Here is a 121,896-nt window from a genome sequence, read left to right as displayed (position 1 = left end):
GGGTCTCAGAGTTTGGAGGATGGCCGACAATTTTAAAATTCTGCCGTGTGAACCAGGCTTAAGGTGATGGCTCAGAGAGGGGTTGTTTAAGCATATTTTTCCAAAAGAAGTCTTATTTTCCAGGAAAAGAAAATAACATATTCTCACTTATTTGCGGTTAAAACAGTCGAAAGAGCAGTTTCGATGCTCGCCGAGCTCAGGTCTCATAAGAGTTTCGCATTCTTCACATAATTTTTGATAGGACATAAAGAGACACAATAGGGGATACTATGGGACACTATGGGGAATAATAGGGTACTTGTAGGAAAAACAAGAAATGATTGGACATACTCAGGGACATTAATGGATACTATAGGAAAAACAAATGGGGCATAATAGGAGACACAATGGAACATTATGGAACATAATGAGCAACAATATGGGACAAAATTGAATCAAATGGGACCCAATGCCAAATTGAGATTTGTTACATTCGTCTTACAAGTCTTACATTACTGGCATATGAATTTTTTAGGCATATTTTTCATTATGGGACACTATGGGACATAGTAGGGTAAACTATAAGACCGAATGGGGCAGAATAGGGGTCATCGTAGGGGACATTTTGGAACATAGTGGGACAAAATAAAATATAATAGGAGCTAATAGGGGACATTTAGGACGCTATGGGACAAAATGGGTTATATGGTAGCATTTTGATGAACCATCAAGTCTGTGCACATTTTTTGTCATCTGCTTTATTATAAAAAAAATACACAAGGACACAAAACCCAACATAAGATAATGACATCGGTGCTTCAAAACATGCAAGTATTTACATCATCTTGTACATACATACATGCTGTATCCTATTAACAAATGAGCTTCATGGATGCAAATCGTGGTTGATTCTGGCAACAAATGGTCAGCGCAAAGGGCAAAAGGCAGCGCTTTTCAGCTATTGCTTTAGATGAGGAGAGCATCTCTGTGATGACGAAACGCTGCAAGGCATGCTACGTTCCGCCACTTTCATTTAGGATGACGCAAAACACGCTGGACACATCTCAAAACCTTTGAACTTGGAAACCGAACAAGTTTTTAACTACGGAGAGCTAAATCAGTGTGGATTAACAGCTAAATTAAATAGTTTGTTTTGAATTTTTCAGATCCTATTCCTGACTATCTCAATGAAGCTTCGTGTACACCATAGAATTTAAATGTAGTGTAATTTAAGTTCTGCAGATATTGATAATGTAATTTTAAAACAGTTACTGTCAAAAACATTAACATTGGAACAAATGATGCTAACAACAAAGCAATGCGCTTCTTTCTCCTATTGTTTACACCTCTATGTGTGGTGCTCAGGGACATACTAGCATAGTAGCATAGCATCCGAGCTGGCTTACGTTGTCTTTGAAGCCACTTTTATGCTTTTTGAATAAGATGATCTAGCCTTGGGCGGGATATGTTCCTGGTAATGTCATAATGCTCGGTAGCCATGCTACTGTGCATTAACATAAATTTCAATGTTGTGTTGCGGTGCGCCGCCAGTCTAGGGAATGCATGTGGCTGTGAAGGATCGTTAGGTTTCCACTGCAGGTCCAAGTGCCTAATTCCAATGTAATGATTTAGTACATTATACGACATTTGTATCTCCTCGTGTCAACACTGGGCAGTGACAACAAGGACATTAACAATACAGTGGTACCTCAACTTACATGTTAAATTTGAATTACCATGTGCTAAGTCGTGGCAACTTCACAACAAGCAACAGTTTGGCCGATAGTGAACAATTTAAAAAAAGAGGCCAACTGCTTGCTTCAAGCTGTTTATTGCCACTCCTGGTTGAACTTTACTGGAAAATGAAACATAAAACAAAGAAACTTACACAATGTGTCTTTAACCTAAGCATATAACCTTACGAGTCCGCTAGTTTATAGCTAACATACCGGTACAATGCAAAATGCCACAGACGGGCGAATGAAACCAGCATTGATAATGGATTATTTAAACCTTATAACAATTTATATTTTAACATAACACATGCAGACAGAGCGAGCATACAGCAGTACTCACAGGCATATAGTCTTTATCCTATACCAAAAACGATTAACATTACAGTAGTTAGCGTGATGGTCTTGATGCGTTTCATCACCAAATCTAAATGCAGTATGTCTGTATATTATACTGCTCCCTGGTAGCCAAAGTGGGCACACCAGACACAATACACAAATGCATGAAATTATGATACACAGACTGTTTGATTCTTCAAATTATATCTAATAATGTTTTCACGGTATGTTTTTTTATACAATAAGATAATGAAGTGCTTCTTTTCAGATTAAACATATATATATTTATTTTTTTTTTTTTTAATTGTGGGGGTGCCATGTCCATTTTAATGTTAAAAGATGTTTGGAGATATGAGTGTTTTGAATTAGAAGCATGACCATGGAACAAATTAAATTGTAATTCAAGGCACCACTGTACATAAAATAATACAAATATTAACATTACATAGAGTTAAAGTTGGCCTGGGCTGAGTCTTCCACCCCATTGATTTAAATGAGATTAACCTCCAGCTCCACTGGCTGCCATCTGCAATTATTTATCTTACTTCAGTGGACGTCAGGCTGGCACTGACTGGATATCCGATCAGTGAGTTTACGCTGCACTCGCATTGGCAGATATCCAATCCAATCCAATCTGATTTTTAGCATGATGAATTCCCATCTGAAGATATCAGAATCCATGCCTGTTTTTTTTCTGATGCTTCCCTGGCACATATCCCACTGGTGCCACTTGGGAGCAAAAAAAAAACTGAATTGGTTTCACTTGAACCATGCAGTGTAAATCCAGGTGACAACACCTTTGTTGCAACATTTGTGTATGCTGTAAAATCTGAGTTTGGAAAAACACAAAATTATGATTTTCGGACATAGCTGCCAAATCCAATCCCTTACCGTCTGATGCTAAATAAAATCCTAATCAATCCCAATCCCCGCAAAAAAATCTCATTAGAAACTGTTTTGATTCACACATTCATGTTTATGCACAGTTTAAGGTGAGTGAGGTTTTACATCCATGCGGTCGTTTTAGTTGGCACAATAACAGCATCCCTGCCTACTTCGCATTGATGTTCACTCAAGTCTTGAGACAGATCCCAAAATCTCAAAACGTCCTCCTTTCAATCTCAATGCATACGCGGACAAGCCACCTTGGTGACATGAACAGCAAAATTCTCGAGCAGGACCAGAACCCTTCTATTCTGCCTTCTATTTGCAAGTTGATGTCAGGTACGTTAAGTGTGCAAAGCTGTGGGAAGGAGGGCAAAGCATGCTCTACAAACTAAACCCAAACTTTAATCCATCTCAGACTTCAGTCTAGAAGTATTTTGAAATGAAAGAAAGTCAAGTCGGGTCACTGTGTAAGCAGACAGTAATATGTAAGATGGGATGCCTTGAAACCTAAACTGAATCTATTCTACTGAGTCTTTTGCTGAGCAGGTTTCATGACAAGTCGGGTTAAGTCATGCAAAGTTTCAGTAATTGAATGAAGGACTTCAATGGTTAGGGTTTTTGCTGGTTACTTCTTGGCCGCCAAGGAGGCCAGCTGACCGTCGATGTCCTCCTCTGGCTGCAAAGCGTGCCACTGGGCGATGGGGCGGCGCGGGTTGGCCAGCATGTCGGACCAGTGCTTGAGACCCAGCCCGGTGGCCTTGCTGCCCACAAAGATCTTGCCGATGGCATCGTTCTTGCCGATCTTGTCGTAGTCGAACACCGTGACAGCAACAAGGATTTTCTGCAAATGTTATGAATGCACATATTTTAAAATATTATTATTTCATTATTTCATTTTTGTTTATTCTTCTTGTCTTCTTGGTAAGTGGTGGGCCCTACAACTCTCCACTGGCCACTGATGCATACATACTGTATAGTGTATATGGGTACCGGCGTGCCAATAAAACAACATGAAACCAACTCTTCATTTCCATTGCTTTGGGACAATTACAATTTCTGAAACGATTGTGACAAGTCATAATATAAATTTGACATACCTTCATGAATGAAGCTGTATTATTACAGCAATAATGTCATATTGTTGTCAAGAACAAAAGGTCTATTTTTGGAGAATATACCGTAGTCCTATTTATTTATTTTTTAGAAGAAAACGATTCCAGAACAAAAGGCAGAATACTCCATGAAGAAAGTTGGATTTTGAATCTTCACTTCTGAAAATATGACTTTCATCACATGTTAAACCTTGCCTTCAATCCTACTAAAACCTGTGACTAGTTCAGCGTTTACCCCGCCTACCACCGAAGAGAGCTGACCCTCATGAAGATAAGCGGTTGAGAAAATGGATGAATGGATCCTACTAAGCTGAGATTCAAACCCAGAACTTCAGAACTCTGAGGCTTAAAAGGCTGTGAGACTTGCTAGCCACTCGTCCATGTAAGGAAATTCAGACTTGTATTTTGAGTCACTATCTACTTACTCGTACTAGTAGAATAATCCTGCAAGGATCTAGTTTGACATCTACTGTACCTGCATCTGTTCCAGTGGGATTTCAAAGCTGAAGGATTCGTTGTAGTATGGGTTAAGGGTGTTCTTCTTCACCGTTGTTTTTTTCTTCTTCAGACGCTTACCCCCCTGCAGCAGCTGAATCTTCACATATGGGTCTGCATAGGACGGAAATATATATTAGCTATTGTCCACTTTCATTCAAGGGATCCTCGGTTTAACGGTCGTGACACGGCATGACCATGTTAAGAAAGTTATGCAATGCAATAGTTTTCGCAGCGGCATCACAATACTTTTACAATATTTTCACTTGGCACAAGAAGACATACCTCAGTCACGCCATACTTAATGTTTTATATTTGATTGTTTTATATTTATGGGCAATGAAACCCTTATTTAAAACTCCCATTTGAAACTCTAACCCTTGTTTGATGCCCAATACTAGGCTTGAAACGCTCGTTTGAAATCCTAACCCTAATTTGAAACCCGAACCTTGGCTTATAACCCTGCTCGAAGCCACTGTACTGGCATTTGTTTTGAAATAAATCCTCTTCCTACCGGATAATCCACAGGCATCCATCTTTTTCAAGTTCTTGGCCTCCAGGATGCAGACAGTGAGCTTCCCGGCAGTGGGGACATAACGCAGGGAGATGCAGATGTCCCCGAGTTTCTCAGGCTGAAAAAGCACAGATGCCAGAGTTGTCAGGTATGAAGACTGGTGTTTAATTAAGAATAATGAAGCGATGTTAGAAATCATGTCTCAAGTCATTGCCAGGACCAGCTGTGCTGCTTCTCCCTTGACAGGTCAACTAACCATTTTGAAATCTCTCATCCAGTATCTCACTTCAGTGTAAAAGAGATTTAAATAAAACAGTGACTTTATAGGAATAGCTGAGTCTCAAAGTGGGAAATTTCAAATTAGCAGCCTATTTCTGAAAATGTGTCTGTGAGCAAGCGAGTCTTTATGAATTTTGCTGGATTGTGGCATAACAGTGGAGCTAATGTTCCTAATACTGCTCCCACACTGGGTTCAGGAAGCTTGGCGATGAAGTGATGCCACACGAGTGAAAATGTCGGTCTATATAAGCAGCAACTCACCTAGTTGCAAGACCTTAGTTCAGCCCCCTGTTGTGATGCTAATGAAATCTGGACTCTGCATTAACGTGAGACAGAACTGCCCAACACAACTGAAGAATGTAAAGTGTTACAGGGGGATGTTTACCCTTTGTGTGTTTTGAGAAAAGGATGTCAGAGACCTTCTATTAAAACACCTGGGAACTGCATTATATTACATACAATACAATGACATCATTTTGGTTTGCGTGAGCACCTCCTCTTGATCGGCGCTCTCCAGGTCCCGCCATTCCTCGATGGGCCGACCAAGGTCGATGGTGTTCATGGGCAGCTTCACCTCGCCGATGACATCGTGCTTGGAGAAGCGGTCGTAGTCGAAAACGGACATCACTAGAGTTTTGCCACCGAGCTCTTCGTATGGCACCTTGCATGCAGGACAAAAATCAGCATTTAAGAAACCGATGCAGACCTTATGCTCAAATCGTAAATGCAGCCTCTTGCAAAGACGAGCATTATTATCAAACTTGTACTTTTCCTTTTGGAAATTTGACTGATGGCCAGCCAATCGCTAGGCAAACAAGCAAGTATTCATACTCACATTGACACCTTTGGGCAATTTAGAGTCCTCCATGAATTTAATGTTTGTTTTTGGAAAGTGGGAGGACGCCACAGTAACCGCAGAAAACCAATGCAAACACTGGGAGAACTTCACACAAGAAGGCCGATACTAACCACTAGTTCAACGTGCTCATCCTAATTCATCCATCTGTCTATTTTTTGATAGTAATACCGCTTTCTCTCATCAGGGTCTTTAGCGAACTGGAGCTCTACCAGCTGTCTTTGGTCAAGAGAAGCGGGATACACCCTTGACTGGTCACCACCCAATTGGAGGACACCCGAAGACATACAAGCACTCATATCGGCGACCGGTCCAGAGTGCACCCTGCCTCCCGCCAAAAATCAGCTGGGGTAACCTCCAAAGCACCTGCGACTAGGGTTGGGCATCGGGAACCGAGTGGAACCGGGACTAGCACTTCGGTTCTTCCGGAATTGTTCAGGTTTTAAAATGTCGGTGCCACATTTCAATTCCTAATCTGTGTGCGCGTGGCACGGCGCAATCACCAGCAGACACCAGCGAAGTACAACCAATAGGAAATGTGTGTACGGCGCGCTGGCGAGCTGCAAATGCTGACAACACACAGACAGCAACAAAAGACTACAGGATAATGCCTGCGGGGTGTGATAATTATGAATGCTCGACACAGGTCAAAAGTGTGGCTGCGCTTCATAAAAAAAGACCAAGCCGCTCAGTGCAACACGTAAAAAAATTAATCACGTGCAAAGGAGGTTACAGGTCTAATATGATTAAACACCTCCGTTTACATGGGGTGGAATTGTTCAAGTGTTCGGTCTTTGACTCTTTACGTCGACCTACCGGTGTTCTGAAATTCCTTCCTACCCGTCAAGACGTCCTACCAATGCTTATTGTGCTTGCCCACGCAGGCTCACAACGCCAATAGTGAGGTGGGGTCGCCAGCTCCGAGTCCGACCCTCAGCCAAGTGATACGGACTGTACTGCAGTCAGAATCGGGTAAGTATACAAATGAATTATGTTTAATGCCCACATCGAGCATAAGTTTATCTTTTTATTCACACGCTTGGCTGGGTGTTAAGTAGCATGCATTATTGTCTTGTATTTTCTTGAGGTTCTCCAAAATAAGAGCTCGCTTGTGGATAATTCAAGATCATAGGTTTGATACAGTATTTGTCAAAAACATCCATTGAGAAAATCATAGGAAAATTCATAAACAGTAGAAAAGTTTGTGATACAAATATTTTTATATTTAAAAAACAAAAAGATACAGAATCAAGAATCGTTAGGAACCGGAATCGAATCGAGGAATTGGAATTGCCCAAACTCAAATGATGCCCAAACCTACCCATGACCTTAATGAGGAGAAGAGGTATAGAACATGCATGGATGGATGTACAATTGATTAGTCAAGAGAATTTCCAATCTCAATAAAGTGCCAATCCCCAGGCTCCTGTGAAAAACTGAAATAGGCTAGCTAAAGTGTATCGCGAGACATTGAATGTTGAAAATGAAGACACGTTCATCTCAAAAGAGGAATGACTTTACACATAGTAAGATTGGCTCTGCACCTGCAGCAAATGTGCAGACAGCCAGAACTTTCAATCCGACCCAGAGACATTTGTCGAGTCCCTGCAGAACTTGTTAGCTGAGACAAGCAGCCTTACAAACCTGGCATACCACATTCCTAATAGACTTTGGTGCTCTCATTTACTTGGGCTTTTTACAGACTTACCTTGAAGACAAAGGTCTCATTGAAGACAGGGTTGAGCGTTTTCTTGTGGACTTTGGTGTCAAACTTCTTCTTCTTGTCAGGGAAAAGCAGGACTCGAACATATGGATCAGAAGTCCCGCCCGAATCCATTGACATGAGGTCCGCCGCTTGAAGGATGCCGACGGTGAGCTGTACATGGAAATAAGATGCAACCATGGCTTGATTTATGTCGGAATCACTTTTTGCAGACACCTACCAAGTATCACAATCAGTCAACGCACGTCTCGACTGACTGGAGATGTATTAAATTCTCCAATGTCACAAAGGTTAGATCAACAACTCCTCCCAACAAAACAACATTATGTCGTTTTTCTTCCAGCAGACAGTGATCACTGGTTGGCAACTGAGAAAATTGCAAACTGCACAACCTGACAGGTACTCATCACTTGTGCACTTGCTTTGGAATCAGCCCTGAAAAACTGAAGAAAATTATGCACCACTGGCCTCACTCACTTTGCATTTTAGTGTTGGAGAACAGAATTAGTCCAATTCTTGCTTCCGCAGGATTTTGCCCCAAAATATCTTCACAATAGCCTTTTCATTTGACCATTTATGACTCACACATCTTGTATATAACAGATTAACACTTTAGCTATTCACAATGGGTATTCTTGCAAGGCTCGTGCTGAGTGGGTACCTAGCATTGTGACAGAGTTTAAGTGGGAATGACTAGGAAATCCCCCTTAATACTAAAACATCTTATAATGGCTCCTCACTTTACGTGGGAGTGGCATTCCGACACGAAATGCGCCATAGTCAATCCACAAGGCTGATGCTGGAGTAATTTCACAATTACAGCACATATTTGTATTTTTAAAATAAAAACAAACACTTTTAGGCCATACTTACAAAACAACATGCTCTGTTCGTAACCTCCCAATGCCGTATGTCAGAACGTCATAAACCGAAGGTTTATCGATTCAACTAGCTTTAGCTAGGGAACCACTGACCTTTGTATTTTCAAAGTCATAATCAATGGAATATTGCAGCTTGCCCAGCTTCTCCTGCTCTTTTTCCTCTTCCTCCTTCTCCTCTTCCGTGAGCCCGGTCTCTCCCTCATCATCGTCATCATCCTGCAGTTTCTGCGATAGTGAAGTGACAACAACATGATGACATCAAATGTCAAAGGACTAAGGAGCCCGACGCCATGGGGCCCCCTGTAATTCACTAGCATGCCACGGAACCCCGTTGGGTCCACGGCTTAGCTTCCGATTAAGTGAACCCAAAAATATTAACACAGATTTAATTTTTTTTAGCAATTCTGTCCTCTCTTTTGAGCTCTTCTGACATGCTAGTGCAGGACAGGGGCAGCCAGTGGAGTAATCACATGCGCGTTTCATCAGCATTCCATCACTCTCCTGAGCCGCCTGTTCAAGAGGCTTAAGTTGCTAAGTGGTTAAAATATTCCTATTCAATGCAAGGGGATGTTTTGTGTGCTAAGCAATACAGCTGACTTTTAAGCCTAATGGCACTTTCCAACTCCACAGTACTGGCATTGCTCCACTCAGTTAACCACTGCCAGACATTTTCATAACCTCTTTTACATTAACGTTTGAAAAATCAAAATAAATAAGTTCTTGGCATTGAATGTCTGGACTGTGAGAAGACAAATAAATGTGTCTTTGACAGTGAATGAGTTAAGGCTTTTATACACTTGAAATTATGTGAAAACCAGACCACACTGAACCAGTAACAAGATACAGTATACTAACAAAGAAAACTCACGGAGGAGAGCAATGGTCTAATGTATTGTCTTCTGGTAGCCACACTAATGTGAACAATTTTACGAGACTAAGAGCAACAACAAACAAAACAAACAAAAAAACTGTTTTCTGCAGCCAAATGATGACTGTGGAGGAGAATGACAGTCAGCTGTATTTACTTCTGCTACGGTACGGACACATTTTTTTCCTGAGGGCAACAAGAAAATGGACCGCTGCAGCCAAGTAGAGACTGCGGGCAAGATTGAGAGTCTCTTGTATTTTTTTTAATGGCCGCGGTAAAAACAATTTTATCTGTGACTGAGGATAGCTAGAAAATTGCAGCCAAGTGGAGAGTGTGCAGTATCATACTGCATTATCCAAAGCTGTTGCTAATGTTAGCATCCGTGTTTATTTTTGCTATTTCTAGCAGTGTATCCTCAATACAGGAATCTGCTCTACCAATGAGCAAATGGCAGTGGTTAGCCACGTGGTTTCAGCTCAGCATTCTTGCAACTCAACTGACCAAGTACTTGAAATATAGTAGTGCCTTGCATGAGGCAATAGCAAGTCGTAGCAAGTATTGGTACCACGTGGTGGAAAAAGTGGTTAAATGGTTGCGTCTGTCTCCTCCACTTTTGTATAGCACCAGTATGGAAACATATCCATTCAGCGCACAACTACTGATTTGAAGAGAACAACTTTTCATAACGGCTGCGTTACATCCATTCTGCGATTTTCAATAACATTTGTCATCATCCGGGTCATGGGCGAGCAGGAGCCTATCCCACCTGACTTTTGGTGAGAGGCAGCATACGCCCTGGACTGCTCGCCAGTCAATCGCAGGTCAGACTGTACTACAATTACTGTTCAATTAAAGCCTGCAACTATATTCCTCTTATTTGGCCTTTCAGAGTGGTTCTTAAGGTTATAACAAGTGGTTGGGGATTCATGCAGTCATCTGCATCATTTTTTATAAAACCACCACAACATGCCCTGTAGCACATGCATTGTTAGACTGTCCCTCTGTGGTCCGTATCGCTGCATTAGATGGTTAGACACTTTCTCCGGAGCAGATCATGACTTTCCAAGGTATTAAATGGGGGAGATAAACATAAAAGAAGCCATTCCGGAGAACCCGCCAACCCCCACAACAGCCAATCCACCTACCGTAGAACGGCGGTCCACCACGGTCAAGAAACACAAGGCAGATACATAGCCACAAAACAGGAAGGAAAGCAGAGAGAGGAAGAGATTCAACTCACAAGACAACAAGAGAGAGTTGTCGCTGTCGCTGTTGCTGTGAAAAACGACACACTTGTGGAGGACCTTCAGTGATGCTAATTAAGTGCTTTAATTAAAGAGCCACAATCGGTCTATGTGGGCGTCAGCCGATTAGAGTGCAGATGAATCAACATGTATGCTCTTAATTGATCAAGTGTAGCTTGTTGTGCTGTTGCCCACTCGATAGTTGTAACACAGTATGTCATTTTTCACGGCAGTGGAGTACATTTGAACAAACACAAAATCGGCAAAAATGAAGGAAAAAATGCAGGGGTCCACCGGACTACTGCTGGAGAAGAAACACATTTGTTAATGACTAAAAACATGAAGAATTACAGAACTAATATATAAAAAAATAGAGATAGGGTTGTGGTCAGGGTAATGGGGGTAGGGGTAGGAGGGGGTTAGAGTTAAGGTTGGGGGAAGGGATACAGATTTGAGTAAAAGGTTGGGGTTGAATTTAGGAGGTGTGTCAGAAAGGTTCTAGGACTGGTGTCACAAAGAATTTCATTCAAATCTAAACCCACAAGTTTCCCCCTTCGAAGTAATCCTCCTGTTGTCTAACTCACTTTTCCAGCCTTCTCTTTCCTTCATGCACTCCTGGAAGGATTCTCTGTCATCATAGCTATCTGGGTGTCATCCATGTCTTCATAACAGGCCCGCTTGATGAGCCCCGTGAGCTTAGGAATGTGGGGGGAAAAAAATCACACGGTGTCAGATCAGGTAAGTAGGGTGATTGCTCCAACACACTGATGTCCCTTTCAGCCAGGAACTGTCGGATGCTGAGGGAATTGTAAACAGGCGCGTTGTCATGGTAAAGCAGCCACGACTTGTCCCGACCTAACTCTCCCCTCTTCTTGCACACTGGACAAAACAAACACACAGTTTGATCGTCTTGCCAACATTGGAGGGGAAGTCTCAATTTTTTTTTTTTGTTTGGGTTTAAAATTGATCTTTTATGACAGCATTTCTGGTATATTTCTGACACACCCTAGGATTGGGTTTTAGGGAAGGTGGAGTGACATTTGGGGAATTAGAACTATATTTTAAGATTGGTGTTAGAGTCAGGGTTGGGGGTACAGTTAGGGGGTTAGGGTTAGAGTTTTATGTTGTGGTTGTGGTTAGGGTGATGGTTGGGGTTGGGATCGAGTTTAGGTTTCGGAAGGCATCAGGAGGAGTCATACCTCACCGCCCTCCATGTTCTTCATGTTGAAGCCGTCCTTGCCCTTCTTGCCCTTCTTGTTCTTCTTTTTCTTGCAGCAGCACTTTTTGATGATGCAGAAGCAGCAGGTGAGCACCAGCAAAGCAGCCACCACTGCGATGGCGATCAGGGCCCATGGGGGCACTAGCAGTACAAAGAAAATGTCAGATCAAATGACAAGGTTCCAAAAAAAAGAGAGTCATCACTCACATGGGATTTTGTCGATTTCATTCAAGAACTTGCTCTTGATCTCCTCAAACATATCATTCTTGCTGATTTCTGTGTTGTTGCCAGAGTTTTCCGCCACAGTGGAGATGGCGGCTGGGGTGGGGGCCATACTTGCAGTGGTAGTGACTCCAGTAGGCTCGGCGGGGGCCACTGGCTGTGGCTTCCTGAAAAGATTGAACTTCATTGCCAGAGAGACAAGGAGCGGCGTCCCTGGGCGACAAAGCGGGAAAAAAATAAGGATAATGTGACAACTATGAGTGGATGGTCTCTGTCCTTAGTAGATTGACTCCTATCACTTAAGTGGAATCTACATAGTACACCGAATTTTTCTTTATTTGTGAACAAAGTCAGTTATAACTCGATTGTCAGATCACTAAAGTCACTAAAAGCCATGATGTAGTCTGATGTCTAGGATTACAGTATGTGTTAGTACTCCAGTTAACAGTTTAGATTTTAAGGTTGTGGTTGGGAGTTAAGGGTTGTTTTATACATTTAGGGGTTGGTGTAAGGTTTAGGATCATGTATTAGGGTTACAGTTAGTGGGTTAGGTTCTAAGATCTACACAGAAATTGGGGTTAAACATTGCGGTTGTTGCAATTAAAGGGTTAGTTTTAGGTATTAGAAGGACTATGTGTAGAATTCAGGGCCATCTAGTGGTCAACTAAAAGAATGCAATGACCTAAGATGGAAGCTCATGCATTTTGAAGCACACGCACTACGGTGCCTCCGAGAGAGAACAGGTCGCAAGCCTATCAACAGTTTCTTTAGCAGACTTGCAAGCAAAATGTCATCACAAAGGACTTCTAGTATTCTCTCAAGTCATGATGTATTGCATTCTTTACACATGCAGTAGTCATGATGCTTTGCGACTACGTTCACAAAGTTTGTCTCCTTCAAGTATCCGTAGCACACAGATGGCAGCGAAACATGGCAGTCTTCTTTAGGGGAGGCGCACCCTATGTAATGTAATTAGAGATTACTTCACCTACGATTACATAAAAATAATTATGTTGATGTGATAGAGCATATTTTTTTGCATGTTGTTGAAATGAATGATCATTGACAAATCAAAACATTCTATACATTGTTGCATTAAGTTTAGGCTTATGTTTTATCTGTAGGATTATGGGTTATGGTGGATTTAGGGGTAGGTTTGATGTTTTAGTTTTGGCGGTCGGGTTAAGGATTGTGGATAAGGTGTTGCTGTTCAGTGTAGGATTATGGTTAGAGAACTATAGGTCAATAAATATGTGGTTTGTACAACACATTGCATCAAACAGATTTTTGAGCTGTGCATGAGCACACACTCTCAGTAGGGATAAACACAAACGCATCCGTTACGTCCGACGACAAGAAGACTTAATGTCCAAGTGACAAATGGACAAAAGTCACAGTTTCTCCGAGCATAATGTTCCAGACGAGATGGATGAGGCTGACTCAAGATGGAATTAAAGAATCCTCCTGGGCAGGTGCAGAGGGAAGGAGGGAGGGAAGCCATTTACTTTCATTTATGACTTTTTTTCAAGATTAAATAGCGTTGTAGTCAAGTTGAATGAAACGGCTGTTGTGTGAACAGACGATCTCGGCACTTGAATCACGGCAGTGTCCTTAAGGAGTTTCTGTACCCAGGGTTGATTTCCCAGTTGGCACACGAATAAGAGTGGGGGAGGCCCTTGAATGTCACTGAACTTTGGAAAATTAAGGAAAAACCAAGACACTGGACCGAATATTTACACAAATCTGGCAGGAATATTTTTTAGTCAGGACCTTGCATGCAGGGGTGCCAAAAAGGCAAGAGAAAAAAAGCAGAAGGATTTTAGGGGCCCATGATTGCCAGTAGGGGTGAGCGATATGAACAAAATGTTCCTTTCTCGATATTCATGCCAGATATCTCACTAACGATATGATAATGACAAGTGATCAACATAAAGAGTCAGGATTAAATGTATTTTCACATTGCACTGCAACTGTGCTTTAACAACTTTATGCCACAACAGAAATGTTTGTTGTGTTCCTTTGCGTGTGTGTGTTAACCGTCTCAATGTGTGTGTTTTTCTGTACCAATTTGTCCATATATGTGTGGCTTGACGCATTACGGAACTTTAGTACGGAAGTCCGCCACTCAAGGAATGATGCCCCCAAACCCGACTAGGACCGGCAAAAAATAACAGTTGACCACTCACTCCCACACATTTTGAGGCTCCCCATACAATATGCTGCATTGTATCAATTGTTTCTATATCTTTTTCTTTTATAGTGTCATTCAAGGAAAACAGGTTGGTACAAACGATAATCATAAGGAATGTGTGTTGAAAGGCGAGGCTCGCCCTTATTTTAATCACTGTTATGTATGAAATTATAAATATGGTTACGCATTGCTATAAAACATTATACTGAAAATACTGTATTTATATGGTTTGATGGCGCACGGCTGCGTCTAGCTGGCTTATGACACGGAAATGGATTTGTTGCGTGTATGCTGGCTGTCTGAGTTTCTGTTTGTGTGTGTTTGTGTCTTCGTCCGTAAGATGATTGTCATTGGCTGGCTTTAGCTGTCGATCAACGGCAAACTTGAATGGAGGTATGTGGTTGTTTGCCCTGAGCTGTACATGCAGCGCGAGCGTGCAAAGTCCGCATGATGATATTGTCTTAATTTTGTATCTTAATATCTTGAATGTTCATATCTCAATACAATATTAATACGATAACGATATATTGCCCAGCCCTAATTGCCAGCGGCGCAGAGAGTGCCTTAATTGAATGATAATACTGACAAAATTACATGACGCTTTCAATTTAAGTATTTTCAGGTAATTAAGCTTAATGGTGTTTTATGTTCAATTATTTAAAGAATCTAGCATATCCGTTTTGTAGCAGTTGATTGAATCTAAAGGAATTCCATTATACTATCAGTACTTACCCTACTAAGTAACTTCCATGATTTCCGTTTCTCAAATAAGGCAATAGTCCAAAATATCAATAAAATGCATTGTATCAAAATTTTCTGCTGGCCTTGTGGCTGGTTATGGGCGGCACAGGAAGATTTATTTTCATGTAGCGACCCATAATCCTTGGTCGTATCCCTGTCCCTTGCTGCTATACTTGACTAAAGTCAGGAAGAAAAGAAAACATAACCCCAAATTCACACAAACGTGGCAATAATCGACTTTAATATAGTAATGTACTAAAGGTCGAAACTGTTCATGACATGCTGTTTGCTCTGATGTCGCACTAAACACAAACGTACGAAAAATAAAGACACAGGACCCAAAATATACACAAATGTGAAAATAATGTATTTGGCCAAGACAGAGCAAGATGCTGCTTGGCGCTATGAATCACTGAACTCAGCAAAACAACATTTGCACAAATCTGTTATCGTATGACTGCTCTCTCAAAGTGCAAAATGATTTTCCGCATCAATGATTCTAACTTTTCTTTTTTAAAGTTTTAATAGAATTAAAAAAAAAAAAAACAAGAAGTGGTTACCCTTGCACACTATGTTTATTATTGCATTCAATCCACAACAAACTGTGGCTCGTATTTTTGTTCGCTCTCACTGTTTATCTTGGACGCATCAATAAATGAGAGCGACCAGATACCGCAGATGACCATTGAATTCACTCTGTCAGAAAAAAACAAGCAGTTATTCAAAGTGTTTATCCGCTTTATCAAATGTTTTTTTATTCCCCTTGATTTTTTTACTGCAGTTGGATTGGTTTATGGCAACATTTGGTAGTTATCCCACGTCTGGATGATGACTCAGCTCAGCCTCGGGCAAAAAAGAAAAGTTGCAATAATGCACATTTGGAGACGTAAAACATTTTGACATTGAACGTCGTTAAAACTGCTAATAAGCAGACATGCTGAGTGAGTATTTCAGGATTCTCAGTCAGTTGCTTGCGGCTCTGTTGCCTTTGTTACTATTTTATCTATTTTATCAGGTGTGTGTGTGTGTATGACAAACATTGAATGCAGTGGTAATGACTATGATGTATATTTTTATATATTTATATAATATTATAGTGAGAAAAAAAATACCTTGTAGAAATAATCTGTCTGTTACCGCTGGGTCAAATTTACATTTTCATGTTATGTGTGTCATGTTTTCATGTGGGTTTTTTTTTTTTAACCTTTATTATAGGTCTCTTGGTCTACTGGTATTTGTTTCTTTGGTGAGCATCAGAGAGAAACAAAGGAAGATGTGGTAAATGTGCAATCAGAATGTTTGTGCAACAACCTCTCAAAAAATAAATTAAATGATTTGTAGCGATTACTGGAAAATAATGTATAAATTAGACTCGGCTGCAGATTTTTAGCACAGTGTGTCAGTGATACACTTATATATTTAATATACCATGAATGGGAAGGTGATTGCAAATTTACGTGTATATGTAATTCAAATTAAAGTTGTAATTTTTTGCCCTATTTTTCCCCCTTGTGTCACACATTTACCATTCCATGTAACATAGAAAATATTTTAAATATAAGAATGAAAAGTGAACATGTTCACCAGAAAAAATAAGTTAAAGTTCTTAATTCCCACTTTTTAAATGTTTTTTTTTTCTTGAACTGTGAACTTTAAATGGGTCAATTTGACCCACACCTGTTAGAAACTGTTTCTTTGGTACACCCAAAATGCCCATGCATGGGTCACCCGCTGCACGTTTAACCACTGAAAAAAACATGAATAAATCATGACATGCAAATGACTGATCTTTTTCTATAGGACATGCTGAACAAAAAAAAAGTTGAAGTGTATTGACATTAAATAAATATTAGCCCTAAATGAATGTTTAGCCAAAAAAAAGTTCCAAAAGATTAAATTAAAATGTATTGTACTTAAAAATGAACTGTATTATACTGGATTTAAAAATACATATATACGTTAAAGACAGTTATTCTTTCACTTACTACAGGGAGCCCATGTACCACCCTTTGAGAGTGACTGAACTAGACTATAGGAAAAGTGTATAAACTAGAAAGGTCTGGCGAAATGAAAACCTCAAATGGGTTTGTCAAGGCATGTACGTAGGTGATACTAGCACCTGTTTTAATTACTTTCCCTGTCAGCCTTTAACTTCTGGCCACCTGTGCAGCCAAACTTAAAAGAGTCACTGCCATGAAGATGGACAAACATGGACGATAGGTAGTTTGATTTCAGTATTAATTGCTTGACACTTGTGGATCAAATCTAAAGTAACTAGTGCACTTTGCAAAGCCATTCTTCAAATAACATTTTAGTTTTATGTCTTTGATTTATCATCTGAGAGCAAAATATCCCGCTCAAGTTACCTCAAAAAGTTACTGGAATGTAGTGCTCGTGGATAGAACTAATCCGGAAAGTGGGAAATTTCGAGAATCGTGTATGTGAGAAAAATATAAGAAAGATGCCTGTAAAGCTGAGTCAGTTTTGATCGTCCCGTTCATAGGTTGTATTTAACAGGAGAAAAATTGTATTCAAGGAAGAAAGAAAGCTATTAAAACAGTCTTTGAATCTGAATGTACTTTCTATTTGATGATTTGACATTAATTCCAAGAATTTACTCAATCAAATGTCAGTTACAAGCTTTGTAGGAAATAGTACAAGTAGAAAGATTTGATTAATTATGAAAAAAATTGCGATTAGTTAAAACATTCACAGCGCAAACGTGCGTGCGTGTGCGTGGGAGGGTTACTTTTAAAATGTACTCTGGTACAGTTACCGTACTAGTTATTAACCATATTTTTTTTAACAGGTAACGTAATACAAGTATCATAATTTTAAAGTAATTTAACTTGAAAATGTTTAATTAATTTAGATTAATCTAATACCAAATATATCCATTCATCCATTATCGATACCGCTTATCCTCACAATGGTCGCGGGCATGCTGAAGCCTATCCCAGCTGTCTTCGGGCAGTAGGCGGGGGACACCCTGAATTGGTTGCCAGCCAATCGCAGGGCACACAGAGACAAACATCCGCACTCACAATCACACCTAGGGGCAATTTAGAGTGTCCAATCAAGTTACCATGCATGTTTTTGGAATATGGGAGGAAACCGGAGTACCCGGAGGAAACCCACGCAGGCACGGGGAGAACATGCAAACTCCACACAGGGAGGCCGGAGCCGGGATCGAACCCACAACTTCTGAACTGTGAGGTGGATGTGCTAACCAGTCGACCACCGTGCCGCCCCCAAATATTCTAATGAAGACAAAATAAAAAGAAATATTACTACAATATATATTTGCATATAGTGGACCCCCAGCCCGCAAATAGCGAAAATCCATATCGTCACCCTCTTAAAATGAACGCTTAAGTCATTTTTTCTGTTGTTTCAGAAAACACGAAAAACTGAACCACATGATGATCTTATATGTATTAATATTTTCGTTTTAGGCATAAAATTGAATGACCTATTTAACGAAGAATACAGCTGATTTTACCAGAGGTGGCCAGCATCCTGAGGAGATGTTTAAATGTTTATATTTTGTCACAAGCCATTATTTTAAGAGGCTGACAATATATAGATCAGTGATTCTCAACCTGTGTGCCACTGCTGGGGCACCTCTTAGTCCAAGAGCTCGTGTGCCAAGGGAAATTAATCAATCAATATCAAATTTCACTGAATTGGCCCCAAAAATCGAGTGGTTAGCACGTCAGCCTTACAGCGCAGAGGTCATGGGTTCTAATCCGGCCCCGGCCTTCCTGTGTGGATTTGCATGTTCTCCCCGTGCCTGCGTGGGTTTTCTCCGGGTACTCCGGTTTCCTCCCACATTCCAAAAAACGTGCATGGTAGATTAATTGGCCACTCTAAACTGCTGGGTGTGATTGTCAGTGCGAATGTTTGTTTGTCTCTGTGGATAATGGATAAATGGATGGCCCGTTGCTGTCCTGTGAAAAACACTTGTGTCCAATTTTGGAAACATTTTTAATTTTCACATTAATGCGAAACGCCATTCACGTAAAGATAAGAAAATTGAAAAAAAAATGGACATAAGTGTTTTTCACATGACAGCGATGATATATACTTTTCTCTATCTATGCCAATGACTTATTCAGACAGGCATAACTAATTGATGATCTTCTATTAGATGGCAGAAATGTCATGTCATGTCATCTTCCAAACCGCTTATCCTGTACAGGGTCGCGGGGAGTTGCTGGAGCCTATCCCAGCTGACTATGGGCAAAAGGCTGACTACACCCCGAACTGGTCGCCAGCCAGTCGCAGGGCCCACGCACACAGACATCGTCACTGAGCGGGAACCGATTAGATGGCAGAAATACAGTATATAATTGATGTGTATCCACTTCAGTAATATTTTTGTTTGGTGGTGTACCATGATATTTTTTTAATTTAAAATGTGCGTCTTGTGGCGGCACGGTGGTTGAATGGTCAGCATGTCCGCCTCACAGTTCAGAGGTCGTGGGTTTGATCCGGGCTCCGGCCTCCCTGTGTGGAGTTTGCATGTTCTCCCCGTGCCTGCGTGGGTTTTCTCCGGGTACTCCGGTTTCCTCCCACATTCCAAAAACATGTGCGGTAAATTGATTGGACACTCTAAATTGCCCCGAGGTGTGATTGTGAGTGCGGATGTTTGTTTGTCTCTGTGTGCCCTGCGATTGGCAGGCATCCAATTCGGAGTGTCCCCCGCCTACTGCCCGAAGACAGGTGCGATAGGCGCCAGCACGCCTGCGACCCTTGTGAGAATAAGCGGTATCGATAATGGATGGATGGATGTGCGTCTTGACTCAATAATGGTTGAGCATCATTGATATAGATAATGGATGGATGGATGGATGGATGGATGGATGGATGGATGGATGGATGGATGGATAGATAGATAGATAGATAGATAGATAGATAGATAGATAGATAGATAGATAGATAGATAGATAGATAGATAGATAGATAGATAGATGATAGGTAGATACTGCATGTTTTGTCATACAGTAGTGTCGTACTTATCGATCAAAGATGGCCGACCTGTTGCGCATGCGCGTCGCAGATCAGGCAGGGGATGCATATCGTGCCTTGACCCACGACATAACAGGGAGGTAGTTTAAAGACTATGTGACATGATCCACGAGGGTCCATTCAGAAGTCAGACTAGAATCTAATCCAGCCCAAGAAACTTCACATGCTTGTTGTTTCGCTTGTTCTTTCGCTGTTGCGCTAATTCATCCCCTCGAGGATGCTGACTGACTTCATTCTGATGACGGTTACACTCTTATCTACTCATCAGTTAGCCAGTTATTGATGAGCATGTGATTCAGCCGCACACGCGGCGGCTGTAGGTTCCGCCGTTCGTCCGCTGGCCATTCTTTTTTGTTGCTAAGCAATCCTGAAAGTGCCTGTCAGCCTTCTGCTAGCCAATTGCCCACAACCCCTGGCGAGCGAGCCAGCCAATCCAGGGAGCAGCATTTGTCTTGCTGCCCAGTGTCAAATAATTATCACTGCAATCTAAATGTAAGACCATTCTGATTATACTTTGCCATTCCAAATCACAATTGCAATAATTGGTCATAGCAAAACAGATGGATATAGAAGACAGGAGGTGGCCTCTCAGCTTTATAATGAATGGACAGCTTTAACTTCCATAACTTGGGTTGTCTGGTTGAATCAAAGCCCAGTGGAAAATGCATCACCGCACACTTATAGTTTGTCAGATATTAACATGAAGATACATGCATTTGTTAATCCAACTCACCAGTTAAATATGGTGGTGGTGTTTCTGGTGATGGTGGTGTACGCCCCCCTCACTCCTGTCCCCACCAGTTTAGGGCTTCACTCGCTCACCAACATAGTCAGATTCCTTCCGTAAAGCAGAGACTGCAGTCTCTTCTCGCACTTCGCTCCACTGCAGCAACACACCCCCACCCCTTCCTCCTCCTCTTCCTCAGCCTCCTCCAATACCCACCATCCCCTCACACACACACACACGCACACAGACACACACGCACACCTACTGCTCTGCGACTCCCCCTTTACCTCACTTTTACACCGGGCCTCATTGGGATGCGGTTCACACAATGCAGCATGTCACCCTTTTTTTAGAGAATCACCGATGCCACAAAATGACATTCATGTGGCCACTGCTAGCTGATGAAAGGACGAGTGCATTAAGTTGATGGGTTTGTAAACTTGCCACGTTTCCTCAACTGTGCCAAAATGCGTCACAACAGAGCATGTGCGGTGGCTCTCTTTTCTGATTGGTCAGTAGCCTATGCAGAAATGTAAACAGGAAGTTGCCATACAGAGTCCATACAGCCATCCATTTTCTTTGCACTCTGTTAGGGTCATGGGTGAACTGGAGCCTATCACAGATGAATTTCGGTGGGGGAGAGCGGGATACACATGATGTGCAAACATCTAGTGCTGCCTTAATCTTTTTTTTAAATACTATATATAATATATACTAGTTCACTTACATACCCGAAGATATTGTTATACATAGGGGTGGGAACAATAATCGTTTTTTCGATGCATCGTTCGTTTTATCAAAACGATTCTGCATCGATTCAGAGGAATTAATAATCGACGTTTAAAGCATAAAATAAAATAATAAATTAAAAAGATGTGCAAGCGATTATGTGCGTTTGCACGTCAGACGTCTGTGCCGAGGCTTACGTGACAAGATGGCGGGACAAACAAAACCTCACACGAGCGGCGCAATCCTCGTTAAAAGCATCGGTTTGGAAACATTTAGTTTCTTTATTAAGTGTGAGACGTTGATAAAAATATTTCGGGAACCCAACAAAGATGACACGTTACCATCCAGAGTTGAGTGCTGCGAAAGGCGGACCCATCGGAGATGATAACAGCCGACTTACTCCGTCAGGTGCTCTAGCAACTCTCCCACCAAACCCGAAAGAGGAAGAAAAATGACCAAATCCATTGCAGAGTACATTGCATCAAATTTGCGCCCCTAATCCGTTGTGGAAAGAAGGGGCTTTCGCAGCCCCGTTGCAGCCAGTGACGCCGTATCAACAATATAAAATTCCCGTCACGTAGTAAAATAACACCAGAGAATGTAGATTACTTCTTTCCTCACACAAAAACCTAGAATATGCACACCCTCTGCAAGATTAACAGTTTAAAGTCTGTTATTTATTGTTACAAAATATGCTGCTTTATATTTTGAATAATAAACTGTTCTGTTTGATGGCAATTTCTCAGGGCTTAATGTTAATATTAATTACACCACTCACAGTAAGTTGTGGAACGAGCTCGAACTTTTATTGCTCCTAACAGAGGAAATACACAGTACAGTACTTTTACCAGCCATTGCTACAGCACCGCTCGCCATTTTCTTTCTTCCGTCTCGGCCTCTTTTTGTCCCCCAGGGACATTCTTGCTCTCTGGTTCACTTCGCCAACAGTCATTGTTCATACAATGTTAAACACTGCCCTCTGCTGTAATGCTCAATATCACGTCCAACATAAACTACACGTGAAGTAAAGGTCACCAATTGAAATATCATCCAATCTATACCGCTTAATCCTCGCAAGGGTCGCAGGCGTGCTGTCTTTGGGCAATAGGCGGCGTACACCCTGAACTGGTTGCCAGCCAATCGCAGGACAAATTGCAATATCATTTAAAAGAAAATATATTACACCAGGTGCTACCTTAGGTTAAATAAAAGCAGCATTCATTGCTAAGTTACACAGTAATGTCAATCAGACGATGCATATTGCACTTTAAGTATTAAAATACAGGTTATGCTAAATCAGATTAAGTTTAAATATGTTTTGATAATTGTTCTGTTATAGGAGAGGTTACAGACATTTGTTACAACAAATTCCGCCATTGGCACTTTTTGAAATGTGTGTTGACACACGTAAACAAGGTTGCCTTGCTACTTTAATAAAAGTCAAAGAGTGAAATATAAATCCTTGCTCTGTCTTGAGTTATACCATTTTTTAAAAAAAGGTACCAGTGTTTTAGGTTAATTATAAAATATAAGCCATTGTAGTGATGCATCGGAATCTAATCGAATCGTAGGAATCGGAATCGGATCGAATCGTCAGGTACCCATAGATTCCCACCCCTAGTTATATATCTAGTGATATTATCATTAGCATTGCTAGCACATCAACCTTACACATCAATATTGGTAAAAGCAGATGTTCCTTTCAGAACTCGTACTCAAATCGCAATGTATGGTGTCGTGACAGTTACTGTAGCAATACATTGAGTTCCCGTTCCTTTTATAGGCAGTGTGAATGGAGCTAGCGCTTGGTGTACTGTACAGTACTTGTTGGACAACAACAATTGCTTTCAACACAAGCGGACGGGAAAAGTGATTGCTTGTTGTTAAACTTTGTCGCCACATCCCATTTCTGATACTTCCTCTGGGAGTGAAAATTGTTGGATCCATTTCAAGGGAAAGGGGTAACAGTGTGATGTATAATAATTGTGTAGCAGGTTAAACTTCACATCCCTATCCCTGCATTGCCTTACATACAGGAGGCGTCCCACCTTAAATACTTTTTTAAAGCGGATGTCAACCCAAACATATTTCTTTCAAGAATATGTTCCCAGCAGGCCCATTAGTTGAAACATGAAGCATTCTGATGGATCATATGAATATGTGGACTTGAAAAAAATTATGTTTGGGTTGACTTCCGCTTTAAGTCTGACTTCACAGCCAGTGTATGAAGCAGAGCTTCAGGCTGGGGTAGCCGCTTTAGAGTACCTAGTTGTCGGCTGTGAATGCGCTCATGCCACAGAGAGATGGCATATTCCCAATTTTGCAGCCTCATTTTACATATAGCTGACCCCTGCTATTTGCGGGGGATAAGGACCGGTCTGGTCTGCAAATTACAGCAAGTAAAATTGGCGCCCGTTGAAATGCATTGTAAAAAGTAAAAATCAGTCTTTACAGTGGTACCCCTACTTATGAAAGTCTCTTCATATAAAATTTTCAAGTTACGAAAAGCCTCAACAGGAAAATATTGCCTCTTGTTACGAAAGAAATTTCAGGATACGAAAGGTAAAAGTATGGGCTGCTACTAGTGGTATGGGCTGCTATACTCGCAGCTCCAGAGTTTCCTGAACGCAACATACTCATAGCTGCTCTGCCATTAGCTATTACATAGAATCTTCCTGGCATCACATTGGCTAAGAGGGACATCTACCGTATGTGTCCCATGCGTGTAGATAGACAGGTAGATATATATGTGATAGATATATCTATGCGGCGTCCTCATTCGCCCCTCGGGCCATGAGGTGTTCCGATAGTTTTACTTGAATTAGAAACGAGGAAAAGAAAAAAGTAGAAAACCTTTTTTTTTTTTTTTGTCCATACAAACAAAGCAAGAGATAATAGAAAAGTATGAAATGGGGATGCGTTTTGTTGATCTTGCCAAAGAATATGACCGTAATGTATCGACAGTCGCCACGTTATTAAATCAGTTCTTTACAAAACACCACGCAAAAACTACTTCTGAGAGAGAACATGAACCAAAGACGGCAAAAAGCAATGAGGACAGCAATTAAAAGGGAAATGACCATCATTTTTATTCTTTACTCTGTTCTGTTTTTTACATCATGCACAACTCTCATTTATTGTGCAATAATTTAACATGTAACAAATACATGTTGTATTTGTTACATGTTTTGATGCATTTTTATGCTTTATAAAACATTTATGTCTGAATATTGGGGGGCTTGGAACGGATTAGGGCATTTACATGGAAAACGCGTCTCTACTTACAAAATTTTCTACTTAAGAAATTTCTTCCAGAACCAATTAATTTCGTAAGTAGAGATAGCACTGTATTTTTTTGAACCCAATAAACTATTTGGGAAAACTTGATTTCTGGTGTGACGTATAATATACCGGTACTTGAAATGAGTGAACTGTGTTAAAATTCACACTCCTTTAATGGCATTTCACATTACCCTACTCACAAAGGTGGCAAATTATCTACTTTGTGTTGTAGGGCTACCTCTATTTCATGTCTGTGCCTTTTACACAGAATGCTGACATTTGAGGGAAAAAGCTGTGAAGCCAGTGTGAAAAAAGTCACTCTTTGCAATCACCACATATCACGTCGACATCATCAGTTAAACACCCCCGTAAGATGACTCAACAGTTTTGGTAATGATGGGAACAAGGCCATGACAAAGTTGCAGCGTCACCACGCACGCACGCACACACTCGCACCCAGGCAAAGTACATGAAGGGTGAATATTTTAAGTGCAATGCATTGTGGGATATTGACCTGCAGCTAACCCATCCCTGAATGCTTTGGGGAGGCATCTGGATGTCAAACATCCTCCCCGCTATCTCCACCACCACAAAGGCCAGAGGACAAGTGGGGATATCAAAGCTCCAAATGCTAAGGACAGAAGGTGTGTGTGTGTGTGCGTGTGCGCGGCGAGGCTGCAGGATGTATAAAAAAGACTGCACCCTCTGTGCTGCAATGCAGGGGAGCAACACAGCGAGCGGCTGCGAGGCACTTGGACCGAAAAGTCCACCCACCTATGCCATCCTGCTCTCGTTCAATCTCTATTTATAATAGTTGACAGCCCATTTAATAGACTTCTACATTTCTTATAGACACTTAAAGGAATGGTCTTTATTTGTTGATATCATATCATATATCAGTGTTGATATTGATACTGACACCAGTGTAATGGGATCAATACTTTACTTTCTGTTTCTCTCATCTATCTATTATTAAAACTAGGTGATTATTTCTTCGACTTGAAAACTTTGAGGAGTGGTTTAGTATTTTACACTTTATATGTTTTATTTCAAGCGGCATGATGGTCAACTGGTTAGCACGTCCACCTCACAGTTCTGTGGTCGTGGGTTCGATCCCGGCTCCGGCCTCCCTGTGTGGAGTTTGCATGTTCTCCCCGTGCCTGCGTGGGTTTTCTCCGGGTACTCCGGTTTCCTCCCACATTCCAAAAACAAGCGTGGTAGGTTAATTGAACACTCTAAATTGCCCCTAGGTGTGATTGTGAGTGCGGATGTTTGTCTCTGTGTGCTCTGCGATTGGTTGGCAACCAATTCGGGGTGTCCCCCGCCTACTGCCCGACAGCTGGGATAGGCTCCAGCACGCCTGCGACCCTTGTGAGGAGAAGCGGTGTAGATAATGGATGGACGAATGTTTTATTTCACATGAGGGTTAAGGTCAAAAGTCCATCGCCAGGAGTTGGAAACATGAATACGGTCCTACGGTCTAGGATCGAGACTGCTTGTCAATTGTCTCAGTGTATGTGTTTGACTTTGTTTCAACTCCCAAAACAAATAAATGCATGGTTGTAGATGACCAATCGTGTTATGTCATCCCAATACTTCACTCTAGTCACTCTACTGAGAGGGATTGCACAATGACAGTCAAAAATGTTATACAATACATACATTTTTTTATGGTTTCTGTTTTCAATATTTTTTTCAGTATATGAACTGAAGGCAGCCATGCTAAAATGTAGCCTTTCACATTTACAAGCACCACTGAGGATCTATTAGACTAAATGGCTGCCTGTCCAGCGCCCCCAACATGCTTGGGTAAACAAAACATTCAAATCACCAGGGTAAAGTGCTAAAAAGGTTATTTTCTGTTGCGTGTCTTCCTTTTTAGATTTCCCTGGTGAATTTCTCATACAAAAAACAATCCAACCATCACACTCGTCCACATTTTCAATTTGGAAGGCCAAATCATAAAATGTCATGAGTAGGATTTAAATGAGGCACTGATTGTCTCAGTTGCCACTCAGTGATGGTATGAATTTGAGTCTGAATGGTTTGCTGTCACAATATGTGTCCTGCGACTGACCAGTTCAGGGTGTAGTGCGCCTTTCGCCCAAAGTGAGCCGGGACGGACCACTCTGCATCCCTGAATAGGATAAGTGGTGTAGAGAATGATGGATGGATGGATGCAATAATGGAAATCAAGAAGTGTCAATATCGAAGTTAATAAATGCTCTTGTGCGCACACACAGAAATTAAACAGTAAACTGCTCACTCAACTCTGTTTCTAACCAAACAGCAGCAACAAAATTATGAAAATAATTGCTCAGGTGGAGACTTACCGCATGTTGTAAACAAGCGTTTATGTGGAACTTGGACTAGTACTGTAAGACTGGGCTAGGTTTATGGTCAGGACAAGGCTTGTCTCTAAGCCTTAAATTCTGCGGTATGAGGTACAGGTAAGGACATTTCTGTAAGACCAAGGGGCAAGAGATGGATTAGGAAAAAAAACAAGGTCTATTGTCTACAATCTGGTCTATTGACTCAGGCCCAGAAAAGTACTACAAAATGGTTGAAGGCAGTGTCCGCTGATAGTGTAGTGGTACACACGCCTGAGTTGAGTGCGGGCAGCGTGGGATCGATTCCCACTCAGTGACAGTGTCTATGTGTGCCCTGTGACTGGCTGGCGACCAGTTCGGGGTGTAGTCTGCCTTCGCCCATTGACGGCTGGGATAGGCTCCAGCAACTCCCCGCGACCCTATATAGGATAAGCGGTTTGGAAGATGACATGATGACATGACATGACATGGTTGAAGGCCTCGGGCAGCCAGGATTAGGTCTAAGGCCTAGGGCCAGGATGAGGCCTCAGGTTTACGACCAGGTATAGTCCTTGTACTAAGGCTTAGGGTCAATAGTCAGGACAAGGTCTCGGACCAGGAAATGGACCACGTCTAGGGTCTAAAAGCTAGGGCTAGATTTAAGGTCATGGAATAGGACTAAGAGCTATGGCCCAGAATCCGGAATAAGACAAGGACTAGGCCTGACCACTCAAAGTCCGCTGCCGAGGCGCCTCTCTTCCTCAGACACCAGATCTGTAATAAACAGAACGGGAAACAACAAGAAGAGGGAAATCTCTAAATTCGGAAATGTTGCATTTGTTAATCACGGAAACCTGGCTATATGCTCAGAGTCTCCACGCTTTGATGCAACTGTACTTCAAGATAACCGTGGCACGAAGTTTCATCGCCAGAAAGATAATTGCACTTAAAAAGGATGCACACTAATTATTTGTGCTCTAACATCATCAGTATATCAGTGTCATTAAAAAAACAACAATAAACAAATGATACTATCGTTTATTGTGATAGTTTCTGGGTAAATATATCATCCGCCACACAGTGTTGTCTTAATGTTCTTCATGAGTGCACTCACTGCATGGAGAGTGCAGCTATTTGCAGTACATGCAAGATTACAGGCTGCGGCACACAATGTCATTTCATGAACCATCAAGCAGCACAGGCGGCCATGTGGTTAGCGCCTACCGTCTACAAATAGGAGCCTACCGATGCCTACGCTACGTAGTAGTGGAACATCACGGAAAATGCAGACTAAGCCAGCTAAGCATTAGCATAATGGAATACTTACTCTATTAAGTGTCACAGTCAAGTTCTCGGACTGTAAAACTAAATATATATTACAATGTTCTCACATGTTTTTTGTTTCATTTGTTTGTTTGTTTAAAAATGTGGAGATGTCTCTGGTGATGTCAGTATCAACAAAACAGAGTACAACCATCACAGTTGTCCGCATTTTCAATTAGGAATGCCAAGACATAAAATGTTTTAAAATAACGTTTTGTTTTGTTTTTTACTTTTTATTTATTTAACCAGACCTCACATGTCAGGAACTGGCAAGAGTAGCAAGATAAAACCAGTTTTGCTTGAAAGGTGAAATATTCAAGTTTTCTTCGGCGATGGTCCTGCCAGGGTATTTTTACATCCAATCAATGTTTTTACTTTTTGCGTAAAACGTGATTTTTACAAATGTCATTGCTATTCACCGATAATGCCGTTCACTGGAAATGAGAAAGCGTTTGTATCTTAGAGTCTAATAACAATGAGCTGTGGGAACATGTTCAACGCATATTTCAGATAGAATTTTCAAAGCCACCAGATAGATAGAAATGTCATTCATGGAGGAGAGGAGGGGTGTTGATGATCCTGAAAAAGAACTGGACGCCAACCACCTTCAACTGAAACGATTGGACAAGTAAACACATTGCCCTGAAAGTCAAAGACAGTCAAGAGCTTCAGATCTCATCAACAACCAATGGTATGCTGTGTAACCAAGAGCTATCATATTGAACAATTGACTAAAATTAAAAATATTAAAATCTTGGATTTTGCTGTTGAAACACTTAAAATCAATAGTTGTCAGGAAATATTAGTTGGGTTTTCAAATCTTCAACAGTCATTGAGATATAACATAACATAAAGTGACAGACTTATGAAACGTATTAATATAAACTACGTAGACCTACTGTATATACCATATTAAGCAAATAATAGTATCTATCATATTTGTATCCAGTGTTCCCACTCTTTTCTTGAAACAAAATCTCTATCTCACAGCTACAAATTGAGACGCATCATTCAAACCAAAAGAGTCGCAAACGTCACAACTCATTTGCGATTCGCAAACGTCACAACAATAATTTCTCACTTGGATCTTAACATCAAAATTTCTTTCATTGCTAAGTAAATCAAGATGATGGAATACAGCTGATTGACTGAGATGCCGATGGGGTTGTAGAGGCAAAGCCCATGTTGGCACCCATGGCACTTCCACACCCAGGTTGACAAGCCCAGGGGCGTAACCCAAGCTTAAAACTGCATGAAAAGTCAGAGCTCTGCTCTCTGTGCACATACACAGTATTTTGATAGAGCTGAATTTCTTTTTTTTAAATTCCTACATTTTTTGTTTTTGATGTTGGACAATGGAGCAAGTATGAAAGGCTGAGTCGAACATGGCCCAGTAAGACTAGAAGAGATGGCCGTGTCAGAAAATTTTGCGTCAATTGCCAGCGGCCAGTCAACCGTCCATCATCATCAGTCTGTCGCTCCGTCAACGTTATTTTAACCACGCTTCCGTCATCGGTAAAGTACAGTTCATCACCGCTATTTTAGTACTGTCAGTAAAAAACAGTGTACAAGGGTAACAGCAGTGCTGGGTGCGTCAGTAAATTTCACCATTCGTCATTCGCCAATGTTCGGCCTGCCACTTCATCATCATCACTCCGTCATGGTTATTTTAACCACGTTCCCGCGATATGGGACAATGTCATTGCAGTCTGTGGAATGAGTTTGCAAATTACGTTCCAACATATCAGTACTGATGGAATGCCCATCTCTGAAGACAACCGTTACCCATCATTATCTCAAAGCTGTCGTCGTGGTCACTGAGGCTGTTCTGAAACCAGATATGTATTTCATCTCAGAACGCACAGCCAAAAGTGATGGCACCCTCACTACAGCTCTCTGTCCCTCAACAGAGGAGACAGAAGAAAAAACGCACACTCGATATATCGAGCTACAGCAACACACTTGAACTAAAAGTCGCTAGTTTTTTTTAGTTTGGGCGTTTCTTTGGAAAAAATAAATCTTTACTTGGGTCTGAAAAATTGCTAAATCTAGCTACAAAGTCATATGGAAACAATTGCCAAGAACTGCCCTAAGGGAATATGCAATTTCACTGGTTGATAGCATCAGTAGTGGCGCTGTGCCAGCTAGAAGCAGAGATGAAGAAGAAAACTACTACAGTTCAATGTTGCCCATTCAAGGCAGCTTGAAACAGACATACATGTCTGTTTAACCCGTTACCCCGTTTGCGTTCAAGCAGAAGGAGGAAAGATAATTTTCCAGGACAACTCAAGCTTTTCAAGGACATTGTGTTTTTTGTTTCATTTTCCATGTGTTCCCCATGACTGGAGAATTAGTCAGTCATTTTCCAGGTTTTCCAGGACACGTATTTATGCTTGCAATTTGTTGATTACAATAATGACTAAAGGTGATCCTTTAGTGGCTGTTACATAATGTGCTGCAGCACAACTCTCCTATTGATGATTCTTCACTGTGCCAAGAGGAAGTCCTCCTTAAGCACGCACGCACACACCAAGTTGTGAGTTCTGTTGGGAAATCTGCATGCTCTGGCCCAGTTCCATCAAGGTAACGTGTCATTCCTAGTATCAGGAAAACACCTTTCATTTGAAAGTCATCACAATGACTTGGTGAAGCAGCATGCGGCTCAAGGACTAGGCCAAGGTTGAGGGACTAGGACTAGGTTTAAGGTCAGGGCTCGGATGATATTTAAGGTCTAGGGCCAGAGGAGGTCTACGATGTTGTAGAGCTAGACGATTAATCAAAATTCAATCTCGATTTTGATTTTGACTTCTCCTGATTTTTAAAACATAATCAAAGAAACACGATTAATTTGCAGAATGGCGCGGTGTGTTTACAAGTTGCCAGCATTGTGAAAGTATGCACCATGTTGCTTGCGTAGCAAGCCTGTAGTGTATGTGAGTCTGATTACCCAAGTGTCCTTTAGGCTGTTTTTTAATGACGCCCATTTGGAGTCTACTATGAAACTATATACACAACAAGAACAATTACACACATTGTACAGTATATTCAAATACAAAACATGCTTCATTTTTAAAACATCTTAGTACTAATGCTAAAGTCAATGGAGGAACCCATACATATGCTGAGAGGAAATTAGTGATATTACTTCAAATAACAAATATTTGGACACAAACGCTGTGGAAACACACACGGGTAAGAAACCACTACTCAAAAACACAAATTCTTCCCAATCTGTGAAAAATGTTATCACAACTTTCTTCTGTTCTAATTTGAAGTGTGTACTCCATCCATCCACGGCACCAGATTGCCCCTAAGAGGCCAAAATGCGCAGGAAGAGTCAGTATTTATTTGTTTTTTCAACCAAAAATCAAACGATACAAAACCAAGGACTTTTTTTTGGAATACCAACGCACATAACATTGCATGAAATAAAACCCCTGAGATCCCAGGTGAGCCCAGTAAGTCCCAAGACATGAGAAAATAACATAAGATAAAATAAGAAGATAAGGGTACTGCTTAAAAGAATGAAAATAAAGAATGCAAATGCAAGAGGGTTGAATTTCTCACGCTATTTACAAGGTCATTTTGTACTTGAAAAAAAATGAATGGTGTTCAAGTATAAAGTGTTCAAAGTGCAGGGATAAATGGGCATGAGGCTATGATAGTTTTGAGTAGTTTGAGTTTCAGTAGTTTAATAAATGCAAATCTTTGAAATGAATTCATAATAGTTTTCTTAATCGTGTGTTCAATGTCACTAATTGTGATAATTATTGTTACGGTAATCGTCCAGCCCTACGATGTAGGACTAGGCCTTGGTTGAGTGATGAGGACCAGGGGTACGTCTAATAACTAAAGCTAAGACTATGGATAGGATTAGGACTTGATTTAATTTTGGAAAGGGATAAGGTCTACAGATAAGGGCCTTACTAGGACTACTGAAGAGCTAAGATCTAGGGTCAGTACTAGGGCTAGGTAGAAACTCTACTAGGAAGAACATGTACTGTAAGAAGACGAGGTCTACTTTATAGGGCCAGCACTAGGTCTACGATATATATGATATCTAGGTCAAGGATAAGGCCTATGATCTAAGTACAGGATTTGCATTGAGGACTACTAATCCCAAGGCCCAGGACTAGGAATAGGTCTAATGTTTAGGGCCAGTACTGGAACAAGGTATAAGGTTAAGGTCAAAGGTCTAGGACCGGGACTAGGACTTTGTCTAAGCACAAGGGTGGTGAGTAGGACTTGGTCTAAGGTTCCAACAATGCTCATAATATATACTATAAAAATAAGCAATTGTTGGAATGTAGAGGCAATCTTGGGCCATCACAAACATCCATCCATCCATCCATTATCGGTACCGCTTATCCTCATAAGGGTCGCGGGGCGTGCTGGAGCCTATCACAGCTGTCTTCGGGCAGTAGGCGGGGGACACCCTGAATTGGTTGCCACCCAATCGCAGGGCACAAAGACAAACATCCGCACTCACAATCACACCTAAGGGCAATTTAGAGAGTCCAATCAACTTACCATGCATGTTTTTGGAATGTGGGAGGAAACCGGAGTACCCGGAGACACAAACATACAATTGTTTGCAATCATTTGAAACAGTGAGCACACAAATATGATGGTCTAATTCAACTGCTAATTATAATGAGAGGGGGAGTCAACAAGGATGGGTTTGGGGTGCAGTGAATGTGACGTGGGCAGTTCTTTCTCTGACGCTGTTTTAGCACATTTGACATCTGCAGATGCACATTAGAGTGAACTAAACTCTCCATTCATAAAGTTGCATTTATTTAAAACAAACAAACACAAAGTGCCCTATTCCAGCCTCCCTCTCCCACACACGTATGTTTTTGTTATGTAACATTATACTGCAGCAGGCAGCACTATGAGGCTACGCAAGCATTCCCCTCTCCCCACTTTACCCCCACCTTCAGCCATCATCCCATGCAGCAAAAGTTCCACTCGTGCAGATTAGAGTACAATCTTCTATAATGACTTCCTAATTCTGTCACATTGTGCCTGTAATGAGGTTAGGAGCCTCTGAGACTCCTCTTACCTGGAATCAAAGCTGAGAAGACACGGAAAAAAGGAGAGACACCCCCCAAAAAAATCAGTGGCTCAAAAACATTGTCCAGACGCCACCAGCAATGTTTTGTAGTTTTTCGTGTTTTTTTTCTGATCTCAAGAGACGCTTTGCAAACACTCACAACATTTTTCCATCACACTGACAAGACGCCGGTGTCGTTCCTCTGCTGTATTTCCCGGCACTCTTCGCTCATTGGCCCGTCAAAAGAGCAGGAGGCGGGGTTTGCCTCATTGTGGTGCATTGACCACCCCCCTCCTCCTACTCCTCCTTCCTCTTCATCCTTGCAGATGCTGCTGAGCTGGGACAATCGATGAGAGAGACAGAGATGGAGGAAGATAGAGAGAGGGAGGGAGACAGAGTGAGAGAGAAGCGGTCCAGATGGTGCCTGCGCCTGTATGAGGAGTGTGTACGCAGGAACATGAGTTCATGATGTGCAGTGAAGGAGGAAGGTGGTGGCTGGTGAGTGTGCTGCAGTGTAAAGCCAATCCACCAAACCCTGCTCAGTGTTTGTTCGGCAACCCTACCAATTGGCTACCATGCTCTATAATGAGTAATAATTATAGTAATACGGTTATAATAATGACTCGGTGAAGCAGCATGTGGTTCAATGACAAGATCAAAGGCCAGGATTAGGACTACCTAAAGGACTAAGTGTACAGTAAGGTAGGACCAAGACAAGGACAAGATTTATGGATCAGGATAAGGACTAGGCCTGAGGTCTAGTGACCATGACAAGGACTACGTCTAAGGTCTGTGGCCAAGGCAGCACAAGGGAAGGTAAGGCTGCTTAAACAAGGGCATTCCATACACAAGGTGTATGCTTCACATAATTAAAAGAAAAGTACAACACTTAAAAGCATTTTCAAACAAGAGTTAAAGACATTGAAAAGCAAAGTAAAGAAATAAAGAGAAGTTTACTAAACTTACAAAAACAATGTACTAGGACTAAGGTCTTAGCAGACCAGGGTTTAGGTCTGTGGCCAGGACTAGGACTACATGTACAAGTAACTGCTAGGATTGGGTCTAGGGCCAAGACAAGGACTAAATCTAAGCCCAAAGGCCGAAGGCTAGACCAGGTCTAAGGTCCAAGTGGACTAGGTCTTAGGACTAGGGTTAGGACTAAGTACAAGATCTAAAGGCAAGGTCTAGGGCCAAGGCTAGTCATAGTTGAAGGTCTAATAAGACTTGGTCTAAGGACTTGGGTCAGGACCAGACCCACGTGCTGTACAACACTAAGGACTAGGTCTAAGGTCTGGGGCAAGGACTAGGTTGAGAGCCAAGCTTCAGTAAGTCAGTTTTAATTAGTTCATGCAATTACACAATAAAAAACATTTCCAGGAGCAAATGTTTTTTGCTTAGGCTTATGGGAATTTAACATCAAAATGGAAACATGGACAACTCTGCATTGAATTTAAAACTGATGGTGTTTCGGTCCAATGAAACACAAGTCTAGTTGGAGAAACACAACGGATAATAAATCAATCAATCAATCACATTTTATTTATATAGCACTTTTCATACATAAAAATGCAACTCAAAGTGCAAAATAAACAGAATCTCATTTTAGATAAACTCTGACTTAATGTCGCATAGAGACGTGAGGCAATCATGAGTTATCATTTGCCTCTGAATATTCCAAGCGGCTGTTTTAATTAAATTGATGCAATGAAGTGTCATTCATTCATTCTGGCATCTGAAATCAATACCCAGCTCGAGTCCCTTGAGTGGAGAGAGCTCTTAGTGCTGCGGCATCCTCTCGGGATTACAGTACACATACGCCATATGAATGTTTGGTAAAACTGTATGTATTGGAAGGAAACAGATGAGAGGACCACAACAGAAGGATTGGAGTTGTTAAAGGAGAGATACAGTGTTGTGTACAGCTCAGACTTGCACCCAAAATCCACGTTCACTATTCGTTTACCATTTAACCAGTGAGTTACGAATCAAATCGAATGGGCTACTAATTGTACATTTGCTGAAAAACACATCATAGTCCAAAAAAATGAAGAATCCAATTTGATTATAATAGTGAATGGAGAGCACTTATATAGCGCTTTATCTACACTATATGGTGTCCAAATTACTATACCAAGCTTCATATTTACTTTTTTTAAAACATATTGCAGTGTACACTGAACGCAGCCGCATCAACCTAAAGAAAGGTTTTCCTATTCAGTTTAAAATACATTACCTTAACTTCCAGGATTCCTCACTGTACACTGGCTTAGGGCAGAATTCATGGTGTTTTTTTCACTTTTGGTAAAGTTTTCAATCGATCAGTGTTCTGTCACATCGCTAAACTAACCTGTGAGGGTTCGTCTCTCCGGTCCAATGTCAATGTTTGCTAAGTCCCTTCATGCTAGCATGGCGTCAGAGGCCAGCATCGAAGTAACAACAAAGGTGTAGATAAACTTGATACACTACCTACATGGGCTTTATTGACTGATTGTTTAACAGTTTCATTTAAAGCGGAAATCAACCTAAACATATTTTTTTCAAGAATATGTTCTCTGCAGGCCCACTGGTTGAAACAGGCATTCTGATTAATATTGCTTTTGGGGAATATGAGTCAAGCAGCAAAATCTAGCCATCTCTCGGGGCGGCCATTTTGTCACTTCTTTCGACTGAAAATGACATCACAAATGCTCAGGACTCAGGTCACGAGAAATCACAGCTCAGCTTCAGAAAACAGGTAAGCTGCTGTGATTGGTCATTACCTGAGCCCTGAGCAACTGTGATGTAATTTTTAGCGGTCAGAAGTGACAAAATGGCCGCCCCCAGTGATGGCTAAAAACGGGTGAATTAACTCTTGTTCCACTTACGCAATATTTATCAGAATGCCTTGTTTCAACTAAAAAAACAACCCTTGAAAAAACCGGTTTGGGTCGACTTCCCCTTTTATGCTCATTGGCCGGCTGAGCATTCCCAGACCCTAGAGGTTGACAGTTCTTCAGGAATTCGTTGCGATTCCCATGAAATGGGAGTCAAATTTACCTTTAATCGAGGGATTAGGGCCGTACAGGATAAAAAATCCACGGGGGCAGATGGATATGGGATTTATTTTACTTCCTATCTATTGAATGTTGCACAAAATAGTGACTGTCTATGAGGAGAAAGGGGTCAACAAACTGTTTAATAAATTAGAAAAATGCAACTTTTTTTTTTTTTTTAATATAGCTGACCTCCAAAATGGGAGCAGTGCTGGAGTGAGTTCCCAGGTGTGTATTTTTACTCAATTCATGTTTTTTGTCCTCCCCGACACACAAATCTTGTCTATCTGTTGACTTCACAAACATCCTTGGACACATTCATGTACAATACTATACAAAACTACTGCAGTGGTGGGTTATCAGAAGGGGGCATTATCTTTTTTTTTTTTGGTTAGTCAAGCTCGCGTGATTACTGTTTAGAGTTTGGGTTCAAGCACTGAGTTGCTGAAGGTGATTGTTCAGGTCGCAGTCCAGTCTTACTCTATCCAGCTGAGCTGAACATCAATCAATGAGACACAATGACACATTGCTCACTTCAAGTGCCAGTTCCACCATTACGTGTATTAAAGCCTCTGCGGGAAGTTCGCCAAGACCCGGACGTTTTCCATCGCATCATTGCTTGTGGTCACACCCACAATGACGGCCCCAGCAGATGGTACATTCCATCTGCCTAAATTGTCCGTCTTAACAACCCTTAACGGATGTGGTCTGTTTGCCAAAGTTGTTCTACTTTAATTAGATTATGCGACCATGTTTGTAGTCAATGCCAAAACGACACAGGACTACAAAGAATATGTTGGTGTCTTTGTCGGTCTCAGGCCTACTTGTGCTCACTCCCTGGATACTGAAATTCTCCAATGGGGTCATAGAGTGAGAGAATTCCGACTAATTCAGAACTGCAAGAGGGAGAACAAAACGGGAACATGTCTGAAATCAGATGAATGTGGGAAAAGGTACAAATCATGGCTGTTTACAAAGATGGCACCTATTTGAAAAAAGGAGGCCTTTTATATGTGAAAAAAAAATCCCCAAATAGTGTCAGAGGGCATTTATTCATTTAACTCCAAAAACGAACATGCATTTTTTTAAGTAAGGTGATTATTTGGGAGAAGGCTTCTAATTAAGAAGACATACCGTTTCCCCCTTAGCTCTTAATACCTACATACAATAAGATTGACTTTATTATTGAGGTTAATAAAACAAAAGACTTCAGATGTTTAGTATTTTTCTATAAGTAGTTGCCGGGATCAAGCACTCTAAAAACAGTTGGGTTGAAAATAACACAATTTTGGGTAAAAAATGGACCAATCTACAACTTGGATCAATTTGACCCAACTTTCTTGGTTATCTTGCAGAAAACTACTCAAAAAAGACAGCGTTATACCACAACTAGCGTACAAAGGGTGTTTATTTAATCAACCACATACAAGTACCAGTCATGTATTTGAACGAAAGGTATTTACTCAAATTCAGACAACTACACTGAAAAATATGGTATGTTGAATTTACTAATTTTCATTTTGTCAATTAGGTGCACAAAATAGGATAATCTCTATCCATATGCAAAGTAGACTATTACTCTATTTAAAAAATGTATTTGGATACAGATGCTTTTAATTCATGAAACCAATTGATGAAAAAAATGTTGTAAATTCAAGACCCCATTTTTTTCAGTGTACCTCATTTATTTGAAGTACCGGTATGTTTTTTTTAGAGGCCCTTATTGTTTAAAAAAATAAACACATTTCCGCATCAAATATTGTCGAGAGAGCAGTCTTCTACTAAATTACTGATAATTACCAGATGTTTACCTGAGAGCATGTATTGGTCTTCATGGGTCAATGAGGTTTAGTCAACTCCAACAGTTTGTACCACTAGAGGGCACCATAGCACATTTCTCATCTACAGTAAGTACAAATAAACCATAATTTTAATTTTACCACCTACTTTAAAATGATTGAAATACAAAACATTTACCATTTATCACATAGGAAGAGTCGGCCTGACTTGCATGCCTTTTTGAACCAGTGCATGAATATTCTGGTCATCACTATGCCAGTAAATCCATGACCACATAGCAGCACAACCACCGCTACATGATTCTCATGTGAGAGCTGGATGCCGAGCTGCTCCGTGCCCCAACAGCAATTCAGTGAATTTATTGCGGCTGCGTGCTCCTGAATTAGTCGACATGCATTTTGGTTTTCGGAGAGGGTGATCATGTAACCTATAAAACATTAACGCCATCACACAAGATACTGGCACCGAAGAATACTCACATCAAAATCATTTCACCAGGACAATTTAGTGTTGACTCGGTGACCCTGACGCACCTCCATTAAAGTGTATGCGACACGATTTTTACACATTTCAATATGTTGTTTTAAACAATATAATATCCAGCCTGTAATAGTGGTAGACCTGCCAGTCTTGGCCCTAAACAATAGTGGATCTTTCTTCGCAAGCTGACCTTAAACCACCTCCAAGCAGTCCATAACAGAGGGTGTTTATTTAATCGACTACATACAGTACAATTAACAGGCTTATATTTGAATGTGGTGTCTCTCTCTCTCTCCTTGTGTATATATATATATATATATATATATATATATATATATATACAGGGAGAGAGACACCACATTCAAATATAAGCCTGCTAATACAACCCCCCGATACAACCCCCCAAAAATACTAAACACTGCAAGAAAGTGGGTCAAATTGACCCAATATATATATATATATATATATATATATATATATATATATATATATATATATATATATATATATATATATATACATAATGGTCCACCACATTACAACATATACATATATATATATATATATACATACATATACTGTGCGTATACATACATATACTGTGTGTATATATATATATATATGTGTGTATATATATATATATATATATATATATATATATATATATATGTGTATATATATATATATATATATATATATATATATATATGTGTATATATATATATATATATATATATATATATATATATATATATATATATAATTCTGCGTATGTACGTATATTCCCACGTATACTGTTACATATACATAATGCATGCGTGTGTGTGTGTGTGTATATGTATAACAGTATACACATGCAGTCCTTGACTTATCCCCAACATCCTCAAGTCCAAACAATTCAGATGTTGTCGTATAATGAGGAAAATAGTCTCTCTCTATGGTGGCCCAAGATCATCTCTTTTACGCAGTGGTGGAACAGCCTCGACGTTTGTTCGTAATATACTCAAATCCAAATGTGGATGGTGGATTCGGGTGTTAAAATGAGGAACATTCACCACCATTACAACAGTTAAGGAATTGTGTGTGCTTTGATGCTTGTAGAAAACCTTGCCACACGCAAAGAAAAATGATCAGACAATGTTTATTTGGAGACATGAGTTCTGTTAGCATATAAAAGGATTCGCTTGTTAGCATCTTTTTGCTTCTGACCGCGTCTTTAGAAAATGGGGGCTAACTAAATGACTCATTCAACACTAACATGTTTTATGTAGAGTTTGTTGCCATGAGGGAAAAAAGGTGATGACGGACATGGATTAGGACTTTTGGATTTGGGGGTATGATGATCAGCCGTAGGTACTGTACATGTTCTTTCAAGGAATCCAGAACCTTCCTGCAGAGGGTAGAAAATATAATTTAATCAACCAAATGTGTTCATTATGGAAGGAGAGGTGTAATTTTAGACGAGGCTATAAGTGTCACGCACCTTATGCTGCAAAGGCCTCACTCCCTCTGCTCCTAATTCGGGAATTGACCACACGGACAAATAACCACAAGCACAACAGGTGTTAACTCAGGGCGCGTTCAGAAATACGTTCTGATCATGCACTGGTTCACTCCGACCGTTTGAAAACTCAGAGCGCTGTTTAAAAGTGCTGTTCAAAAAATTCAGAGTGGACCAATAACGGAGTGCCAATGCATGCTCTAGGCGCTCCAACTGGGGACACAGTGTGCCAATGCGTCAAAAATTACAGTTGGAATCAGTTCTAGCACGAACTGCTGATTGGTTTACAACATAGGCTACGTTCGGAAATTAATGGGAGGGGAGCACACTCTGTACCTCCGAACACACATACTCTAAGATTAGTACATGGGCGTCAGAGAGAATTCTCAAGCGCTCCCATAGTTGAGCTTCGCAGCAAGTCCAAGGCACATTTGAAGGCATTTGGTGTATGAATAAGATGAAACAATCCACTAAAAACACTCAATATTGAATTAAATCAAATGTGCATGTCCATTTACCGTGCTGCCAATGTGTCATGGAAATGTGAGCGAATCTCTCTCTCACTCAGTGACGTGCCTTTAGATAGATAGATAGATAGATAGATAGATAGATAGATAGATAGATACATAGATAGATAGATAGATAGATAGATAGATAGATAGATAGATGGATAGGGCTCGATTAAAATATTTAATCTACTTAATTAGAGGCTTTGTAATTAATTCATTTTGATTACACATTTTAATCATGTAATAGTTTTGTCCTAAACACTTTTTTATTATTATTATTTAAATGTATTTTAGTGGATGATAGATGAAATATAGATGTGACTATTTCTAACTCTGAAAATTGCATTTAATAGCATTTCACTACTAGTAAACAGTCGAAAAAAATGTCCCTAGCCAGAACTGAATGGACCAAAATATAAAGTGCCTGTTTAGGATTTTTTTTTTTTCCAGATACACAGATGTGAATCGAAACTGAGATACTGGCTATGTTAATCGGAGAAATATTCCCATCAAAGGAGATGCATGAATACTGAAAATATGTCACAACTTGCTCATTTGTAAAATGACTTTCACAAGGTTTACTTTTTTCCTAACATTACATCATCTGCTTTTAAAACAGGACGAATGAAAGGAGACTTATCAAGATTATTATAATGATGTTATAAAACAAAGATTATTCCCACTTTCCTCGTTGTGGTTGTACAGCATCAACATCAATCAATCAATCAATCACATTTTATTTATATAGCACTTTTCATACATAAAAATGCAACTCAAAGTGCTTTAAAACATTCAAAGCAAAACATAGAATTATCTTCAATCAAAAGAAAAGATAAATTATTTAAAAGTTGTTGAAAGCCAAACTAAAAAGGTGTGTCTTGAGCTTCCTCTTAAAAATATCAACAGTCTCTGCAGACCTGACATCCTCTGGCAGGCTATTCCAAAGGTGAGGACCAAAATGGCTGAATGCAGCCTCGCCATGCATTTTGGTCCTCACCCTTGGAATAAATAAAAGGCCGGCGCCAGAGGACCTCAGGATCCGCGAGGGCTGGTATGATAAAAGCAAATCAGATAAATAAGATGGCCCAAGACCATTAACACATTTATAAACTAATAAAAGTACTTTAAAATCGATCCTGAAACACACAGGGAGCCAATGCAGCAATTTCAAAACTGGCGTAATGTGCTCCCGCCCTCTGGTTCTCGTCAGCACCCGAGCGGCTGAATTCTGCAGTAGTTGCAGTGGTGAAATGCTCTTTTTCGGGAGGCCAGAGAGCAGGGCATTACAGTAATCTAAACGACAGGAAATAAAGGCATGCATCAGCACTTCCGTGTTAGCCTGAGAGAGAAACGGGCGGACTCTGGCGATATTCTTAAGGTGATAAAAACCAATCTTGGTTACATTTTTAATATGAGGAATAAAACTGAGCTCAGAGTCAAAAATGACGCCAAGGTTCTTCACACAGTGTGAGGGATTAAAAATGTGTAGTTTTGGTAAAAGCTTCTCTCTCTGACCTTCGGGACCGATAACTAAAACCTCAGTCTTGTCCTCATTGAGCTGTAGGAAATTATCTGCCATCCATGACTTGATATCTAAAATGCAATTTAAAAGGGTATCAATGGGTCCTGTGTCATCAGGAGACACGGCAACATGCAAGCATCCTTGTTATTTTGGTTTGCGTGAAGTTCTTTATAGCCTCACTAAAATCAAGACATTATAATTGCACAAATTATTATTAATGCTTCAAAGAACAAATCAACTACAAGATTATTTAAACATGTACAGTACTTAGAAGTGACAATCTAATAATGCACATTGCACACACAGACACGCGCATATATTTTTTACACAAAGGCAGCAGTTCCCAAACTTTTTAGCCACTAACCATTTTTATGTGAAGACATATTTTCAAGGACCAAAATAAAAACAAACGATTAAAAATAACACTCACCATTAGCTAAGATTCAATGAACTGTTGGCTGGCATATTCCAACAAGTTTTGTGACAGTAATTACACACTGCTGTTGACATTTGTTATTCTATGATGAAGATATTGTTAGGACAGTTGTTTTCTGCGCATTATTGGACACAATCTTGTGAAGAAGATTCACTTTGTTTCACTCTGCCCTTGTTACTCGCTACTGATATGAATTGCAGTGACCGTCATCCTCAAGATGTTAGCTTTCAACTAGTGTCGGACCCATCCGCTATCTTCCATTGTCCATGAGGACGCATCACATTAACATAGGCACCCGCAGTGGAACGCCGTGTCCATAGTGTGTTGGAAAATGTGCATCGCGATTATCTACCAAATATTTTTGCTCGATTTCAACCCATTGAAGAATGATGTAATTATTTTTCTTACATATTTGTCACGTTCAATGTTCTGAACGTATCGAGGGAGCAGTCAATCATATTCGTAACAAAATACGCACAATCCATAACAGTTGGCAGCTGTGCAGATTTATTTAATTTCAAGCAAGTACTGGGTGTTTATTTGAAATAAAGTCTGTATTTCAGATGATGCTGATGTCTGCTTTTATGTTCGGGCTGTATAAAACTATTGCAGGTATGGGTTGATAGTGTCAATTAAATTCATGGAGTCATCATCTATGGATAAATTGGTGTGTTTTACCTAATTCCAATAAATAGTCTTCCCAAGTTAATTGTGATCAGTTCTTACCTGTGTGAATGAAGATGACCTCCTATTTCTTTTCCGCCTCTGCAACAACCGGCTCTGTTTATAACAGGCACTTTGTTAGTCTTCACAAGAAGCCCACCCTTAAGGGAATGTCTCATGATTTACGTACGTCGGACTTCCAGCTTGCAGCTGACGGTGACCTCGCCGTGGTGGTTTTTCGCTCGGCAGGTGTAAACGCCTCCGTCAAAGCTCACCGGCTTTCGGATCTCGAGGGAACAGATGCCTTGTACGCAGATCTGACGGAATTTGGGGTCGTCGCCAATGACCATCTGGTTTTTCAGCCACTCGATCTTGGGCTGTAGGAGAGCAAAAACTTTTTACATGGGGTTTTGACGCGGTTCTGACAGGTGTATGACACAAGGCATCTATTTAGTTGAGCCTATTTGTTACAAAGAACATATACATGGTATGTTTCATCTTCAAGTAGTGCGCTGGGAGTTTTTATTCACTCAACTACACAGAGTACCAGACATTTATATGAAGGAAGTGTGTGTTCATTTACAGAGGTGGGCATTTCGTCAGAATGACGGACCGGTCCGTCAGTACGTCACTGACGGATGAACGTTTTGCTGACGATTGATGGGACACTTTTGAAAAATTACGTTCTAAACACTGACGGAAGTGAACTTTTGTTCATCAGTGTAATTGTCAATAACGGTTCGTCTTTCCGTGACTGATGGACGCCTGTTTTGCTGATTTTTTTTCCCGGGGGATGTACTGACAGACCGACGTACTTCTGATGGACTAACTGACGGACTGACTTACGCATTGACGATTACGGTTCAGTTTGGCTTGAAAAATGACGGACTGACGAAAGACGGACCAGAAAAATACAGTAAAATGCCCACCTCTGTTAATGTGAGAGCAAGCCTTTATTTGTTTTATTTGTTTATTAAAATCCAGACAACTTGTCTTTTTTAAGTTTAGCGTCGATTTAGAGGATTTAAAAACATTTTTTTTAAGACTTTGCTTATCTTGACGTAGTGTTCACAGGGTATTGATAGAGCAAATTTGTTGTTTATTTGAAGGATGCGTCGATTTATTTGAGGGACATGCTTTATTACCAGAGGTGGGTATTTGTCTATTCTTTAGTCCGTCTATGAGTTCTCGTCTATATTTCAAGCCCGCCCGGTCGGTCAGAGTCAGCCAAACGGTGTGGAGAACGGACTTAACTGTACCACGTCATACACACGTGCCGCACTCCTGATACACAGCCAAATAAATAAAAAGAATAAATAAAACAGCGTAATATACCTTTCGGTCCCGCAGACGCAATGACGTGCCCCATTCTGTTTTTATTAAAAAACATCAGCAAAATGGGCATCTGTCAGTGACGGACTGATGTACCGATCCGTCAATCTGATGGAATGCCAACCTCTGTTTATTTGTAACAAATAAGAAACACGGTTTCACCCCAAATAAATAAATAAAGCGATGACCCACGACGGAATTCCACACGTGCCCCTCTTGTGACTTGACCTAGCCCAGCCTCTTCTAAACCCGTTCTCATCACTTATGCAAAGTATGCCAACCCCACTCAGAGCCTAACTCAGCTGACAAAGCTAATGAAACCAGGTGAAATGCAAGATAAGTACTTTTTCCTCTCTGAGTTCAGTTCCGTTTTGATCAGCAAAGTTGCTGCCATGTTAAAAGGCACTGTTAGGAAAGAATCTGTTTAGGTACAAACATGGACATTTACTGGGGGTGGAGAAACGTACCTTGGGGTATCCCCTAACGGAGCACAACAGCTTGGTGCTGTAGCCCACCGTGGTGGCTCGGTTGGCTAGAGAGGTGGTGAACTTGGGCGCCTCGGTGAAGTCATGCTCCTGGTACTCGGGGGCCTTGTACTCAATTCCTGCGAGGAAAGGAGCCCAGAATAACTCTCAATTGGTGGACCAGATGGTTTAAACTGAAATTACAGTGGTAACCTTTGTTTATATGTGTTGGATTTGTTCTTTAAGGGGCGTGGCCTGATGAGTGATATCAGGAGCTGGAGTCGGAGTGACGCCTTGTGAGTGTTCTCATTTTGTATTTGAGTCTGCTTGTTCGGTTGAATGAATGGCTGAAAGTGAATTGATAACTGTAGCTCTCCTTGCCCACCTGCGAGGGCATTACAGGACTTGAATTCCTCCAATTTCTTTCTCCACTTCACTCAAAATCAACCAACCAACTGCTCTTAGCTTGAGAAACGTGAAAATTGGGGCACACATGTCAACGTACCATTTCAGTTTGGAAATAATTACTGTTTTACCCGTCTTGAGGATCTTGGCCTCATCCTTGCTGACGGCCGCCTCATCACTAACTCCGCACTTGTTCTCAGAGAACACCCGGAACTTGTAGGTGTTGCCCATGATGAGGTCCGAGATGGTGGCGTTGAGTCGGTGGTAGTGCTCCATCACCGTGAACCAGTCCTGTCAACATATGCACAACTCTCATCAGGATTCGGGCTCCGGGATCTACTCTAAAGCCATTTTTCCTTAACAGGTTCCAGGACGTCCTGGCACCGCACTGACCTCGCTTGGCCTGGCCTCTATTGCTTTTCCATTACAACAGGCACTAATCATTTGGGGCGGGATCAACTGAACTGCGCAATCCTTCACTGCACTGCACACTCACAGTGAGTAGGGTTTTGCCATTTCACAAGTGGCGAGTTTCGATCACAGGTTTGACAAAAAATCAAATTCGAGGTTGAAGCGAGAGAGACACAACTGCCCGCCGCATGTTGGGTCCATTTATTCGGGTCCAGCTTCTCTGCCACTGGTGACAGGTCGTTGTTGTCACCCTCCGGTGTCTGAAGCCCTCCGGCAGCCGCCCCACGACCACCGATCCGGGGGACTGCTGAGGCTCTGGACTATGGCTGGAGGACGTCTTCATCACGGTCAAGACCATCTCTCATTGAAGTGAATTAACACAGCGAGCAGAGCTTGCCACTCACTAAAATCTTTACTGCAACTTTCACTATTTCATCCATTGGTGCATAAGAAATTGTAAATATGGTCAAGTATTGTTGTAACACACACAGTTATATGTACTGTACATACTGTATTTTTCTGACCTGGCAGCGGCTGGGCTGGCTCTGTCTTGCTCGCTTAAAACCGGGAAATGGGCATGCGCAGTGAGTTACATGCCGCATCGCTTAAGAAACGTTTACATCTGTTGGCCAATCAGATGACAACGACATCCTGCTTCAGCCTGTGTTTTAGAATCAGTTCGGAGGACTTTCTGAAAAGTGGCTCCATTGTAACCACACAGCCCCGAAAATGTGTAATGGAAAAGCGACCAGAGAAGTATGAACAAGGCCATTTCAAAGTGGAACCGGTACAATGGAAACGCGTCCGGAGTTCCAGTGTGATGCTTACTCCGGTCTTCTTGTCCGCCTTCTGGACTGTGTAGCCGGTGATGTCTGTGTTGCCGTTGTCTTTGGGCACGGTCCACTCCAAAGCCACGTTGAAGCCCCACGTGTCCACAATCTTTACGCTGGCCGGAGGCCCAGGAAGCTCTGTCAACCACAAGATATTAGATTACATTCCAGATTTCTGTTTATGTGAGAGGACAGCTATTCATTTAAAAAAGCTAAGGAAACAAATATGTAATTCTCTCTCTTCAGATGGTCTTCATTTACTTAGCTGCAGAGATCATGAGGCATGTATTTGAAGGGACTATTTATTTATTTGAAAGAAGAGGGAAATAATCGAAAAATGCATACTGTTTTTCCTCAAGTAGTGGCCATTCAGTGTTTTTTTTCACTCATCTGTAGAGAGGAATGAGCAGTTATTTGAGGTTTGTATTTGAGAGGAAACCTTTTACTTGTAAGAAAAAGACATGTTTTTTCCTCAAATAGTGTCCAGAAGGTGAATGCCTCAACTACAGAGAGTACCAGGCATTTATTGGACGTGGCATCTATTTGAATGAGGCCTTTACTTGTACTACATACATACTGATTTATTCGATTCCAGAAAACTACTACTAGGTGTTTGAGAGGGGTCTTTGTTTAATTAAAAACAAACAATAAAAACCCATAACGTATTTCCTCAAGAATTTGCCGTGGAGTGTGTATTCTTGTTTACTCAACTACAAAGAATATTTATTTGAAGGCAGCATCTATTCATTTGGAAAGAGGCATACATTTTTTTTTAAGTGTTTTTTTTTTAAACTACCGGTATTCAACTACTTCAGGTGCTCATCTGAGGGAGGTGTCTATTTGAGAGAAGGCCTTTATTTGCTGAAAAAAAAAGCAAAGACTAGTTGTCATCGGATAGTGTTTATTTATTTAACTACACAGATGGGTGTTTATTTGAAGTGTTGTCTAATCATGTAAAAACAAAACTTAGAAGACATACTGTAGTTTTTTGTTTCGCTGTCTCCAGAGGGTACTTGAATACAGAGAGTTATCACTTTTTATTTGTGGGAGGTGTCTATTTGAGAAAATGCTTTTATTTGTATAGTTTCATTTTTCCTTTTTTTTTTCTCCTGAAATAGTGACTGGGGGCATTTATTTATTTACTGAAATTCAGACAACTAGCCTTACTTGAAGTAAGGCATCTATTTAAGAGGAGACCTCCATTTGTAACAAATCTGTTATAAATTCCAGACGGGGTTTATTTACTCAAAAATAGAGTATCAAGCCTTTATTTGAAGGTGGCATCTATTATTTTGTGACGAGGCCTTTTTTTAAGAAAGAAAAAAAGACAAAGAATAGATAGTAAACAGAAGAAGATGTTCACCTACCGACAATCTGCAGCGTGAGTGTGGCCTTGTCCTCAAAGTCGTCCACTTTGACGCACATCTCGTAGATGCCGGAATCGTCCCTCTCGGCCGCTCGGATGAACATGATGGTGTCCCTCTCCGTGCTGCGAATGTTCACCCTCCCTTTCTCTAGCGGCTGCCCGTTTTTGGTCCAGCTCACCACAGGCTTAGGTTTGCCCTAGAGGAAACCATCACACTTTATAGTCAAGTGACACGTACGGCCGCTTCCTGATCTTGAAAGGGCTTACTGTGAAGGGGATGGTCAGATTGATCTTGTCTCCAACGTGAGCCACGTATCTCTGCCTGAGGAAGCGAGGTAGGCGCACCTTGGGGCGATCTGCAAAAGTACATGGTGCAGAAAACACGGACAATATTAGTTTTGTTTGTTTGGTTTTAATTCAGTTTAAGGGAAATGCAGCTTTTATGATCAAGGTTTGGAGGAGAGCAAAAGAAGTGCTCAATCAACTCTGTCATAAAGTACAGTGTTTCTCATAATATTAACACTTTATTATTTTAATGTTACATTTTGTTTTTGTAATAATATACCTTTTTTCTTTGTTTTCTTACAGTATATTTTTTTTCTTGTAAATTTGTCCTATTCCAAAATTATTCTCGCAACATTATGACTTTTTCTATAATATTACACTTCATTCATTCTTAATCTACAACCCTGATCTTGTAATATTACAAATACAGTTTAAGAGTTGGTGAACTATAGTTCTCTTAACTCTTCAAGATTCATGTCAGAAATGTGTCACAATTGGCGACAAGGCAGATGATTTGGCCTCATTTATCAGTATTATGCCGACAGACATGTTTGGCCTACTTTGAGATCTCAAGTACAGTAAGAACAACATTCTGGGATTTCATGGGAGGAACCACCTGCTGTGCTCAGTGTTGCTGCATTTGTCGGGACTGTAAATAGCTGGCGAGGGGGGGTTGCACTCTACTGTGTACTGGAAGCTATGAAAAAGTCACTATAAAACAAAGCAAGTAGTCGCTCATTTGTGGATTCGGATGAGCAATCACAACTGCGAGAGTAAGTGGAAATGCCCGTCATGTCGAGTCGCCTTATTGGGTCACTTAGAGCGGATTAGCTGCGCTGATATATTAACATGTAACGCCTTTGACGCCTTCCAAAATAAACAGCATGGCAGAGGCTGTCGTGAGATTTGAGTGTCACCTGAGAACAGTCAAACCCCGCACCCCTGCTCCCGCCCCGCCCCAAACAGACTGGAATTCAACCTCCACCATACCACAGACACCCAACTGCTGGCCCTCGGCTCACTTGACGCCATCCATCTAACCCGAGCTCGATGCCTGGCCAAGCGCGTTAATGAGGCCGACATCCCAGCTATTTTTCCACGGCTTTGCGGCCATTTTGAAGGAAACCATTCATAAAATGCTTTCTATTGCTGGTGCGCCTACCAAGATGGGTAGGGCTGCCGTGATACATTTTTCCGGATTATATATTTTCCCACATACTATCCTCACGATTAGGGGTGTAACGGTACGCTAAGTCACATTTCGGTGCGACTCAGTTTCTTGGAATTCGGTTTGGGATATTTTCGATAAAATAAAACTGCTTTCTAAAAAAAATATGTTTATTTTGAAAAGATGACAAGTAAATGGTACTTTTTTTTTTTAGAAAAAAATAAATAAAAGTGAACCATTCGGGTGACATTCTAAGAAATTACACCAGAATAAAAAATACACTAACAATAAAGTTCTCTTAATTTTGTCAATTATTAAGACACCGAAATCTTTAAACACTCAGCAGCAACAGCCTATGACACATCTAAGTATTCAAGTTAAAGACAATTTGTCATTACTGTACATATACAGGCGGCACGGTGGTCGACTGGTTAGCACGTCCGCCGCACAGTTCAGAGGTCGTGGGTTCGATCCCGGCTCCGGCCTCCCTGTGTGGAGTTTGCATGTTCTCCCCGTGCCTGCGTGGGTTTTCTCCGGGCACTCCGGTTTCCTCCCACATTCCAAAAACATGCATGGTAAGTTGATTGGATACTCTAAATTGCCCCTAGGTGTGATTGTGAGTGCGGATGTTTGTCTCTGTGTGCCCTGTGATTGGCTGGCAACCAGTTCAGGGTGTCCCCCGCCTACTGCCCAAAGACAGCTGGGATAGGCTCCAGCATGCCCCGAGACCCTTGTGAGGAGAAGCGGTACAGATAATGGATGGATGGATGTACATATACACTTTTTGTGATTAAAAAAATACATACAATAACAGTTACAGTTATTGCTAGCAGTATTAAAACTCTTTTTATAATGAAATACAGTAACTTTAGGGTCCACTGATAGTGTAGTGGTACACACGCCTGAGTTGTGTGCGGGCAGCGTGGGATCGATTCCCGCTCAGTGACAGTGTCTATGTGTGCCCTGCGACTGGCTGGCGACCAGTTCGGGGTGTAGTCTGCCTTCGCCCATTGACGGCTGGGATAGGCTCCAGCAATTCCCCGCGACCCTGTATAGGATAAGCGGTTTGGAAGATGACATGACATGACATGACAGTAACTTTAAAGTCTTTATGAATTTATTTACACTTTTTATGCATTGAAATCTTTGAATGGACAACCGCATATTGTAACGAATTGGGTTATCTGTGTTGTGGTCGGATTTGTGTTTTGCTGAGTTGTGATGTTTCCAAGGTTCATGAATCCATCGGCTAGCGAGATTAGCATCGGAGAACGAAGAAGAGAGCTGTTGTACTTTGTTTCTGGCTAAAAATACTACTCGCTTCCTCGTCTAAGAAAATTCAAAGTCGGATATTTGTTATTATGTTAGACGTGTTACCTGCAACATGGCCGCCAATCTCATGTAGCAATGTCGGCACACAACTTTGGGACTTATACACGTACCTTTCCCTATCGGCGATTTTAACAGGAAAGCTAGAGTGTTCCCAAACAGGAGACCGCAGTGTATGGGGGACCCTCGAGCTCTGGCTTGTTTGCGTATGCCATTATAATGCCATTTATTTTTTAAGTGTAATGACAACTCGTCTTTAACTTGAATACTCAGATGTGTCATAGTCATAGGCTGTTGCTGCTAAGTATTTAACGATTTCAGTCTCTTCATAATTTACAAAATCAAGAGATCTTTATTGTTAGTGTATTTTTTATTCTGGTGTAATTCCTTAGAATATCACCCGAATGGCTCGCTTTTATTTATTTATAAATGTATATGTATATTTTTTCAAAAAAAGGTACAATTTACTTGTCATCTTTTCAAAATAAACATATTTAAAAAAAAAAAATCTGTTTTTTTTTTGTACCGAAAATATACCGAACCGAAGTTTCCAAAAAACGAACCGAACCGAAATGTGATTTAGCGTACCATAACACCCCTAGTCTTTATGGTGTCAGTATCTCCTTCACCAGGATGGTCATATTGGCATTTCGTGCAAAAGGGTTTTGTTTACTCACCTGCAGTGAGTAATGTATTTATTTGAAGAAGGATGATGATTTTTCTACTTAATTTCAGGGTATTTATGATGCGGGTATGTCATGTCTCACCGGCAACCTCCTTCACTACAACAGCCTCAGGTAGGACGACTGGCAGACTTCTTCCTCCAGCGTTTAAAGCCACCACGCGGATCTTAAGCCGGTCTCCGGTAGTCTGGTTCTTGATGATGTAGCGGCAGGACTTTTGCAGGTCCTCGTTTACCGCCTTCCAGTCCTCAGCTGAAAGGACAAGGTTGAGGTTCAGAGGAAATGTGACAACCGCCTTTCAGTCTTTGGGCTCTATTTTCATGCCCAGTGCAAATCTGGTGCGCCATGCAGTGTAAAACAGCGCAGCGGCGGGTTTAACTAAGTTTTGGTATTTTCGCAGACCCGTGCAAGCTGGTACAGCGTAGTGCATTTTGCGCTCCCCGCTACAACACACCTGATTGAAATGATCTGAGCTGATCATTTCACCCCTGATGAATTTAAATTGAAATGATCAGCTCAGATCATTTCAATCAGGTGTGTTGTAGCGGGGAGAGATGGAAAACATGCAGGATAGGTGCCCTTGAGGACCGGACTTGGTGACCCCTGCTGTATAACAATACTCACAGATATATATTCTCCATCCTCTGCCAAGAATGACTAATATTCCTGCTGTACTGAGAAGGTGAGAAGAGCTGAGTCTCCAGTACAGTATATCTCTATCTGTCTTAAGGCCTAGATAGACCAAACCGACGTCGGAGGTCGTGAAGCGTCGTGGCGTCTGAATGCGGCGTCTGATTGGTATAGCGGCCAACGTCGTAGTGTCGTTACTCGTCAGTAAGCGTCTGGGGGGCGTTTACGCATGTTGAATCGGCGTCGCCGGTCGTGACATTCGGTCACTCTGATTGGCTGTTAGCTAGCTCGGAGCACCAACGGGAAGTGACAAATGAAAAAGAGCGAGGGTTGACAATTTAAGTATTTCACAATACGGTGTCAAGAACGTGATGGTTTACTTTGCGTGGGAGTTCATCGTGAGCGAAGAATACAGCTCAATGCATTGTTTACGTTTTTATAATCCGCCTACGGCTAACAGATTTCCAGTTAACAGTTGTTTTTTTCTAACAATGAGAAATAGTGACTACCGCCGCCGATGGTATGGAAGGGTATCACATCTTATGCATGCGCAGAAGGTACTTTAATGGTCAGCGTCGCTGTCTGCCGTTGCGGTGTATTCCTCTAGCATGACGTGCCGACAGCCAGCCAGACGCCACGGGGGGTAAGCGTCTGTCACTGTTGGCCAACATCGTTTTGGTCTCGCTGGGGCTTTATCTAGGGCAACTTTTCCCTGTAATTTACACATTTTCTCATATGTCTTTGCAAATGCTCTCATAACATAACTCCTTTTTTTCTTGCCACTGTTTTCCTTGCACTGGTACACATTTCCTTTAAACATTCTGACTATTTTTTTACACTGTTGAGATAAATGGGTTTTCAATCTTAACCTGTGATCTTTTCTGACCCCGTGGTTGTCCATAAACTTGTGAGCCGAGCACTGAGACAAAACATCCTCCATCAGCTGCCCCCCTGAACCTCGTTTGGTGATTAGCTGAGAATCTAGCAGGCGGTGTATAAATATCACCGGGTGCCCTCTGGCATGCCAGCTTTGCGGCGGGCACACCTGGTGCGGCTCTGGGACTCACTTCCGTCCTGGCACACCTCGATGGTGTACCCGTCTAGGCCAGACAGGCCGATATCCTCCGGCTGGCTCCAGATAATCGTCACCGAAGTGTCGTTTTTGTCCTCCACAAACAGATCCAGAGGGGCACTCGTGGGCTCTACGAATGCCGACAAAAAGAGTCATATGCTGGGCATTTTTCAATGAAATGGACTCTGTTCGGCAGCAGGCTGTGTGACGGGAGGGTTACCTGGAGGTGGTGGTGGAGTGGGTGCTTTCGCCTCTTCGGACTCAGGCGCCTCACCAGCTTCAGCTGAACAGGCACAGACAGGGTTGTTAGCAGTAAAAGCAGCAGTAATTCATTAAAAACACTTCCCCCGTCTCACAATTTTGTGTGTTTTTTTCCGCCCAAGCCCATTTGTCACCAAATCAATAGAGGAGAACATGTACGCTGCAAAGAATGAGAAAGATACTTTAATTTAAACATAATTACCAGCATATAAAGCAAATAGGCAAATTTGCCTTGGCAATTTCAGAAATAAAAATAGCTCCCCTTAAAACTAGTGTATTTAAACTATCTACATGTATAGAAAGTAGGTATTTCTGACTTACTTATGTTAAAATAAACTTCAAGAGAAGTTAATATAATCTCAATAAATTATGATACCTTTTTTGGGGGGGCACTTGAAGTACACACACACGGGACTGCTCTTACACAAATTACCTGGTAAGAAGTAATATCTTGGTTTAGCATATTTTGCATTGATTTGAAATATCTAATTTCAGTTAGACTTTTGTTTTTGCAGTGTAGCAGCTATTAATAAGCGCTAGAATGTGATAAAAATGTGTGCGTCATTGGCGGGCAGGTGTGTGTAACAGAAGATAGTGAGCTGTTTACTTTTAATAATGTTCAAATGACAAGTCTGTCACTCTTCAAGTAATCTTTATACAGTAAATCAGTAGAAGTAAGGTCTTAGTTAACTGGAGTGGAAGCATGTATTTGTACAAATGTTTGATGAAATGTCTGTTTATTGGCTGGCAATAATGTTCAATCACCTACAACGTAACTTCTTTTTTTTTGTTAATGAGTGCCTCATGGGTGGGCTGGTGTTTGTAACAGAAGATGCAGCAAGTAAAGTGCAAGCTATACACATAGACCTCAGATGATTACTGTTGCATGGTGAAAATAGACGGATGTTGAACAGAGAACACTTGATGCGTGGCTGTGAGACGTTGCCAATGTTGTACTTAGTTTGTAGCGTGCGAGAGTAAATGTACACAAATTGAATGAAACGAAAAAAATATACTGTCGTGTGGTGGGGAAGAAAGGGGTAGACTTGACAGACTGCACCATGCTGTCACCATGAGACCAGCATTTTCCTTTAGTTGCTGTCACGACCCACTTTTATAGCTGTTACGAACAATAAAGACCATGTTTTGTTTAAAAATAGCCACCGACAACACCTGAGTAGCATATTATACTTTGAAAAGCTATTTAAAAGGAATTTGATGTTCCTCCACCAAAAGCACATCGCTCAACATGACGTCCGCTAGCCAGAGCCTGAGCTGCACTGTTTTTGTTTACAGAGTATTGTATTAGTGGCTAAAGTGAGGCAGCTACATTTCCTGTTACTTACCTAATTTGTTCCATGTGGGAATTCGGTACGCCTCTTTACTGTAGCAGAAAAATCTAAATAAAATACATCTAATTATTTTTACTAACTGTCCTGGTGAGAATCACTGTGTACTAGTGTGTAGGCAACATTCAAATGTCGTTGTCATTTTGGAGCTATAAAGTTGTAGGCTACTTGCTCTTTATTAGTCTCCAAACATGCAGAAAGAGCATCTTCACGCGTAAAAGGTAGAAAATAATTCGAATAAACTTCAAGTTCCACACGTTGAGCTCAGCGGGAGACAAGGTTTTACCGTCTGCTGGTGGGGCTTCGCCCCCATCGGACTGAGGGGCAGCGGGGGCTTCGCCCTCCACGGCAGGTGAGGCAGCCGCTGCAGGTGCAGCCGTCTCGGCGTCAACGGGCGCCGCCTCCGACACCGGAACGGCAGACTCGGCCGCTGGGGCCTCAACGACCGGAGCGGGCTCCGGGGCTGGCTCGGGAGCCGGGGCCGGGGCCGGGGTCGGGGCCGGCACAGGTGCGGGCTGTGGCGCCTTTTCCACCTTCTTCCCGGGTTTCTTCTTGATCGGGGCAGGCTTGGACGGCATGCTGGCAGCTGAAATTCCTAAGTGGCACGCACACACAATAAAACGTCCTTAACTTGTATCAAATGCCAACATTTGCACTGGAGAGGAGCATTATATAGACCCGCACGAGACAGGCCCAGCCCACTTTGGAAGGGCGGAATTGACACCTCGGCTCAATTCGGCACAACTTTGGGCCACAAACGAAGAAAAATTTTAGTTTTAAGCTACATATATAGGCAAGTCTCAAGGCATTCGCCAACTAAGGGAACCAATTAAAGTTTAATTAGTTCACCATAGGCTAGTTAATAAAATAAGAACAATGTTTATAATAATCAATATTTTTCGTGTTATCATTTACAATGAATTAACCATTTGTTTTTGTTTTGTACAGGGTCAGGTTGGTATATGTAAAACTGTTACTAATGATTTCAAAAAGTTTACATGAATTCTATTTTTGATTCGCACAAAAAAATGTGGGAAACAATCATTTACAAAACTAATTTAAAAAACTTAAAATTCAAAATGAAATTGTGAAATTAATTTACTTCCAGGTTTGTTTAATTAACAAAAACGACAGTGTGCAATTTTACATGTAAAATACCTGAGTATAGGTACAATTGTTTTCAATATTTTTTTATTGTTGTAGTCACGAATTTTATATTTTGGGGCACAATTAATTAGAATTTTTATGCATGTATGTATATGCTTTTTTTTGTATTCATACTCATGTTTTTATTTTGATTAATTGCAATTTTAAAAATTAACTAAAATGTAATACAATTAATGAGAAATTTGCTGTTAGCTATATTAACAATATACTGTATCAGCATATTATTTAATACACATAAACATTTGAATGTTTTATAACAATAATCTTAAATGTTGATATAACATTACTAATATTACAATAAACAACAGATTCAAATTTAAATCTATATAGTTTACAGATACTGTACACATTTTTAATGTTACATTTTATTTTATTAATACATTTAAAATGTTGTCATTTCTGATAAATTAACACATTATTTCATTAGAAATAACTTCATGTATATCAAATTAAAAAACAATTTTAATCTATCATTTACCAGATCCTAGTGTAGTGGTACACACGCCTGAGTTGTGTGCGGGCAGCGTGGGATCGATTCCCGCTCAGTGACAGTGTCTATGTGTGCCCTGCGACTGGCTGGCGACCAGTTCGGGGTGTAGTCTGCCTTCGCCCATTGACGGCTGGGATAGGCTCCAGCAACTCCCCGCGACCCTATATAGGATAAGCGGTTTGGAAGATGACATGACATGACATTTACCAGATCCAATTAATTCATTAAAAATGTAAATTTATATGAAAAAAATATTTTAGTTATATGTTTCATTTTATAAGCAACAAAAGGTTAACCATATTCAGGATAGGGGTCTCAAACCCACAGGGAGACATTCTTCGCCAACCTACCTGACTTCAGAGTTTAATATTTGGGCAGCCCCCACCTTTTTTGCTGTGGTGTTGCCTGGGTGTTTTGTGCCCCCCACCCCCTTTTAATAACTTATGTACTCTCATGGCTAACAGGCTCATGCCAGCTTTGGTGAAACATAATTCTGAAGTGACACTAAAGTGGAAGGAAAAGATATCCTCTCTCCCAGTCCCAGAGATGTCTTTTTCAAAACCTGTTGTGACAAGAATGGCTGGCGATAAGAGCCAGTTTCAAGAAAACAGGAGATGTTTTTTTGTTAGACGTAGAGGCTCCACGACAAGTCTTCAATACCCAGAGAAAGTTGCGGTGCTCAAGGAATCAGACGTCATTACTCTAGTAAACTTGCAGTATGCAAAGTAGCAGGGAGATGAGGGCGGGGTCACCAATCTTGTTCACATCCTAAAGAATCATTAATATTCTCAACTCCTCTTCATAAAGATTGAGAAGATTGGATGAATTGCATTTTTTTGAATACTTTGAATAATACCTCTTGTGGAATACTTGATGCGACCCAGACACACCCAGACATCTCCAGCGGCGCCCCCATAAATTGAGTTTGAGACCCCTATGCAAGGATGAACAGCTAACTTTCCATGCCTTTTTTTGGGGTTCAATGAAGCAAGAAGAAGCAGGTCATGAAATATAACATGTACTTTATTGATTTGAACAAACAGTGGTTGGTTGTACGGGTGGTGGATGTACGGAATGGAGCCCGCCTAGCGCTTTTCGTTTCAACAAAGCCGAGTTTTTATCGTAACCCGACTCGAAACCCTTTTCTTTGCCGTGCATCCAGAACGCTGCCATATTTACAATCTTTACAACGACATTTCGTACAAAATAGAGAACTTAACCTTTAGAAAGGATTCATAGAAAAGAAGAGGAAATATCAAATATCGGAGTAGTAAAAAAAAAACAAATGATCTGCATATTTGTCACACAGCGAGCTTACATGCATTTACAACACAGAAAAACCCTTAACGTTTCAAAAAATCTCATAACTTTTTTTCCCTCCGATATTAACTGCCCAGTCAATGACAACTTTCTCCAAAAATATGACTATCCAGCAACCTGTAATGGCCTCCATTTAGTTTTTGGGGTCACACCCATTTGAAGTGCTTGTTTCCAACTATTTTGGAATTAAAGGTTGAATTTGAAATGGAGATTTTGACCATTATTTCAAACTAGGTCGATTTACCCTGTTTCCAACACAACACCCCTGACGAAACCATCGTTTTAAGGCTCACCGGGTTATCCCTTCACTCCTGAATTAACAACTGAAACATCCGACATTGGCAAAAACCAAAGCAGAAGTTGCTGTATAGTCCTCATACAAACCAGTCACGGCTACTACACATAGACAAGCACAACAACCAGTCCATGAGATGAAATGCGCCATAAAATGGATTGTTTTTTCAACAAGGCCAAGATATTTACAAAAATGTCTTTAAATCCCATGTTTTGGGTGAAATTATTCTTTTTATTCACTCCTTTGACCAATCAAAGTCGGCGATTCGCAACCAAGCGACAATTTTAACTTTACATATAATTTATTGTATCGCATTAAAGCGGCTGGACATTCATTGATGGGATTTAAGTACACGTGAAGTTCATTCAACATCACATCATTAAAGCAGGGGGTGCACACACACCGGGATTTGAGCATTTCTCAGAACAAAGTCAGCAAACGCTCGCTATGCGTGTACCCCGCTTTGTGTAATACAGTCATTTAATATTTTAGGAACAATCTATATTTTACGCACAAAAAAATAAATACACGAAGCACCTCAAAAAGTGTTAAATCATTCTGACTCTGGAGCCATCCGCGAATACCGTAACAAGGACACGGTCATACACATGGTACAATGTCTTACTTGTCTCTAAAAAAGTTACTCTAAAAATCAATTTAACGTTAACAATCTGGCCAACCTACCCTGAATCGTTGCGTTATAATCGACAGCAAACAACGTTAAAAGCACCAAACATATCTAAATGTCGATACTAAGCAACTTTTTTTTTTTTATTCTCGTGGTGAAGTGCATGACATGGTTGGACGATGAAGTGGGTGTAGGTAGCTTTAAAGTCATTCTTCTCAGCTGTTTCTCTTATTATTAGCTCATTAACTTTGCTACATGTTTAATAGTCTTCATTGTTTCCTTTATGACTGTTGACTCTACAACCATACCGACCTACAGATATGATTTGTAACAATGTTTTGGGGTTTTACGTATGATCATTAGGCTGTAAGGAACTCCAACACTTATGAGGGAGTATTAGGGCCACACAGAAACACAGAAAAATACGGTATACATCTAGGTCAGTGATTCTCAAAGTGTGGTAAAAGAATCACTTGAATTAATGTTACAGTGGATTAAACATTTTTGTTGAATGCAGTACAGTAGTACATTTAAGTACAGTAATGTATTTAATTTAAGTACAGTACAAAACAGTTGCATTTAATCTAGAACTATTTCATTTAAAACATTTACAATCTTATGTACAATACATTATTGGTGAATCATTTAAGGTCCATTTTTATTGTCCTATATTTAAGTGCTTTGTCAATTTAAACACACTTTTTTTAAAGGCTGTGCCTTGTTTTGAATGAACACTTAGGCTTACTTCAACTGTACAGTCTTTTAATGCCGTTTTAGCTCGTGATGGTAGTACTTACAGACAAAAGTATTTCATTCAGGTGGTACTTGATCCACTTATCTAGGTCATTTTCATTGGCTTAACAATATATTAGTGTGTATACCTAAGTTGACAACAATAGAAATAAGGCTGGATTTACACTGCAGGAGCCCAATTATTCAATTTCATTGCCTTTGTGTGATTTTCTTTCATTCTTTCCCTTTTCTATCAAATGGAAGGTGAAACAGCCTTCTGGAAAGTTCAGTAGTAAAACGTATTAAAAGTCATTATGCCGATATTTGCTTTAACTGCATAGACTAGGATAAAATACCAGTAGTCTTTGGGACAAATATTGGACATTTTTTTTTGTACAACTCATTTTGTATATTCTTGTATATTCTCATATACGAGTTTATCTCAATAAATTACAGCAATGTAGAAAAGTTTATTTATTTCCGTATTTAAACTGCAACCTCTTCTAATTATCTACACTACACCGATACACCTCATTTTATATCCTTGACGTAAACAATAGACTTTTGCTTTTCAAGTGTCCCTGTTGTTTGCAATTTGTTTATTTACTTATTATGAACTGTAAAGCGTCTTTGAGTTCTTTAAAAAAAAGAAAAACACTCTATAAATTAAATGTATTATTATTATTATTATTATTATTGTTATTATTATTATTATTAAAAAGTGAAACTCACATAGAATAATCAAACACAGTAAAATACGTTTCAAAAGGCAAGTTCCCTCCTTATTTCTACATTAAAACTATTGTTTGTTGTCATTGTTTCTTAAGTAGTATTCTAATTTCTTGAGATGGTGAATTTGTTGTTTTTGTCAACTTTAAGCTGAAATGATCAAAATAATAGAAAAACACAATTATAAAACATTTCACACTGCGTGTAAGTGAATCTATTTGAAATATGAGTTTCGGTTTTTGACTGAAATAAATTAAGATTTCCCACAATATTTAAGATGCACCTGTATGCTGTGTGGCGCTAATATTCCTTGCGAGTTTTAAGGAAGTGGAGTCAAACTGTGTCATCATTCTCCTCCTGCTGGTGGAGTAATTGTGGACATAACACCTGGGAGACTGTACATGGCAGCAGTGGTGATACTGTGTATGTTTCAAGGTTAAGCAGCTAAAATAAACAAGCGCTAGAAGAGTTGCAGAGAGAGGAGGAAAAAAGAAAAGAGTATGACAGCAACATTTTCCAACTTGTGAATATGGATGTGCAAGTTCAAGTTGAGGACTAGTGGCAGAAAATGAAAGGCTATCGAAACCTGCTTATGGAAGAAAGGACCTAAACTGACATAAGCACCAGTGAAGGTTTTTGTTTTTTAAGGCATCTTTGTATTTTTTTCACCTGCTCAGGTTGGAAAGTCAGGGGATTGCATAATGCATAACATTTGGCTTTAAAAGACGGATGCAGCAGATATGAACTTCAGCAACTTCCACTATGCTGTCATACTCTTTTTTTTTTTTTTTTTTTTTTTTTTAAACTCTGTCTCACATTTCAGAACAGCTTCAGTGGACAAGCACAAGGTATCCCCGCGCTGTGTTGCGGAGGGTGTGCTGGTTTGGACATCACCTGAAGTGTTTTTGAACTATTAGCACCAATCTAAGAAGATGACTGAGGGCAAAGGGCTGGTCAAGGGACCTGAAGTGAATTGTGTAAATATATACGGAAGGTCCTCAGATTATGACGGTCCCAACATACTATAGAACATTTCGAGGCTACGAAGAGTGCAGCGGCGTAAGAATACGCTGCACAAGAGCTCAGTTACCTGCGTATTTACAAATATTTGGCTTTCAGGAGGAATTTTAAGATGAACCTAAAATGCACTATAACCTTGACAGATGAACGTAAAAGATGTCTTTTAAATTTTACACACCACAGAAGAGTGTTGTTATCCAACCTGCCAAATTTGAATGACTACAAACATTGCAAAGAATATAGAATGAGGCTTCAAAATGTGGGCCTTTTTCTTATGCCGAAACATCTCTACATGTTTGAGTCACAAAAATATATTCATTTAAAGCCTACGGTGGCTGAAATTATACCTCACCGGGTGGTCGTGTGGCTTTCCACGCCGCAACGGGAGGCACTAGCTACCAGCTAGTGCTCAAGTTCTTACATAGTGGGGGAGGCAAGCCTGACAGTGAAGGGTGTCACAAGATGCTGTTTAAGCCAAGTCCCCCGCCTCAAAAAAAATATATACTTATATACATTTATAATAAAATAAAAATATTTTTTAAAAATCAGGAAAACGGAAATGGTAACAGATTAAAGCTATATCTGAAAACGTGGGTGCTACTGTGCATAGTCCTCGGGTATTGCAAATTTTCAGCAATTATTTTCCAACATTTATAAAGTGTTTAGAAACAAATCTCAGAAATCACTTTACAGTGTCTTTATGAACAATTCTAATTGAACCAGGAAATGTATTGGTCAGTGTAGGTCAATGGTAGACTACAGTGCATTCCGAATTATATAGAAATTTGGGTTACATTGCCTTCGTACAAACGGAATTCTGTCGTAAGCCGAGGACCCCCTGTATATATATTTTCAAAATCCATTTGTACTTTATTAAAAATACTGTATGATTTTCACTTTTAACTTTCCATAGTAGGAATGACGCTTCAAAATCACCCTACAGCTATTTTTTTTCTGAGTCTTCCCGAATTCACAGTACACTGCCATTACAGCAGACGAGCAACAATGACTTTTTTTTCTAGGAGCGTTTTTTAAAGTGGGAGCTTGTTCACAGCCTTGGCAGACTGGGGTCGTCTTTGTCCGGTGATTCGATGTAATTGGCGGCCTCTTGAAGCTTCAAAAGCATTGCCATCTAAAAGCAGAGAAAACACGGTCACGTCCATTTCAAATAAAACCACACATTTTTGCAGCATGTCTCGCTTACCAATGGATCAGATTCCGTTGAGCTGGGCGTGGTCTCCTTGCGGGACTTCTCCTCGCTTGCCTGACCGGGGCTACTGCTCGGGGGAGGAAGGTGGAAGAGCTTGGCCTGGTCCTGCTGGGCAGAAGGCCAAGGCAATGTGCCCCTCACCCACTCCACCGGGTCCTCCCAGACCGCTTTCTGGCCGTGGAACTGGAGAGTAGCAGCATACCAGGAGGGTAAAATTAGAGCACCTTGAAAAGCAAGCCACCACCACCTTTTGACTTAGTTCAACTTTTGAAGAGACCATTGTGTTTGAACCACAGGAACTACAGTCTGAAATAAGGCCTGGGGTTATTTATAAGGCCCAAAAGGAGCCTAACCCAGCTAAATGTGGGTAAAGGGTGAGGTGCACCCTGACTGGTTGACAGTCATTCACAGGGCACACATATCACACACACACAATCACAACTATGGACAATTTAGTCTTCAATGAGTCTGACATGTTTTTGGAATGTGGGAAAAACAGAGTACAAAGAAAAAAAACCAAACACACAGGTGGAACATGCAAACTCAATACAGGAATGCTGAAAGAGAAATTCAAACCCAGAACCTCAGAACTGTAAGGCAGACGTGCTAACCAACAGTCCACAATTCCAATTTAGTACTTTAGCAATAACTACCTGCGCGTTATCATATTCTCCCACCTTGATGCCATCCTTGGCTCCCTCTTGCAAGTAGGGAATAATAGAATGATTCCAAAGGTCAATGAACCATGACCGAAACTCGTCCACCGTGACTGGACAGGACAGGAAAAAGCACGGGCCTGAGGAGATGACGGCAGAACACATTCAAGCACTGATGCCAAGATTACCCCAGCATTTTTTCAAGGTTTCCTACCAATGAGAAAATCTGACGTGCTGTGCTTCTCTAAGAAGGTGTGCAGGTGATACCACAGTTTGGGAACCCAGTCCAGCACACGGACCAGGTCCTCGTTGGTCAGGTTCCGCTCGTCCTCAGACTCCATCAGCTTTCTGTGCAAGTAGCGAACCAGGAAGCCATTGGCGGGCTCCACGTTGTTGGAGAAGGTCACCATCCTGAGACAAAGGGGTAAGTGACAAACAAGACACAAATGGTGATGTTAAGGGTTGGTACTAGATAATTCTGCCATTCAATATTCGTTCAAAAGCTGATTAATTTTCTCCTGCTTGTCCCACTCAGGGACCGTGGGCAAAAGGCAGAGAGCAGAGCTGAGCAGTCCGTGCCTGGCCCATTTTTGGGGCGGGGCTGACAAATTTTTAAAAAAGGGCTGGACTAAGCATGGCCGGAAGTGGATTTTAGTCCGGCCCACTAATCAGCCCTCATGCGATTGACGTGGTCGCGAGGCGGCCAAATTTCATCTCAGCCTACTCAGTGAAAGGCTTTTTTTTAGGCTTCTTTCTACTCCCGCGTCGGCGCGAGCGACAACTGCCGCATTGATTCACGTGACTGACGCATTGTGCTATTGGCGACCGGTCTGCAACACATGCCACGCAAACATCAGGAATTGTTGCTGCTCTGATCGGTCCATTATGTCACATGTTGCGATGACATACAGTTTCCCACACGGAGAGGAGTTGAGAGAGGATGCAGCACGCAGCTCGTTGCTGCTGCAAAGCAAACCAGTTTGGCAATAAAATGAAATGCATAGTCTAGTCATCTTGGTCCCTTTATGGTTGTAGCAAGAACGACATCCATTGTTGTCGCTGTCTTTTTGAAGCGATGCCCCCCGACTTGGAACGTAACTGTTTCAAAACAACTTGTGTCCGGGAGTATATTAAGCAGAGCGCAGCACAAGTATGACGCTGCCACATCAGGGTGGAGTTCATGCACTTCTTCTGGCGTCGTCCCTACTTCCGGAAATACGCCGTAGCAAACCTGCTGTGTATAGTGGTTTGCTGGTATGCAATAATTTTTATGAATAAGGGCGGGGTGTCGCGGTCGGACCGGCTTGACCTGGGTACCCTGGGCTCAAGTGCCCATCTCTAGCAGACAGCAAGCCAAAGACATATCAGGCGCATCTCGATAAACTGGAAAAGCATAGAAAAGTTCAGTTCTTTCAGTAGCTCAATTATAAAAGTGAACCTTGCATAGTACAGTATAGAGATTCAATCAACACATAGGAAAATAGTTTTAAAACACTGTCCATTCCTACTTCATTTATATATCAAAAATAATTTTGATGGTTTCTTGGGTATATTCTCATTTCTTGAAGAATGACTTTGGGGATTTTGTTAGCTGCAAGATATAATCCTCAAAACTATATAAAAAAAAAAAATACAATCATGAAATATTTCTGTGTGACTCGGTATGACTTTCACTTATTGAATGTCAATACTGAAATAAATTAAGTGTTCCAGTATATTCCAATTTATTGAGCTGCACCTGTATATCGCCAGTTTCTGCTCATGGTAAAGAGGTTAGCATCATTGAGAGTTAAGTGCCATATACTGTACTGTACAGTTATGAAGCTGTCACTAAAGGTACTGCTTTAGTATCCTCGATATTTTATTCATACAAGCAAGTAGCCGCTTGACAATTAGCCCTACGTTAATATAAACCCAGCCCCAGTCCTCGTCAACCAAAACCCAATGTCAGTTTTCAGTGGGTGGAATACCAGTGTTGATTCAAATTGTGTCAGACAGTATGAATATCTTGGAAACAATATGTAATAGTTTTTGTTAATTGATATTAGAATGACATCACGTACCTGAAGCTGAGGTGTAGGCTGTGATTCGCAGTCATCTTCACTGGCTGATTGCTTGTTCCAATGATGTATGGACTGAAGAGGGACGCAAAGTCACACAAGTCAAAAGGTATTATAATTTAATTTAGTACAAAATACCCCTCAAAATATTTGCATTAAATGCAAATATGTCACAAACTATGATCCTAAAAGATTTTAATACAATTTCTAACTCATTGTACATTACCATTGTAAATTAATTTGATTTTGAAAAAAAATCTACCCAAAGTGAGTGTACAAGCACATGCGGCAAAGATTCTCAATTCCCACTAACAACACATGCTAAACTAAGCGCCCCCTTAACATACAAAGCTTGTCACTAAGTCGAGGTCTTTGACTTCAACATACTTCATTAAGAGTTGAGATAGAAAGACCACAAAAAAATTACAATAGGACAAGTTACCACCAAAATTGGTAATAGCAAATCATGATATAACTACATCATGTTTTCTTAGATTTTGTTTTATGCATGGATTACCATTTGTGATATTTGCATGTCAGCGCTCCATTGACTAATTCACTGACTGAAGCCGGATCATGAATATCATCCACGATAATGACCAAAGGATTTTCTGAAGAACTGGTTTCTCTGTCTATTTGATTGGCCAAGTTCGAAAGATACAGTTGCAGATCCTGGGGAAGACAATACAAATAAAGTGGTTGAAAAGGTAATTATAAGAAACAGACAGGCCGTGTGATTGGTTTTCCTCTCACCTTGCAGGACTGCCGATGCATATTGAAGCTCACCACGATGCCATCGGAGACTTCGCGGGCGCTGCGGTCCACCAGGTACTCGGCCAGCCGCGACGCCAGGTAGGTCTTGCCCGTTCCACTTGGTCCGGATAGGATGAGTCTGCGGTGTTTGAGCAGCAGGCTGATGTAGTGTTGCATCATGGGTTTAGGTATGAGGGTCTCAAAGACGAGACTGTCCACACATTTCTCCTTTAAACCTGGGAACAGAGATTTTGCAGATACGGATAAAGATACAGACACAGGGATGTTCTGTTTTTATATAACAGTGTTCAGTGTCTTTGCTGTGTTTTTGCGTTTGACCCCGGAGAACACACTTTTTTTTTCTTTTTTTTTTTTGCAGTACTAGTTAAGTGTAACTGAACTACTATTACTACACAGTAGATGGCAGTGGCGCTGTCATTGTCGGCATGTGCGCAGGGAGTATAGAGCTCCGGAGGTCACGTGACTGGGCCATGCTGGCAGGATAGTTGCGGCGGCAGGCTAAGGATTTACATTGGAGAGCAATGATAAAATAAGCGTGTAACAATCATGTGTAACATTCCCCCTAAGTCAATTCATATCTCTTTTTGTTTAAATGGAAATAATGAGATGCATGTCCAAAATGGTTGAGTGCTTTTTACAACTACAGGTGGGGAGAACTACAATGGTGAGTCCATAGTGGTGAGCTATACAAAGGCTTGGAAGGTTACAAGTTTAGGTTAGGGGCCATGTGTACTTGCATGGCTGTGCAGTGCAAAACAGGCTAATTGTAGCCACTAATCCTGATTTAGATTCCAAAAATAATTTACATAAATTTGGTTTATGATTTTTTGCTTTGTAGGAAAAAGTGTTTTAATTGTGTTCCTGAGCTAATGCTGCTGATAAATGTGTATTTATTATTGAATTTATTCAAATTTCTTTTTTGTATCATGTAGTTCAATTAACTGGTCAAAAAATGTTTATCGCTTCATTCGGGATTTAATATACGTATGTTTGAATTTCGGTTGGCAGCGCGGTGGGTTGATAGGTTAGCACGTCCGCCTCACAGTTCAGAGGTCGTGGGTTCGATTCCGGCCCCGGCCTTCCTGTGTGGAGCTTGCATGTTCTTGCATGTGGGTTTTCCGCAGGTACTCTGATTTCCTCCCACATTCCCAAAACATGCATGGAACACTTAATGGAACACTCTAACTGGTCCCTAGCTGTGATTGTGAGTGTGACTGTTTGTCAGCCTTTGTGTGCCCTGCGATTGGCTGGCAACCAGTTCAGGGTGTACCCCGCCTACTGCCTGATGACAGCTGGGATAGGCTGCAGCACGCCCACAACTCTTGTGAGGATAAGCGGTGTAAATAATGGATGGATGAATTTCGGGCAAATTGATGCACTTTAAATCTTTTGTTATTGACTAAAAAACAATGTTAGTTATTCTTTGTTGTAAGTTGTTTATATTCCTTTCTTTTTTTCTGTTTCTTTCATGCTAACAAGGATAAAATGTCATGCAGAATTGTACTTATAACAATTTTATCGACAAATGACACTATTTATAGTCACGGCGGAGAGTTGGGGTGGGGTGTGAAATGTTGTCTTCTTCATAGGGAGTGTAAAAGAAAATAATTGAGTAGGACATGTGTAACCTGCGTGTAACAATCAAAGAGGCGTAATTTGGTGAAGCCTGAGGGTGGCCCTAATTCGGGTGTTTTCTTGATACATCTGCTGACACTGATCCTTTTTTTTTCACCTTTTAATATGATATAATGTCAATGTTCGGCCTTCATTGTAATGTGGTAGTACAGATGTTGGGCAGCCAGTGAACATATATGGCACAGGTGTGCCCGCCCAAAGTTTGACCCGTCCCGCCCCATCCCGCCCGCACCAATCAGCTGAGTCAGTCAGTGACCAGTGACATGCATCACTTGCTGTCTGCAATTGTGAAATAACTCAAAAGGTGCAATATGATGAGGCACTAGACCTTGGCACAGCTTCCGGAGTGAGGAGGCCAAAAGACGCTTAAGTCTACTGGAGGGAGTACACTTTTACAGTTATTTACAGTTATCCAATGCCCTTGCATGTGGGAAAAGGAGAGTGACAGTTGACGATGCACTTCTTCTTGCAAATATTTTTTTAATGGTCACATAGATTTACAATACAGTGTATTCAAAAGATGTTTGAATATGTTTAAATGTGTTAAAAGGGGAAGGGGTATAACCTTTAAAAATGTTTTTTTATTTGGTTTCTATACCCCAGCCTGTTGCGGGTGGTCCGGAACATATTCCCGAGATTAACAGGGGTTACCGGTACTTTTATTAGTATTACAATTTGGAATGAGACCAGTATAATCTTGAGACAATGTTATTTTTGGGCTGTTAATTAGAACACCCTCATCTGGGCCAAATGGGCTCAAATTTCTCTGGAAGCACACAAATGTCATTTCTAAGGTTTACCTCCCAGACAATACGAGCTAAACACAGCCACACAATCAGCGGCCTACTTCTGATCAACCTAAATTCAAGGACGACAAACCTGTTCAGCTCAATGCATATTGAAGGAAAACAACGTCGGGAAGAAGAAAGCATCATGCAAATTAGTTTAGGTGTCGCCTCGCATGCCCTTCATAAGCAATGTGTTGCCCAAGCATTTGGCTCTGAAAATAACCTCCAGTGTAGCGAGTCCACCGGCTAGTGCCAGTGTAAGGTTCCGCATTGACCGGTGGGTCGACCAGCTGGACCCGGCTGGCACAGAATTATGCAGCATCGAGTTACGCAGGATTTGGACATGATTTTCTGCATCACTCTGGCTTTTTTCAGTCTTCGTGCGGAGATGGTCTGTTGTTGACATGTTTCGTCTCTTACCAATGTACATGTGCAAAATTGGACTTTTCCCCCAGAGGCCATGGTTTAGTTTATTTGTTTAAAGTTCACACTTTTTCAATGATTTTTTACATCTTAAGCGGGCTATACACATATCGTAATTTGTATCAAATTTGAGCAATTTCCCTCCCTAGCAATCAAAGTCAGCAAAGGCCCGATTAGCAGATTTCTCAGAAAGATTGTCTTGAGTGATTATGCTGTGTTGTGCTGTAAGAGTGATTTTTGCTTTCTGAGCTGCTCAGAAAGTAAAAAGTCATTCACCACGATAAAATGGTTTAAGCAGTCTAATTTTTCTTTTCTAATGCAAGAGACCACACACTACCAGGATAAAAACAAATCTGCATTTGTTTTCTAACTGCACTAATGTTGTGTGGTGTACTTGTTTGTGTACCCCACTTAAGACGACCTGTAAAACCTGCACAAGATATGCGCATTGTTTTGCTTGTGTCAGTACACAAAACATGTTTTTTAGGTTGCCAGGTCTGCGCTACAAAGTATATTGGGAGTACAAGAAAAGTAGTTAAATGCGAAAAGTAATGATCAGATAGGATGAAAAGTAGGCCCAAATGTAGATTTGTCATAATTATTTAACTTTTAATCAAAAGAATCGCTTGTATCAAAACAAGCACATTTGAGGGCTTGCATAAGCAACTTTAGCTGACCTAGCAAATTCTGCTTCATGTTTAAAATTATACATGTCTTGTTCTTTACTGAAACTGCGGATGTAAATAAAAACCACCATCATCCAAAAATATGATTCCACACTCCATTGGTCAATTGTAGCTGTACCTTTGAGAGCCACGGTGATGCTGGTGGGACCCCGTGACATGCAACGAGAGGGCTGTGTCTCTGGCGCCTCTCCACCCAGTACCCTCTTGATGTGGCCCATGCTGTAGCTGTAGATGGAGTCCGTCGAAAGCCCAAGACTAGAGGTGGGATCCACTTTTGCAACATAAACCTGCAATGAATGGCACAGCACTGAATGCCAACGAATGGCATTAAAAGAAAGGAATCAGGGACTATAATGCTTATTTATACATATGGCAACCCCGATGGCATATATACAGGTATGCCTCCTAGAGTCTGTGAGTTTCTGATGATGCACATTAGAGCGCAAAGGCCGGTCTGAGATTGAAACCCTGAACTTCAGAACTGTGGGGCAGACGTGCTGACCACTACTTCACCTCATTAAACTTTATGTCACGATGACTGATAACACTGCACTGCTGACTCATTTTAAGTTAACAAAGATGGTTTCATTCCCCAACAAAGTGCTTTGGGTCCCGCTTTGTCTGCTTTATAAATATTTTTAGAACTATTTTATAGCAAACAAAGAGTTGATGGATGGTACACCTTGGAATAGTTGCCAGCCAACCGCTCACACCCACATTGACACATATGCCAGGTCATAGGTCAATATACAGCGTGACTGAGAAGTATTGACAGCGCTTCACTTTTTGGGTTGTGCCTTGTTCCAAAATTGATTACGTTCACTTTCTATTCATTCAACTCAATGGCGATTAAAGGTGATTAAGCGAAACTGTGTCAAGCTTTGGGCTTCATATTCAATAAGACTTGAGGCCGTAACCCCAAAATACTTCATGTCGCTATCGTCATAAACAAAGGACCCAGTGTCGTGTTAATGTTCGTCTCCCAGCATTCACACAATTGGAAAATCCTCAAACGTCAACGGTAAGAGTTCAGCTGGAGTCTTTGCCGTTATTGCATCTGCGTTTCCATCATCGCTTGCGCTAGTAGGAACCCTTTACACGTAACAGCATGCTAAAATTAAACGCAACAGCTGATTTACAAACGTCAGTATGCCGTTTACACATTCTGCGCCTGGGCCAGGTCGTACTCAAAGAGTAAGCCGTCTCACCTTGAACGCCTGGCTGACAGCAGAGTCCAGCATGGGCCAGTCCATCCTGCCGTTCACCCGGACGGTACCAAGGAAGAAGTCCTGCTGTTTCACCTCCTGCAAGGCAGGTGATGCGCATGTATCACAGTGTCTACAGGTCGACAAACAACGGCACACTTACGTCTTTGAAGACATGCAAATCTGCAACGCAAACCACCACCCGGACACGGTGGTCATCTCGCTGTGAGGACAGGCTGGCGTAATCCATGGAATCTGACAGAAGAAAACAGCGATTGGATGATTGACACAGGGATTTTCATTAAACCGGCATGCCAGGGTTTTTAACTATACCTGTGCTGGTTCTTCTGGCATCACGTACCGCAACAGAGTGTCGTGGTGACAAGTTGGCGAGAGAAGTGAGACCCGAGGACTGGGAGACGGAGCTGGAGGGTCCAGGAGATGGGCAGGGGGACAGGCCACTTGTCTTCAGTTGGTCGTTCTCCACCTTAAGACTGTCCACTGTCCTCTGTTGGCACAGGAATAACTTTATTAGTAAGGTCTTATGTAAAGGAGAGTGAACTCCAATATCTGATGGTAACTGAGGCTGGATTTTACAGTGCATGGTTCAGGTGCCATCATTTAATTTTTTTTCATTCCAATGAAATTTGGGATGGATTTAGTGGATTAAAATCAAACATACTGAGTCTGCCAATGCGAGTGCAGCATGATCACACATACAGGTATTGGATGCGCTTCATCAATACAAGCTTGACATCCGTGATACATACATATCAGCAACTGCCCAAACAGCACAAATAAACACATAAAAAAAATCTAAACCAGCGAAAGCATAGGAAATTAAATATGGTCTAAATATGCTACGTTAGAGGTGACTCCATCATTTAGTAAGCAAAATATTGCACGGTGACTAGTCAAGTAATTATTTTAAATTATTGGGGGGAAGAGTAACTCATACAAGGATATAAAAATATAGCATCTCCATTTAATGTATGGTAATCAACATTACCATCACCAGGGTATGTATGGTAAAATGCGTTGGACGTTGAGAGGAGCCTTGAGGTACCCCGTTTTAACATCAGCATTATAGTTGTAAGGGGTTTCGGTATGTGGGAAAAAAAGGCAATAAAGAAAAATATATTTATACCTGCATGTCGGACATGGTCTCCTGTAGCTGCCCCAGCTGATGGGCTGAGGTTAAAGCCTCCAGGCGGATGTCGGTAAGTTTCCGTTCCTTCTCCCACAGTTCCGAGCGAAGGTCAGACACAACCTTGTCATCCGCCACCTCGCTCCCCTCACAGAGTCTACAGGTGTTGAGATTCAATTTAATGCACTTTGTCTTCTGGTTCTTAGGCATGTTTAAGAGAGGGAGTCTTACCCGGATGATGAAGCAGAGGCTGAGGCTTTCATGGACGATGGCGGAGGATCAGCGCCATCACGGTTGACTTTAGGCGAAGGTGGTACAGATGACTCCGGGGTGGCAATTTCCTCAATGTCAGCATAGGGCCCCGTTGGCTTAGAGCCCTTCTTGCTGAAAGCCTTGTTGAACGAGCTGCGCAACTGTCAAGGGGAAAAGGGAACAGAAAATGTCCTTTTTACACCTAATACACAGTGCGGGGGGGGGGGGGGTTCTCGGCTTATAATGGTCCCGACATACATTTCAAGGTTAGAAATGTCACAGAATGAACTTGGTTGCGCAGCGGGATTTAAGACATACACACTGAGTGCTTAATGCCACTGTTTGCAAAGATGCAGTACATATTTAATCAAGTCTGAGCAGATGTGATTTTACCTGTCTGGCTGCTGTAAACTGCACACAAAAATCTATCGTAAATAAAGGGGTTCAACGAGACAACATGCGCTTAGGAACACAAGGAGCAAGGAAAAGATTTTTTACAAGTCATCGTAACTCACCTCATACACCTGAAATTAAAAACGGGTGGCGGCATGTGGGAGGGACAAGAGTTTTACTTAACAGCGGGATCATGAACACATGCGGGAAAGATTTTGTCGGTTTTGTCACTAGGTAAAAGTTGTCGTCAGTTGATCTGACTTAAATACGCGCGTCCTCACCCAGCTCTTCTTCTTCTTTTTCTTGGCCTCCTGTTCCTTGAGGCTGCCCATGCTTGAGTGGCTGGTAGTGCTGGTGAGGCTGGAGAGGCTTTCTGATGAGTTCTGACGATTTATCTGCAGTTCTGAATAGAATAAAACCACAACAGACACACATTTAGGAATGGACAGATCTAGAATTTTCAGTGTACAGCATTTCACAAAAGAGGGCACCCCTAAGAATTTTGTAAATCTTTTCTTATAACCTTTAATGGGACAACACTGAAGAAATGACACTTAAAATAAAATAACTCAGCATACAGCCATTGTCTAAAATGCTGGCAACAAAGGTGAGTACACTCCTAAGTGAATATATATTTTTTTTACCTTTTGACACGATTTCAGAATTATTGAGAGCACCCTGAATGATGTCATGTGCCTCAGTATTTTTGGTCTTCAGAATCTCGATGGTGTCCCTCAGGTCATTCAGTTCAGAATCCTGAGGAAAGAAAAAACACAACGGTGAATTTGTGGTGACACTGCCAGTGTCCCTATTCACAATTATCCATCTATAAAATCCAGCTCACTGGGTAAAAGGCAGAAAACATTCAGGATAGTTTTGCATTTCATTCACAAATTAGATTTTTTATTAAACACTTGACAACTAGAGTGCATCTACGTAGTAACATCATTTCACCAACCTTCTGATCAGAGGAAGCTGACAAGGTCTGCAGGCGAGCCGTCATCAGTGCCAGGCTCTGTTCAAAAGCTGCGACCAGGTTAGCCTGTTTAAAATGCACGGAGAGTTTCAATTCAGGTTCATCAGTTGCAACCGACAAGTCCACAAGCTCAGAAAATGACAGCAGCAGGAAGGGAGAATGGGTATTGAACAGTGGTGGGTGGCGTGATAGGCAGTGGTGTTGCACTGGAACTGAGCTAATGATGGGGTGTAATACACTACTCAAAAAATGTTTGGGATATTCGACTTTTGTCCAATTTTAGGGTAAACTTAATTCGCGCTATAACCTGAACAGGCGACCTTAATTCAACCTGCTCCAAAGTTTGAATTGAGATGTTTCCGTAGTAGCCTACCAAGTAGCGAATGGCAAAATTCACAACAGGCGTTTGATCCTTGAACATTACCAAAGATGTCGACTTCTTTGCCTTTCTGTGACTCTTACAGCCGCTCTTTGTCACTGTTGAATTTTGCTGATGACTTTGTGACATTCTAAGTTCACTGTAACTTCCCTATGAGAACATCCAGTTGAAGCCTCATAATGGTGAGGTGCTGTTGATCAGTTGTTAATTGTTGTCAAAAACAAATGAATGGAAATGACTGTTTCACCAAGTATAATCAAACCAGAAGATGTATTAGTTGATTTAGGGCTCAAACACCTGTTGTGATTTTTTTTTCTGGTCAGCTACTTGTTAGAGAACAGCAAGTTGTGCAACAGTTAGACATTGTGCATTGAAAAGGTTAGTGAAGGTCAAATTAAGTTAACATTTTGAGTTCATACTAAAATTTGTCCCAAATCCAATATCTCTAACTTTATGTTTGTATTAAGCAACAATTCCTATTTGAGATGCATGTTATTTCATCCAAGCGACAGTCCAACAAACCTGGCCTAACTGTTACACCCAACATCCACAGGAGTGACCGGTGATCAGGTAGGGGAGGGGGGCAGGCAGCGAGTAGCAGGAAGTCCGTGAGTCAATTAGCGACCAAGAGAATAAAAGAGAGTACAGTGGTGGTTAGGCGTGGGAATAACCCACACAGTGACACGCATACAAGCAGGTCTTTTATTCATAAACGTCCAGGTTAGTTAAAAGAAGTGAAAAGCATCAAAACAGAAAGTGAGTCAGTGTTAAATTGGTGTTAAAAATCTGGATTTACACTGCAAGGTCCAAGTGTCCACTTCCAATGTAATGCTCATGTCATGCACAGATGCCAAAAATTCACTTAAATAACTCCACGAATGTCAGCAGGTAGTGACAACACAGAAATAAACAAAAGCGCATTTAGTTGGAGCGGGCTTCTTGGCAATGTGGATCTATAGTAGGTTGAAGTGAGGAGCTTCATTTAGATATTTGTAGTACTTTGCTGCTATATTGTGGCTTCTATAGGCAATAATAAATGTTATAGCAGGATTGCAATAGGTAGCAGGTAGAGTGGGCCTACTGCAATCTGATAATGTGAAGCTCCCATTGATCTGTGTGTTTACAATGCACTCCCATTGAATTGATAAATATCCACATTATTTATATCACATTTTGCCTGTTTCTGATCGTATGTCAAATTCCAATTGCTTTTTCCCTCTTTATGCTGCCATGACTCATTTCCCAATAGTACCACTTGACAGCGGAAAAAAATGGAATCATGTCACATGAACAACACAGTGTAAATCCAGCCAATGTGCTGGAAGTCTGTATGAGTAGCAGGTAAAGGTGGAGGAGGTGTTGTTATGCTTTTAGAAGGAGAGTGACTGTAAGTCAAAGTCAAACTAGTTGTAAAGTCATACATACGTTGGCGGACAGCTGCATGGTCAAGTCGGCGACTTTCTCCTGCGAGGATTCCAGCTCACGGCGCAGTTTGCGGATTTGCTAAGGACGAAAGGTCACCCGACAGCTCGTTAAACAGTTATTTTTATTATTCGTATTATTATATGGACTAAGGAACAGAACAGAAGTGAATCAGAGTTTAGTTGTGATTATGTCACATACAGTCAACAGGTAAAACCTAAAAAAAAAGCATTTTACAAAGCCTGGATAAGGGCAACAATGAAGGATAAAAAATGAAATTTAGCCTAAACCTTACTCCATCCCAGTTAAGCAACCTTCTGTGTGTGTGTGGTTTTTTTTTTAAGATTTTCTATGGCTATTTGTTACTTTTGCTTTTAATGACATGTTCCAAAAAGAATGACCAGGTTCCACGAGAACATACAGGTGCATATCAATACACTTGAATATAGTGTAATCCTCGTTTTAAATTCAGTAATTCAAATGAAAAAGTGAAACTTGTCTATTCACTGCAAAAATAGTAAAATATTTGGTCTTTTTTTTTACTCACCATTATTCTGAAAAGTATTCCTATGTCTTTAATAAGACCTCACAAAGTGAATATGTTTATTTTAATTGTTTAAACACTCACATGACAGTTGAGGGAAAAAAAGACTTGTCCTGAAATGGGTTGCGATTGACTGTGGAGATTCTACTGCATATACTGATGGGCAGTAATGCAACACGAGGATGATTCAGAGAATGTTATGATGTGTGAAAATGGCTTCTGTGTAGACTTTTGATGGAGTTAAGTTCCCATTTAATACAACACAGAACAACTGACAAATGGACCTAATCCAACAGAAAATGACCCAGTTGTGATTCCACAGCCTTACCTCTCCTTGTATCCTGTCCTCATTCTACGGAAGGCATTGCGAAAGCATGTAAATGAGAGTAACTTGAGTACAAGTTGTTAAAATTGCAGTAAACAAACATGACACTGTAGTTGGCTGGACTCCTTGTGAACCGTTTGGACTAAATAATGATCATAAACAGCAATATTAGTTCTCTACTGCAATAGCAGGTCATTGAAAGTGCTATTATTCAAGTGGAAAGGCCTGCACATAATTTGGATGAAAACATAATTTACTCACCGAGGACGAGTAGTTGGATGAAGCGTTGGAAGCTAAAGAGAGCACAGAGCCGTGTACTGCAAAAGGAAAAAAAAAAAAAAAAGTCAGATATTTAAACCCTAGTTGGTTCCTGACTGAAGAACTGCATTGGCAGTTTTTCACCCAGAGAAACAACAATGCTCACTTTTGATTGACGCTGTCCATGACAGTTTATACCTGGGTGCGAGACAAATGTCAACAATCCATCCACACCCTGCCTTCCAGTGGCCATGGTTGAGTTCATTTGGTTAAAGTAACCGCTTACAGATATTTTTACTAGCTTAAGGGGATAGTCAACCCAAACATATTGTTTTCATTGTTCTATGCAAGCCCAATAGTTGAAACAAGGCATTCTGACAAATATTGCGTTTGTGGAAAAAGAGTTAATCCACCCGTGTTTAGCCATCTCTGGGGGCGGCCATTTTGTCACTTCTGTCAACTGAAAATGACATCACAACTGCTCCTGGCTCAGGTAAGGACCAATCAGGGCTGACCTGTTTTGTGAAGCTGCGCCGTGATTGGTCGTTACCTGAGCCCTGAGCAGTTGTGATGTCATTTTCAGTCGACAGAAGTGACAAAATGGCCACCCCTGAGATCGCTAAAAAGGGATGGATTTTGCTGCTTAACTCATATTCCACAAAGGCAATATTAATCATAATGTGTTTCAACTAGTGGGCCTGCTGGGAACATATTCTTGAAAAAAATTTCTTTGGGTTGATTTCCCCCTTTAAAGTGGGTACACACACACTGCCAACTGGATAAAATGTGAGTATTTTCCGTTTCTTGCGATATACAGCAAGTAAGCAAATGCCCAATTATTGGATGTTTCTGAAGAGTTATCATTTTTACCCTGCTTTTTTTTCCCCCATGGCTCACCGTCATCTGCCGGTTCACGGAAAGAGCCGGAGCGCATCATGCTTTTGGGCCGCTCCGCTAGCGACATGGTGCTGCCCAGCGGGGAAGAGCCGTAAAGCTCGCAATCACCGGGGGGCCCAATGCTGTTGGAGCGTGATATCCTTGGGGTGCCCGAGGAAGAAATTGGGGCAACTATCATGAAAGAAAAAGAGAGACACACAGTGAGCAGAAAATGGGGGAGGCTACGGTTCACACACGAGTCAGTAAACTGCAACAGTAAATGCTAACTTTAGCTTTGTTTGGTTTTTGCCTTTGTCTCCCAGCTGCCACCCTTTGTAAATATCTCCTTTTTTCTACAGCACTTATTGAGATTGCGGGTGAGTTGAAGTCTAACCCAGCTGACTTCAGGGTGAGTGTCGGGGTAAATCCTGGCCTGGTCACTAGCCAATTGTAAGCCACATACAGACCAACAAGAGTTCACACTTACATGCTCACCTATGGACAATTCCTTCAGTGAATCTAACACACGTTTTTAATTGTGGAAAGAAGCCACAGAAATGGAAGAAAAACCCTTAGTTCTTAATTCTTCATCGTGTCAGGGCATTTTGGAGAATTTCATCCTCCCACCTTTGTGGGAACAATGGGCGGGGCGAGGCATTTGCTCTCTCTGCCCCAGTGCACAAAGCAAGTGCCAGACCATGATTCAGTCCTTGAAAAAATCTCCACTGAACTGAGGTGTAGGGAATGGGTCGCTCACCCACGTTGGTGAGAGGAGCTTTGGTGGCGGACAGGAGGTGGATGGTGCGGGTGGGCGACGGCAGCTGAGGCGGGCTGTCGCGCTCGGACGCCGCGTTATGCGAATGGCGTCGCCCCGGTTTTATGCCGTCGCTCTCCGACAGGCTCGAGCTGCAGCGTCTTGGGGAGAAAAGGCCGGATGCTTCAGTGTCAAACAAAACGGCACGCAAAAATGAGGCGTGATGACAAGTGGTCCTTGGTTTACAACTGAGTTCCGGATAGGTATGAGGGCTGGAATGCCGTCGTCTCAATGATAGCGATTGCTAACCACTGTTAAGATGCACATAAGTGTGAAATCATCCAACTTCACTCGATTGGTTTAGAAATTAACATTCACTTTCTGTACATACTGCAAATAATGTAACTTTGGTCATCTTTCTACGACAGCGATGTATAGTGACAGACAGAACTATTAAATGCTCTTCCACTAGATGGCGCGATGCACCTGTGTTTCCACCTGTTACCATTCATAAAAGTGCATAATAGCTTTGTGTTCAACTAAACAGGGCCAAATTTGACACCAATTTTGACTAAATTTGACTAGAATTACTTTCTGTGACGCTTTTTTCTTGCCAGTGTACTGTGAGATTTATCTTGCATAAAGTAGGTGCCTAGGATCAATAACGAGTGAGACACATTGCTAAAACCTATGCTAACGCAGTTGTAAAGACCAGCGTATACCGAGGACCATCTGTATATGAACATACTCTAAGCCTTTCTTTGGCAAGGTGTTCCTGTCGGTTTGCAACCTGTGGAAAGAAAACAGAACAAATCTGTATTAACTATAAAAAAAAACCCTAAAAAAACAAACACTTGCTGCCTTCAATGGCTTTTGATGTGACACTGACTCTTCGGAGAGGTTGAGAGACGTCCTGCTCCCGGCGCCCCACGTGCCCACTCCCCTCTCATTATCCTGCGACTCTCTGGTGCTAAACCTGGCTCGAGAGGGCACGCTCATCTGCAGGGGGAGCGACTCCATGCTGCGGTGCATAGTTGACAGTTTGCGATACAGCAGGGGCGAACCCCCCATGTCGCTTGTATATGAGCCGGGAGAGTCGATGTGCAGCACGGGGGCCGGGCTGGGGGTCAGACGGACCGCTGAGTGGGAGGAAGCCAGGTCCTGGAGCTTGGAGTAAGGGGGGACTTTGGGAGGGAGGTCCTGAATGGTCACGCAGGAGTCCAGACTGTTGGAGTTGACCTTGTCCAGGTGAGCCAAGCTGGGTGGACGTCCCAAAGACTTGGCTAACATCCTATAGGAAGAAGACACAAACAACAGAATATGTCATACAGCAACTGCATCCACCCATTTAATATACTTATCCTATTCAGAATTGCATAGGAACTGTAGCCTGTACCAAATGACCGAAAGGCAGACTACAACCTGGACTGTTCACTAGATTGGACCATGAAGCAGGAATTGTTGATCCCTGCATGAAGTTGAGCTCTGTGAACCACAGTTTTACCAATGACAATACAGAAGCAATTTGTTCAGAGTATCTTTTTTGTTTCTACTTTCCATCAGTCCATTTTCTGGAGCACTTTTTTGGGACACAGGTGCGCTGGATCTTACTCCAGATGACTTTGGGGCAAGGACCAGGGTACACAACATAGGGTATGGGCGATAATTCAATATTAAGATGTATCACGATAGACGTGTGATCGATGTCAATACAAAATGCATTCAATAACGTGTCGGATGAAAAAAAAACTGTAGACAAAAGCTACAGTATGCCGTTAGATTTTACCCACAATTACAAGCATGAACGAGGGAATTCTTTTGTGCGCAGCCAAGTGCACGTCTGCTGGGTGCCCACCTGCAGAACAAGACAAAGTCTTTGTGTACGCACGCACAAAAAATAAATACAGTATATATCGATATCGACTGATATGAATTACTATCGTGATACACCTTTGAGCCATATCGCCCAGCCCTAACACAACACAGTTTAGAGTCTTCATAAATGTTTTGGGAATGTGAGGGGACCCTCTGTGGCGTGAATCCATGTAAACTGTTGACTTACCACAGTTTGCACATCACATCTATATTCTGTGAACAACTAAACTACACTGCTATCCTCTCATCTATACAAGTAAGAAGATGCCTCTAGGGCGAGATGGCGGCACCTTGGTGTGGTGGGCGATGACAATTCGGGATATTTGCTGCTGCTGGTATGTCTCAGGCCGTGCAGTTTCACCACGGATTCTCGCGAGGACTCAGACGGAACCTGATCTCCTTTCAGGGAAGCACAGTCTATGTCAATATCGGCGCACACAGCTTTGGCCCTGGCCTTCTCCTTCTCCCGGTCGGTCTGGTTCACCGGAACGAACATGGTCCGATTTGACATTTTGCTATTCAAACTTCTTTCGGCGGCTTCTTTCACTCTGGGGCTTGCTGAGGCCATGCTGACGGGCTTCAGGGCCAGCAGATTCGAGTCGACAGTGCCGCTGACGGGTCGGGACGCGGGGCGACCGATGACGCTGAGCGTGCTGGATTTGGCGGGTCGTGGCAGGCTGCGGTACTGGATGCTGTTCCGGGCATTGGGCCCCAGAAAGCTAGGCTCGCCGCTGGCATCAAAGCTGTTCTTGCGACCAGAAGGCGCTCCTAACCCCACAGGCTTCAATGACATGCCTGAGGACTTGGGAATTTTCCCCACAGTAGCAGAGCCACTGGAGATGGTGGCACCCCCTGCTGTCAGCACCGTGGCGGTACCAGTGGCTGCGGGCGTCCTCTTGTAACCAAAGGAGGCTCCTGTCGTGGGTTTGACTAAACCAGACGGGGGCTTTCGAGTCTCCATATGATGATCCCGGCCGGCGTCCGAACGTGATCGTTGGAGACCTGCCGTCTTGATGGAAATCTTGGACTTATCCTGCGGCTTGTCATTTTTGGGCGCTGCATAGAGAAAAAGAAAACACACACAAAAAAAGACTACATTTGTCAGTCCACACTTTGCATACATTCCCAGCAATAAAAGGAAGGACAGAAAGTTAAAAGGGCATCAAAATGATGAATTACATGAAAGTGAAATGACTAGCCTGCAACACATAAAACATTTGCATTCCAGCCAAGTTAAACTATAAGCAAGGAAACATCTGTGTTTACTTGGAGGAACTTTTATGTGCCTCACGTGTGAATCACTGCCAGACTTTTGATTCATAAAAGGTAATATCAGTCGTTATTATTAAAGTCAATGTAAAACCAAATATGGGCACATAATCAAAGCAAACTTTTGTCTCTTATGCATTGTTATGATGTATTTATTTTATTAATCTGAGGACAGGTATGAGTAGTAAATCGGTTTTAGCTGAGTCCTAACATATTGTCTGAGACAAAATGTCATTAAAATATTTGGCCTTTCTACTCAATGTTTCATAGGTATTAGTTACTGTTGAATTTGTTAACCCTTAAGATTTTATGTCAGTTCTTTATCAGACACTGATTAAAATACAGGGGGTATCGATTTACCAGCAAGCTCTGCTACTTTATCCATAGTCTCTAGCGTTTGTCCTTATTAAGGTCATATGAGCTAGAACAAATCACAGATGACTTATGGGTGAGTAGCAGACTACATACAACCCGGACTGGTCGTTAACCAATCCAATCGCAGAGGACATATACTATAGACAAACAATCATGCTATTCCCGATAAAGAGTCCCGTTTTGCCCACTATACAAATAAGATCTATTTTATATAAAAAGAATGACGTGGTGGATGGTGGATCTCACCTGCCACTCTCAGCATGCTCTGCGACGTGTGGGTGATGGGCGAGGTGACCCCCACCGGAGGATTCCGACTCTTCTTAAAGCTCCCCGGTGCACCCAGACTTTGAGGCTTCCTGGCTTCCCCTTTGACGCTCAGCTCGTCGCTCAGACTGGGCGGCTTCTTCCTCCACTTGCTCGGCGCTTCTGTCTTCAGACTGCCCGTGTCGTACCCGCACGCGTCCAGCTTGCGGCTCGCCTTGCCGTCCTCACTGTACCAGGAGAGTCCGCTCTCCACCAGGGAGCGCTTCTCGGCGTCGGTCCGGAGCTGTTGCGAGGCGAGAGGCGCAGTGAGGATAACAATCGCGTGCTGTCTGTTATCTCCCACCGACTGCACTGCTAGTTGTAATCTTTGTTTCATCTAAGCTGCATTCCAGAGGGGAAGACGTAGAGATAAGTCAACTGCCCCGAGCAGTGGAAGGAAAAACAACGGCAAGGATGGATACCCCCAGCCCCCCTCTACTCACAACTATTATAGATTTAAACATATATTATGAAAATGTTACTTTTTAAATGTTTGCATTCACATAATTAGGTCTCTGGGGTGCCTGCCAATCTAATAGGTGCGAAATTAAACCAATTTGTCTGGCGACACGTCCATGCATCACATACATCTGGTGGTGTTTTTGAACTGTTGCATCGACAAGTTAAAATGCCTTTATTACATTGATGGACCCTCCATTTTTTTCCACAGTGTGAACTCCACTCCTGGTAGTTTTGTTAATGAAAGCAGGACTTGCCATTGGCCAAGCAGTATATGGGGTGAAAATTATTTGCCATTATTAGCCATCAAATTGCATGGATCGAAGAGTAACACTACAACCACTCCAGCTTTCTCATGGTCTTTTCTCATGTTTAGTTGTATAAGTGAGGCAAGGCGACCTCGAGATGGGAGCACATAGCTCAGGTCGAAAGAGTCCAACGTGGATAAATAACTGCTTTTTCAAGGTATACATTATATGGAAGTATGTATTTGGAAGCATGATAAACTGCAATTACCTTCCCCCTTTCACGACATACAATGTGAAAATGATACCACTACTTTTGTCTGTTTCTCAGCAGGAATCTAAGACGCTAGTTACTTTATTAATCGCTAAAAACAATTAAGCCCAGCTCTAGGTCAAATGGTTACATGTCGCTTCTTTAAATACAGTTTTCTCAGCTAACCATGACAGAAGAGTTGCGTCTGGATCCCAACGGCGTGTTCGGGAGCGAGTTGAGGGACGAGCTGGCGTTCAATTCCTCGGAGCTTATATTGTCTGAAACCTCGCCGTCACCGTCACTGAGCCCGCTGCTGATGGAGCTGCTTTCATCCCATCTGAAAGGGAGAACCAAAATATACATAAAACTAATGACGACCATATGATGGGCAGATCTGTTGAGCCTATAAATCCTGACATTAGCGTGAGGAAAAAGTGTCAGACTATAATAAACAGGTGATTTAGACTTATTTATGAGTGTGTGATAAACGATCATGATCCATGACAGTCATTTGAATCTTTATTGACTGTTGCTTCAAGAGAAACTTTCCGGGATGTGCCACTAAATCACGCCGGATTAAAAAAAATAAAAAAATAAAGAAGACCTCTGACAGCTTCAGGGTTAGTTCAGGGTCTGGTCCGGGTGAGGGGAAATCGAAGTGACAACCTCCCTCCCAACTGTCCCCATCTCAACACAACCTCCTGCATCGCCTTGAAACAGATGCTGCCCATTTGGTCCTAGTGGCCAAGAAGTGAAAACAGACCTCCCCGCGTGGGGCCATGGATGCATGACTCAAATGAACTGCACAGAGTTAAACAAGTCCGCCTGGAGGTAAATATTAAAAGCAATAAAACACATGGAGTTCAAGCCCAGTTAGGATTAAGTATAATTACACAGTTGGTTGTCAAGTTTCTGCTGGCCTGCTCTCAGAAATGTGCTACAGTGGAAAAAGGTTAACTACTAAGAACCTCTCAGGGTTGAGTCGGTTTTCTTCGTTTCTGGTTGCCCACGAATTGCCATTTGTGGCTATGAAGCCTAAAATTAGCAAGGAACTTCCCATACACACTCAGATGATTAACCTTGATGCTTTGTAACTAGTTCTACCACTTAAAAGGTTCATATGTGACAGTGACAGTGTCGACTTGGGCCACATTAATCATACTTCATTGTTGATATGACATAATAAATTTGAATTACAAGATTACATTTAAGCAATTCTTAAAATGATTGCAAATAAATACTTTTTGAGTGTAAGTGTATCTTCACTGTTACATTAGCTTTCTTTAGTAAAGATTAGCCAATTGAATATACTACAAGCAAATATTTTGGGTTTATGTTAGTGTTTTCTCCGTTCGCTATGAAATTGCAATTAAAGACTTTAATAAATTACTACAATTCATAATAAATGACTGATGCAATAATGTGAGCATTTTCACTGTTAAAGCAGCACTGGGCAAGAAATCGACCTTAATAATTTGTTTTCACAACTCTTGATGAAACATTGACTTGCAAGTACATCATTTGCATGGGACTTCATGCCCTGAGGTGGTCTGAATCGTTTTTTACTGGCACAAAGCCAATTTGAGGAGGATGGGATCAACCCTGGCACACAAAAAAATACAAATGGCCTGAAATGCTTTACAGCATACTCACTTCCTCCTTTCGCTATAAGGACGGCTCAGGATTTCACGACTACGCGCTGGCACGCATGGGAAATGTGGTTGGTTTTGGTCAAAACACTACCGCTTTTGTCCACATGGCGCTGCCATAATCAGTAAAAACGGACATATGACAGTGTTGCTTTACGTTCACAGTGTTAACTATGACATTGTGAAGCTAACCTTGCATTAAAAAAATGAATGCACTCCAAAGATAATTCTGAGCAAACAGTTTTGATTTGAAAGCGAGTGTTACCGTTCTCTTAGTTATCGATGAATCTAGGCTAACAACAAATTATTGCAGTTGATGAAAATGACTCTTTGAGCAATTATTTTGGATTTAAATGGTCATGCTAGCATTTTATCAGCTAGCCATAACTTTGCTTTGCTAAATCTAAATGACTAAAGTTTCACAAACATGAACAAACATTTCAGACATACAGTGGACCCCCACTTACTTGCGGCCCGGCACCCGCAGATTTAACACTTTTTTTTTTCCTGTTTCCCTCGTCATCTGACAGCTCGCACCTTTATTAGCAGTAGCACCCCCATTTTATTTTTCCCTTCAAATTAGCCTCCTGAAAGCTGAAAAGGTTTTCCATTCCACTTCATTATTCTCAGGATCTGGCTAGGAAAACCTCGTCCAAGGTAATAAGCCATCCCGTGCCACCACAAATCCCCCAGATGACGCCATGAAGCAGCTCCGGGGAGGTATGACTAGTTTGTAGCCTTGGAAAACCTTCCTCCCTCCTTCCCCCTCTCATTAACACTCTTTCTGCTGTAGAGTAACTGACCACTGCAGGAGGTAAAGACAATACACATAAGAGCAGCTAGTGTGTGCGTGAGTATACACTTACTGAATGCTTCATCTGGGACTACATTCATAGTTTAATGACATCCAGTAAATGAAAGAAAAGAAAAGAAAAGAAAAGAAAAGAAAAGAAAAGAAAAGAAAAGAAAAGAAAAGAAAAGAAAAGAAAAACATAGAACAATGCTCAGTTCTAACTGACATTTTCACAGAGGTATTAATGGTTGTAGTTTCCAGCCATGCTGGCATTACTCTGTGTCTCATTGTTACATTTGATAAGATTGTTGTGTCTGCCTCCATAGGACTATGTCGTCATCATCATCATCATCAATCATCTTATTAAAATGAAAAACCAAGAAATGTACCGGTACTGGTATTTTTTTTTTTTTAATCATGAACTGCAGCTTATTATTCATTAGGTGTCAAACTGTCTTTTGAGCAGAATAATGTTGTGGTGGCACATTAAAGTGCCAAGACTAAAGAATCCTTGTTGAGGAATTGCGGAAAAATGCTTTAGAAAAAGGGGCTCAGTCGGGGTCCTTGATTTACATATTTGTCCAGATTTTCAATGTAAGTATTAATATGGTCTATCTATGGCAGGGATAGCCTTATTCTGAGTGGCCCTTCAATAATTTTTCAACCCCCCGGAAAAAATCCAAAATATGAAAAAAGTATTTCTTAACAAAGTCAGCAAATAGTCTATGATAAGCCGAGGATAATGAACGGCGAGTGCGATTGCAGCTGTCGACTGTAGTGTTAAGTTGTGATATCACCAATCACCTCTAGATGGTAGACATATGTTAGTTGCGCTTATACTGGGTCTTGCTGTATACGGTCCTATACTACAGAATGAGTTGGCCTTTTATTTTTATTTTTTTTGGAATGATATCCAGGACAAACAGAGTACCTCAATAATATTGAGTGAGTGAATTTATTTTTGTGAAAACATGAATGAGTTCTTGCACTTAAAGGGGAAATCAACCCAAACATATTTTTAACACCTGTTTTCTGAAGCTGAGCCGTGATTGGTCGTTGACCTGAGCAACTGTGATGTCATTTTCAGTCGACAGAAGTGACAAAATGGCTGCACCCTGAGATGGCTGAAAATGGGTTGATTTTGCTGCTTAACTCATATTCCACAAATGCAATATTTAATCAGAATGCCTTGTTTAGACTAGTGGGCCTGCATAAAATACATTCTTGGAAAAAATATGTTAGGATTGACTTTCGCTTTAAGTTTTTTTGCTCAGCAGTTTTCTGCCATCCTTGAATTAAAAATGATATGCAAAAGAGCCCTTTGCACTGAAAATTACAATCTATGGTAATTTTGTTGTTTGCTTCAAACCCTTTCTTATTGGGTTAGGATAGTGGCTCTTGTATACATGCCTTGAAAATGTGTTAACAAAAGTGAAATACATTATGAGCACGTATTTTGCAAGTATGCATGTATTTTGTCCATACTTAAAATAGCATTTTGTCCATACATCTATTTAGGAGGTGTGTGGTCCTATGTGGAACCCCAGTAGCACTAATGAAAAAGTATGGCCCACTGGCCCCCTTCAGGATTTAAATTGCTCATCTCTGATCTAAGGTATAACTACAGGAGCCATATTGTGTTATAACTGAGCCTCTCTTATGGCTGCAATTCATACAGAAAGTAATGAGGTACATCACTAAGTAAATAATGGGCTCTTGAAAAATAACAATAAAATACATTGATGTTTAGTGTCAGAGTTTTAGCATGACAGTGGTAGAAAGAAAAGCTGGAATGGAAAAATACATTCTCAGTCAACTTCAGACCTAAAATTCCCCTCAACCCCGCCCAATTCTAACCACAATATGGCTAATGCGCATTTGAATTATGATGTTTTATGTTCTATTTTTTACCCCACCCAGATGGATGTGGCCTTTTCGGTCAATGTTAACCCCAATGCGTCAATGGTGCAGTGTCAGCATGAGAAGACTTGGCAAAAGGAGTCAAAGCATTATAGGATGAACTCAACTCATGAGCTAGCACATCGTCTCACTTTTATTTATTCTCCCTGAAAGCGCCGCAGTGATGCTTCATTATTCAAATGGCTGACAGAGCAACGTGGGTGGGTTTTTTTTCTTTTTCTTGAGTCATTGATTTGCCGACCCTCTGCTGAGGCAATGCCCCGTTGCACCCCGATGTCTTTGAATCTGACTTTGTGGATATGTAATGTGACAACTGTAATGTTGCAACACTTTACATATAAGATCCTATTGGGCAAAACAAATCACAAGTGACTGATCTGAACGTCTCAAAGCGTTAACGGGGATTTTCCATGTTTGATAAACCATTTGGATCACATCTGGATTCAACTGTATTTACTAGACATGACCAAACTGACCTGGGATCCTACAATCTTTTTTCAAATTGAGATTTGAACACAAGCCATTCCCCAATGCAGGGTAAAAGAAAACATTCTCTCATAGGACGTCATGGAAATTGCCTGTCAAATTTCACCATCCTAAGCACTGAACGGGAGCCATTTTTTCTCAGTTAACTTAACATTCCTGTGACATGCTTTCATCAAAACACCCCTAGGATCAAGAATTTCAAAACTTTATTCAATGTATTTCGCTTGTCTCCCTAAATGTCCTATTTGGGGGATTTGGGGATTTCGGGGGGGGGGGGGGGGGGGGGTTGAATAAGTCTGAGACACACCTGTGTAACACTCATGCCGTCTAATCAGCATGTTGATATACACCTGTGAGGTGGATGGATTTTCTCGGCAAAGGAGAAATGCTCACTAACACAGATTGAGACAGATTTGTGGGCAATATTCGAAAGAAGTAGGCCTTTTGTGTACATAGGGAGTCTCAGATTGCTGAGTTCAGCCCAGTAAAAATGGGAGCAATACAAAAGTGTTGCATTTAAATGTTTGTTCAGTGTACTAATACGTAAATACATTAGGACTGTCCTTACGTCAGTGACGAAGGTGTAAAGTGGAAGTGAAAAAATAAATGTGCCACTGGAAAAGGTACCAACATTTTGACAATGGATGACAACACATATAGAAAATCTGAAGCTGAACACTTTTGGTCTTTCGTACAAAACCCAGGTTGACAAATTTTAGAGAGGAAACACAAAATCAAAGAAATAGCACACATTAAATGGTGGTAAGGTAATCATGAGTGATCTTAAACCACCGAAGCCTTTAAAGGACTCACGTGTACACAGAGCAGAGACACAATTGAGGTCAAAAGCATGTGAAGCTTCAATAGTCAAGAGGCTCTAAAAAAAGGTCCGAGCCGAGCCAGGAAAAGGGAAATTGAGTGCAGACTGCAGGGACCATAAATCCGGGATGAGATGACTGCAGCAAAACCCTTCATTAAGTCCAGAATGTCTTTCGTTGGTACGCATTTAGTTTCCAGCAGCGAGGCCGTTCGGGGTGTCATACGATACGTGCCAAAGCGTTGAGCGCATGTACTCAGCGCCAGCCAAACCTTATCACGGTTGCCATAGAGATGACATTGCTGGGGAAGCATCTTAAAGCAGTGCTTTTAAGCAAGAAGCAAGAGCAGGCACTACCAAAAGAAGAAAAAATGCAGGCATCCAATAGTAGCAGCAGTCACAATGGAAAGACATGTAAGTATTTTTACTCGAAGTGCCAGATGTTAACAGGGAGAATTTTATAACGTTATGAGGGAAACCAGACCGACCATTTATTTGATATCAATAATATCCATCTTAAGGTTGTACTTGTACGCCAAAAGTGGCACTGATAGTGGGAAGAGCATTGCTATTAAGACACAGTTATTCTGTCTTGCATGTGAGGACAAAGCGTGTACTACCACATGGACCTTAAACTGGATATCGAGGATGAGGATGTCCAAGCCATTTGGGCACTCATTCAATATCAATAATATCCATCTTAAGGTTGTATTAGTCCTCTAAAAGCGGCACTAGTACTGGAATAAAAGTGTTACTCTAATGCCCACCTGGTCATTGTACTAAATTGTCTTACTACAGCAAAGAGAAAGAGCATATTACTACATGTACCTTAAGCTGGATATCAAGCATGTCACTCTGTATTACTTTACCCTGAGACTACACACACGCGCACGCACACACGGCAATTCAGCAGTTATCACAGTGACACACAAGGCAGCCCCATCAGTGGGTCAGTGGAGGATGGTTGCCATGGCAGCACATCCAGAGCCATGTTGGTGTGTCTGCTTTCTGTTCACTGCATTACTGACACTATGCTGCAGTGTATGTAATGTATAGTACACACATGAGACACTGTCCAGACCTCCACTAGTCCTGTGTCACCTACCTCAGTATTGCGCTGTACATTCATGTTGTATGGCTTCATGATGGTCTTTTTTACGGTCCGTTTGAGCCACAAGCTATACACAACACTGGCTCAGGCAAAACTGGTGTTTAAATAGAACGGTGCGCATTGACAATGCTAATTGATTACACACTGAATTGTGGAGCATCACAGATGCCGACTTTCTAAACAGTATGCTGCTCCTTGAATTAAAATTGTTGCTTTATATCATGAAAAGGTTTTATTGTGTTTTAATCTTTTGTTTTGTGTGGTACTGCTAATTGTACAGTATTGAATGATGTGATAGTATGGTCTTCATCATATTGTATTTTACAATGCAGTGTAATATAGTAATTGTGTGGCTAAAATACGGAAGCGGTATACAGTCATGGTATGGTATGGCGCGATATGACATGTTACTGTTTGGTACTGTATGTATGATGCAATACGGTTTGGTAAGTGTAAGGCATCGTATGCTATGATGCAATATTGTATGGTCGATACGATACAGTCATTGTATAATATGGCATGGTGCAGTATGCTACGACAATACGGGATGGTGATTGTATGATAATAGTATAAATAAGGTGTAGTCCAGCATAGTATATAAATTGCTACTGCTTCGCTATTGTAGCTGGATTAGATGTAATGTAAGAGATGTATGACGCGACTGATGCAGCAGTCGCAGTGATTATGCTATGTACACATGCCTGTGCAGTGCTGCTGATCAATATCCATTATACACATTATCGAGCTTGTTCTATTCCTGTACAGCTCTGTACTGTCAATATTAGATGTGTGCCACTTAAAGATTATTTAAAGCCATTCGACATTATTACCGTGCTCACGAAGGTGACGATAGAGATCATTATATTGAGATTATTAAAAGCTATTCACAAGTGACAGTGTAAGACTAGCTTGTTGTCATGGATACATTGGAGCAGCCTGATCTATTTTCATGGGCTGGTGCCTGATGGTTCTCAATGAGTTTTTGAGTGTGACTGTGTGTGGATGTACAGTAGGAATGCAAATGTAGAATGGACTTTTCTAAGTGTGAGTAGGAAAGCGGATTTGCAATACAGAAAATAAATAGAAACCAGAGTAGCTACAGGCTAGAAGCGTTTGCAAATTAGAGAGGTGAAAAGTAAAAACAGCAGCCACTATTTTCATACCTTGGCGTGTCTTTGGAGCCTACTATTTACCGCACAAGAGTAGCTTTGTACCAGCTGGGACTGGTATTTTCTTGTCACATTGCGGGCAAAACCCAGTGATTTTTTTTGGGGGGGTAAACGATTTTGGCATTGGCCTCTGACGTGCCACTTCCGTATTCTAAATGTGCATGGAACAACATCCCCCAGGGCATAATAACCAGGGAGCAGCTGTTTCCATCCGGGTGTCACCTTGACTGCACATCTTACACTATTCACTGTCACTGATGGTCTGCCACTATAACGACAGACAACAATTTCAATCATCGTATCAAAGTTGCGAGCAGCAAAGGATGAGCCCCCGAACCTCTTTTTTCATGATGAACCTTCAAACTGACTTTGATATCCTTAATTTTTTGGAGCCTGGCTACGATGTCTTGTCTTTCAACATGCCATGCTACGGAAGACAAAATGAGACTAGCCGGTTTGTTGAAGAGAAGAACGTCTGATGAAAATGAGCAAAATCGGGGCTTTCTTTTGCAACATTGAAAGATTCACCTTGTCGAGGTGCGGTCCAACCAGCGGAAAAATCTCTGCTTTTACTTCCCGGTATGCTGCTCCATCAGCACTTCCAAATAATGGTGCCCTGGCAACCGCGGCGCCATCATCATTTTGTGTTACAGCGCGACCCTTTCACACTGAGCAAGTGCTACATGAAAAGCACTTAAAGTGAGGTCAACCAAAAAATTGCCTTTACAATCATGTTCTATGCGCCTCCACTAGTCTAAATAAGGCATTCTGATTAAATATTGCATTTGTGGAATACGAGTTGAGCAGCAAAATCCACCCGTTTTCAGCCATCTCAGGGGGCGGCCATTTTGTCACTTCTGTCGACTGAAAATGACATCACAGTTGCTCAGGTCTCTGGTAACGACCAATCATGGCTCAGCTTTAGAAAACAGGTGAGAAAACGCGTCCTGACAAAATGGCTGCCCCCTGAGATGAACAAAAAATGCTGGATTGTCCTACTTAACTCATATTCCACAAACACAATATCACTCAGAATGCCTTGTTTAGACTACTGGAGGTGCATAGAATATAATATTGTAAAGAATTTTTGGGGGAATTAATTACTCTTCAATGGTGAATAGTATTTTTAGTCGTTTGTTTTTGTTACTACGCCGCTCCTTCAAAATATGGCTTTATGTGAAACAGGTCCGTGGCAAAAAAACTTGCCAGATGCAAAAATTTCAATGACAATCATTTAATCAACTTTCACTTGACTTTCATCACATTCAATTTGACAACAAAAAGTTGTCCAAGCACTAGAAGCCAAGACTACTTGCACTCCTCTGGGAAGACCTTTTACAAGACTATGAAGTGTGTGCTTCTGAGCATTTGTGAGCGCAGGTGTTTGATAGGCTTCTTCCACACCAAACTCATCCGAGCATTCCTTTGTGGGCCTTGCTTTTTTTGCGCACTCAGAGAAGCACCGCTGGAAGCATACCATTTACCATTTAGTACCACTTGACCGTATTGTGTCCAAGGCATCATCTGATCTTTATGACATTCTCGAGGATCTTCTGTCAGGGCCTTTACACGTGGCGCCATAATGAAATCATATGACAAGCAAAAATATGAGTAAAACAAGGCCATCTTCAGTGGTATCACATTTCTTATAATATAAATTCTACATTGATGTGCTTGAGCATGTTCCATTTTCCACTTTTCCAGCCATATAAAACAGTCTTCATCTCTTTCCTTAATGTACTTTCCAGTAAGTCCTCCCTTCCAAACACTCGAGAGGCTGAGCTCAAATCCCATCCGCATGCCCGTCAACGATAAAAAGCTGCTAAACCACACCAGAGGAGCGTCCTGGTTTTCTTTCTCATTTCTTCTGAAAGGGTTGCTGTCGATCTGCATCCTTGTTAAATCCTCTCCTGTCAACCGTTCTTGACATCCAAAATGATCAAAAATGACTTGTGTACCTCAAAAGATCTATTCTGGTCTCGTTGCATAACCGAGGGAACACCTGGTGGGTTTTTCAGATCCCCTCCACGGTGGAAAAAAATAAATCTTGTTGTGAGCACTTTGACAATGGAGTATTTTGATTATAAAGAATACTGATGAAAGATGCCGGCTGGCCATTGTATATTGAACAGAGCAGAAATGTCCAATATTGCAAGAAGGCACTGTCATGTATGTCAATGTTGTTGAATTATTCAAATGTAGCATGCAAAAACGAGGCATTGTGATTAGGATTCACCCGATGCTATGATCTGAACTACAATATGAAATAATCAAAATGAGCACGTCTGCCTCACAATAGAGAGGTTTGGGCATCGAATCTCAGTTCCAGCCTTCCTGTTGTCTCATATTGCCGACAGATGCATGTTTGTTTCAGTTTTAAATTATCCTTTGGTGTAAATGTGACCAAATGAGGACAAGCGCGATCAAAATATGGAAATGCCAAAAGTACTTTGGACTACCCAACCAGGCAGTGTTCTATTAGCCCCGATAAAGTATCCCAGGACAAAATTCATCCAATAGTTTAGTCCAGACTCACAATGGTTATCCAATACAGAGAACCCACGCCTATTTGCGCTTCACTACTCATGTAGTCAGCCATCTGAATTTTACTGTGCTCTTTCTGTCACACCCGTACCATGCCAAAGGATGGTTCCAAAGCCCTGGCTAATAGGAATGTAGTAATTGGTGTCAAGGGAGTACTGTTGAAATGATACATCTCGACTGAGGGATGAAGATTTTCATAGATCGAGAAAGAGCTAAATTCATTCTGGGTTTCCAGGGGAACTTATGGAAAGTCTTCAAAATCAAATAATAATCCATCCATCCATTACCTGAACCGCTTAACGCCATGAGGGTCGATAATAACTTAATATCTACAGCACTTTCGAATACATGTTTACAATTGCAAATTGCTTTGAGGATACATGAAAGCATAAATAAAACAATCATAAGCATAACAATCTAAATAGACATAAATATAACAGTGATGGATTTATACTGTAAAAGCTATTGAACAACACAGGCAATAGAAAAATCCAACAACATGAGACCAGAATGCTGATGTATGTTGGTAAGAAAAAAAGGGAGTTGGGGAGAAGACGAAATCACAAACACATTTTGAGTTTTATGAAGTGATTAAAACAACATCACCCATGTGCATGTCTTATGTCTGACGTCATTATGCCATTTATTTATAAGGAAAATGTTGCAGGAGGAGTTTAAAATCATATATTGATTTTGGATCACAGTTTGTGGCAAATTTGCAGTTTAAACTATTTACCTGTATAAAGATTTTAGAGGGGCACTAATAACTGGCATTTTCTTGCTTTTTCACAGCAGGCCTTGGCCCCTGTTTGCTGTAGTTCATAGTTCCACGGCAAAGTTACTGCAGTCAAAATGTACCAGTAGACACCAAAAAGGCATCTGCAGTCACCACTGGAAACAAGGACATGTGTTGCCATGGAAACAAGACATCCCATACATCCATGGTACTTACCCATTAGTGAGGTTGTCGTCGTCATCCGGGAGGTTCTTCCTCAGAAGGTCACTGTCGCTCAGGTAACCAGACTTGAGGTCTCCGTCGTCCAGAAGGTCCATACGTGAAGTCCCGCTCAGCCTGCCCGAGCAGCGGGCCGGCATGGTCTGGGCGACGTACTGGGAGAGGTTCTTGGCGCCCTGGTAACCACCCGCCGCAGAGGACGGGGCGTCGCCCGCCTGGAGGCGAGGGCTGGCTTGCCCGTGGCGCCAGGACAGCGGCGAGGAGCGGTTGGACAGGCTGGACATACTGCGGGCGTTGGTGTCGTCGCTTTCGTAGCCCACGTTGCTGCTGTCCACACAGCTGTGGACACGCATGGCAGAGGACACTGCATTAGGTACACCTCCATTTCTGTATCTTTGATTTGTGAGGTATAGTTTAGATTCCGGATTTTGGGGTGATGGCGACCCTCGTGAGGATAAGGGGCTTGGATAATGGTTAGACGGATCAATGAATGAATTCGGATGTCCCGCTCTAACCGTGTGTGTACCTCTTGCTCAGAAAACCTGCATTGTGTAAAGTTTTCCTCCTGTAAATGGGTCAGGGGTTGAAAAGTGCTCTCGGCAAGAATGGGAACATCTTTTGTGTGTGTGCGCTATTCATTACATAACTATAGGTGCAGAGTCACCTCAATAAATACTACAATGACAGCGACCATGGGAGTATTTTTATCTGTCCTTGTTGGATAATTTATCAGCAGAGGAACTGAATTGACCTGCTCCAGTTTGGAGAGAGGAAGACATCAATTTTACATCATAACAGTAGTACCTACATGTTGAAGGCTTTAAAGGGGACATACTGTTTTATGGGAATTGTACTTTTTTATTGCTTGTATACATATAGTTGGGTCTGAATGGTATTTCAACAACCAAGTGTTTACCTATGCCTTTTTTTTAAACAGTGGCACTAATCCTAATTTAGATAATAACTGTCCCCACACCGAGTGTCTCTGCCCATAAGATGACTTTCAAGAAGCAGCCAGAGTCCACTGGACTACAATGGTCTGAATCACTATCATGCCTGACATTATCCCTTGTGACCAGAAGGTAGAGTATTATGTTGTCATTGCCATTTGACCTGTGGTTCTTTCATTGCTTTTAATATGGTAAACCTCTACTTATAGTTGTGTGACGTTCATTTTGTTGTTGTTGTTGTGCTCACCTGTGGCTGATCTGAGAGCCCCGCAGACTGGACATGGTGTCCTCCAAATTCTGACGGAGGTCGAGGACATTTTGTACCGTGCGCTTCCTCTGCGACTCGGGATCTGTGGATCGATTTCAAAAGGCAAACACGATGCCCATCAAGTTTTCACCTTCTTCTGAATTCATACAATTACTCAGCCAGGGATTTTCCAATCGGCTTTTATACTGTAAATAGAGTTTCCCAAAATATAATTTACTGGTGTTCATCACGGGGAAGGCATAACTGTATGAAGGAGAACACAATACGTAATTACCATCCTGTAGTGACTGTCGCTGCCCTCGACAAATGTAATAAATATTGTCTTTAAGTACACTCGCATCTAGTACTGTACAGGAGTGACATTTACTGATCATTAGGGATGTAACGACTCACTCAAGCCCCGATTTGATTTTCGATTTTCAGTTCCCGATTAATGACTCGATTGCATTTTTTAAAAATTGCTACCATGCTTGTCTGTGTGCACTAGCGTGGTTCTGCAGCCATCCACAAACGCAATACGCAATGATGTTTGGCGCAAAAGCATAATTTGATCTACACATTCAAAATGTGCTGTGCCTTTGGAATGAAAAAACGTTTCAATTCATAATTTTCTAGATTAATTTAATCAACTCGATTTTTGATTAATCGTTACATCGCTGCTGATCAATAAACGGCAGTCTTCCATCACCGGGCATAATGACTGCTGTCCTTTGTTAAAAGGGATAGATACTGTATAACCTTTTAGTACACTGGCTTATAATACTGGACATGAGTACATTTACTGATTATTGCGCGTCGCAATAATAGCTACATACAGCTCAAGGAAAATGTGTTCCTTCTCAAGCAAATGACAGGCAGGAATGTCCTATAAATGAATGATGCAACGGAAGTGAAACACATAAAAAAAGAATCTTGCCCGATTTGAAGCAAGCACATTGTAACAACTTGCATCCAATTTGCCAGAAGCAAAGAGTTAGATCAGAGAGAGAACTCTTCTATTGGATCACTAGGAAGCACTTGACGGGTGCATTGATTTATGGTATGAAAAAAGACAGAAGAGATGTCTTTTCTCCTGCCATACACTGTAGATGTATAGAGCATACAGAAAGGCTGACAAGGGCGGGTGGAGTCAAGAATGCTGTTCATTGAAGCCACTCAAGTAAGTCGAACCAGTCCTGTGATTACTTTTCTGTTTGGTAGATGTGCTACATTCGGATGACAACCTGGTTTTGCTTGGCCGCCTGCTAGTAATCTTGCATCTACCTAGTGTAGCAATACCTGGCTGTTTTCTGTCTTTTTTTCTGGGTTGTTGTTCTGCATACTGACACAGAATGGATGAAATGAAGTAGCCCCAGAGGCTGGGTTAAAAATGAAAATTTCCCCACTGTGGGATCAATAAAGGCATTCTTATCTTATCTTATCTTATGTTATTGCTTTGCTTTGGCCCGGTTATACCCCGCTAAAAAAATAATAAAATACTTCTGTTCGGAAAGCAGTTTCCTTAAAATGTCAAAAAGTCAAATCTGTGAACCTTTTCAGGCTTGCAGGCAGCACCACTGACTTCATATCCGATCTCCCTTTCTCTCAGCATAAGTCGGGGGGGGTATTGCGACATTTGCGGAACTCTTGCATGACCGATCACATATCATTACGATGAAATGTTAGGTCAACACAAACCCCCACCATGCTGCCCTCCGTATCTAGTTTTTATGTCAGTACCAATATAACTGTCTCCATTTTATGTGGATGTGAGTCTGTCGTCGTAATGACCTGGAATCTGTGTCGCTGTCACTTTTAATTAATCCTTTTAAAAAGCTGACTTGTTCATTGATCATGTCACACAAACTTATGAAACGAGTGAAGCAACTAACAACAACAACAAAAAAAACACTTCAAACATTTACTATGTAGTGCAAACGAATTATTGTGGAGAAAAAGTAAGCATTCATCCTGCAATAACCAGACACTACCTATTACTATAATTAAAAAAATATAACTGGATCCTGGAAATACAACTCCACAAATACAATGCTTTGCAAAAGTATTGGGTGATGCACCAGACAAGTCTACAACTGGCCGAAATGATCAATTTTAGTTTCATCTGACCAGAGCACTTTCCTCCACACATTCAGCGAATCTCCCACATGCCGTGTTTGCAAATTCAAAACACATCTTCTTGTTTTTAGCTGAAAGTAAAAAAAAAAAAAAAGGCTTTCTTCTGGCCACACTTCCATAAAATGAGCCTGTATGGAGTGCACAGCTTATTGTGGTCCGCACGGACGGATATTCCAGCCTCTGCTGGGGAACTTTGTTTGCTTCTTTGTTTTTAATCTCTCTGCTGCCTCTCTGATTAATGTTCAACGCTCTTGATCTGCAAGTTTGGTGGGCAACCGTCTCTTGGCTGGTTTGTTGTGGTGTCGTATTAATTTGATTATGATGGACTTGATGGCGATTCTGGGGATCATCAAAGATTTGCCTTTTTTTTTTTTTCCAATGCAACCCTGTTCTGTACTTTTCAACCATTTTGCCCCCGACTTTGGAGTGAGTTCCTTGGTCTTCATGGCTGTGTTCGGTTAGTGGTGCCTTTTGCTTGGTGTTGCACACTCTGGGACTTTTCAGAAAAGGTGTGGATATAGTCTTGTGGAAGCTCATGTAACACTACCACAAGAGGACTTCATTTCACTAATATGTGACTTTTGAAAGTAGTCGGTTGCATCACAGCTTGTTAGGTAATTCATAACAAAGTTGGCAAATACATACAGTCTGTACATGACAATGTTTTTTTTATTTATTGTATTTATTATTGTAATTTATATATTTATATATATAGACTATTTTGTGCAGGTCCACAAAAACTATAAATCAGATTTAAACAATCATTTAAATGAGTGGTTGTAATTTAACAACATGGGTGAATACTTTTGCAAAGCACTATACCTGTGATGTGTGCTTCTTTATAAGCAACTAATATGCCCGATAGAACTACACGTCGGCTAACGAAGCATGTGTAATGTGTTTAATCAGCAAAAATGTATTCATTACGATGTAACCGGCAACACGCGCTCATCAATACCACAGCTAATGATCTCATTTACAGTACCACACTGACCAAGTATTCCGTCCTTGAGACCTGATATCCAACAGGACATTTTTGATGTCACAAACATAACATTATTATTGTAGTTTGCAGTGGTGTGGAGCTGCACTGCATCATACTGACTTGCAGTAGCTTGCCCCATTAATGTTGCTAAATAAGGTCACTGGAATATTAGAAAAAGCTCTCAGTATGATATAGTGTGGTTACTACAACCGCAAGCACATTGTTAAATTATTACCTCTTTGATAGTGTCAATCAAAACTGTGCATTAGAGGCCTTCAAAAAAATACAAGATAGTCAGAAACCATGATCAATCGCGTGTTCTATTGATAAAAGTGACCTCTATCCGCACAAAGAGAAGACACCATCATCTCTCCGCCATTAGCACACAGGGTGTAAACCATCTGTCAGCGCCCTAACACATGAATGGAGCCAGGAGGAGGCTAAATGTGCGTCTGCGCCTTGGAAATGTATTCAATATGGCACACCGGTCTATGCATTTTTTTTCTGGTTTGGGGAGCAGCAAACAGGAGGTTATGACAGGAGAGATCAGGCCGCTGGTAATCATCATCACCGCTGAGCCCGCGGGTGCTTTTTTTGTTTCCCCTTGCAATTATGTTGATCGGAAACAAGCACGTTTCACACAATTACAGTCGCTCGCTGAGGGAGAGGGAGAACAATGCAGCGCAGCACATGACCGCAATCGCGACCCATGCAATCGTCTAGTTGGGTAACAATACTATATATGAGGAAATGTGTAACTATTTTGAGATGTGAACGTAATTTGTTGAGGCTGTGGTGTTCGAGCAGGTGCCGACTGGTGCCTGCTTGAAGGGGGGGGGGGGGGGGGGGGGTGCTGCCCATTGAGGATTTGTAAAGGCTCGCACAAGTGGGGCGGTGGTATGAAGCATTTTCATCCTCCCATCCATCCATTTTCAAATTTGTGAGCCTATAACAGCTGACCCAGGGTCTCGACTGTTCGGCGGAGTTGATTGTGAGGGGGGAATCATCCCAAGCCATGGCAGCTTTGTGAAACACTACATTTATTTTTTATACCACTCAAGCTGGAGCCTATCCCAGTTGACTTAGGGTGAAAGGCGGACTACATTATGAAATGGTTGGCAAGGTTGATTGTAAAGCTGCAGTCTATCCCAGCTGGGTTAGGGCGGCTACAACCTGCCACTAGTCAATTGCAGAACCACAGTAATCAGATTGAGCCCAGCTTCACAAAATTCAGCTATGTGAACCAATGAAATACCAGTGGCCAAAGCACCCTCCATCCATCACCTTTTCTGTTCGGGGTAGTGGGTGAGTTGGAGTCTACCCAAGTTGACTGTGGGCAACTGCATCCTGGACAAATAGTTGGTCAACTACAGAAATCATATTGAACAAATCAACTCTGTGAACCACTACAAGTACTTGACAAATGGTCAAAGCGCCATCCATCCATTTTCTATCGCTCAAGTTCAATGTGTGAGGTGGAGTCTATTACAGCTAACTGGGCATTTATAACTTGGACAATCCCTGATAAATCGCACAACTACAGTGATCAGATCACTCAGAGTTGTACAAAAATCAACTATGTGAACCACGACACTACCAAAGACCAAAATACCCGCCATCGATTTTCTAGCACTTAGCCTGTCACCAGCCAATCGCAGAGTTACTATGATCAGATCGATCGAAGCTCCACAAAAGCCAGCTATGTAAACCACTGCACTACCGGAGCACAATAATCTTTCCTTGAAATTGGCCGCGCTTCACTCACCTAACATCTGGCTGAAGAGCAGCTGCTCCAGGTCGCCCAGCACTGTCACCACAAGCTCGGGGTCCACCTTCAGGAAGGGTTTGTCCCCCCCTTCTTCCCCCTGACCCTTGGAGCCAGAATCCTCTCCGGCTCCCGGTTTCTTGGGTGCTACCTTGGCCTTGCTGGAGAGGATCTCGTCATCAGACCTTCCATCCTCGGGGGCCTTGCTGAGTGGCTTCACCTCTGCGTACGGGGCGCGAGGGATCCTGCTTTGCTTGCCGGGAGCTGCCGGAGCTGCCAGCGGAGCAAAGGGCTTGGGTTTGCTTTGAAAGAGAGAGTGCTCCGACTTGGAGAGGTTGCGAGAAAGTGGGGCGCCGTCACCCGGCGCCTTGCCAATCGGCTTGCCCGTCTTCCTCGACCCACCCACCCCGGACTTGGCCATGTCATCGCACCACTTGGGTTCGTAAAGGTGCAACTTCTTCTCGGCGTCGGTGAGCACGGCCAGGTTGGTCATGGACCTCTGCTTGCGGAGACTGGACGCCACTGGCAGCCTACCCTCGGAGCTACCCGCCCGGTAAACCTTGAGTTCACCCCGCTGGGTACTCTGAGGCACCCCAGATTTGGGCCTCTTGGCCCCGAAGCCAAGTCCTTTGCCATCTGCTTGGCTGTATGCTTTGGAGCTATCCATCTTGAAATCTCCTTCCCTGCCTTTCACACTACTCCCAAGCATGCTTCCTGCATGGGAGCAAAGAGATGAGCATCAGCGGGGAAGGGAGAAAAATGAGGTTCCACGCCGTAACCTTCTTGCTGGCACAAAGAAATCCTGCATGAAAAAAGGCTTCCTCTTGCAGCAATCCTGCAACCTCCTCCTCCTTCCTTCCTTCGCTCCCTCTCTCTTTCCTCCCGCTGCAGCTGTTGCAGTGCTGCCCAGGCGTTCCCTTCCCTGACGTCCTGATTTTCTTCCCCCCCTTCTCTTTTTTCACCCGTCCACCACACGCCTCCCTCTAAACGCACCCCTCCTGCCGCGGGAGCAGCAGAATGACAGCGGCGGCAGACGCAGCGACGCTCCCCTCCTCCTCTTCTTCTTCCTCCTCCCTCTCTTACCTCCCACTCCCCTCCCTTCTTCTCTTCATCGCTTTTCCCTGCATTCGCACATTCTCGCCTTTTTCACTGTGAAAGACAAAAAAAATAAAAAATAGCACCACTCTGATGTAACGGAGCATTTTTCTTCTGCTTCGTCTGAAGCCTTTGTTCTTCCCAGCGCCCCCACCACCCCCATCACCTCTCTTGTTTCTTTGCCGCACTCATCATTTGTGAGGCGACCCTCTAGCCTGTTGATACTGATAAGTTAATTAGAGGAATTTGCGTCAACGGTATTCTAAGAATGTACCAATTGTAGATTGTTTGGTCCACAGAATGTATTTTTTTCCGCAATAAAAAGCATACAACCGAGACAGAATTATATTCCAACACAAAAAAGGTACAGAACAATTGACGAGCTGGAGGCCAATAATCGTAAATGTTAAACCTGTTCAATACTTACAATCACAAATCTTTATGTGTGCGGTCAACACAGAGCTCAGCCGAGTCATAGGCTGTGATTGTGATCTGAAACGTAACAATAGCCAATCAGGAAGCGCCCTGACACCTGCCCATTCTTTCCTTAGCATGTGTGTGGTCGCTCACAATTTAATTTTGAAAATTGGAAAACATTACCAACAGCAGCATGCCGAAAGATAGTTGTTGACCTCTATTGTGGCTGTTTGCCCGTGCCAACTGATAGAATTCAATGTCAGCGATGTTACTGCAGTTGCCTGCGTTAGTAAAGTGGAAAAGGGGCTATTTGGTTGCTTTCACAAGGCAACTGTAACAACATAAATCCGACTAATTCTCGTTGAGTAATATGAATAGGAGCAAGACTATGCGCGCTAACTCCACCAGTGAAGGAAACCTCAGCCCATTCCCTTTAGAATGCTTGGTCTTACTAGGTTATGACAGCAGTGTGTGTTGCCAGCATTATTTGTATGTTTGCCACCAAGGTTTAGAATCCTGTGACTACAGCACAATATTACCAACATAGAAATGTAGCATCAGCTAAATGCTAAATTAAAAATGCCCATCCTGACTGAATGCGGAGCCACTGAAGCGCCCAGCAACAACTGTTGAGGCCTCAGTCGCCGCAACAACTGGAGCAACTGCATGTACTCTTGATCCAAATGCAGATCCCTTGTCTAAGCTTTCTCACAATATCAACTGCAATGAGTTAGAAGTTACAACGCTATTACAACAAAAACAACAGTAATCACAGGAACCGCAATGCCTTGTAAAAACGTGCTGAATTCTTTAGTGAAGATTTGTTGGTTTTTATTCCCTGCTTGTAAAGAAACATCTTAAAAAGATTTTAAAAACTCCACTCCAATAGCCTCAGCAAATGACATGTGCCAATGTCAGCAAGTTAGCACGCCCATAACCACATTTCAAACTATGCATAAGAAACATGCAATTACAGTCACACAAGCAGAGTTCAGCATCCAGTCTCTTTACTGACACGTGAGACTAATCCTACTTTAAAATATTCCACATTTAAGATATCATAATATTTCACATGACACAGCACACAGAGGGGGACTCACAAGAAGAAATGCACCATGACTCCCCCATCTCTTATGACATCTGCACAAGACCTCATAACACACACAAACCACAGCCCAAAACTCATATATACTGTACAGCCCCACAGTGTCCCTTACAAAAGTGTAATGTAGTATAGGTTACTCATTTCTACTCTGAGAACCATACTATATAAACTTTTGGGATATAGAGAGGACTTGGGCCTACATAAAATGTTTATCACATAATTGAGGCAAGGGACCATATTTGGTAACGTCAACTTGAGCAAAAACAACTATATACAGTACATGTAGTAGAACCTTGAGATTCCACTCAGCAAAGCAAAGAAACCTAAAGGCTATTAAGATAAAGGGGGAAAAAAACCTGGTGGGCTACAAATATTTTCAAGCTTACATATTACTACTAGGGCATCATGTGATGTGATAGTACCGGTACTTTGTATAACACAACGCCAATGTGTTTTTAGGGTGTTGTCTATTATGTCACCCCACTCCAGGGTGCAAACCCTGTTTTGAATACGCTACAAAGTCCAAGACTGTCTGTCACAACAGGCTCCGAATACACGCCAGTGCTTTTCTTTAAATATGGCAACTAAGGGAGGGACACGGACTATTGCATTTGTTCTGGCAATTAGTTTCTGGGAACATGTTCAAGTCCACCCAACTTGTGCTGACAAGAAGTCACGGGCCCACACCCACCGTTGGCTCAATAGCGTGATTGTTTTGAGCTAGACATAGCGAGAACGTAAACTAATCTTTCGGTGACTAATTCCCATCAGGCAAATTTTACGCAACCCAACTGTTGTTTGTTTGGAGATGAGATCTCGCCATCACGAGAAAGGAAGTAACGCTACGCTTGATTTGTGCCAGTAAAGACATCAACACAACAATCGCCTGGATCGTTGTTGACAAAATTAGCAATGTTACCGTAAGCTATTTGTATGCAAAAAAACAATGTTCTAGATGGGAACTTGATGAAGAAAAACTAGCAATTAGCATCAAGCTAATGCTCTTAGCCTCTTTCACACTGGTTATTAATGTTATCCGCCACCTTTAATAAGCATCAAAGTCAGTAAATCCACAGCAATGAAATGACGGCACACACAAACGTGCTGAAGCACTGAAGAGTAAAGTGCAGAGTGAGTGAAGGCAAGCGACGGAGGACGAAAGGAGTACCGTGCTGAAGCGTGGTGCAATAGACATGTTAAGTTCATTCTGTAGAAAACATTCAAGCAGTGTCCTGCTCTGTGGAGGGTGTTTTCCTTCACATCTGGCTTTGATTCCCTCTCCAAGCGACCATCCCAGTGCACCATCATGTTTGTATGGACAGACTCTTCCACAGCTGGCCTTCCCCGAGCGCTATGCGTCATATTTTAGGACCGCTCAGCTGCAAGGATGATGCTATACTGACGACATCATGGCTTAAAGATCAGAGGCCCGTGTGGGGGTGTAGCGTGTTAAGAACGTGAGTTTATGAGTGTCGGCTAATTACATCTACAAAGAGAAAATGTGTGTAAACATGAATGCTCACAAACTAGAGACCTCTGCCAAGGCTTTAACGTGTCAGCAGCTACAGTATTCTTAGGACAGAAAATGCTACATCCTACATAAGCATAACAAATGACAACATGATTTGAAGGGATTTGATCCAGATATTTTCCATATACATTTCTGACAAATGTGCAGTCAGGATCAGACAAGTTTGGGGCAAAGCGTAGTCTAACTGTGTGCATGGGAGGAGTTTTCTTTCTTTTGGTATTTTAGTAAACGGGCGCAATTGGAAAGGGACGTTTGCACCGTTGTGGTAGGGAACACAGCCGACTTGTTTGCCATCCAATAGAAGCGGCTCCCCTAATTTCCTTCAGTGCACGAAAGACATGTGGGCTACATGGAGGAAGGACTTGCTGGAGTCCATCCATGAGATTGGAACGCGCAAAGCACGTTTATAAGAAACTGCAAGAAGATTTCCTCTTGCAGTTGATGTAAAGTTGGCCACTGTGGAGTGGGTACTTGGAGACCGCCTTCTTCCACAGGTTGTTCATCCTTATTCATCTAACCTAGCATCACCGGGCTAAAACTGCTCATTAAAAATTAATTAATTTGAATAAGGTGTAAGTGTAAATTCAATTTTGCAGCACAACATTTGCTTCAATTCATTGCAGCCAGCTGTTCTATTGCTGATGAAGCCTGGCAACACATGCTGCTGCTCTGCCTTTTTGAAAATCAAATACAAGACTGCTTTCAGTCCGTCTGCTTAAAAAAAAAAAGAGGAAGAAAGAGGAAAAGACAAAACAAAAACAAGAGCGGCCAGACACTAAAGTGACGTGAAAGCTGATCCGCTCATCAAAGCACTCAAGCCTGTGTCTGTCCAGCCTCCTTACAGACACACTTAGTCTCTGGTCTGGCGTCTCCCTGGGGAGCATCTCAATCATTATGATAATTAAGATTTATAACATTGTTTTTTTTTTGTTTGTTTGTTTTTTTGTTTTGTTTTTAATGGTCCAAGTGACATCATTTTCTCAACCACAATGTCATTTTTTTAAACCAGTATCTCCAGATCTATTTTTTTAAAGCATGAACTTCATTCCTCTTGCGTTCACTTTGAAATGAAAACAAGTCATATCCGCTTCACAATATATCAACATACAATACAACATATAGTGACGGCTGTGAAAAGACTGATCTATGTTTCTGGTGCTAAATCTGCCTGGCAACTGTCATTTGTGGTGTGTTTATGATGCTGTAAACCTTTCAAGATGTGACATATTTTATTTGGGTTTGAGCATGGAAACAGATACAAATGAAAGCTTCAAGCAGAGCTGAACAGGTCCCCTGCATTCCCTTTTTCATTGGCGAATCCTTGAAATGATCATAAACTTTGACGCCAGGCAAAAACGCATCACAATTTAGTGTCGCCCATCCGTCTAGAATACCTGTTTCTGATCAGGGCTTATTTGGGCTAATTCCCTGGTCGGAAATTGTCGAAGAACGAGTCCTAGAATTCATAGTTAATAATACTACTGCTTCAAAGCAAAATGGCCAACTTTCTGTTACATTTCGGGCATGAGTCATATAGACAGATTTTTCCAGAACTTTCCAGAGGGTGCTTCTGAGTGAGTTTCAACAGGATACATGCACTCACAAAACTTGGTGAGTTGCTGGGCATGGCATAATCAACATGAAAATCAAAGAGGTGTCCAAAACAAACAACTTTCTTGACTTTCCAGGGGGTGCCACTGTGTGAGTTTTGGGGAATTGTAAGGAGCGCTCAAATGACTACATTTTGAAGCCCCCAATACGCCATTCATTTGTCTGAATAATAATAAACAGGATTCAAATAACATGCCGCTGAGGCCAAGAAACACCACGTGTACTAATATATGCCCAAGTTAGTGGCAAAAAGTGCTAAGCACAATTTTGACAAATCCCCGCATTACATTTCTCACGTTTTACACATGACGGAAATGGACTTAAACGCCATCTCGATGGCCCTCCAGAGATCAGAAACTATGCTCGTGTTGACAGTTGAGGAAAGACCTCTATATGCTTTTCCTGCGTGCAAGTAAAGACTCCAAGGAAGCAGTGGGGATGTGGAACAGTTGATGCATATAACAGGTGTGGGACGTGCACAGTAGCGTGAAGCTTTTATTGCCAGTTGTTCTCTTACGACAACAAGCAGCCCGTGTGCGATGCGCTAGCTCAGCTGGAAAGATGCCTAGCAACCTCATTGAACTTGGGGTGGCTTGGGGTGGGGGGGGAATTTGTTTCTCTTCGTGGTACAAGGTGATGGAACACCACCAGAGGGAGACAAATTCAGGAGTGATTTTTGAAGACTCAAAATTTGGCCATACATGTGACTATAAGCGTAAATGTTTTTATTTGTCTGTATGTGCCCGAGATTGGCTGGCAATCAGTGGAGGGGGTACGTACACTGCTGCTTGCCAGTCGGGATAGGCGCACTTGCAACCCTAACCAGAATAAGCACTATTGAAAATGGGTTGGTAGGACTCACCAAAATCCTCGCAGCAGACCTCCATGGAGTCTGAGGAGCAGTCGCTCAGGTCGTCCAGTGTGGCCTCTGACTCCTCCTGAGCCTGACACCTACAGTAAAATATCATTTTTAAAGGACACCGTTTTGTCCATGTCCCAATTAAAACACTTCCTCCATAAAACTTGATGAATGAAACTTAATATATGGTCTGAACAGGATGTTAATTGGCACTAGGGCTGCATGATATTGGATAAACATGCTTTATGCAATATGGGTTTTGACTTGAGTGATATTGATATTATTACTATATTTATCATGACATGTATCTAAAAAATAACGTTTTTATTATCTAATGACAGAATTTTTTTCATGGGGAAAAATAAGCAAGCTCAGCTTGCTATTCTTACACTGTAATGAAATTCTGTAAACTTATGGTGAATTTACAACAGTATCTTACTGTTTTTATAATAATTGTAACCGTTAAATATTCATCCACAGCATGTAAATCAGGGGTGTCAAACTCATTTTTTGTCTTGGGTCACATTGTAGTTATGGTGTCCCTTGGAGGGCCATTATGACCATGTTCCCATATGAATGTATGACTGCCTTATATGATCACATATACACAACAAATTGATGGATATCTAGATTTGAAATTTGAAGCCGGAAGTAATTGTTTGGTCAAGTAATTATTTTTCAATTAATTTTGAAGGGGAGGATTGGTCGCGAATAACACATTGCAGTATCTCATATCTCAGTGTTGTTAAAAGTGAAAACAATTTGCAAGAAACGTGAAGTTGACACACATGATTTGCCTTCTCGGGCCACATAAAATGAGGTTGCGGGACGGATCTGGCCCCTGGGCCTTGACTTTGACACCTGTGATGTAAATTAACAATTAAATCAGTCAGTTAACAAGAACAGTAGATAAGTGTCATTTAACTGCATAAAACTATGGATTGCTCTAAATTTATGATGATACAACAGTGTCTTGCTATATATACATATACTGTATACAGTATAGCCTCAAAGCCTCAAATTTGCTTAAGATTGCTTCAGAACCAGTTGTTGTATTTTTTGACTCATCTAAATGGCACTCTCTTTTCAACATTGGGCTGAAAGCAAACTGACTTGCCATTTCTTGACGGACAAGGTTGTCAGTCATCAGTGTTGAACCTGTTTAATATTTACTGTGGCAAATCCTTATGTGTTGTCGGCACTGAGCTTGGCAGAGCCACATATTCCATGATTGTGACATGAAACTGAAAGTCAACACGTGACCTTTTGACTGACACAAATGGCGGATCAATGGTTGTGTTTATTTGAGTGTTTGTATAAGTTGTCTCACATGTCATTCACCAAAGTAAAACTGACAAGGCGAAAAGTTTGCAACTCTAACGCAGTTCTTAGATAAGCTACGAGTTAGCCTAGAATCTTGCGCGGAACCCAAGCGTGTATTTCGTCAATTAGAGTCATGTTTCCAGTAATTGGTCCAATAATGATATAGTATTCCTCACCTGTACCTGAATGGGGCGACAGTTGCCATGTTGACCCTTCCTGGAAGTTTCGTTTTGGAAGCACTCCTCCCCTGGTCAGCGACGCTCCTCACATCTGCTTGGAAGCTCCCAATTCCTTCCAAAGACTCCACATTCCTATTTTCTCCTTTGGCGTAATGTTTCCGGGACAAGGCTGCTTTGTCCACACTCTGAGCGTTGTCCACATTCCTCTGCCGATATTTTCCAAAAGTCCAGTTCTTGTTGGTGTTCCTTCTAAGCTGAAGGTCTCGCAGAGCTCCCGTACGTAGGTCCAAGGTGTCCTTTGAACGAGGGACTTCCCTCTTGGGAATACGAGGGCTGCTGTACGCCGAGCACGTTCCATCGATACGCTGCGTCACTGCTGCCGGGCTCCGTTGCGAATATACGCCGGAACTTTGGTGCTGAGGGTTCTTCAGATATGAACCTCTCAGCAGCAGCTCGGAGGATCCGGAGGAACAAGAAGGAAGTCGTCTTGTGGAAAGCTGGAAGTGCGTAGTGGGATTTGGGAGGCCACTGTATGACATTTTGGGGTCCGCTTTGGAGAGAGGCATCCTGCTTTGGTGTCGACGCTAAGACGGTCATGCCTGCAGTGACAAAATCAAATGGATTCATTACATTTATAATTACCCATATTATGGTAACTTTAGGCACAGTGGGCTCGTCGTTTGCACTAAATAGTTCAGAGGGTCAGTTTCAAATCTCAGGTCCGGACTTTCTGTGTGGAGTTTGAATGTTCTGCCTGTGCTTGCACATGTTTAGATTTTCTCTGGTTGTTAGTGATATATCAATTGATATATATACTGTAACCTTTAAGAAATTCAAAATGCATGTGTTAAACAGTACACAGTCAGCTTGCTAACTGAATTATATAGCTAGGCAAAAATTCACCACATGCTCATTAAATATTAGCCAAAGATGTTATTAAATATAATTACCCTGTCACCAAGCTCACATATTTTGCTGTTTGCATGCACACTGTCTGCTTGCTATTAATTAATTTATTTTTATATAATGGTGGCTTGACCAATATGCGTTTCTAACAGCATAACATTTACTTAACATAATGAATATGAAGTTCAGTAGTAAATCTCAACTTTCTGTGAAATGTAAAAGTCTCAAAGGCACCTTCTGGTGATACTGACTCACACTTGAGATGACTATTGGAATATTTTGGGACAAAGTCGCAGCGTGTCAGATCAAATTGGCACCACAAGTATCATTTAGTAATAATAACAAGGGTGATGGTTTACCCAGTAATGGCGGCGGTGCAAAGCAGGGCGCCTGGGCCACAGACGGAACGTTTCTGACCGCAGACTTGCTGACGGAATGGGACAATAAACGACAACGACGGGGGAAGTGGAGTGGATTCTTTTGAGGAGACCAGCCGCAAAGTCCTGAGTCGATGAAGCTAATGCTTGCTTGAGGGCACTTAATAAATGACGCAACTAAGATAGAAAAGCAATGCACATTTCAAATGGCAGCATATGGTTGTAATGTAGTCATGGTCCTCGGGTGTGTGAAACATGCTGTGACTGACACGGCTCAGCTCACACAGCATGAGGAGGATGGCCCCTTTAAGGCCATTCCAAGACCGCGGTCACACACTCTTCAAAGATGTAGTGTGTGTGTGTGGAGGATGGGGGCCTAGTCGCCGCATATTCCACAAACATGGATTCATCCATCAAACCTTTTTCTATAGGGCTTGCTAAGGCAGCTAGAGCTAATTCCAGCTGACTTTAGGCAAACTACACCCCGAGGTGGGTCACCGGTCGATCACAGGACACAAACAAACAACCGCTGACACCGTCACTGAGTGGGAACTGAACCCACGCTGCCTACAACAAATTTAAAATTTGCAAGTGTACCACTGCAGCCAAACATCAGTGGCACACACATGAAGACATATTGAGTATATGGATATAGTATGTTCCCATAATTACTCAGTTATGGGCAGCACAGTTAAATTGTGGTCTTCCTCACAGCTCTGAAGTTCTTGGTTTGAACCCGTGCGGCGCTTGCTTGGATTTTCGCTGGGTACTCCGTCTTCCTCTCACATTCCAAAAACAGAAGTTAGGTTCATGTGGTCACCAACCTTTTTGAAACGGAAAGCTACTTTTTGGGGACTGATGAGTGTTTAAGGCTTCCAGTTTGATACATACTTCTGAAATTGAACAATTCATGTTATTAACAATCAATCACACATGGATGCACTGTCGTGGTGCAAGGTGCAAGGTTGTCTCCGATAGCCCATATCAAATACATGGCCGACAACATCATCCGCAAGGGGAGATCTTGCAGTTTAGCTGCCAATGTCATGCACGGACCACAGCGAATCATCTTCTGCTTCTGCAATGTCAAGCACTACATGCGCTTCTACCGCCCTGATTTTAATGCAAATGAGGGATGCTGCTAGGATTGGCCGGGAAAGACTAAGTTCCATCCCACAATGGTGCACATAGGCGCAAAAGCCCGTTACAACTAATTCAACCTCTGCTAATAAAATACCAAAACAAAGAAAACTGCACCCATGCGCAGTTAGACTGCACTTTGCGCTAAACGTGCGCTGGGAATGAAAATAGTTAAGCGAAATCGACGGATAAAGTGCCAATTCACAACCCTAATGATCTCAAGGCATTTTACACATTGAGCAGGTCAAGTACCACATTTTTTATACATTATACTGCATGTACTGTATTTATGTATGTATACAAGAAAACCAACTAAACCCCACATGAGCAAGCACTTGGCGGCAGAGGCAAGGAAAAACTTCCTCTATGGAAGAAACCTCAAACAGAACCCAGGCTCTGTAGGGAGACGGTCTGGGCCTGGGGGCTACCCTTGTTGTCTTTTGGGGCTACCTAGTGCCCATGGGCACCATGTTGGTGGCCCCTGTTGTAAATTGTCCATAAGTGTGAATGTGAGTGCGGATGGTTGCTTAGCTATACAATGCCCTGCGATTGGCTGGTGATTAGTTCAGGTTCTAACTTGACACTCACTTCTTCCCACATTTGGATAACATGCAAGTCGAGTCAAGTGTGTACCCCAGCTCTCACCCCAAAGTCAGTTGAGGTCGGCCCCACCTCACCCACGACCCTAATGAGGACCAGCACTATTTAAAAAATGGATGAATGGCCAATGACAGTATGGGGTCAACTACACTAACAATGGCTCCTAAAGAGGAAACAGACACAAAGTGTTGAGTACACCATCAGTTATTCACAAATGAAAATGCCACTGGTCTTATCTTGAACCATGTTGTTTGCATGATGACAACATGTTTGCCCTCCTTGGGGGCTTATCGTGCGATCACATATCAAATGTCACCTTTTCCACCAGAGGACAAGAGTGAAGGAGCACAATGAATGGCGGGCGGCGGCTGCTGCTGGGAACCTATAATCCACATCCACAATAAAAAGATACTTGCACCAGGATCCATTTACTGCAGCTCAAGACTTCAGAGGAGTCCATTTGCTGAATGCTATAAAAAGGACTTGCTATGAAATATAAATGACCAAACCTGGCAGAAACATTTCATACTTTATTCTCCTCTTTGAATATTTTGTGGCCATCATGAAGTGAGGTTGTATTAAATTTTGATTATTCCCCACCCTCCTACTCCAGAAGAACAGTTGAACGGGTACGTTGTTATCTTTGTGTGATTCAATTTTTCTCAACACTTCTTGATCCACTTTTTATATATAGCAACTCACATTGCTCATTTCCTTTCCCGGCGGTCGAAAAGCTTTGTCTGAGAGGAAGTCTGCAAAACACATGGAGGGTCACACACAAACTCACACTCACGCACACATAGCCCAGTTAAAGTGTTAACGCAAAGAAATGTTGCATGCTTTTAACATTTGTTGCTGCTCAAAGAGGTCGATGATGTTTGATGTTATGGGAGGTTTTTGTTCGATTCTATTGTTGATGGTATTGTATGATGTTGATCAACTTTGACCAGGTTTGACTTATGATCTGCAGGCGTATAAAGTGAAGTTAAAAAAACAAGAAACATTTAAACCTGCTAATTAATTTAGAATACAACACTGCTGTTGTTGTGGCATGAATTAATAGTTAAGTAGACACTTTCTCACAAGGATCTAACAAAAGAATGCATGGAAACTGTGCAAAAACTTTTTCATAAAATTCCAAATGCACTAAGATAGCAGTGACATAATTTTTGCATTATGGAGAAATGTTACTGATATGTAACGGTGGTGCTGATTTACATAATAACGTTACACATTCACTTGCCAGCGAGATGCTAAGACGCAGCCCACAAAGCATTTCAAGCACTTCCCTGGTCATCATCAGAGGTGGGCATTCCATCAGACGGTCGGACCGGATCATCAGTTTGTCACTGACAGACGACCATTTTTCTGATGACGACAAATGAGGGGAAACTTTTTTTTTTTAAATGACAGACTAAGCAATGAAGGAAGTGGATTGACGTCTGTTAGAGTAATTGTCACTAACCGGGTCAAGTACTGGCAGACCTCTCAGGCTGTCACTGACGGACGCCCGTTTTGCTAGCATGTTTTTTTGGGGGGTGGGGTGGGGGATGACGGACTGACGGACTTCTGACTGGCTAACGGACTTGATTAGCTGACTATTACAGGTTGGTTCGGCTTGAAAAAATAACAGACTGGAAAATGACGGATGGGTACCCAGGCTGCTGACGGATGACGGACCGGCAAAATTTAGTAAAATGCCCACCTCTGGTCATCATGATTACAAAAGTGCGGGTCACAACTGGCCTAGCATTAAATGAGGTGAGTCGCTTCGTCACTTACATGGGACAAAGCCCACCTCTTCAAGCTTTATGATTTTAGCAAGAGAAAGTGGAAAGCACTATGATTCGTGATCCTTGGGGTAGTGTGAAGACAAAAAAAACGTCTTTAATTGTGAATAGTTGTTGACTTATATGTGCCCTGCTACTGGCTGACGCCCGTTCTAGGGTGTTCCCTGTCCCTTGCCAAAAGTCAGCTGGGATAGGCTTCGGCTTATCCATGACCCTAAAGAGGATAACTGGTATGAAAAAATGGATGGATTGATACATAATGTCTTGTGCCGACAGTGAAAAAGCAGCTTTGTGGCATCTCTCCTTCCTGAGTCAACAACGCATGACCGATGCCCGTCTAGAACATACCGTAGCAAACGAAGCGGTGAAAAGCTCCTGGAGGAGCTCACTCTGCCTGTGTGAGTCAGCAGACATCCTCATACGATAGAAGTGCATTACAGGACATGCCTCTGCATCCAATTACACACTTAATGACTGCCATCCAAATGTATTACAACACATTTTCAAGAAGTTGCAGGCGAGAATAACAACTTACCAGGGAGGCTCTCAGATGCTGGACGCTGGCGTGATCATGAAGCATCCTCCACACAAGTCTGTCTTTCCACCCCAGGCGGGACATCCTTCAGTAGCCTCGGGGTGGGGTGCTCCCCTCCCCGCTTGCATAACCACGCTCCAGTCGCATCCTCCGCCGTCACGGTCAGCGCCCTCTCTATAAATGCCAACCCAGGCTAGCTGGACCGCTCCCTCTAAGAGCTAAAAGTGGCACCTGGTGAAAAGGTTCCTAATTTTAGATGATTGTCCATCTGCCGCACGGCGGCTTGGCGGCGTCTCTTGCTCACAGCCGGAACCGTTCAGCTGGGTTGATTTGAATTGTCACGGCACGTTTTGGAGCTTGGGCTCCCTCAGCACCACCCTCACGAGCAAAACAGAACTAAAATAAAGAGAGACATTAAACTCTGTGAATATTTCCTGCAAATAAATTGTAAATAAAGAAAAATATAACCTAAAATTCAAAGGAAAAATACAGTTCTGATGTTGCAGAAACAGCAGTCATGCATCTGCTCAAGCAAGGAGGATTAACACTAAAATACTTATTCCGAATGCCCCTGGTGATGTCAAAGAGGAAACGTAGAAGATGAAACAACATATTGGAAATGCAATACAACTTCTTGTTTTCTTGGTTGCTATGACCAAGTCAACAATGATACAAATAATCCATACATCTATTTTTTCTTCATTCCACCTGTCTTTGATTGCGAAGTGGGGTACAGCCTGAACTGGTCACCAGCCAAAAGTAAGGCGCATTTAGGCAAGGTTCACACTGCAGGCAAATGCGACCCAGATCTGATTTTTTTTGGCCCATATGCAACCTGTATATGATTTTTTTATGACTGTCTGAACGGCTCAATTCCGATTTTTTCAAATCCGACCTGGGTCGCTTTCATATGTCGTCCAAAATCGGATACGTATCCGATCTTTTCCAGTGCGTTCGCAGTCCGAACAGCCAGGTGGCATATATCCGACATTGATGTCATCCGGAGCCCAAAATATGATCCGCACAGGCAGAGGGAAACTGCTGGCAGCAGGGGATCGAATCTGCAAAGTTGTTTTGAGTAACAGTATTGATTTAAGATTTGACTTTAATTTAATCCCACTCGAAACATGAAGCATAAAGTGGACATTTATGGCAATCGTAGTAATTCAGCCATGGTGCAGATCGATTCATTTTATACACACTGTTATGACGTGACGTCATCATTAGTGATGTCTCCATGAAATGAGATATTAAAGCCTCGCCTCATAATTTCCCCCAAATACTGTATTTATTTCTACCTCCTAATCGCTTCACTGTATAAATGCCCACACGCTGGACCACATTTACTTCCGCAAACACAACGTCAGGAGTCACTTTGGCGACGCATTATAGCAGACAAGACCGAGGTCGCATTTATAATGTACTATGAACGCTTACATAAAAAAATCTGATTTTTTCCGAATTGAGCAGTAAGAACTGCGGTTTGAATCTAGCCATAGACTGATATCCATTACCACTCACATTCACACCTAGGGCTGAATGATTTCAGGAAAAGACTGAATTGCAATTTTCCGACAGAAATTATGATTTTGATTCACTTGGCTCCATATGATATATGAATATCCTTCCACTTGGTGTTGATTTTTCACCAAAAAGTCAAATTTTACATCTTAATGTTTGAACATTGAAAAAGGTCAAAAAGTTCACTTTTACACTAATGTACATGTTCCTTGTACATAAATGTAAGATCGTACAGTATAGAAATTGGTTTTCATATATTTACTTCAAATGGAGACTGAAGGCTAAGCGATTCATATCATGCTATGAATTCAATCCCTTCATAGTAACAGACCTATGGTGATATAAATTTACATGTAAAAAAATATATAATTGGAAGTCTCAATTTACTGAAATGAGAAAAGTAAATATTTCCTAAGGCAGAAAGAATCAATTCATTCTTCTCTCTGCTTCTTTTCATTCAAATTTAGCAATTTCACATAAACATATCTCCCCTTTCTTTTCCATTTAATGAAATAAATTGAGGGCGGCAAGGTGTTTGACTGGTTAGCACGTCCGCCTCACAGTTCAGAGGTTGTGGGTTCAATCCCGGCCCCCGGCCTCCCTGTGTGGAGTTTGCATGTGCTCCCCATGCCTGCGTGGGTTTTCTCCGGGTACTCCGGTTTCCTCCCACATTCCAAAAACATGCATGGTAAGTTGATTGGACTCTCTGAATTGCCCCTAGGTGTGATTGTGAGTGCGGATGTTTGTCTCTGTGTGCCCTGCGATTGGCTGGCAACCAATTCAGGGTGTCCCCCGCCCACTGCCCGAAGACAGCTGGGATAGGCTCCAGCATGTATGGATAATGAATGAATGAATGAACATATATACAAATTCAATTAAATGTAAAAGAGATTGAATTACATTTCTAAAAATTGAAAAAATGTTAATGTATTATCAATAATCAGAGGCCAACCATTAACCTGAATGTGTTGGAGTTTGGAAATATTACAATTTATTTGATGGCGGATGGATCACAACCAAATTTAGCATTAGCCGCGAGTCATGTGGCAACGCCTACACTGGTGTGAAGACAGCGGGAGGAGCACTGGCGCCTTTTTGTTGGTCCGTCTTGCACATTGGACAATATTGCCTTTCTTGTGGGCACACCTTTGCCAGCCTTCATCTTTCTATTGACTGACTCACTTGTCAAGCAAGGAGGATTATATCCATCCATCCATCATCTGAACCGCTTATCCTCGCTCGGGTATAGCCGCATATATAAGTAAATGATTGCAGTATACACTCAGCACAGACAGAGTTTGACCTTGACACATCCAAATTCTTATCTGTCATATTACATCCCTAGCCTGGTGAACACAAGCACAAGTTAATAAGCGCTGTTGCTCAGATAAAGCAGCACATGGCAAGTACAAGAAGATGACAGCACCGACTGATAACAAAGTTCCTCTCTCTTCTGTTGTTCTTCTTATCGTTATCATCTAATTAGTAGCTGTGCGTGTCATACACTGTTGCTCGCACGTCCTACTTGGGCTAATAAAGCACACGCACGCTCGTGTCACACACTCTGCTGCCTGGTGTCCTCTAGTGATGCATAGGTGGAACTGCATATCTCCGCAACCAAGCACATTTTGTGCTCTGTATTCTATATAAATATCAACCCACATTTGAGGTTTACAATTTCATACCCAATCACAGGCAAGCAAACATTATTAACTAGGGATGTCACAATATCAGCAATATTGTGATATCGCAATATTGAATTTGCCGGGATAGCGTTGTTGTCATGTCATGATATTAATAGCAGCAAATCTGCTAAAAAGCCCAATTTGTTTTCCATTAGAGCAGTTCCAGTACCCTCTGGTGGTTAGTTTATTAGTTCAGTTTAATCTTTTGTGGAGAGACATTTATATGCAACTATCCATCTATCCATCCATTATCTATATGTGTCCTATTTCGTGGTTGACAGAATCCATACACACATCCACACTACCAAATTAAACATAAATTAAACAGATTATTCCTCACAGGAACAAAACTATGTTCTAACCAATAAAAGGTCCCATAGTCACACCGGAAAATATTTTTCAACATCGAACTACCGAATTAGATAGACCATGATACTTTGCACTGCTGAGCTGAGCCAATAGGAGCGCATGACTGTCCAAGCCTATTTCAATGTGAATGCTGTTATTATATACAAGAACATAATATTGTGATGTTTTTATGTTTTAATATGAGCTCCTTTTTTTTCACTTGAGCTTTTATACAGTATCGTGAGCGTTTTATATATCGCCAACCTCCCCACAAAATTGTGATATCATATCGTGAGGTTCATATCGTGATTGTGACATTTGGATGACATGACATCCCTATTATTAGTGTTATTACAAATGTTATTTATAACTAATGATATTCGTCTATGTGATGACACTGATCCCGTTAATAAATTCTCATAATTAGCAATAATGATTTAAGAGGGTATGAAACAAATATCAAAATGCACCATCTATAAACCTCCGCATGTGTTTACATGTGTTTAAAATGATCACGTCCACAATATTCCTAGGATATCACAATTTCCCATCACTAGTGACCTATTTGTAGAACAAGCCAGCTCCGTGAGCACTGTGTTGGTAACCCATTTTGTAGTGAAGTAATTAAAAAAATATTTTACTTACATTTAAATGAAAGGACAAGTTTTATGTATTACATATTTGTCTGGTTACTTATTTGGGCATTAGGCTATGTGCACTATGGGATGTATAACTGTCACAGAAATTCATTAGGTATGAATTTTATGACATACAGCATGGAGTACTGTTCTTGTGTTAGAGGAGCGGAAAAAAATATTTGTAAAAATTAATTGATTTAAAAAAAAAAAAGATTACAGTAGTTGTAATTATACTGTGCGTAAAACATGACATGAAAAAAACAACAATATTAAAACATATAAAACCATTAAAAACAAATTATTGAAATAATAATAATACAAATAATACTGTATAGGCAACAATATAAGTAAATCTGAAGAGTCCTCCGGCTTCCTCCCCTATTCTAAGAACATGCGTGTTAACGCCATAGAAGACTCCAAATTGTCCACATGTGGGAATGGGTGTGTGAACGTTTTTTTTTTTTTTTTTTTTGTCTATATGTACCAAAGTCATCTGAGACAGGCTCCAGCACCTGCGACCCTCAGGAGGACATGCACTGACTGGATGGATACAAATAATACAGTAACAGTAGGAGTAATCTGAGGATCAGCCACTTAATTAGGGAACAAGAAAGGATGTTCAAGTGGCTTATGTATATGTCCACCAAAAAGCATCTAAATTCAACAAAATTAAGCATTATTATCTTTGCAAAAGGCTGAATTGTTGAAGGCTTATGATGCAAATGAATAATAATACAAATGTCAAGCAGTTAGCTTACCTCTTCCTGCCTTATGTTGTCCTGTCTTCCGGTCAAGTCCCAAGCAGGGGAGAAGCTGCTGAACGCTGCAACCTCCTCGTGCCTGCTGCCTCTTATCGCTCCTTGCCTCCCATCGTCTTCCTCTTCCACTGGATTAATCCACCCAGCGCCTGTCACTCGTCTCTCTCTCTCTCCTGCTTTCAACGACAAGTCCACGCAGCGCCGAAGCGAGGGTGAGCGCTGTCCGAAGGGCTGGCTATAAATAGACGTCTTGAATCCGTCGTTGTCTCTTCGCGTGATGCTTGGAGCGAGAGGGAGGAGGACAGATGCGGGTAGCATCACTTGCTCCAACATCTTGTAGCAAGTCTTCCCAGAAGAGTGGAAGCTGTTCCTGCTGCAAAATAATACGTACAGATATATTATGAAAAACTTTTAAGATCCTCTGGAGTGTTTGCCATTACATCAAGTGTAAAACTAAAATACACAAGCAAACTAAATATGTTGTCTTCTGCCATGTTGACAAAAAAAAAACATGCATGTTGCCCCCGCGGGAGGGATGCTAACGGAAGAGGTTTATTTAAAGACAATTAGCTGGCTAACTTACTATTCAAACCCGCTGTGGACACGCTTCAAACGTGCCACTTACTCACGTACTTACCCAACTGCGTGTACTAACTTCCATTGCGAGCCCTGGGGTTGGTTTTGTCATATTGTATAATTATTTGGGTCCAACAGACGACATTTCTGCAAGCATTCAACAAGTTACTTATTTTCCACACTTCCCCTCCATCACACTTCAAAATAAAAGCATGCCAGCAAACCACTACACAGCTGTTTTGCTACAGTGTATTTCCGGAAGTAGGAAAGTACATGATGTGCCATACTTGAGTGCTGCGCGCAGCTTGAATATACTCCTGGACACAAGTTGTTTTGAAAGAAGCCTAAAAAGAAGCCTTTCACCGAGTAGGCTGAGATTAAATTTGGCCGCCTCGCGAGCATGTCACATGCATGAGGGCCGATTAGTGGGCCAGACTAAAATCCACTTCCGGCCATGCTTAGTCCAGCCGTTTTTAAAAATTTGTCGCCCCCAACACCCCCCCGCCCCAAAAATGGGCATCCGGCCGGGCCGGAGGGTCGGACCGGTCCGGCCCAGGGACGGACTGCCCAGCTCTGCTTATGGTATTGACAAAATCATGTAACAAATGTTAAGACACACGGGAACTGTTTTAATTTGTGGGAAAAAACGGAATATGTCTCGTTCAAATGTCACAGGGAGAGTGTTCAGCCGTACTACTCATAGACCACCTAGGGTGACTGACATGGTTCACCAGGATCCCCTTCTGGAGTGTGCAGGTGGGGCATGTTGTCAAGCACTTGAGGGCCGGGCCGAATTCCATCGGGCCCAGCCTGACACAGCCCATGGGCTCACCACCTGTGGGAGGGGCCAAGAAGGTCGGCCGCGTGAGAGCTGGGTGGTGGCTGAAAGCGGGGAAATTGGCGGTCCGAACGCCGCACCTCTCGAGCAGAGGTCGTGTCCTAACTGTTGTTTGTGCCTATGTACCAAAGCGCAGTTCAGAGTACCCAACTTTCTTGGAGTCCTTGGAGAGGGTGCTGGAGAGCGCTCCATCTGGGGACACCCTCGTTCTGTTGGGGCACTTCAATTCTCACACTGGCAATGACAGTGAGACCTGGAAAGTCATGGTTCGGAGGAACGGCCCCAACGAACCCGAGCGGTCTTCTATTATTGGACTGTGCTCGTCCTGGATACTACATAACGAACACCTTGTTCAGACCTAAGGGTGACCACATGTGCACTTGGAACTAGAACACCGTAGGCCGCAGTTTGATGATCAACTTTATCATACCTGTCAACTTGTACGTTTTCAGCGTATTTTATACGTTTTTGGATCATTTCAAATTGTGTACGCCGTATAACAATTTTTGTACAGGAAAAAAAAAAAGTCGTTTTTTGTTAGCCCGATCTCGTCTTGCCCATTTCGGCTCTAATCCGGAGCGTCCATTAGCGATTCCGACTGCAAACTTCAGCCGACTTTCACAAGCAAAGAATCCCGCCCCCTCCGTTGAGCGATAAATACTGTGTGAGATTCTATATAGAAACATCCGTTCCGTTTCCCCCACCTCTCCCGCTGAGCGATACATACTGTGTACAATTATATATATATACTGTGGAAGATTATCTATAGATACTGTGTAAGATTATATACACAAATGTACGGGCAAATTACAACTTTTGTAAGATTCAGCACAGCCCGGGGTTGACAGGTATGACTTTATAATCGTGCCATTGGACTTGTGGCCGCATCTCTGGGACACTCGGGTCGAGAAAGGGGTGGAGCTGTCAACCGATTACCATCTAGTGGTGTGTTGGCTCCATTGGTGAGTGAAGATGATTGTGGGTCCTGACAATAGGGAAGTCTAGGCTCCCCTGTTAAGCTGCTGCCCCCACAACCTTCCATCCATCCATCCATAATCTTTATGGATCCTCTTATCCTCACAAGGGGGCTGGAGCCTATCCCAGCAGTCTTCGGGCAGTAGGCGGGGGACACCCTGAATTGGTTGCCAGCTAATCGCAGGGCACACAGAGACAAACAAACACACACACTCACAATCACACCTAGGGGCAATTTAGAGTGTCCAATTAACCTACCAAGCATGTTTTTGGAATGTGGGAGGGAACCGGAGGACCCGGAGAAAACGCACGCAGGCACGGAGAGAACATGCAAACTCCACACAGGGAGGCCGTGGCCGGGATCGAACCC

The 121,896-nt window shown here is 41.7% G+C and overlaps 3 protein-coding genes across 5 annotated transcripts; all 3 read right to left on the bottom strand.

Moving 5' to 3' along the window:
- Positions 1 to 717: 717 nt before the first annotated feature.
- On the bottom strand, positions 718 to 33,943 carry LOC147141746 (synaptotagmin-2-like). 3 transcript variants are annotated; one of them, XM_086041293.1, is made up of 9 exons: positions 33,751 to 33,943; positions 12,338 to 12,565; positions 12,111 to 12,271; positions 8,893 to 9,024; positions 7,904 to 8,071; positions 5,833 to 6,000; positions 5,061 to 5,178; positions 4,527 to 4,660; positions 718 to 3,780 (listed from the first exon to the last, which is right to left on the bottom strand). In XM_086041293.1, exons 2-9 carry the CDS (start codon positions 12,537 to 12,539, stop codon positions 3,565 to 3,567), a joined length of 1,299 nt encoding a protein of 432 aa, XP_085897419.1. In that variant the 5' UTR covers positions 12,540 to 12,565; positions 33,751 to 33,943; the 3' UTR covers positions 718 to 3,564. The 3 variants fall into 3 exon arrangements, with proteins under 3 accessions (XP_085897419.1, XP_085897421.1, XP_085897420.1); XM_086041295.1 differs by having other exon boundaries at positions 8,893 to 9,015; XM_086041294.1 differs by lacking the exon at positions 33,751 to 33,943 and adding an exon at positions 21,049 to 21,215.
- A 6,235-nt stretch (positions 33,944 to 40,178) lies between these two features.
- mybphb (myosin binding protein Hb) lies at positions 40,179 to 56,065 on the bottom strand. The gene is made up of 13 exons (XM_086040746.1): positions 55,556 to 56,065; positions 53,880 to 53,942; positions 53,655 to 53,789; positions 52,042 to 52,209; positions 48,760 to 48,848; positions 48,494 to 48,689; positions 47,125 to 47,264; positions 46,017 to 46,176; positions 45,484 to 45,620; positions 43,875 to 44,061; positions 43,748 to 43,801; positions 40,537 to 40,568; positions 40,179 to 40,443 (listed from the first exon to the last, which is right to left on the bottom strand). Exons 1-11 carry the CDS (start codon positions 55,845 to 55,847, stop codon positions 43,770 to 43,772), a joined length of 1,599 nt encoding a protein of 532 aa, XP_085896872.1. The 5' UTR covers positions 55,848 to 56,065; the 3' UTR covers positions 40,179 to 40,443; positions 40,537 to 40,568; positions 43,748 to 43,769.
- A 1,866-nt stretch (positions 56,066 to 57,931) lies between these two features.
- On the bottom strand, positions 57,932 to 101,645 carry nav1b (neuron navigator 1b). The gene is made up of 29 exons (XM_086039502.1): positions 100,720 to 101,645; positions 95,834 to 95,936; positions 94,634 to 94,975; positions 83,379 to 83,529; positions 82,179 to 82,479; positions 80,579 to 81,344; positions 79,303 to 79,704; positions 79,162 to 79,203; positions 78,417 to 78,574; positions 77,681 to 77,851; positions 76,787 to 76,842; positions 76,529 to 76,552; positions 75,660 to 75,737; positions 73,838 to 73,921; positions 73,524 to 73,635; positions 73,161 to 73,282; positions 72,466 to 72,647; positions 72,235 to 72,391; positions 71,421 to 71,595; positions 71,251 to 71,342; positions 71,091 to 71,186; positions 70,001 to 70,169; positions 66,330 to 66,565; positions 66,094 to 66,248; positions 65,580 to 65,651; positions 63,731 to 63,927; positions 63,538 to 63,656; positions 62,855 to 63,043; positions 57,932 to 62,782 (listed from the first exon to the last, which is right to left on the bottom strand). Exons 1-29 carry the CDS (start codon positions 101,426 to 101,428, stop codon positions 62,699 to 62,701), a joined length of 5,544 nt encoding a protein of 1,847 aa, XP_085895628.1. The 5' UTR covers positions 101,429 to 101,645; the 3' UTR covers positions 57,932 to 62,698.
- Between the last annotated feature and the right edge of the window lie 20,251 nt (positions 101,646 to 121,896).

Source organism: Filicampus tigris, chromosome 9 (genome assembly GCF_054856515.1).
Source record: "Filicampus tigris isolate MCC_2025a chromosome 9, RoL_Ftig_1.0, whole genome shotgun sequence".
Taxonomy (NCBI): Eukaryota; Metazoa; Chordata; class Actinopteri; order Syngnathiformes; family Syngnathidae; genus Filicampus; species Filicampus tigris.
Note: the sequence above shows the minus strand (reverse complement) of the source record. Positions and strands in the feature narration are given on the sequence as shown.

Coding starts and splice junctions, on each gene's coding strand:
- LOC147141746 (XM_086041293.1), bottom strand. CDS start 12,539: ATGAAGTTCAATCTTTTCAGGAAGCCACAGCCAGTGGCCCCCGCCGAG. Junction 9,025..12,110: donor AGAACATGGAGGGCGGTGAG/GTATGACTCCTC, acceptor TCACTATCGCAG/AAACTGCAGGATGATGACGA. Junction 6,001..7,903: donor ATGAGACCTTTGTCTTCAAG/GTAAGTCTGTAA, acceptor CCTGCATGCAAG/GTGCCATACGAAGAGCTCGG.
- mybphb (XM_086040746.1), bottom strand. CDS start 55,847: ATGCCGTCCAAGCCTGCCCCGATCAAGAAGAAACCCGGGAAGAAGGTG. Junction 45,621..46,016: donor GGCCAAGATCCTCAAGACGG/GTAAAACAGTAA, acceptor CTTTCCTCGCAG/GAATTGAGTACAAGGCCCCC. Junction 44,062..45,483: donor CCGTTAGGGGATACCCCAAG/GTACGTTTCTCC, acceptor GCTCTCCTACAG/CCCAAGATCGAGTGGCTGAA.
- nav1b (XM_086039502.1), bottom strand. CDS start 101,428: ATGCTTGGGAGTAGTGTGAAAGGCAGGGAAGGAGATTTCAAGATGGAT. Junction 76,843..77,680: donor CCGTGAACCGGCAGATGACG/GTGAGCCATGGG, acceptor TTCCTTTTGCAG/TACACGGCTCTGTGCTCTCT. Junction 65,652..66,093: donor ACATGCAAATATCACAAATG/GTAATCCATGCA, acceptor GTCCCTCTTCAG/TCCATACATCATTGGAACAA.